The sequence below is a fragment of the Cyclopterus lumpus genome, chromosome 10 (assembly GCF_009769545.1).
Source record: "Cyclopterus lumpus isolate fCycLum1 chromosome 10, fCycLum1.pri, whole genome shotgun sequence".
Taxonomy (NCBI): domain Eukaryota; kingdom Metazoa; phylum Chordata; class Actinopteri; order Perciformes; family Cyclopteridae; genus Cyclopterus; species Cyclopterus lumpus.
Window position 1 is genome coordinate 1021987 of NC_046975.1, and position 144179 is coordinate 1166165.

At 41.6% G+C, this 144179-nt stretch overlaps 1 pseudogene; it reads right to left on the minus strand.

Moving 5' to 3' along the window:
- Positions 1–35146: 35146 nt before the first annotated feature.
- LOC117737897 lies at positions 35147–117276 on the minus strand (annotated as a pseudogene).
- Between the last annotated feature and the right edge of the window lie 26903 nt (positions 117277–144179).

A 144179-nucleotide genomic window follows, 5' to 3' on the forward strand; every position in this document is an offset into this window, starting at 1 on the left:
CACTTTGAAATGGTGAGTGGCAGGGGAGAGATGGTTCACTCCAGAGCTGCTGTGAGCAAGGACCAAGGCTTGGTAGGCTTTGAGGATTGTTGTCTAAACGCTGTTTGTTTTTTGTGAGTTCCACCCACAGACGTGCCTCTCTCCGTGAGCACAGCTGTTTCCTGTCTCCCATAATTATCTCCTGATAAATACTCCAGTCATCCTCACCTCCAGTGTCAGTCCGTCCGTTTGCCAACCTGGTATCTACGTTCGTGAGTAGCCCGTTATTTTCCCGTGAGCTTTCCTGTTGACTACCTGTTCGTTTTTTCCTTTATGCCAGTGTCGAGCCTCTGGTCTCTCCTGCGTGAAGAGGACCTTACGCTCGTTCCACGAAGATGAGCGGTGAGTTGTATGTGCTGTGTTGAGCCTCGGGTATCACACAGTCAATCCTGCCTGCCGTTTAACAGCTACTTTCCGGATCGGAGAGGACTGAGAAAGTCTCTACATCTTCCGCCGGGAATTAAAAACACATTTCCAACTATACCTTAATAACAGCTTTAACATAGCTCATTCACAGCAAAACTATTCTTAGTTTCAGGTGATTATAGACCAATGAAAACATAGTTATGATAATATTCCATTCCTGCTAATAGAATGCTGCACACCTTTTTAAGAGGAGTTTTGCTGCCTGGTGATCCACATAATCACTCTACTTCATGAGATCATATATATGGCATATCACACACAATAAACATAAAATTATATTTCTCGACAACCATTCCAGACAAACGTCCCTGTCTTTACATAGCCCATGAGCTGCATTAGTATGAACCGTGGGTCGGTAAGCAAGAAGAACTTACTTGCAAATGAGATTTGGCTTATTAGTATTGAAATTAATGCAATCAAATCACCTGTTCTGTACGGGGAACCTGAGGTGTAAGAGTGAAGTTAGTGTCATGTATTCTTCTGGAGTCATTGTGTCAACATGAAGGTTTACACACCGACTTTGCTAGTGAGGGAGAGAGACAAAACACTGTCAGATAATTTCCGCTTGTCTAAAAAGCAAATAGTATTAAATAAGCAGCCAGTGTCGACATTTGAACATCTACATCCTCGTGTCATGCTGTTGCTGTCCACGGGGCACTTTGTTATCCACATGCTGGTCATCCACATTGTTCCAGTCATGTCAATCCCTGTCTCCTGTTGAAGACAATATTGGCCCGATACATCAACTCCGAGGGCTTTGGCCATCAGGACGGCTCGCGTGGAGACTGTTGGAGAGCACGTTGGGGATTTATGGAAAAACCTTGAAACGCTGTCAGGTTGATGAGTGAAGCAGCAGCAGCAGCCATCATTAAGCTCAGAGGGCCCTTGACAAAAATTTAGAAGAGAAAAACACACATTGAGGGAGAAGCTATCTATCGTCACCTTTAGGTAGGTGACACTATATAGAGGACATGCCACTATAGAGGACATTCAAAATATGAACATGTAACTTTAGTATTTCATCGAAATTGACATTGAAATACTTTTTAATAACACTAAGCAACACTTTCTGTTCTCCAACACAAAAACAATGCCCAGCCCTCCTCCCTCAAACTATTACACATTTCCAACTCTGGATTCTGTCAAAGTCTGACGAGAACAAGACTTCTCCTTGAGAGAGCGCGGATGAATCGTAGGGTAAAGGAAGTGGGCGTACATCAAAGGTGAGGAGTTGCCCCATTCCAATTACATTACATTGTGTCTAGAGGCTGCGGGTTGCAGCACTCTTACTCTATTTTGGTCCAATTAAAAAAATATTTGTCAGCAGTGGAGAAGTGTGTGGATATGTCCATAGAAAGATGCAGCTGCAGCTCTCTGGGGCCATTTGAGTGGCAAAACTAAAGTTTGGGGATATTTAGCTTTTAGCGGTACCCACAGCCAATCAGTGACTTCTGTGACTTGTTGATGCAACATACAGTATGTTCATACAATGGTTTGTTCGTATGATATCCTGCAAAAAAGTTACTCCTCATTTTTTCATGCATTTTCCTACAAAAGCCAGCAACCTGTGTCAATTTCCACTTGTTACATAAAGTAATTTATGTAGCAACATTTTTTAGGAAAATATCATTGTTTGGGTTATAATAACTACAAAAGTGCCGTTACCAAAGTATGCAAGTTATGAACAAATACATAAATATTGACTTCTTGTTTTACACCCATCCACTACCTGTCGTTTTGTGTGGTCTTTATACTTCCTTGTTCATAATTACTAGGATTACATACAAAATGACTTTTAAGAACAAGCCCCAAGCCATTTTCTAGATTTCTGCTCGAAATATTATACCCAAACTAAAAAGGGTGTAGCTCTGCAACCACAAAGGCTATTTGAATAATGGTGGTGTTATAATAAAGACAACACATGTGGGCTTCTGTTCAGATGTGTACATATTAGTATACATGTTACTGGTTAAGAATAAATAAAGTTTTAATAAAAATGTCCAGGTTCGCCTAGGAAAAAAAAGCACTTTCAGGATGATTATCTCTTTGAAAGATGCACAGAAACAGAAAAGCACATAGCACAATATGTGACCAGTCTCTCTGCAAAGTTTGACTTTGAAAAAGTAAAGCAGAACAAAGTTAGAGAGGTTTTAGTACAGATAAATTAGGCGAAATGGGCATTTGGGCAATTTGAATTTTCTCATGTACCAAACCATATATTTCGATCTTTTATATTACTTATGGTGTTGAATACATCAAAATATAGCAGTCTTGTTGATTAGAAGAAGAAAAATTAATTTTAAAAAATAGCCAAAATAAGCAACATTTGTGACTGTAAGCGCTAAATCGTTTCATGTTGCTGTGTTCTTTGGCTCATATCTCAGAAATGCTTTGGTGCAGAAGGATTTAGAAAAGACATTTAGAATCTGTGTGGAGTCCTCTTGCTTTTTGCTATCTGGCTTTTTCTGCTAGCACCGAGCTACGGGTTGCTAGTTCCGAAAACGTGCTGAGTGGGCTGACTCCTGACAAAATGATGATTATGATATTTTCATAATTCTTTCAGTTGGTGTTTGAGTTGTGTGGAAATGGCTTACTGATTCTTGTAGCCCAAGTTCTCTTGTTTAATTTGATGTATAACATCAATATATTTGCTCATGTTTATTGTAAGATACACAGTCTAACTATGATGTGTAAATAGGCGCCCAATTGGGCGCCATGGGGCTTAAAGGGTTAAAACAGTCAAAAAGCAAGAAATAGAATAAAGGTTGCAGTGCAGTTAATGAAATAAAATGCAGGAGTGAGATGCAGAAATTGATTGATATCCTTGAATCTGGTTGAATTAAAGGAAACAGCAAAAAGAAAAGTCTTCAATCTGGATTTAAAGGTGTTGAGTCTATCAGCAGACCTGCAGTTTCCAGGGACTTTGTTCCAGATATGTGCAGCAGAAAAACTGAATGCTGCTTCTCCATGTTTAGTTCTGACTCTTAGAACAGAAAGTAGACCTGTCCCAGATGACCTGAAGGGTTGGGATGCTCCATAAGGTATAGCAGCAGGTCACAAATGTATTTAGGCCCTAAACCATTCAGTGCTTTATAAACCAGCAGCAGGATTTTAAAAAATCATTTATTTGTTGGACAGGAAGCCAGTGCAAAGACCTTAGAACTGGAGTTATGTGATCCACTTTTCTGGTCTTAGTGAGGACTCGAGCTGCAGCGTTCAGAATCAGCTGCAGCTTTCTGATTGACTTTTTACAGAGACCTGTGAACGCACCGTTATAGTAGTGTACTGAAGATAAATGCATGGACAAGTTTTTCCAAATCCTGTTAAAACATAAATCCTCTAATCCTTGATATATTCTTCAGGTGATAGTAGGCTGATTTTGTAGTTGTCTTGATATGCCTATTCAGGTTGAGGTCCGAATCCATAACTACACCTAGATTTCTGGCTTTGTTTGTGGTTTTTAACATCAGCGATTGAAGCTGAGCTCTGACTTTCAATCGTTCGTCCTTGGGACCAAAAACATTTACTTCTGTTTTATCTTTATTTAATTGGAGAACATTCTGGCTCATCCAGTTGTTGATTTCTTCAATGCATTTAATTAAATTCAATTCAGTTTATTTTGTATAGCCCAATATTACAAATTTGCCTCAGAGGGCTTTACAATCTGTACACCTACGACATCCCTGTCCCAGGACCTCACATCGGATCAGGAAAAACTCCCCAAAGATAACATTTCACAGGGAAAAAAGGGAAGAAACCTTCAGGAGAGCAACAGAGGAGGATCCCTCTCCCCGGATGGACAGATTCAATAGATGTCATGTGTACAGAATGAACAGCATTACAAAGTTACATAAACACATTACATGAATATGACAATGTATAGACAGAAGGAGGTAGAGAGGACGGGGGGCGGGGCGATCAGCAGGGCCAACGCGGGAGGCCGCCAGGCATCAGACACCTCCAGGTCCAATGGACCCTATGAGACGTGAAGTCACAAAGACTCCGGGGAGGAAGCAGAGTTAATACGGGGCAATGGAGAGATGTAAATTCATCCATAAGGAGAGAGAGAAGAGGAGATAAGTGCATCCTAAAACATCCCCCAGCAGCCTATAAGCCTATAGCAGCATATCAAGGGGCTGGACCAGGGCAAACCTGATTCAGCCCTAACTATAAGCACTATTAAAGAGGAAAGTCTTAAGTCTATTCTTAAATGAGGTGACTGTGTCTGCCTCCCGGACTGAAAGTGGAAGCTGGTTCCATAAGAGGAGCTTGATAACTAAAGGCTCTTGCTCCATTTAGCCAGCCCTTCTATGGGATTATATTCCCCTGGTGATATAGTTATGTAGATTGGTGTGTCATCTCCACACTTTGTTGTTTTTCATAATCTGAGCCTGTGGGAGCATGACAATATAGAACAGAAGAGGCCCCAGTATTGAACCTTGGGGAACACCACATGTCATCTTATTCAGCTCTGTGTAATTAGCTAAAGACACAAAGTATTGTCAGTCCTTGTCATGATCGACCGTGTCGAATGCAACACTGAGATCCAGTAATAATAAGACTGAAGTTCTGCCACTGTCTGTGTTTCAGTGGATGTCATTGAAAACCTTAACAAGAGCAGTTACAGTACTGTGGTGCTGATGAAAGACGGACTGGAAGACATCAAAACAGTTATTTTCAGCCACGAAGTTGTTCAACTGTTGAAAAAACACTTTTCCCATTAATTTACTTTAAAATGGGAGGTTTGATATTGGCCAATCATTTTTCATTATTTCGGGGTCTAAACTAGCCTTTTTTAAGAGTGGTTTAATAAATGCAGTTTTTAGGGCTTATGGGACCTGAGAGTAGGGATGTGTTTACAATTTGTAAAAGATCAGTGGTCGTGCAGTGGGAAATAATTTTGTGCAAACTGCTGCACAACAATATACCTCAGGATAACTAAAGTTCTCTTATCTTATATGAAAAGAAGAAGTAGGAAGCACTCTATACAAGACAAATCCTCACCGCAGCAGTAAAGTACAGCAACTGTAACTTTATCACACAGAAGCCCGACTGGAGAACTCCGGTTCAGCAGGAACTGGACCTTTAACTAATAAAGTACAGTTTACTAACTTTAGTCACAGTGGTGGATTTAAACACAACTAAGCTTAGCAGCGTGGAACAACACTATCACAACAGTTACACACAACACTGAACGATACACACTAACATGGTAAAGAGTAGAGTTACATTTAAACAAACAATGTTACAAACAGATCGCTTACTTGAGGGTACACAAAAGTGTATTGGTAGAATATCCAAGCAGCAGGAGGATGTTGTCAGATGTTGTATAATGTCTTCTAGGCTTCTTTGGTTGATTGAATAAAATTGTGTCATATTTGAATGGATGTTACAAATTTCTTCCCATCTTAAACACATGAACAAGCCCCCAAGCCACAGAAAAACTGAACTAATACAGCAAGGCGCACTTCACTGCTGCCTGGTATATTTTCTGTGTTGGACATAAAAACATGGGTAAAAAGTGAATAGAGTCCAAACTTTTTTACAGCAGACATTTTGGCTTTGTATAGCGGGAAAAGCTCTGTCTGCGGTAAAAGGGTTCTATTTATTTCTAGTTTTTGAATTTGGTCAGATTTGTACTAAGACTACTACTCTCTGGAAACGTAAATCAGAATTGCAGGTTTAAGCCTCTATTTCAGTTGTAATCTCTTTGACAAAAGTATCTTTTAACCCATACGGACAAGCTTTTTTTACCAGACACAGAATATCCAGACTGCAATGTAAACAGTTAGTATAAGGACTATTTCTTTGGTAAAAATTTGTTCCATTGTTCCATTGGATTGTGGATGCCGACATCTTACAACCTTATTTTTGTGTGTTTACTTTGGGTGGTGATGAGTGTTGCATCGTTCTCCACTGTCCGTCAAAAAAGGGTGTCAAAAGTCAAAGGTGTCATTCTGCTCATTATTGTGTGTATGATGGTGAATTGATTCATGCTACTTCAACTCTTTTTAATTCAACATCTGTTTTTCAAACCAAGACCACATGATGTTTCTTCATCATGACTGTGTCCTTTTGTATTTTGGTACACTGTATGTATTCACCTCCATTTTATGAGAGCATTATTCCAAGTATCAAATGTAGTAAGGGCCCTCAAACAGGCAATAATGTTCATGGAAAACAATGGATACATTGTTTGGGCCTAGTTTACGACAGCTCTTACTGTGGGATGTTTCACTGCATCTAATGTCATTGTAAACTGGATTCTTATTAGCTGCTGGATGACTGTTTTCCATCCAACAACTTCATGAAGACACATCTAGATGTCAAGTTCTAAAAATCAAACATGTCTGATACTGTCAGGGTAGCTTGGATTAGTCCATTTAGAGTGGCACTCCACAACAACAGATGCTCTTTGTCAACCAACACTTCATCCCCATCGGCTGAGAATATGTAACTCATCACAGTCAACTTTGCTGTGTTGACAAGTTAGGTCCACTTTAAACTCTCTTTTTGTAGTTTGGATCAAATCAAAAGAGGCCATGGGTCATGATGAAGTCAGAGTAAAAGATGGGCTGATTATGTCTCCAAGAAAAGACAGCGTTCTGCTAGTTAGACACGCACATCCCAAACCCAGGCCGGGTGACTCCACACACACTGCACTGAATGTTTTGGCTCTGGGCGTCCTGCTGCCACCATTTTCTTCTGTGCTGCACCAGGGCAAGGAAACAAAGAGAAACATGAATACACTGAAGTGACAATCTCGTACAGAATTCACACATTCACAGCTTATGAAGCTTCTGAAGTTGGTTCTAAATTGTTTAAAGCAATGTTCTGAGGTTGGGATGGTCAGGGTCAACCTTTATTTTATTAATATATGTGTGCTGTGATTGTTAGTCAAAACGCCATGGATTAAACATTTCTGTTCAAAATCTTATCTACCATATTCACATATTTTGTCTGTGGACTAAAAAGTCCATCAAAATAAATTATAACTCTCTTCTGAAACAATCCCTTGAAATAAGTGAAGCTATAGCTGGAGGTTCCTGAACGCATCGCTCTCTCTCTTCCGGTAAGCGTATTGCATCACTTTCCGGTTGCCAGCTTAGCAGCTCGCGATGTCTTCCTCTCCCCCTCCCACTCCCTCTTGCTCAGACTGTCTCATGCATAGCTATTCCTCTGCCTCCCTTAATTATAATGGTACATGCAACAAGTGTAGTTCATTTGCTGGTTGGAGGCAGTTCTAAGTGAGTTAGATGCACGGCTCTGCACCATCGAAGCTCAGACAGTTACTCTAGTTAGCTCGCCACCCCCCATAGCCGGTGCGGAGCCGCTAGCGTTAGCCTCTGTTAGCTATCCCTAGCAGCCCCCGCGCAGCCGGATGGCTGGGTATCTGTTCGAAGGGGTAGTAAGTCTAAACAGAAGCCCACTGAGCACCACCAACCTCTTCACGTTTCAAACCAGTTTTCCCCACTCAGCGACGCACCCGCTGAGAAACCCACTCTGGTTATAGGTAGCTCCATAGTCAGAAACGTGAAGATAGCGAAGCCACGGACCAAAGTCATATGCATCCCGGGGGCCAGAGCGGGCAACATTGAATCTTGTTTAAAACTGCTGGCTAAAGATGAGCGTAGTTACAGTAAGATTATAATACACGCCGGCGGTAATGACTCCCAACTGCGGCGGTCGGAGGTCACTAAAATTAATGTGGAATCGGTGTGTACTTATGCCAAGACAATGTCGGACACCGTAGTTTTCTCTGGCCCTCTCCCCAATCTGATCAATGATGACATGTATAGCCGCATGTCGTCATTCAACCGCTGGTTGTCCAGGTGGTGTCCAGCAAACAATGTGGGCTACATAGATAACTGGCAGACTTTCTGGGGAAAGCCTGATCTGATGAGTTGAGACGGCATTCATCAGGTCCATATTCAGAATTTATATCTGAGTTTTTATCAAGTTTAGTCCTTAAAACTGATAAGGTTATTATTATATGAGATTTTAATATTCATGTGGATATTGATAATGATTGCCTTAGTGCTGCATTTATCTCATTGTTGGACTCGATTGGCTTCTGTCAGAGAGTACAGAAACCCACTCACTGCTTTGGCCACACCCTCCACCTTGTTCTTGCATATGGCAGACATTGAGCATTTGGAGGTCTTCCCACAGAACCCTCTTCTGTCAGACCATTACCTCATAACTTTTGAGTTTATACATCCGGAGTATACACCGTTAGTCAAAAGTTTCTACACCAGATGTCTAACTGACAGTGCTGTAGCTAAATTTAAAGAACCGATTCTTCAATTCCATTTGATTCAATACCACGTCTCAATGTGACGGAGGACTCCTGTGCTAACTTTAGTCCGTCCCAGATTGATCATATTGTCGATAGTGCTACAGGCTCACTGAGAATGACACTAGACTCGATAGCCCCACTGAAGAAAAATACAGTGAGGCAAAGGAGGTTTGCTCTCTGGTATAACCCGAACTAAAGCAAACTTCACGAAAGCTCAAAAGTATATGGCGTTCCACCAATCTGGAAGAATCACGCTTAGTTTGGCGAGATAGCCTTAAAACATATAAAAAATAATGCCATAATCCGTAATGCCAGAGCAGCCTATTACTCATCAGTAATAGAGAAAAATAAGAACAACCCCAGGTTTCTCTTTAGCACTGTAGCCAGGCTGACCAATAGACCTCAGTAGTAATGACTTCATGAACTTCTTCAATGAAAAGATTTTAACTATTAGAGGCAAAATTGATGATCTCTTGCCCTCAACTATTGCCGATCTGTCATCAAGAGGAGTGTCCTTGGAAACGGCTGTATGCCCTGGTGTATATTTGGATAGCTTTTCTCCCATTAACCTAGACCAATTGTCCTCAACGGTTTCTAATGCCTGGTGAGCCGGCCTCCCGCGTTGGCCCTGCTGATGCCCCCCCCCCTCTACCTCCTTCTGTTTCATGGATTGGAGTTCCATTCATACATTGTCATATTCATGTAATGTGTTCATGTAACTTTGTAATGCTGTTCATTCTGTACACATGACATCTATTCATCTGTCCATCCGGGGAGAGGGATCCTCCTCTGTTGCTCTCCTGAAGGGTTCTTCCCATTTTTCCCTGTCAAAGGTTATTTTTGGGGAGTTGTTCCTGATCCGATGTGAGGTCCTGGGACAGGGATGTCGTATGTGTACAGATTGTAAAGCCCTCTGAGGCAAATTTGTAATTTGTGATATTGGGCTATACAAAATAAACTGAATTGAATAGCGTAAGTTCAGTCTGAAGACCACACCCCCTCAAGCCCACCATTTATTCCTCATCTGTCTGCCAATCATTTCTCACACATGCTCACTCATTGTTTACTCGCTGTCATCGTTCGGCGCTGTCAATCATGACACCAGCTGTGTAGATCAGCTCGTCCCCTCTATCCAATAAGCACACGGAAACAATGACCTGGTTAGCCAATCATCTCGCTGCTGTCTCATTTAAATATGACTGTCTCTCTACCTTCAGTTCTTTCATGTTGCTGTTACGCACCCCTCCACCTCCGCCCAGTCTCCACGGATCCATCAGCTTCATCAACTCATCATTCCATCAGCTCATCACCACCAGGTCTGGACTCCACGGGGGGATCTATCTCGTTGCTGATCGGGGCGTCGGCCCTCAATTCCAAATCTCCCCGTAGAGTCCAAGCGCTAAAGACTCTGAGACTTAATCACAAATCATCTGTTAATAAATAAACCTTTCTTCATCTGACTGGTCTCTCCTGATTGAAATGAAAGTTGTCTCAAAGTCTGTCTCAGAAGAAGCTATGATAAAGATCCTGTTTTATAATTTAACAACATTTTAAAAGGGTTACTTGTGAAGAGAGAAAAAACTGTGATAATAAATCATAAGTTTTTATAGCGATGTGCTTAAACTTTGTTGTAATTCAGACAGTTATAAACAGTTATAGTTTATCATACTGCATATATTTTATACCAAAGTCACAGAATAGTGATGGTCTACCTGAAGTGTATAGGAAGACGGAGTTGACGAAAGAGTTGATGAAAGAAAAATGAGAAGGAAGAGGACAACACCCTCATTGTCCGAACAAGGCCTGGAGTCTTCGTCCTGGAAGGCTAGTCCGGGAGATGAAAACTGTACTAATTACATTACATTATTACATTATGTAGCCGGGTGGACAAAGTAAGTGATAGGAAAGTAATTACAGGACTTTGTAAATGAGAGAATTTATTCAGGTGGGTCAGTCAATCAGGCCTGGGTAGGCCAGGTGTTATTTGGACAGTGTAAATGGACAGGTGTGAATGACGAGTTGCTGAGCCATTACAGATTGAGGACGCTGCTACAAGATAGAAGGACGTCAGGCAGAGTGATTCGGAGGGCCACACCGGAGGAGCTACTGGAGCTGCAGGCCTGCAACGTGTATGGGAGTGCGTGAGTGTGTGGGCCCAATTAGGATATTTAAAAATAGTGCGTGTGACCGTTAGCGTGATTTTAAGGATTTGATTTTGAGAAGTCTGGTTTCTTAGTTTCTTCGTTTGTTTTGCCTTGGTTGTATAAGTGTTCCCCGAAAGGGTAGATATGATTTAATCAGTAAACCGATTGTTTTTAAGCAAAAGCTGTTGTCTGTGGTCAGTTTTTTTTAACGTCTAATATGGTCAATCATTTAATCACTCAATTATGGTCAATCATTTAATCAATCAATTATTTCACTGACAGGTAAACCTTCGACCACTCCATCATTAGACCTACTAGAGTGTGGTGGGGTGCGACAATGACATGTAATTTAGCTGATGCTTTTATCCAAAGCGACTTACAATAAGTTCAAAATTCAGAACAACAAGAATCAATAAAGCCATACCATAAGAAAGTGCCACTGAAGTGCTTATCTGTTTTTATTCAAGGTATAGAAAAGACGTGCTTTTCGTTTCTAGTGTACGAGAGTTTCTTTTTTCCTGATGTCAGTGGGGAGCTTGGTCCACCACTTAGGAGCCAAGACAGCAAACAGTCTTGAGTTTGTATCCCCTTAAAACTGCACACACGGAAGGAAAAATAAAAGTGTTCTTTCTGACACTAAAGCTGATGTGTGCGTATTTTCACATCACAAAGGCAGCTGAACTGTAAGCTCAGTGCTGCATCAATGAGAAGTGAGAAAATTAATTTCAACAACACATTTTACAGCATGCCACCCATATATACTAAAAGAGTACAGCTATAAAAGGTTATTATAGCTGGTCAGGAGCATGGCTTTGTAGTTACAAATGGATGACTCAAGGTTATCACATTTATTTAGCATGAATGACATTAGTCCCACTGTGGATGTCTGATATTATGCCAAACCGGCATCTTGTCACCCAGCAGTAGATCAAACAGCGTCATTGTCAAAAGCTTAGTACATGTCTTTAAGAAACAGGTGAAAAAAAGGTAGATGGAATGGGGCCAGCGGTCACTACGTGACCTTGTTCTGGTCCAGATCAATAGCTCTGTCATCTGCTCTGTGTGTCTGAAGTGGGTCTTCTATTCCCAGTGTTTTATTCAAAATGTGAAGACTCCAATTTGAAAAGAAATGGTCAAATTGAAAGTCAATACATTTTGCTCAAGTAGATTCAATGCTCATTTGAGGCAGAAGAAGTTAAGGTGGATGGATAATTTGTTATAAATGGCAGTAGAAACGCTTTTGTCGAATACCTAATGACTGCATGTCGCTGCATGTGGCCCGCCAAGAGAAGTTGAAATGTATTTTGAAAATGAGCTGGGAATGTTTCTGCCTTTTTTCTGAAATGTTATTCTATTCACATGGCAACACTTTATTTTATGTTTGCCACTGACTTTCATTTCATATTTGGAACAATATATTTACGTTTCACTGCAATGTAGCAGTTTTATTTTACTGTTCAATCTGTCTTATTCTATTAGTCTTATTTTACTGGTCTACTTGGTTTTGTAACCGTTTGTATATTCGTGCCACACCGCTACAGTCCAGAGGCTATGGTCCGTATCGTGGAACAATTTAGCTACAGAGTGTCCTGACTCATGCTAAGTGATCATAATGTTTCAATGTATTTAACTGACTACACATTCAACAAAATAAAACTAAAAGAGATAAAGACAAAATACTTTTACTGTAGAGTTTGGCACTAACACACAAGGCAATCTGGCATAGGGCAAGTGAGGGGACCTAAGGAGTGAGAGACGAATGAGGAAATGGGCAAGGACCAGATGAAGAGAATGAGGGATGATCAGGTGTAAATGTGGGGCTACTTGTGGTTCCTAGAGTCCTAAAAAGTAGGATGGGAGCCAGAGCCTTCAGTTATCAAGCTCCTCTTTTATGGAACCAGCTTCCACTTTCAGTCCGGGAGGCAGACACAGTCACCTCATTCAAGAATAGACTTAAGACTTTCCTGTTTGATAGTGCTTATAGTTAGGGCTGAATCAGGTTTGTCCTGGTCCAGCCCTTAGATTCAATTCAGTTTATATAGCCATGTGTGTGTGTATATACACACGTACACATGTTGTCATATATATATATGTATATGTGTATGTATATATACATACATATATATATATACATATATATATGTATGTATATATATGTGTGTGTATATATATATGTGTATATATATATGTGTGTATATATATATGTGTATATATATAAATTTGTGATATTGGGCTATACAAAATAAACTGAATATATACACGTGTGTATACACGTGTATATATACATGTGTGTATACATGTGTGTGTGTATACACGTGTGTATATACACGCGTGTGTATATATATACGTGTGTGTATATACACGTGTGTGTGTGTATACACGTGTGTGTGTGTGTGTGTATACACGTGTGTATACATGTGTGTGTGTGTGTATATACACATGTGTATACATGTGTGTGTGTGTGTATATACACGTGTGTATACATGTGTGTATACACGTGTGTGTGTACACATGTATATACACGTGTGTGTGTATATACACGTGTGTATACATGTGTGTGTGTGTATATACACGTCTGTATACATGTGTGTGTATACACGTGTGTGTGTGTATAAACGTGTGTATACACATGTGTATACATGTGTGTGTATACATGTGTGTGTATACACGTGTGTGTGTGTATACACATGTATATACATGTGTGTATACGCGTGTGTGTATATACGTGTGTATACGCGTGTATATACACGTGTGTGTGTATATACATGTGTGTATACACGTGTGTGTATATATACGTGTGTATACATGCGTGTGTATACACGTTTGTGTGTGTATATACACGTGTGTATACATATGTGTATACATGTGTGTGTATACACGTGTATATACATGTGTGTGTGTGTATACATGTGTGTATACACGTGTATATACACGTGTGTGTGTGTGTATACATGTGTGTATACATGTGTGTATACACGTGTGTGTGTGTATACATGTGTATATACATGTGTGTGTATATACACATGTGTGTATTTACACGTGTGTGTGTATATACACGTGTGTTTATGCGTTTGTACATACATGTGTGTATACGTGTGTATATACATGTGTGTATACACGTGTGTATATACACGTGTGTGTATATATGTGTATAAACGTGTGTATATACATGTGTGTACACACGTGTGTATATACACGTGTGTAAACGTGTGTGTATATATGTGTATAAACGTGTGTATATACGTGTATATACATGTGTGTGTATACGTGTGTATATACATGTGTGTGTGTATACATGTGTGTGTATACATGTGTATATACGTGTGTATATACATGTGTGTATACACGTGTATATATATATATATACGTGTGTATATACATGTGTGTGTATACGTGTGTGTATACATGTGTGTATACATGTGTATATACATGTGTATATACATGTATTTATGTATATATGTGTATATACATGTATGTATGTATACATGTGTTTGTGTACATGTGTATGTACATTTACAAGTGTATGTATGTATACATGTGTATGTATACATGTATGTATACATGTGTATGTATACATGCGTATATACATTTGTGTATACATGTATGTATACATGTATATATATACATGTACATATACATTTATATATATATATGTGTATGTACATACATATATATATATGTATGTACACATACATGTATATATATGTGTATGTACATATACATGTATATATATATATGTGTATGTACATACACATGTATATATGTATATATACATATGTGTTTATATACGTGTATATATATATGTATTTGTATATATACATGTGTATATATGTATGTATATATACGTATATATACATGTATATGTATTTATATATACATACATATATATATATACATATGTATATATACATGTATGTATATATGTATGTATATACATACATGTATGCATACGTATACATGTATGTATGTATACATACGTGCATATATGTATACGTGTATTCATATATATATATGTGTATTCATATATGTATACGTGTATTCATATATGTTTACGTGTATTCATATATGTATACGTGTATGCATATATGTATACGTGTATGTATATATATGTATGTATATATGTATGTATATATATGTATGTATATATATATATATATGTGTGTATTTATGTTTTCAATTCCTCATGCGTGTTCAGCTTTCCCTCCTGGTAACGTATTCAAACCTCTACTGTTGTGTTTATGCAGCTTCTGTATTCAGTGATTTCATATTGCTAATCTCTGGATGTCTATCAAAGTTGACAAAGCACAAATAAACCGGATTGTTACACTCTGCATCAGTTTCCCCTTGACGTTATCATCCCAGCACTCCACCACTGCTCTAGTCTCATTCATATCCCTGTCCTCTTTCCCCCTCTCCCTTGGTTTCATTTCCTCTCCTCGCTGCCTCATCCTTTTGACATTTCTCTTTTCTTTGCGTTTTTCCTGTCCTGACCTCTCAAAATTCCCCTGCATGCCTGGGATTTGAAGGGATGATCAAGTCAAGATGATGTGCTTTGCAGCTTCCTCTTTTTTTTCTTTTTCTCACCCGTTGCAGCGCTATAATACTTTATCCTCAACAGTTTAGACGACGCGCTGATGCTCATTGGCTCCAGCTCCTCTCCATACAGGGCTTGTTACGCTGTCGACTAAGCATTAAAAAGAGGCACTAACACAGTGCTGGCACACTTAAGAGTCAAAGAAGAAAGACTTGTGTTGCTGTTGAAAGGGATGTCAATGGAGGAAATAGAAGTGTGGGCGGGAGAGAAGGGGGAAGAGGCCCCTGAGGTAAAAAGATCTGATTGAAGGTGAGTTTTGAAATACGTGATTTGTGGTGGAAAAAGACAAAGCAATGCATAGAAAACGCAGAACAAGGAGATGGCTTTTCTGGGTGAAGTGTAGACTGGAGGGAAATGCTGTGAATCCTCTCTCTCCCTCTATAACACACTTCATGAGTTGCCAAATTAAACGTGGAACTTATGAAAAAGCACTTGAACATGCAATTCTTTTCCCCCTCATGAAAATCCCTGCTTTAGTGTCGGCTTATTAGAAGATGACTGTTTCTGGCATTTAGCTTGTTGTTTGTTGCACACATGAAGAGAGAGAAAGCAAAGTGTCAGAGGAGACATTATTAGTTTCCTCTGACACATACACACACACACTGCTGCAGAGATTAACGGCTGTAAGAATACTCTAAGTTTACCTGACCGTGTGCATTTGGAGGGAAATATAATTGCTGCCTGGATTAGTTTGAGATACTGCAGTCCATTGACTCATATCCTGCTTCCTATGTAAGGTTTGCCTTCGTATGCATCAGTTTTGGCAGCTAGAAATACGATTTCCAATATGGTTCTTGAAGGAAGATCTTTTTAGTTCTGAAGAACCCTTTTTGGAAGAAAGTGTTCATCATGGATCGATGAGAGCATATGGCACTTCCATCGTTATTTCAACCCAAACAACAAGCGGAAATTGACACGTGTTGTAGGAATACGCACAAACCTTTTTTGAGCAATCGTATGTATATCTATATCATTATTCTTAATATTTGTCATCGGTGCCACCCGGTTGGATTTCGCTCAAAATCAGATGAAACCATACATGTTCAGCAAAAGAATCCTCCAGTTCAGACTTCAGCTGGGTCTCTTGGCAACGACCAGCCTGCTGCCTTGAGACCCAGAGATCTGGCTTTGCTGCCACCTGCTGTGGCACACTCAAGAGCAGCAGAGCTCATAGCCCAGCAGCAGCATCTCTAGAATCTAGAATCTAGCTATAGACTCAGGCTGTACTGCTGCACGACAGAACCAGAACTGTGTAGGGCAGACTGTCAGATCTGCTGCAGTAAAACAACAGGCTTTCCAAAGCGACTCTGGTACTTCGGAAAACAACCATTTTCGTCCACAAGGACCGCCAAAATTAATAACAATAGTAACAATTCCCAATTCTCTAAGGCTTCCTATTTTTATAATCCTACCTGTATCCTTGGTCGCTATTCCCCTAGTTCACAGTGTTACCCTTAGCAGGATTGTAAACAGCATATTCACATCAAAAGTGTCATGAAATGCATCAGCGATTGACGGTTTAATGTCAACAATGTAACATAATAATAACAAAAAGAAAAACAGCCACAAAAATCAGCACTAAAGTTTGAAGGATAATGGTGAAATCCGTGAAATAAACAAAGTGGACCAGGGAGTTAGCCGGGCTTTTCTCTCCCCGATCTAGCAGGCCCATGCTAGTGCGGCTAGCCTGAATAAACAATGCCCTGTCCGGTCCAAAACAACTACGTAAGACAAGCGAGTCATTGGTAATGAAACCTGATCATACATAAACACTGTCTGAGTTATTACCCCTGAAAACTGAACACGTTGATAATAACAATCATAGACGGGCCTGATTTAAGTGTAGCAATGTAACTTTAACCGGCTAACTAGCTGCTCTGGCTAGCCGAGGTCTGTGCTTCGCTTTGGTGGGTTTTTCATTATGGGTCCCGTTGTGCTCTAGCAAAGGTGAGGGCTTCTTCGGCTGATGAGAAACGTCTCTTATTACATTACATTTCATTTAGCTGACGCTTTTATCCAAAGCGACTTACAATCATGTTATATGCATACACTGTAGACACAGCTACAGGAAAAAAATTAGGGTTAAGTGTCTTGCTCAAGGACACATCGACTAGGGCCAAGCCCCTGATTGAAAGTCGGACCTGCTAACCACTGACCCACAGTCTTATTATCCTCTTTGTCCGTGATTGAAAGTTTTGCCAGGTACAGTCGCGCTGGTTGCAGGCCCAAGTGTTACAGTTCAGCCATGAAGTTGCTGTAGGTTGCACTCTGTTCAGGGCAGTAGTCCTAAGGGCAGTACTCCTCATAGATGAGTAACGGGGTGTCGTATTTGAGGTCAATCCTACATTTTCGTCGGGATTCTCGGATCACCAGCTCCTTGGTTTGATGTTGATGAAAGCACACAATCACCGGTCTGGGTCTGTCTCCTTGCCGTGGTTTAGCTGCAAATGTACAGTGCAGTTTAAGGACAGTACATGCCTTTGTACAAGCTGTTAACTAAAGTTTTGGGTAAAACAAAGTTGTGGGAGAGTGCGATGCGTGCAACTACTCCACTCTTCACAGGAAGTCGAGCAGCTGGTCTTCGACTGTTTGTTTGCAACACGACGAGAGCAGTGAGAGTAAACCAGAAGAGTAAAGGCCAGACAAACAATGGGCTGAAACTCAATCCAAAGTTCTGTAAGTGCAGATTCTGGTGATTGTTCCCTGGAAGTTTATTAATTCAATTCAGTTTATTTTGTATAGTCCAATATCACAAATTACAAATTTGCCTCAGAGGGCTTTACAATCTGTACACATACGACATCCCTGACCTTTGACCTCACATCGGATCAGGAAAAACACCCAAAAATAACCTTTGACAGGGAAAAAAGTGAAGAAACCTTCAGGAGAGCAACAGAGGAGGATCCCTCTCCCCGGATGGACAGATGCAATATATGTCATGTGTACAGAATGAACAGCATTACAGAGTTACATAAACACATTCAAATGAATATGAGAATGTATAAATGGAACTCCAATCCATGAAACAGAAGGAGGTAGGGGGGGTGGGGGAGGGGCAATGCCGCATCAGCCGGGCTGATTACTACTCACTGTCTGCTAAATCCTCATCTTTTTTTGAATTGACTAGAGTGTTTGTATGAAACATGCTCTTTTATCAAAGAACATTTAGGAAACCTTTTTAGATGAATCCTTTATCTTCTGAATAAAAAGTATCTATTAGAATACACTTATGAAAGCAGAATTATTATAAAGTTCTCTGTTGGATCTCTGCCTGAAAAAATAAAGCAGCTGTGTACCCCATTTGCAGTGAGTCCCATTTCTAATCATTTTGTTCAGGAGAGCTTTATCCGATTAATTTAATACAATGCAAACTGAGTATGAACCCGAGAACCAAATTAAGAAACCAACAGGGGTGTAAAAACAGTCAACACAGGAAATGTCATGCTATAATAGTATTAAAAGAATAAATGGGAATTGCATAATCATAAAATGCAAGACAACATAAACTACTGTTCTGTTTTATTTGTGTGTGTGTGTGTGTGTGTGTGAGAGTGTGTGATATGTACAGAAATCTCATCTGGGACACTGTCTTGAAGACATATTAAGTTGTTTTCAGCATTAAACAGGGTTACAAAGTTTACTACCCAAATGTAAATTGTTACAAAATTCATAAATATTGCCTGGAAAATTGTAGTGTTGCAGTGTATTAATTGTATTTTCTTTTATAATATGGACAATAGCTGCCTTTAATTCTGCTGGTTTTATATTTTGAGAATACACATCATTGCTACTCAGTATGCCGACACTGAGTGCTTATTTCAAATGGATACTCACAATATTGTCATTATCTTGATACCAAGGAACAGAACGGTATTTCTGTTGACTCATTCATTGTGTGAGAATATACACTAACAAAATGTACAAAAAGTGAAAACAGGTTGCAAAGATCACAGGAAACTTAGCTGGGATGTCTGGGCGTGTGAATGAATCGCATGTAAAATATTTAGTTGACTATCTTCATCTTCGGCATCACCACTGCGTTCTTCAGAAGAGTCCAAGCTAGCCACATTATGCTGCATTCACACCAGTAGATCCCATGCAAAGTCAATGCACAAAAATCGCCCGACGCTGGGCCTGGCTTCGGCTACTCTAGTAGCCGTGAAAGTCACCGAGTTGTGTGATGATGTTAATGTTATGAACCCAAACACGAGGGGAATAGATGTTCCGACGTTTGTGGGATGTCCACAACAAGTATAAAGCAGAACTAGTGGTTATTTCTTCCATGGTGGATGGTGGAAATGATAACTGTTTCCACAGAGTTAAGCCACGCCCCCTCTAAGGCGTGAATGCAGCAAATGTCTCGAGTAAACCACAACTTGTCGGGCGAGTAAACTCACGCGAGTAAAGCTTTGTGAATATTTGCAACGCTTTTGGTGTAAGCCCTGCAACAAGCTAACCTGCCAAACCAATGGTAAAACAAGCGTTGACAGTTTGAAGCTGGGTAACAGTCGATACGGATCCCCCCGGAGCCTCAGCTTGGAAGTCAATGCTGCTGTGGAGTGAGAAATAGGTGTCCACCCTATGTTTGACATTTCAGTCAAACAAAGGGAACTCACTAAGTTTTCCCTTCCTCAGATAAAGGAAGGAAAGAACAACGTTTCTATTCGTCCTTGCAGCCAACAAGACATGGGGCTCTTTTCACACTGGGGACACATGTTTATGTTGCAAAGCCATAACTTTAAACTGTCTTGTCCCAAACCCCTGGTTACTGCAGTCATTTACCGCCCCCCAAAACCTAACCCTGCTTTCCCCTCTGATCTGTCTGAATTTCTCACACAACTCTGCGCCATCTCTCCATCCATTCTGCTACTCAGTGACTTCAACATACACGTCGACTCATCTGACTCCACATCCTCTACAGAACTCCTGGACATCAACATGTCGACTTTCCCACCCATAAAAAAGGACACACACTTGACCTGGTCTGCACCTCTGGCGTTACCATCAGTAAGTGAAAGGTTATTTTTGGGGAGTTTTTCCTTATCCGATGTGAGGTCCTGGGACAGGGATGTCGTATGTGTACAGATTGTAAAGCCCTCTGAGGCACATTTGTAATTTGTGATATTGGGCTATACAAAATAAACTGAATTTAATTGAATAATCTAATCAGCATTGACCTCACCATCTCTGACCACCTGGCTATCACCTTGGACATAGACATCCCCACTCCCCATGTAAAGCAGAGTCGCACCATAACATTCCGGAACATCAAGTCCATCAACCTCCCCTCGCTCTCCTCCATCTTGGCTGCCACAGTCTCTGGCTCTGCTACTATTTCGACCTCGGTATCATCCTCGACACCACCCTCTCTTTCCTACCCCACGCCAACCACATCATCAAAATTGCCTTCTTTCATCTCAGGAACATTGCATGCCTCCGGCCCTCCCTGACCTCTGCCACCACTGAAATTCTTATCCATGCCCTCATAACCTCCAGACTTGACTACTGCTACAGCATCCTCTTCGGCTCTCGGCTCTCCCAACAAAATTCTTGACAACCTTAAGTATGTTCATAACTCTGCTGCTCGACTACTCACCTCCACCAGTCGCTATGACCACATCACCCCGGTCCTACGCAACCTTTGCTGGCTCCCGGTCAAATTCAGGATAGACTTTAAAATACTACTCACTATCTACAAAGTCCTAAACAACATGGCCCCTCCCTACCTTTCAGACCTCCTCCCTCTCCAAGCCCCAACCCTGTTGCCTCAGGTCCGCTGGTTCAAACACTCTGAAGACCATCAGAACCAAGCGCCTTCTCAGCTGCTGTCCCCCCCTCTGGAACGCCCTCCCAATTCACATCCGTCATAATACCACCCTTTCATCAGTCAAACAAGCCCTCAAAACCCACCTCTTCAAACTCGCCTTCACCTGCTAACCCCTGCACTCTACCCTCCACTATATGACTCATTCCTCAAGTTTTCTTTCTTTTTTTTTTTTACCTGAAATGTTCTGTTTGTTTGTTTGCTCTTTGTCTTTCTATTTTGTTTTGTTTTGTATGTCTATGCCTTATGTAAAGCGTCTTTGTGTGTTTTGAAAAGCGCAATATAAATTAGATGTATTATTATTATTAAATCTTATACGAAGTACATTTGATTTTTTCAGTACACATTCAGATGAAAACTCCTTTGCTATGAGCTGTTCTCAACCCTGCAGTAAGAGGCATTACTTAGCTTCAAGTGGGGCTTTTTGTTTCAGAGATGCACTGACACACACACACACACATAAACACACTCCACCCATCCACAAACACTGCATATTAGAGTAGTTGTCTTATATGTCCTTAGTGAAAAGGCTGCTGCACTAGAGAGCTAAGATGCTGAATAATATGTCACACCGTGTTTTTAACACACACACACACACACACACACACACAAGCACGGGCTGCATCTTTCCTAGCCCCATATGTCCTTGGTGAACAGGCCCAGTTGTCAGAATGAGATCACAGAGCTGGAGGATAACATGACACACAAAGCCTTTAAGCCCATTTATGTGCATAGGGTGTCTGGCAGAGGAGAGCTGATGAGTGTCTGTGTGGAAAGTATGTGTATTTACTGTACATGCATGTGTGAATGACAGCACATGCTGAGTCTGTGTGTGTGTATGTGTGTGTGTGTGCGTACGTGTGTGCTGGGTCTGACTTCGACTGAGAAAGAGAGAATATGTTAATGTGCATGTTGGTCTTCCCCTGCTTACAGGGAGCAGCAGCACTTACTCAGTCAGCCTGATAAAGAGAGCATTATGGAAGCAATCCATTTGCCTGAAGAAGGCTTGCAGATGAAATAAAATAGTCAGGCTGTTGGGGAAAAGAGAATACAATTTGATGCATTACTCAACATGTCAAAAAGTATTTTTTCCAATTTATTCTGCGTAACTTTGGGAGAGTTAGAGGGGCATTTGTTTTGAAAACAGCCAGCGGAAGCCAGTTGTGCTAAGAGGGATGGATGGAAGAGGAGAAAGAAGGGAGAGGAGGGTGAGAAAAATGATGCTTTAAAAGTTGTCAAGGTTTTTATGTAAAGAAATCACAAACTAGGCCGTAAAGAAAAGAGCTTCTCTCCTTTCACAATTTACCCAAATTAGAGAACTACATATATACCCATTATACATTATCTCTGTGTATTTGTATGCGCATGCGTCATTTCTACTGCTTTTATAATGAGTGCATTATTGTATGTATAAGGAGGCTGGTAAACATAAGCAAAGAGCTCAAGGTCAGTTGTACAGAAGAGGGGGACGAACTCACATCGTTCTGATGAAACGGGATGACCCGTTCTAACCCCTGAGCCACAGTTGCCACATCATCATCCAGATGGGTATGGATTCTCCACGCGGAATCTACAATGAATCAAAAGTGGAGTGAAATATAAAATGCTCTTGTGCTGCAGTAAGTAAGCAGTTTTGCTATCAGTCTGTGGGAACTGCGATAATCTGTTATGCTGTGTTCACACCAAAAGAGTTACAAATTATTCGCACGAGTAGATCCCATGCAAAGTCAATGCACAAACGCAAATGGTTGGGAATAACACACATTTTCGGTGGGTGGCGCAAATGACGGCAATAGCACGAAGAGAAAAATTCGCCCGACGCTGCCGTCTAACTGTCAGCTGCTACTCTCGTAGCGCTGGAAATAGAAGGAGCAGTCATTCAGACGGAGTCGATGAAATTCCCCGAGTTGTGTGAGCCTACGGGTGATGTTATGAACCCAAACACTAGGGCGTTAGATGTCCTGACGTTTGTGGGATGTCCACAACAAGTATAAAGCAGAACTAGTGGTTATTTCTTCCATGGTGGATGGCGGAAATAATAACCGTTTACATGGAGACAAGCTTCATTGAGGCTTCTGCTCCTGGGACAAAGCGGTTCATTTTCGTGAAATATTCATTACAATTATGGATCACAAATATTGATGTTTTGGTTCAATTGCATCACTCCTTATCAGCATCCTGAAGCCAGAACTGTACTTTCCACACCCGCAAGGGTCCACTGGGGTCCCTGTGACATACATGTTGTCATTGTTGAAGGTTTCTTCCCTTTTGCAGGTTTCTTCCCTTTTATCCTGATCCGATGTGAGGTCCTGGGACAGGGATGTCGTATGTGTACAGATTGTAAAGCCCTCTGAGGCAAATTTGTAATTTGTGATATTGGGCTATACAAAATAAACTGAATTGAAAATTGAATTGATTTGAATCTGATTGCACAAGTAGGTTTTGTGGGGACGTCCGCGTACCGCTAATTTGTTGAGACTGCACAGAAACAATGCTAAAAGTGGTATTCTAGCAATCTGCTGCACATGTATGCACAGCTGTCCAAGTACACACCCATTAAGTAGTAGACCTGAAGACGCTAGGACACAGGTGTCAAACACAAGGCCCATTTGGTCTGGCCCGCGGCGGCTTGAAAGACATGTAATAAAAAAATCCTGTGCTTTTATTTTGAAGGTCATTTTTTTCTGCAGCAGAGTGCTGTCTGTTCACTTTCCTTCATGCTGCATTCAAACCAACAGAGAAGCGAACTCTCGCGATGCTTTACTCACGTGAGTTTACTCGCCTGACTATTTGAGATCATTCGCTTCATTCGCACTAGAAGCACCGGAGAAGAGGCGTGGCTTATCGCCATGGAACCAGTTCATTACCGCCGTCCACCATGGAAGAAATAACCACTTTCTGCTTTGTACATGTTGAGGAAGTCCCACAAACGTCGGACCGTCAAGCCCGTGTCTATGTTCATACTATTAATATTATATATAATATTATCCGTAGCAGCACACAGATTCTCCAGGAACTGCGTCTGGATGACGGCAGCTTCCAGACCATCAATTTATCCTCCATAGTTTCTGATTCAATGGCATGATGTCAGTGATGTCAGGTCGGAGGAGCATCTCAATGCCGATTGGCTGTAACGACACAGCCTCACACACTTGTTAAAAAATTCAGCTTACGTGAATGAATATCATGTTTTATACTTGAATCTTTTTTAATTGCATTAATTTAGAGTTTGTGGATAAAAGCTGCTCCTCAAACAGAATTGTGTGCATGAAAGCACTGTTGAGTATTTTTTTAAAGTCTGAACTTACTGAATTGTTATGTTTTATTACATTGTGTCCTTAAGATTAACTTTTAGGCTTATAATTGACTGTAAAAGGGAATATTCCTAACTAGTTGTTGTGTGCATACTGTGATTTTCTTTACTATCTCAGGGTCAAACAGCAACAACTTTTCATGAAATCAATTTGAGAAGTTGAACATTTTCCTTGGTTTGGGTCTCGGCTTGTCATTCAGGGGTGATGGTGGGTCCTAGCCAGACCAGTTGAGAACCGCTGCCCCAGACCAGTTGAACCACTGCCCCAGAGGACATATGTCACACATGTTCTTAGCAGCTCACAATTTGTTGGACCAGAGTTATGTCGTATGTGTACAGATTGTAAAGCCCTCTGAGGCAAATTTGTAATTTGTGATATTGGGCTATACAAAATAAACTGAATACTGGACAACTTTATTCAGAAATAAATAGAATATTTTGTGTTTACACTATGTTCTACTCGAACCATATGGCCCAAATAGTCCTAAATCATTGAATACAGTACAGGAAGCTCTTTTAGGTTGATGTCCCAACTTAATAATAATAATAATTCATGAATTATCACACAAGCACTCAACGTCTAGCAGAACCACTGTTTCCCAGTCCAGTTAGGATCATTGTTGTCCACTAAGCTTTCTTTGAACAATTCTCTGGAACACATGACCCTTGTAAATTTGTGCTTGTAACTAGAACAGTAAATTAGACTATTGTATGAAGCAGCACATTTGTTTACAGGTAATATCTTTTTTTTTTTTTAATCATGGACAGTATGTTTTGGGTTCAGCTGTGATCTAAAAGGAAAGAGGGAGAAGAGAAGGCTGCAAACTCAAAAGTGGATCTGAAAAGAAACTGCAATGCAACTTCACTTGTTCCTCATTTCATTTTGGTGACTCCCAGCAGGCTCAGAGCTGATGCATCCCAAATATCAAACACATTTGATGAGGACACAGCTGCTGCAATCTGGAACAGCGGGGTGCTGACCTTCTCCCAGCAGGGTGTCAAAGAGGCACTGCCAACATGTGTAGTCTGACTATGACAACGACAGTGTTTTAAAGACCTGCAGCAATGGATTATCTCCTGGTTTCTGTTGCACACATGTAAGCTCTCACATGTCACGTTTGTTGCACTAAGAGTAAATCCTACACCACCATAAAACTTAAAGATCTGTTTTGCTTGTTAGTCGTGGTTTATCTTTGAGACTCTGAAGAATAGCTGCCTGAATGTTTATGATAGCAGTTCATCAGGACTTTGGAGCAGGGGGTTCCTTTAAATAACATTGTCCGTTAGTTTTCAATAAATCTCTGATATGAATGTGAATTAGTGTTTCTCAAACTACCTTTCTGCAAAGGTAATAAACAAGGATAATAATACTCCAGTAACTCTGGTGGTATTTGTGTTCTAATGAATAAATTTGTCTTGTGTACCCTGTTTAGTTTAATAAATCACCTCTCGCCGGATCCTCCTCAAATGAACATGAATAAACCTTGCACTGCTTTCACTTTATACTTTAGATACACTGTATACACTTTAATTTTTACATTTTCATTTCCTTTTTTATTTAAATTCTTAAATGTAATATGTCCTGCCCTGCTATTTAATTTTTTTGTATTGTATATATGTAAACATGTTTGCTGCTGCTTCACGAAATTTCCCCTTGGTGATGAATAAAGTAATATCTTATCTTAGTTTTCATGAGCTGCGATGGAAATAGAGAGGGGGGCAATAGATTCAAACTGCATCAAAACGTTGTGTTCATTAGTTTTATTCTTTATTCTTTGGGCTGGCAGGTGGAATGGTAATCAGGAGATTAATGAGAAATCCACAGCGGGCCGGTGCAGTTCTGGGCTACCTCCATAGTTGACTGCTGAGCTTACAGAGCTGAGTGTTTATCAGAATCAAAAGTGTTTATTGAGCGGCCCTACCCGGACTCTTTCTGCTCCCCACACAGGATCTGGTGCCTCCTGCACGTTGGCCTGAAATAAAATGAATAAATCCAATCAATGTGTATCCATGATCTTGTAGATAATATGATCTGGTTAATTAATTCCGTACCAGTTGATACAGCCTACTTTCCAAACAGCTGCATTATAATTGCCAGATCTCACTATGCACCGTGAAGCTGGAACAGAAGCACACGCTACACAGATGGAATCTGTGAACCCTGCTCCTGCTTCTGTATTCCTGCAGTTGGGCAGTAGTAACGGAACATGAATGGGGGTTTTAAAAGATATCAAAATAATAGTAATAATAAGATCTTAGGTAATGGTTGTTTAACTATCACAGTGAATTAAATAACAGAACAGCATTACAGGAATCCTAAAGTGCCACAGTGAAAAGTACTATTGCATAGGCCATTTGCCTTTCTGCAACAGCTGTCTTAAATCACCCCAAACCCAAAAAACTAAACTGATTTCCCTGTGTATAATAGTAGTTATTTCTTAAGGTTAAGCCTTGCCTTGGAGTGGTTGGGGTCATTACCATTTCTCAGGGCATAGGGCCTGCACACGTCGTGTCACCGGTACCTCAACAAGCATGGACGCCTGGCCAGTCCTCGTGCTTGAATGCTACGCTCTCGTACCTTGATATAGTGGTGTGCCGCTCTAGAGTCATTTGTGAAAATTCCCTTGGCCAGTTTACTGACATAAAGTATATAATTTCTGGGTAAGTAAGTCATTTAATCCAATCAAGATCAGTAATTTATTTTTGACATATAGCATTTTAAACAAGGCTGCTCTCTCACTTTCTCTGTAAGAACTTTGGCTTTTGCTCTAAATATTGCCACTTAATATATTGGCTTTTAAGATGCCTCTCACCAGCCGAAAGGCATTCTGGGAAACTTTTCTAATCACAGACTGAGCAGGTAGGTAGTTTACAAAATGATGGCGATGTAGTGTATGACAAAGTAAGAATATGAATGGTATTTCCTTCAAATCCCAATCCACTGTCTCCCTCCCACTTTCTCTTTTTCACACTCGTTCACATACAGTACACTCAATTACGCAGCACTTGATCATCAGGGCTTTGCATATAACATCCTCTAATCGCCTTGACGCTCATTCTCTATCACACGTACACCCTGCCACTACTTAATCATCACGTACCACACACACACACATACACAAACACAAATATCGGCCTCTTATCATTTAAAGTTGAAGTTGTGATATTAGTCTCATTAAAGCAGCCAATAATTACTGAGGCCTGAGAGACAACAGAGGAAACAATAATAAGAGGAAGTCTGGATGTGAACCCCAGTGAGACTCTGCTGCTGCTTTCTGCACTAGAGTGGCAGCTGGTGAAGAGAATCTCATTACACACACATGCACAAAGATATGAGCGCTTACACATATTCATGCACACAACCTGCACAGACACATGCATGCATACACACATATCTGTGCACAAAGCGGAAGCACGATAACACACACACACAGACGTATGGTGGCTTACATACATACTTACATACATACATTCATGTGCGAACAATGAGCACATGAAATCATCTAATAATGAAACACCTACATACGCTCGCACACAATGGTGCACCCATATGCCCTAACACACACAAACACACAGTCTAATAACAGACAAATACATACACCCACACCTCATTTGCATGCACAGATATGCATATACATTGTTCTGCTGTATTAGTTTGTATACATAGTAGTGGCATATTATTGAGAAAGCTTTGACACGCACACACACACACACACAGTACAGCACAGCGTCTGCTAATTATGAATAATAAAGCAGAGGTTTAAATAATTGCGATGGTGGTCCTTTGGTGCCTCTCCAGCAGCTAAGTGGGTCACACTTGATGGAGCGTTTCCTTCCGATCCGTCCAGCATTCAAAACCCCATAATAGCGAGGTGTGGGAATTCAGTGGCATGACATCCTGCTGAAATTATCCAATATAGGCAGGGAGTATTTTTGGCATGAAGCAAAAGGTCTTGGAGTTTGGGAATTCTCTGCATGACATTTCTTATTGTGTGGGGGAAATAAATCAGATTCCAGTCCATTAGAGGGCACACATCATTTTGGCAAGACGGCCGCTCCAATGTTATTTGGGGAATCAGTGGAATTTGAAAGTGTTCTAACTATGAATGGCCAATTTAAGCCAAAATAATAGAACTGGGAATGCTGGGAGCACCAATAATTCCTGTATTATATTATCCCCTGTATGCTACTGACTCCATAATATTCATGAACATACAGGGTATTTAAACCCTGTGCTAAAATCCTCAATTAGATCATGAGAGCCTGGAAATTCTACAGTGAAATGTCTAGTTACAGATTGCTATGTTCTAATTGTGTAATTATTTCAGTAAAAACCCACCATACATGTTCATAAAATGTACACTGGAATCATCTATCTTCCTGTTTTTCAAGTCAGTGACACTGGCATAAATTCACATGTCTCCATTGTGTATTTCAACTTCCAAGACATCCATATGTATCAAATTCATTTGGAGTTAAACTGCTCATAGTAAATGTCCTTCATCATATTCCCTATGCTAGAGGTGGAAATTATTTGTGGAAATTATTTATAGAGTTATGTGTAAGCCTTCCGTTCTTGGCAGCTGAATACCAGATCCCCTGTTGTCACAGAGACATACTGTAATATTCTACATATAGCCAGCTCTCTGAATGCTGCCACTGCAATTTATGCATAATTGTCAGAGACTAATTATTTTTTTAAGTTCTCCGTGTTCTAATTTTAAGTAGATGCTGTTTCTCCAGTCATAATCTTAAAAACAAATGATTTCATGTTATTGAAGGCACAAATTAATGTAAAAAAAAGATAAAGGTTTGTATACATTCTAATAGGGTTAGTAATTAAATACATTATTATTATTTTTTTCATACTTGGCAAATGTGAGAAGACACTCAAACGTTGGCGTTGTTAAAGGGACACTCCACAGATTTTACACATGCATGAGTATGAGTCAGTTTATGTGTCACGAGGAGCACAACTCAAACAGTTGTATAATGTCATCCGTGGCCCTAGAGGGAGCTTTCTAAAGTCTGAAAACATTAAGGGAGTTATCTCACAAGACAACATTTTTTTAACAGGAGGCCTGTGTCACAATCTGTGCAATTGAATTGTGAACAATGTGGGCATTTGCCAGGAAAGACCGATCATCTTCAGTAATGGCACTTCTGTAGTTATTATTTAAACCAAAACAACCATCTTTTCCTAAACCTAATTAAGTAGTTTTGTTGCCTAGACCTAACTAAGTATTTCATCCTCTTTTATTAAACAGAACTAAGTATTTCACAATCCTTTCCGAAACCTAAGTAGTTGTGTTGTCTAAACCTAATTGAGTTGTTTCCTATGAAGACAGAAATTTAGAAAAGACTAATGCATGTAATCAGCTGATATGGACACGTATTGCTGACTTTCTTAGAACACACCAAAAACAAGGTTATCTTTGGGGAGTTGTTCCTGATCCGATGTGAGGTCAAAGGTCAGGGATGTCATATGTGTACAGATTGTAAAGCCCTCTGAGGATAATTTGTAATTTGTGATATTGGGCTATACAAAATAAACTGAATTGAATTGAATTGAAATTGAATTGAAAAACAATTCAGTATGAAACTTGGTTGCTACCCTTCTGTGTTGCCGACTGTGGGTCAGTGGTTAGTAGCTCCGTCTTTCAATCAGGGGGTTGGTGGTTCAATCCCCGCCCTAGTCGACAGACACCTAACCCTGAATTGTTCCCTGTAGCTGTTCTACGGTGTATTAATGTAACATGATTGTAAGTCGCTTTGGATAACAGCGTCAGCTAAATGACATGACCTGACATGTAATGTAATGTGTATCATTATTTGTTCATCAAAAGTTAGTTTATCTCATTATGTTTAGAAGATATGGATCAATGAATTTCTTAGGGGTTTGGCTTCATCAATACACATAACTTTAAGACCATTTTGCCTATTATCACCAAATGTGCAGCATATGTCCACATGGCATATCTTCTACCTTCAATTTTTTCATTCCAATCAACAACTAGGGGGCGATACAGCCCATTTTCTGCATTTCTCATTGTTTTCAGGTGTTCTACTGTTCTACCCAGTAAGTGCTGATCAGGTCTGTACTGACCTGATCTACCTCAAATTTAGTAAAGAAAGCCTTGAGACATTGATGATGCGTCATCCTGAATATTGTGTTTCAGTAGATGGGCTGTTGCCGTGGCAAGACATTGTTCACCATGAAAAAAATAGCAGATCTTTCTGTGTCTTAGGATGCTCAAAAAAACATAGAACTTTGTGTATATGTTTAAGGTGATAAAAATAAATATTTGATATGGGTTTTGTCTTTTGCCATAAAAAATGGACTCAACAGCGCCCCACTACAAATTATACAAGAGCAGCCCCAGCACTACGTTGCACCTACATGTATGAAATGTGGTAGGCACATGTATCCTCGGGAGACTTAAAAAAGGTATCTTGGGGCTATGCTCTAAAACCAACAAGATGTCGGCCATTTTTTATTTTGTGTGAATTTTACCTTCAATTTAAGGCAGAAATATTCTTTTGAAATATATTAAATTCAATTAAAAATAAACCAGCTGAAATGACTCAGTGTATGAATGTATTATATGAATGGTTGTATTGCAATGTTTTATTTGAAATAATCAGTAATCTATGTACTTTGTAGGCAGCATTAGTACATATCATATTTTTGTCAAGAAGAATTCCTGTTCCCCTGCTGTCTCACTTCTAAATGTCAGTTGTTTGCTTGAATGGCAGCAGAAAATTATGTTATTTCAAAGTGCTTATTTGTATGTGTGGCTATATGAACAAAACACAGAAAACACAATGCAATGGAAAATGTTGGCATTTCAGTCATGTCACGATCCAAAGACCTTTGTGATTTAAAAGTTATCAAAAGCTTTATGTCTGATGTAATGGCGCAGTAGTGGAGTGGAGGCCATTTTACATGAATCTCATAAAACAACGTTTTTACGCTTTATATTTGAACAGACTGCATGCTTTTAACATCACATTTTGTCAGGATGATCTAACAAGCTTCATGATTAAAAGTTCTTAAAATGGTGAGTTGTCATTGAACGGCCTTGACGTGGCTTGGCGCTGTGCTGGAATTATTTGTAACTTCTATTCACAAGCCTCGGATGGGATGATTAAAATAATGAGATCCAACAAATAACCTTTAAGCTTCTGGGTAGTTATTCCTGCGCAGGAAGGAACAAGTCTGCAGGATGATGACCGTTCAGCAGAGGAGCACAGCTATATAGTTATATACTCTTCCTTCCGAGGGGTCGAGTAACACACGAACATGCACAGAGTACTGTAGAATCTTACTGTTTCTTTTTCTTACTGTTTAAACCACTTTTTACTATGTTTCTTGTGTGCACTTTATCCCTTTGCTGCTGTAATCCTGTAAATTTCCCCACTGCGGGACTACTAAAGTATTATTTTATCGTATCTTATGAAAGGGAGGGGAGAAAGGTGCATCAGAGGTTATATGGTTGACTTCATTGTATTATGGCAATTGTGGAGAGAATGCTGTCTTATCAATAGGGAGGTTACAAGTTCTGGGTCTCAAGGGAAGATTCAAAAGGTGAAGGTTACAGGAGACAGGTAAGAAAGCACGCTTGTTAAAAAACATAGCAGAATGAGGAGGTATCATTTTAAAGTTGGGAACAAGAACCAGATAGGTGGGTAAGAAAATAATGTGTTCTTCCAGTAAGAAGGGAGTGCCGATAAATCATGTGATTACTTGGAAAGTCTAACGCTAATGAGTATAACGAGATGATATGATATTCAAACCTGCAACAATAATGTGCAGTATTTTTCCATTACAGCGCCCATTTTGTGCCAATCACTATGAAAGAGGAAGTTGATGTAACTCCAAGTTACATTATCCAATCGGCCCCAAATTTATCATGCATGATAATAGTTCAGGACTGAGCACATTCCCATGCCAATTTTTTTAACAAATGTATAGCGTCATCTAAAGGCAAAAGCAAAACTTTTTTTTTTACTTTGATGTCCTCCTTCTAGCCAGTTGATCTGATCAGCCTCAAATTGAGTTTACATTAATGATACTTCACCATGAATATTTATATATATATTTATAATATTAATAGTTTTTGTTGAACGCTGCTGAACACATCATTTGCCATGAAAATTAAGCAGATTGTTCTGTTGTTTAGAAATCAGCATTATTTATTGTATTTTTATTTTATTTGTTTATTTTTGCAGGGACAATGCACAATAATCAACATTAAAATTATGTGAGTCAGAGAGAATCATTTTCATCTGCTGTCCCTGGCCAGATTTTTTTAAGGCAGCCTGAAATAAAAAAAATTCCAATTTGACAAACGGTATCCCATTTACATGACATTTACATTATATGATGTCTCCAGTTAATATAGAGCAACATAATGCAAGTTGTCCCTAGCAACAAACAGTGGATACTGGAAGTGATGGACTGTTAAAGCTTTTCCTGCGTCACTCCATGCGGAAACAAATGTCTAACTCGTGGGTGTGTTGTCTGACGGTCGCAGACATTCTCGGCCATGTAAGCCGGCATCCAGCCATCACCCCCAATGTGTGCAAAGGTGCGATGGCCCTTACAGATCAGCTTTAATATTCTATTTTGGATTTGACTATTTATTTGCAAGACTTAACAGCAGCTACATTGATTCCTCTATGTTATCTCTAGTCTATCTATCATTCAGGATGGACAGATAAAGGAGGCATACAGAAGACATAAAGCTATGAATATATAGGTTGAATCATGAAAGAGCTCAGTGATTGAAGGACAAGAAGGATATGATTCTGTCTTGATTAGAGCTGTGGTCTCTGCTTCTGGCAGCTATTAAAGGGCAGGGAGCCACGGGGAGGCCTAGCCGTTAATATCAGCCTTTCACCTGGGAGTGTGTGCAGAATATATGTCTTCACATATACATTGATGTGTGTGTGTGTGTGTGTGTGCCTGTGTGTGCAATGGTATGAATATATGGGTGGTCGTTTGCACTGTCGCCGCTCTTCCTGAAGAACTGCGAGCCATAATAGGCATGAAGATAATAATACGCGAACAGAGTTGAAAAGGGTTCACATTCATGTGTTCTGAGGGCTGTCAAAAGTGTCATTGGGCGTACTTGTGTGTGACAGAGCGCAGAAAAAAGGTCCATGTCTTTGCTCTCTGTAGATTATGACAATAGGTCAGTATTTAGGTGCCATGGCCGTGGTTATCAATGGTGTCATTGTCTCTATAAATGTCCCAAGTGTCCATGTTCATGAGTGAAAAGCCCATATTCACTCTCTTCAAAAGGTTGTCATATGATTTCAATGGTGCACTTGGCAAGTCGGAGCATAATGTCAGATGCGGTGCTGTTATTTTCAAAAACCTTTGGGTGGACCCGAAGAAATGTCCGGAGATGAAAAGTTATAATAAAAAGTGCTGTAATGTATATAACACAGTAATATAAGAAATTAATAAACAATGTTGGTAATCAGATAAATCAGAAAAAGCAGACTTTCAGCGTAACGGATCATACACTTCACCAATGACGACGCCTTTCTAAAACCTATTGGCTCAAAGTGCTGTCAATCTTCTTTTGCATTTTACAGCTCGATTCTATTGGCTCGAACGATTAATAGGATAGTTCATTTTCAGAATTCGACCAACGCATTTCTGAGTTAACTCCATGCCTAATCTTAAATTGTCATGGAGGAGAAAATCTTCATGACGCAGGACGCACAACAGCTGTTGCTTTAGCTCATGTTGCACCCTGCCTTTTTCGACCTTTTGTAGAACTTTTAGTTGAACACCAATAGTAATATAGTGAAATATATAGTTTGCTACATGAGAACATTCAAATGGCACACATTGTGGCCAAATGCCCATTTAGACTAAAACAAAAATGTTGGCCTAAACTTTCATTACTAAAAACTCTCTAATTTTGTTCTGCTTCACTTTTTCAAAGTAAAACTTTCCAGAGGGACTGTTCACATATTGTGCTATCACTGGAAGAGGCATAGGCAGGCCTCTGCATCATTCCAATTAGATGATCATCCTGAAAGGGCCATCTTTTTTAGGCGAACCTGAAGCCTTTAATTTGTGGTGCGTGCCATGTTCATTTACTCTTAACCAGTAAGATATATAGTGGTATTAACACATCTGAACAATATTTCACAAGTGTTACTGTTTATTTTAACACCAACATTATTTGAATAGACCTTGTGGTTGCAGAGATACACCCTTTTTAGTTTGGGTATGCTAATAAGTTAAGTTTATTAAATAATGACTTCATTTTTAAAGGGTTTTTATTAAATAATATGACCAATAATTTAAACATTACATTATATGTCATTTAGCTGACGCTTTTATCCAAAGCGACTTACAATAAGTGCATTAAACCATGAGTCCAACAACAAGAATCAAGAAAGTAAAATTTCTTCAAGAGAGCCCAAACTACAAAAATACCATAAGTAAATGTCATTCAAGTGCCACTGAAGTGCTAATCTGTTTTTATTCAAGGTATAGTCGGAAAAGATGTGTTTTTAGTTTCCGGCGGAAGATGTAGAGACTTTCTGCTGTCCTGATGTCAATGGGGAGCTCGTTCCACCAATGAGGAGCCAGGACAGCAAACAGTCTTGATTTTGTTGAGTATTTAGCTCGCAGTGACAGAGTCACAAGTCAATTGGTAGATTCCGAGTAAAGTGAACAGGCTGGGGTGTAAGGTTAGACCATATCCTGGGTGTAAGGTTAGACCATGTCCTGGATGTAGACTGGACCGGATCTGTTCATAGCACAGTACGCAAGAACCAATGTTTTGAAGCGGATGCGGGCAGCTACTGGTAACCAGTGAAGGGATCGGAGGAGCGGAGTAGTGTGGGTGAATTTAGGGAGGGAGCTACCGTAGTCTAGGCGTGAAATGACCAGAGCCTGGACCAGAGCCTGGACCAGAACCTGTGCCGCCTTCTGAGTAAGAAGAGGACGTATTCTCCTGATGTTGTACAGCATGTACCTACAAGAACGTGTTGTCGCAGTAATGTTGGCAGTGTTGACTGTCGAGAGTTGAATGTCGAGTGTCACACCGAGGCTCCAGGCAGTCGGCCTTGGGGTCTAACACAGAGTTGTTGAACGTGGTAGTCAGGTCGTGGGTGGGAGAGCCTTTCCCTGGAAGGAAAAGTAGTTCAGTTTTGTCAGGATTGATTTTCAGGTGGTGTGCAGACATCCACTGAGAGATGTCAGTCAGACAGGCAGAGATTCGTGCTGCTACCTGTGTATACGATTGGGGAAACGAGAGGATCAGTTGGGTGTCATCAGCATAGCTACGGTAGGAAAAGCCATGCGAGCGAATGACAGAGCCGAGAGACTTAGTGTACAGAGAGAAGAGGAGGGGACCCAGGACGGAGCCTTGAGGGACCCCAGTAGTGAGAAGGCAAATGTCAGACACAGATCCTCTCCAAATTACCCAGTAAGTGCGGCCGTTGAGGTAGGATGAGAAAAGGGAGAGAGCAGAGCCTGAGATACCCAGATCCTGGAGGGAGGAAATAAGGATCTGGTGGTTCACTGTGTCAAGTGCAGCAGAAAGATCTCTAGAAGGATAAGGTCAGATGAGAGAGAGGGTGCTTTAGCAGTGTGAAGATGCTCAGACACAGCAAGGAGGGCAGTCTCTGTTGAGTGGACGGCCTTGAATCCAGACTGTTGAGGGTCAAGAAGGTTGTTACTGTGCAGATAGGAGGAGACTTGGTTAAAGATAGATCACTCAAGAGTTTTGGAAAGAAAAGGAAGAAGAGAGACAGGTCTGTAGTTGTTGACTTCAGACGAGTTGAGGGTGGGTTTCTTCAGGAGATGGTTAACTCTCGCCTCCTTCAGAGAGTTAGGGAAACAGCCAGTTGAGAGGGAGCTGTTAATAAGATTGGTGAGAAAGGGTAGAAGGTCCGGAGCAATGGACTGGAGAATGTGAGATGGGATGGGGTCAAGGGGGCAGGTGGTTGGGCGGTCAGAGGTCACCAAGGTAACAACTTGATTAGGAGACAGGGGGGTGAAAGAGGAAAGCGAAGGGGATGAAGAAGAAGTTGATGGAAGTGTAGTGATAGAAGATGGATTAGTAAAGGAGGAGCGTATGTCATCTATCTTGTTTGTAAAGTAGTCGACGAAGTGGCTTGAAAGAAGGGTGGAAGGAGGAGGGGGACAAGGGGGGTCAGTTGTGGTAACAACTAATAACGGTTCTGATACAGTATAGTTCGTGGCTGAGGTCTTCTAGGTTTCGCAATCCACAGCCCACTTACAGCTACCCTGTTTGTAGTTCTGTCTCTTACATTCCCCCAGAAGCCTCAAGCCTCAACCCAACATCCCTGAGCCCTTCTGAGCTGCCTCTCCGTCTGCCCCCTCCTCCTTCTCACCAGGGTGTGACATTCCAGAGGTGCACAACCATCTGCCTGTTGGTTCCGAATACACATCCACAAAGCTCACCACTCCTATCGTTCATTCTTTAATAATACAGTAAATCATCATTAATGATTAATTAATTTAATCTACACAGAGATATTCTTCAATAATATAGTGAATCATTAAACAATAATCTACACATATTCTTTAAGTTATAGCAAATTATTAAATCCCAATTAACACATAGCTATAGTAATTTATCCTATTCTACAGTGCCTTTATTCATTCTCACTGGCATTTAGAAGTGCCATCATTGGCTTCAAACAGGTGGTGGAGAGGAGACACTGAAGAAATTATTGTCCATATTGGATAACGTGGACCACCCTCTCTACCATCTACTGCAGGGACAGCGGAGCACGTCCTCCAACAGACTGCTTCAGCTCCGCTTCACAGGGACAGATACAGGAGAACATTCCAGATACAGGAGATCATTTCTTATACAGGAGATCATTCCTTATACAGGAGAACATTCCTTATACAGGAGAAAATTCCTAATACAAAAGAACATTCCTGATACGGGAGAACATTCCTGCCAAGTGCTATAAGACTGTATAATAAATCACCTCTGACCAGATCCTCCTCAAATTGAATCAACATCAATAACCCTTGCACCGCTTCACTTCATATACTTTATACTCACTTATATACACTGTATATACTTTTTTCATTTTCTTTATTATTTAATTATTTAATTTTCTTAAATGTAAAATGTCCTGTTCTGCTATTTTATTTTAGTGTATTCTACATATTGTAACCTTGTTTGCTGCTGCAAATAAAGTTCCCCCTGGGGATGAATAAAGTATCTATCTATCTAGAACTTTGAACTAATTATTCAGAAGAATGTGTATTCACAATATGAATGTATTATATGAATGGTTGTATTGCAATGTTTTATTTGAAATAATCAGTAATCTACGTATTTTGTCGGCAGCATTAGTACATATCATGTTTGTCAAGAAGAATTCCTGTTCCCCTGCTGTCTCACTTCTAAATTACTCAGTTATTTGCTTGAATGGCAGCAGAAAATGATGGTATTTCAAAGAAAGTGCTTATTTGAATGTTTGGCTATCTGAACAAAACACAATGCAAATGACATTATGGCATTTCAGTCATGTTAGGAAAGTGTGACTATTATATTTACACAGGTGTTAATTTCAGTGGAGCCCATTCTGTTACAGTTTTACAGTTTTAGTTAAATGTACATGTTAAAATCCAAACAGTGTCCTCCTATTAAAAAGATGTCAAAACCCAGATGAGATAAGAGTGTGCCCTTGTGTATATATATTGTGATTGTTTTAACATTATTTCCAAAACAGGATACTATGTGGTATATCATGCAGTCTAGCTTGATTCAATGTAATGAGATGCCAACTAATATATATATATAACTAGCAGCTGCCACTATGTGCACACACTCAGTGTGTGTCCGAGGAGTTGCACAGTGTAAATGTTCTTACCAAGAGAGCATGTTGCTGAGCCAGCTTTACCTGGATAAATAAACTAGAGTGGACATTGTTATTATTAAGTTGGTCATTACAGTGGGCTGCAAGGATGCATAGTGGAGCCTACAGCATGGATGTCAGCAGTATCAACACATTTAGTTATTAAGCAGCTTGTCTCTAGACATTGTTTTGCACAATACTAAGTAATTAAAATGCATAACAACACAATTAGAAATCCTTTAAAAGAGCAGTGCTATCTTGGGAGTGTTCATGATAACCGAGTCAATGTTTTTCGGAGATTTTCTGGGTAGGACCCATTGGTGCCCCATTGCCAGGAGTGTTGACAGTCCTGGCAATGATGGGGTTGTATAATCCTACCAGCATGCTGGACTATACATGACCAGTGAGCAGAAAACAAGGCTGTGATTACCTCAAAGACCCCTTAAAGGTGTCTGTCTGTCGGTCTTGGTGCTGTGCACAAATCTATGCAGGCAGCATACTCTTCTTCCCAGCTCCAAGATCTGGCTGAGATCCGAATAAGAAGTAGTTTGACTGAGGGGTTGCTGCTCTATCCTGAAAAAGGGCACACAACTACAGCTACGATAAAAAGGTGTTCTCGTCATTATTTGAAATATTACATCAAAAGAAGGTGTACAAAAATAATTTCATGAAGAAGACATATATATATATATATACATATATATATATATATATATATATATATATATATATATATACATACATACATACATATACATATATATATATATATATGTGTGTGTATATATATATATATATATATATGTATATATATGTGTATATATATGTATATATATATATATGTATATATATGTGTATATATATATATATATATATATATATATATATATATATATATATATATACACACACACATATATCCACAACTTTTGCTCATGGAAAACCAGACAACAGGGAGTTGAGTTGTGCCATGCAGTTGAAACGAGGTATAGTACCATTGGCATTACAAATTGAACCCTTTGTGTTTAAAAAATATATATGCTGTAGCCATGATCTTTTAGACACAAATCACATTTCTTTGGATTTCTCATTTTTGCTCTGTTATATTTTCGAATGAAAATCATTTCGCATTGCTGCTCCCAAATAAAATGAAGGCAGCATTTAGACACACACTTCTACGAAGCTCCGCAGTAAATGCTGCCGCCACACCTCCCTGCATCTCCACCTAACCACCACATATACACACCAGTCAAACTTACACACAATGTCACTGCATCAAGAGCGCCAAATGTGCAAGCTAATCCATGAGCTTCTGTATTAGCTCCTACACTGAGCACCTTGTTTGTCATTAAGTTGTGATCATCAAAAAGCATTTTCCCTTTCTACGCTCTGGCAACGGCAATGAGAGCAGCAAGGCCGCTGCCAGAAAACTAGGTCAGTGGCTTCTCGTGTGTTATGAGTTCGACCGTCTCTTCATTAAGGAGACAAATACATAAAAAATCCGTAAGACAACAATAACAAGTGGCCCATTTCCACAGTAATTGCAGGTGTGTGTGAGCATAAGTAGGAGTGAGAGCGAGACTGAGGGAAGGAGAGCTAGAGAGACACTGTGCATTGGTGTGTGTGCCATGAAAAAGCAGAGTAAGGAGCAGAGACGTTTGTGTTCGGCTGTGCAGCCTTGTATGCAGAGAGGTGGACGGAGGGAAAAGAGTGTGTGTGTGTGTGTGTGCACATTGCACCCCTCCCTCTTGCGCTGTATGAGTAGTCAGTCAGGTATTGTTGTAATTATTTCTGCATCATTCCTCCCTCTGGCCATGGCTTCATTCCCACTCAACCTGCTCTAATCAAAGACGCACAATTAATGTAACCTTTTTGAACAGCAGATCACACCTCCAAAACTGAAGCAAAGACTGGAGGGCTACAAGACTTTATTTCTCTTTTTATATCATTTCTTTGTGTCAGTAACCTCTGGCGAAGTAAAGATGAACGTATTAAAAATATGCCTAAAGCGATACACAAGCAATGTCAAAACCTTTTTCTTTCTGTGTTTCTCTGTCTTTAATGCTACATGTGTGCCACTCTCTTCCTATTTAGCTACATTTTCTCTCACATACTCTTAGCCATTCACTTCCCGAAAATGGCTTCACTGAAGGAAAATGTGACACACCAGGGCTATTCAATTAGAAATTCAAAGAAATTCAAATTCTTACCAACAAAGGTCCAATCTGGTTGGATTAATATTAGAGTTAGATTTAGATGGCTGCGTTTAGCCACCCACGATCCCTGTTCTATCCAGTTCCATCATCAGACAACTCCGAAGTTGTCGGCCTCGCCTTCCAACTGCACAGGGGGGAGATCCCGAACTCTGCGTCCCCTACACCACCCAGCCATTCGTAGTCCTTCCAGAGGACTGCCTCTTTACCAGAGACATCTCATCTTGCTATTTATTTTCCAGGACTTCATTACCAACCCATTCACATTCATCGCTCATCCCAGCATCCTTTTCCACTCTCTTGATCCTGCCCCTCATGTCTCACCAACCTCGGCCAACTCCTCCCACCTTGATGGTAAATGGCGCAGCTACAGGAGCAGCTCGGGGTCAGGCTTCTTGCCCAATTATCAAGGTGGACTGAGGAACAAGGGGAGGATGACCCGCTCCTCACCGAGCCTCAGTAGCCAATGGAATCATTGGCCAGAATTATCCGTAAGATCCCAAGTAATATCGTTGGGTCTACTCATCTCTTCATGCCTCAACCCCTTTCTGCTTTCTTAATACAACTGTCTCGTTCCATGTCGTAATAAACCATCTGTAAAATCACATTTAAAATTCTTCTCCTCACCTACAAAGCCTTGATTGGTGATGCACCATCATATCTTAAGGAGCTTGTAGTACCATATTGCCCCACTAGAGAGCTGCGCTCACTAAATGCGGGGCTACTTGTGGTTCCTAGAGTCCTAAAAAGTAGGATGGGAGCAAGAGCCTTCAGTTATCAAGCTCCTCTTTTATGGAACCAGCTTCCACTTTCAGTCAGTGAGGCAGACACAGTCACCTCATTTAAGAATAGACTTTCCTGTTTGATAGTGCTTATAGTTAGGGTTGAATCAGGTTTGCCCTGGTTGAGCCCCTAGATATGTTGCTATAGGCTTATAGGCTGCTGGGGGATGTTTTAGGATACACTGAGCACCTATCTCCTCTTCTCTCTCTCCTTATGGATGAATTTACATCTCTCCATTGCACCTTATTAACTCTGCTTCCTTTGAGTCTTTGTGACTTCACGTCTCATAGGGTCCATTGGACCTGGCGGTGTCTCGTGCCTCCTGCCTGGTGAGCCGACCTCCTGCCTTGGCCCCGCCTGATGCACAAAGTTACTGTGGCATCTTCTACTCCTCTGTGTGGCCTGTAAGCCAACTGCATGGGATCAAGTGATTGCACAGTTTTCTTTGAAATTTCTGACCTTACCAATTTTTCCAAAATGTTCATTAAAATTGATGTGAGAGCGACCGGTCTAAAATCATTTAGACTTTTGGGGCAACTGGATTTGGGAACAGGGACCACCACAGTATCCTTCCAGACCTGAGGTACATGCTGTGCCTGTAAGGACTTATTAAAAATGTTGTGGAATACAGGACTCAGTTCTTTTGCACAAGTTTTAAGTAAACGACCACAGATGTTGTCAGGTCCATGACTCTCATGTAAGGATGGCCTTTTCCACATCCTTTTAGTCTATATCAAAGTGTTGATTGTCTTCCAGTTTGTAATTCAGTTCTTGAGTTTCATTAGTAATTAGGTATCAAAACAAATATAAAAACGATAGAGGGCAAACTCAGTATCTGAATTGAAGCCATCCAGAGTGACAAGATAGTTCTTTGGATTCCCAAGGCCTGCTATAGTTTTCATGCTGGACCAGGCTGAACCAAGGTTATTTGCAGCCATCTTCTTCTATTTTCAGCAGCTCTTTGGTCGCTACATGCAGATCAGAGGCTACTCCCTGTTTAAAAGCATGTTTTTTTTTCTGTATGCTGTATTTAACAGATTTGGTCACCCATAGTTTGTTATTAGGGTAGATTTGAACTCGCTTACAAGGGATGATCATGTCCCTGCAAAAGGTAACATATGAGCATGTTACATCAGCAAGTTCATCCAAATCATCACCACAAGACTAGTTAAACATGTCCCAGTCAGTGCTGTCATAATATTCCTGCAGGCAGAGCACAGATTCTTCTGTCCAGTCTTTTATGTCCCTTGTCTGTGCTTTCTCTCTCTTTAACACCGTTTCATATGTGGGCAGTAGATGTACGCAGTTATGATCCGCAGAGCCCAGTGGGGGTAGTGGGAGTGATTTATAGGCATTCTTTACTGATCCATAACAAAGGTCTAATGTCTTATCCCGCCTGGTTGGACAGGAGACATATTGATCAAAGTTTCTAAGTGTCTTTTTGAGACAATTTTGCACGACATCAAAGATAGTGCTGGAGGCAGAGGGTGGATGTACACTGCGGGGCAGAAGGGGCGCAACGATACTGATAAAAGTTCTGGCGTACAGATGCGTTCCCTGACAGTCACAGAGCTGCAGTATTGTTTGTTAACATATAAATATACCCCACCACCTACAGTTTTCCTTGTCACACAGCCTTACGGTCCAAACGAAGTGGAGCTCCAACATGTCTCAGTGAAGGCCATGACACAGCAGTCTCATAAGAATCTCTGTCACACGGGCTGAACTCACAAATTTCAGTTGCAGCAGCATAGTTGTGTTGGACACGCCTCACTGAAGACGATCAATCTTTGAATTCAGTAACACAATCTAGTTATCTTTTTTTACTTATTATGGTTTAATATTAAATTAATGTATTAATTAATATGTTTAAACTAGCAAGCTATTTCCAAGCAAATTACCGGTGAGGCTATGTTGTGTGAAGTTAGTAAAAATGATTGTATAGTGGGAGCGCCGCCACTACCAGACGCCATTGTTTGCTGACTTTTGACCTGTCACCTCCGCAAATTGCGTAACTGTAACGCTGGCAGCCTCGTGGGGAGGTGGGAGCTGCGCTCATGTGATTGGTTGAAAATGAGGGTGACATCTGATTGGTTACAGATAGGTCCATGTTGAAAAAAAAACGCATTTGCAAATCCCAGCCACGTCAGGGGAGTCTCAAAAAACCCACACACAAATGCAGTACAATCCACACACAAATACATACAAATGCAGAAATATATTTGTGATTTTGTTTTATTTAAATCGTAATTTATTCATGTGTGCATTGGAAAGTATTTGTGAATCGTTCTCCCTGAAAAAAAAAACTATGGGCTTTCTGCTAGAATTTAATTTATTTTGTCAAAATGACTCACCTCCACACCTACTGGTCTGATTCTCTGGTCTTTTAGTACCACTTCTGACATGTTAGATGTGATATATTTTCATTTGCTGATTTCTTACAGCAGGACTCCATGATGTGAAAGTCTTCGTTTTACTTATATTTTTGTGGAAGTAACACTAACAAATGAGGACGAACAGGTCACTTTATATGCAAATGTTATTGATGTTTCAAACTTCCATTCTAGTGGATTATTATGCAACAATTATATACCAATTCTTCATCAATTTATGGAAAGAAAAACACTAAATCCAGGCACCAGGTGACAATTCAAAATATAATGCAATATAGTGCAATAAGGCTCTCAGACATTCTGTTTTGCTATCTGCATTTCTGGGTTCTGTGAGATTTCAATTTATAAAAGAATCTAACTTTATACGTACAGGTACATATGGGATATTTGAGCTCTGCATTTAACTCATCCTAAGCATTTAGGCACAGTGGGCTGTTGTAAAGCCCACAGGGAGAAACATGGGGTTCAGTGTCTCGCTCTAGGACACTTTGACATGTGTACAGGAAAAGCCAACCAACTGTGTGATTGGCCACTGAGCCACACCCACTCAAAAATAAATTGTTAGTCTTGTTGACTTAATAAACTATATCTGACTATTTATTGGTAAAACAATTTTGCCAATGACATACATCTCTGTGCAATAGTTATTATATTCCACCTTGTAACAAGATAAACTATAGGTCTTGTCTGTGTGTGTCGTGATTGTTCATTTTCCCTCAGGCTGGTTCATTTATTTGGCAGTATGATATGGTGTTTCCTCTGCCTGCAACAGAGTTTTAATAAGAGTCAGCCTCCCATCCTCATCTTCTTCTTCTGTTCCTACTCCTTAGCAGGCTGCAGTGTTCGGCAACCTTTTTTTAGAATCAGCACTAGGATTTGCTATGGTTACCATGGCCACCAGTAGAATCCAGGAGGAAGAGCTTTGCTGGTGTGTTCTGCTCACCTATAAACACTCACCTCGACATCGCACTACCTCCATTGTTAACCAGCAGGTCACAGAATGAACTCACACTTTAAACATTGGCATGGAGAAAGGGTGGATTCAAAATGTTCTTTAAATAAGAATTTTCATCGGACATAGAGCTTTTAAAGTGTGTACGTTAGATATAATGTACACGTAATACATACTGTGTAGTGACCCCGTAAGTCCACTATAGTTGCTTCCAGGTAAGTTTGACACGTGTAATAACTAGATGCAATGTCCAGGGTTTGAATTCGAAAGGTTATTTATTTACACTATTGTACAACTTTTACACTTGAACCAAAAAATGAAAGTAATCAGACCATTCCTATGCCGGACACTGTTTAGCCTCATACGGTCAAAAACGGTGTGCTCCTGCCAGTCAAGCAACACCTGGCCTTAGTGTTCCTCCTGATTAATATTTCGGGCTGTCTTAATTGACAGTATACATACAGACAGTGGGAGGTCCAACAAAACACAAACAAACAAAATGGCTCTTACACACCGGCCCCTAATTGTGATGGACAGTAGACAAAACAATTATATACCATTTTTACATAAGGAGCCATTACACTAGAAACAAAAAAGTATCGTATGAAAAGGTCGAACTTATAAAAATACCTTGAAACCCATATCCTTTTTATCTCAGAACCTTGTCTGTGGGTTCGTTGTGACCACTTTCCTCCTTCAGACGTCTTCTTTTTAGCGAACTGACATGCTGTTTAATCACTGGTTCTTCCACCTTGTCAACAACAATCTGATTAACAGTAGCAGCAGGGCAGCCAGTCTGACCCTGCATTACACCGTTTCCATGAAGTGGTCCCGTTGTACCCCTGACATTGACAGGTAACATTGAAAGGATGCCGTTACTGTCCCCGGCCCCTGTATGCCCACAAGTAGAGACAGTCGTGCCACGGACGGTTCCTTTGACTTGTCTTTGCCTCTTTCCTGACTTCCAATGTGAAGATTTTGGTTGCAGACATCACAAAAGTTGATTGCAACTCATGCTCATGTGTCCAATACGCAGGCAACCAAAGCAAACTCATTTTCCTTTTAGGAAATCCAATTTCTCCCACTGTGTTCTTTTCCTTAATTGTGGACAGTGCTGCAATGCATGTCCATGCATGCAATACAAACAGGAAACATTTACAATTGTATGTGACGTACTTCCTGTTTGAGTTTGAACGCTTCTCCTTCTTTCACTCACAGCTGGTTCAGCACCAAAAGACAGCAGTTGCAAAGCAACTTTTGAACTGTGACTTTACCTTGATGTCTTGTTTATTTACACCTAGAGTGTCCTGGATGTCACCAAAAATAGGATCAGAAACTACTTTGACCTGGTACTCAATAAATTTGACTGTCTCTAATACCAGGTCTGCGACCATGGGTTCCAGAGATGTCACATGCAGTTGTTCTCCATTTCTCCCTGAGCTTGTACGGAAGTTTCTGTGTTATTGTTTTCATGTTTGCTGGCATGTTGAGTTCATCTAAGTACTGCAGGTCTTCCATAGCATTGCAACACTCTCGTAAACACAATGCATATGCTTGTATTCCTTTAGCATCTTCTGCCTTAACAGCAGGCCATCCAATGATCTTGTCCACATAAGCAGCTGCGACCTTTAATTCATTGCCAAAGTGTGTCCTAAGAAGGTCTTTGGCCTCAGAATGCCCTCTCTCTGGAGCCATATGCTACGCACCAGTTCTCGAGGCTGCCCCATAGTGAATTGTTCCAAGTAATATAAACTTCAATTCAATTCAATTCCAATTCAATTTTCAATTCAATTCAGTTTATTTTGTATAGCCCAATATCACAAATTACAAATTTGCCTCAGAGGGCTTTACAATCTGTACACATTGACATCCCTGTCCCAGGACCTCACATCGGATCAGGAAAAACTCCCCAAAAATAACCACAGTCTCCTCTGTTAGTTTTAGCTTCCACACAATGCTCGAAAGTTCTGATGAATGGTCTAAATTTAAGAGGCTCTCCATCAAAAGTAGGTATTACTCTGTGTGGAAGAGAATGAGAGTTCTGTGTCTGGACGAGGAGGGCCATTAATTCATTGTGTCTTTGCAACAGACTGTAAAGCTCTCCAGGTATTTGAACATTGCCTTGAGATGATATTGTTTGCTGACCACCAGGATTTACATCTGGTTGATGTGATTCTATTTGGTCAGATGTTTGCCACTTGTAGCTCGTCGGAATAACTGCTTTTTTATGTTCATGTTTGTTTACTTCCATTGATGCTGCCAATGTTAATGGAGCCAGTGAATATTTCTGCTGAGATGATTCCTGTTGTGGTTTGTATTGTTTAGCAAGAGGGTTGAGTGCTGTTCCTTTTTTGAAATAAGAGTCCATTCCATCCAAGTGTGCATTTGAAACATTGTCTTGATTCAACACTGCTAATTTAGCTGTAGATGCTGCTATTTCAGTGTCAACTTCCAGTTGCTCCCTTTCCCTCCTTAGCTGCTCCCTCAGTTGCTCCCTGAGTTGCTCCTCTTGCGCCTCCAAAGCATGTTTCCTCTGTAGCGCTGCAGCACGTGTCATGAGTGCAGCCCTTTCTGCCTCTGCTTGAAGCCTTGTGGACGATGTCGTGGACCTGCTGCCTGTTGAGGCTTTACTTGAGCGACCTGAGCGGTCGCTGGAAGCAGTGGATTCAACGTTTGAAACACTGTCCTGAGGCTCCACATTAACCTCATCATTATGGACGTCACTACTTTCAGTATTGGGGTGACTTTTTTACTGTAAACTAACCAATTATTTACATCCGTACTGAAGACCTTGACATTGAGCATTTTTAAGTTGTACCACACTTCCTGCCTTCCCACCTCCTCTTTAGGTAACAACATCATCAACATTTCATGTTTGACTCTTTCTTCATTACAGAGAACGTTAAACTTCTCAAATGTACCTTTTACCTCTTTGTCGTAACTTTTATCACCAATCAAACCCAAAATTACCTTTTTGAGGTTGTGTGCTCTTTACAGCTTTGTCTTTCTTTCTTGTTGCAGACTTATATTTTGTCCATGAGTGCCTTTTCTGTTAATCTAACAGTCCGCTTTTTGACGGAGTAATCCTTCAGAAACCTGAGGCTGTCTCAAGTAGTTCTGAATCGACAGCGTGTTCTTCCATTGTTTATGATGCAGATTCAACTCTGAATGTTCACTTAGTTCTTAGTCACCACCAAGGTGTATAGTCATGTGCGCACGTAATCACAACAATGTCCTTCTTTGTTGGAGATAGCGCTTACACATACCTTTGGCTGGCATACAGGTGTCGTGACACTCTCTTTCCTACGTGAGTGAACAGCCGCACCTCTGCCGCTCCAACCTCATTGTCGGCGCTGCTCCACGTAGCTCCGCTCCACTGTCATGTTTTGCTTGTTCATACACATTTAAATTATTATGGGGAGAAAGAGGGCTGGAGGGAACTTGTCGTGGCAGATTTTTCTTCTGGATCGATGATTAATCTTTCTAAAACCTGATGCTGTATCAACTGATATCTTTCTCCTATCTGACTGGTCGGTGAGACGCCACAGGAACCCACAACACATGAGAGAGATTGGATTGAAGTTCAATTCACGTAGATTTATTTGTAACCCAAAAAAAAGGAAAAGATATTAAACACAGTACTTATAACATAACTTTGTTGTATCTTTCAAGCGGCAGTGATGTTGAAGAATGAGGATGAAGGAACCTCCGCGGACACTGTTCTTTCTGGTATAATAGAGTTTACTACAGACAGGAATCACAGGTCAGGACGAGCGTCAGGATCGATTGGAGAAACTTCTGAGCCAATATGAAGTTCTGCTGGACACTCCAAAGCCGACCAGTTATATAGAGAAGATATTGTGAGCAAAACTGGGGATAACGTAACGTCACACAGGGGCCTCTAATCTAAACACATATTTTCCAGACACAAGAATGAGTACCATATAGCAAGACTGGAGATAACATAACGTCACACAGGGGCCTCTAACCTAAACACATATGTTTAAGACACAAGACGAGTACCATGTATGGACCGATAGTTTGGATCTGAGCCTCTAAGCAGGCGCAGAATACATAACATATTCCCCCCTTCGAGACTAAACAAAGTCTCGACAAAAAAACAAAGAAGAAAATATACTGGTGTATAATCATGACAAAAATAGCAACCCGTCCTACAGCATAATTTTAACAATAAAGCAATTGTATGGAGTATAAAAGTGAAAGTGAAAAATATGTTAGGCAGCTATCTTTCTTGAAATATCCATTAAACAATGGAGACAGGAAAATTCTCTCATGGCTCCTCTGCCAAGGCAACCTTGCATAGTACTCCATACCACTGAAATGTGGAATTTTAGCAAATTGTGTAAGGAAATGACTTAAGCAAATACATATGGACCTCTCAGCAAATCAAAACAAATATACATATATACATACATATATATATATATACATATATATGTAAATACATATACATATATATATATATATATATACATATATACATATATATATGTATGTATATATGTATATGCATATATGTATATATATATATATATATATATATATATATGTATATGCATATATATATATATATATATGTGTATATATATATATATATATATATATATATATATATATATATATATATACATACTGTATATATAGGGCGCTTGTGGCTCAGTGGTGAGCAGGGTCCTTCAATCAGAGGATCGGTGGTTTGATCCCCGGCTCCACTAGCCCACGTCGATGTGTCCTTGGGCAAGACATTTAACCCAGGTACAGATTTTCCTCAGGAATATACCCATTAGATATGGGTATGGAACTGAACAAATATAATGCCTTTACTATGATATAACCATTTGATACATAGCATACGCTTCATTGTTAGTCATAAAGAGATGGATGGACACCCAAAGAAGAGATACATAGTTTTAAATATTCCCTTTAATAACCAGAAGATGAGTTGGGATGAGAAAGGAAGTGCCCTATCAGCAGTTACTAGAGTTTTCACTCGGAAACACTGTTGATGAAAGTTGTCAAACTGTTGGAAGTATTTGAAGGGTGTGCGTGATGGAGATGAGGAGAGCAGATGTAAGCATTCATCAATCATGTGAAGAGGGCATGTGTTATTTCTTTATTCAAGTTGGGGATTTTTTGAGGTTTTTGATAATATACCATATTCAAAGGAGACCATAGTCCTTAAAACTGTGCTGCTGGCTGGCACACACTGGTCCTCATTCTTCTCTCTGATGAGTCATTAATAATAATAATAATAATAATACATTTAGGTTAGGTTAGAATACTTTATTTGTACCAGTAGGTAGACTTGGTTTCCAATGGATCATGAGGCATTCATCTCGACACACATTACAATCAACACAGACAACAAGACAGACATGATGATAAGAGTACACAAAGCCAAAAACCAGTGCACTGTTATAATTATAATGTGTTTTTATAGCGCTTTGTTCTACACCGTGGTACCAAATACCTCCGTCTAGAAGGGAGAAGCTGAAACTCCCTGTGAAAAGGGTGGAGTCGTCCTTTAAGATGGAGCCGGTTATCCGTTGTAACTGTCTGGTGTACAGGGACTCTGGGCTCAGCTGTGACTCCAATCAGCCTGCTAGACCATTTCACGATCTGACTTTCTGTTCTTTAAAGACAGGCCTCCAGACCATGACACCAAAGAGAAAGATCAAATTGATTCAATAAAAGCACGATAAAGTAAGGTCATTGTGGTTTTGTCAATGTGGAAATATGAAATGGAACAGTTTCTCAAACAAAACAAACGCCGGTGCCCCTTTTTGCACACAGCTTCACAGTTTGCTTAAAAATTCAGTTTTGGGTCAATAATTGTCCCAAGATATTTGTAGGATTGCACACATTCCACTGTCTGACCCTGAATGGATATGACTTCATGCATGCCACAACCATTTGCATCCCCGGCCTGTGGATAACCTTGAAATTAAAAGGCTGTAAAGCCAAATACCACCGAGTGATCCGGGACTTGCTATCTTTCATGCGATTGAGCCACTAGAGCGGGGTGTGGTCCAAACAGAGGGTGAATGAGCGTCCCAGGAGGTAGTAACGCAGGGAGTCAACCAGCCACCGGATGGCCAGGCACTCCTTCTCCACCATGCTGTACCTGGCCTCCCTCTCTGAAAGCTTCCGGCTGATGCATCCATCTGCAGAGTAAATGGGAGAGAGAAGTTAGATGTATGACGGAGTGGTTCCCCACAGAGAGCTTGTTTTACCCTCTCAAACACCAACTGGCACTCCTCCGGCCACTGGCCCGTCACTGTCCTGCCGTTGTTGAATCAGAAAAAAATGGAGGACATTGTAGCGGTTTGAGAACACCCCGAGCTCTTTAATACAACTACAGGTTAGCCTGAAGTAGCGCTGGAAGCCAGTCATCCAGACGCAGTTCCTGGAGAAGACGGTGAAATTCACCGAGCTGTGTGCGGCGACGGGTGATGTTATGAACCCAAATACGAGGGCGTCTGATGTTCCGACATTTGTGGTATTTCCACAACAAGTATAGAGTAGAAATAGTGGTTATTTATTTCATGGCGGACGGCGGAGGTTATAAGCCACGGAGATAAGCCACGGAGATAAGCCAAGGAGATAAGCCACGGAGATAAGCCACGCACCCTTTTTGCGTCTAAACGCGTCTGTGCATTGACTTTGCATGGGATCTGGTGGCGCCTTTGGTGTGAACACAGCACAACTTGTCGGGCGTCGAAACTCACGCGAGTAAAGCGAATATTCGCAGCGCGTTTGGTGTGGACGCAGCATAAGGCTGGACCCGGAGAAGCAGGGCAGTTGGATGGTGGAGGAAGCTGGGAGTCCCTAGCCAGGGGAGGAAAGTCCTGGAGGGCAAGGATTTTGTATTTATTCTCCAGTGGGACTTTGAAGTGTTGAGTTGCAGTAGAGGGATGCCTGCCCCCGAGCTGCTGTGAGCACGGACCAAGGACCAATGCTCGTGGTGGGAAGGAGTGGAGCTGACCAGGGCTCTAGGTTTAGCTCCGAGTCGGAGCCAGGACTCAGGGACTGGGAACGGAGGAGGGGATAGTTTCAGGTGCTCGCATTGGAAGAGAGAAAACAAAAATACAATGCAATAGGACACATGCAGGGGCCAACACCATTTTATTTAAAGTAATACAAACACCAAATTACTACTCAAGATATGTTAGTTTGTTTAATTATATATGATACATCAGGGAGTTCCAGGGTATTTGAACACATGTTTATGCATGTGTTCGCTCTTGCATAATGTGTGTGTATTTAACTCTGAATGGGTGCGTGTGTGTGTGTGTGTCACAGCGCCCTGATTTTGCAGCGTCATCACTGCAGCCCTCCCTGCACAGCAGAGCTTGTTTATAAAAGAACCAACCAGCCCAGATAAACCACCTCTATGCGTGTGTGGGTGGAGAGAGAGTATGTGTTGTCAGAGAGTGTGTCTAACCAGCCCAGATTGTTATAGCAGATACCCTCATGAGAGACAGAGGGAAATCAGTAGAGGAAGAGAGAGAGAGAGACCTGGGTACTCTCCCTGGTCTGAACTGGCAGAACGTGCATTAGATTAACTGTGCTACTAATTTCGTCATCTTGAGTGTTGGTGGAAGCTGACATGTTTCCTCTGCACTTGTTGTGTAACAGTGGAGGCTGGGAAGATTTTTAGTGCAGAAAATCAACAAGGAGACACAGAGTGACACGATCCCACAGTCACCTCATTCAAGAATAGACTTAAGACTTTCCTGTTTGATAGTGCTTATAGTTAGGGCTGAATCAGGTTTGCCCTGGTCCAGCCCCTTGATATGCTGCTATAGGCTTATAGGCTGCTGGGGGATGTTTTAGGATACACTGAGCACCTATCTCCTCTTCTCTCTCTCCTTATGGATGAATTTACATCTCTCCATTGCACCTTATTAACTCTGCTTCCTCCCCGGAGTCTTTGTGAGTTCACATCTCATAGGGTCCATTGTACCTGGAGGTGAGCCGGCCTCCCGCGTTGGCCCTGTTGATGCCCCCCCTCCTCTCTACCTCCTTCTGTTTCATGGATTGGAGTTCCATTCATACATTGTCATATTCATGTAATGTGTTTATGTAACTTTGTAAATACTGTTCATTCTGTACACATGACATCTATTGCATCTGTCCATCCGGGGAGAGGGATCCTCCTCTGTTGCTCTCCTGAAGGTTTCTTCCCTTTTTTCCCTGTGAACACTTATTTTTGGGGAGTTTTTCCTGATCCGATGTGAGGTCCTGGGACAGGGATGTCGTATGTGTACAGATTGTAAAGCCCTCTGAGGCAAATTTGTAATTTGTGATATTGGGCTATACAAAATAAACTGAATTGAATTGAATTTAATTGAATCCCGGCACTGAAAAAGAACATTCTCCTTTCTGACAAAAATAGCAATGGAAGCCCATTTCCGGTAGTAATAGAAAAATAAAATGAAAATTTAGCTGTGAAAAAAAGAAATTATGAGATAATAATGAGATAGTAATTGTGCATGCGCTTCAGTGACACTAGCTTTTTTCACAGGTCTTTTCATCCCCTTGCTGGTCTAACCATGCAAACGACATGCAAATGGTAACTATAACTGTTGACTTTTGTAAATGTTAGATGTTAGATATCATTATACAGTCTATTAATCAGTCCAACTATTTAGCTAAACAAATAATAACATAGCTGTTGCATGTGTTGCAGGTGCCTGGATATCATTGTTTTAGGCGGGATAGAACCGAAGGGAGAGGAGGAGGGGTGCTTTTCTATGTGAGAGATGACATATAATGACTTTCAGGCGGATAAGAGATAGAGTATTGGATAAGAATAATCTTGTCCCAACAAATATCATTTGACATTCTAGGTGTTTCTAGGCCCCCTGCTGCAGATGACACTTTCTATGATCAACTCACAGAAATCTTGAAGAGTGCAATCTGAAGAAAGAATTCATTCTTATGGGCGATTTAAATGTGAACTGGGAAGATAAACCAAAGAGGAAAAAACTTTAAATGATCACTGACAGATTTCACCTAGAACAATTAGTAAAAGGCCCAACAAGGATTGCCAAACGATCCAGTACACAAATTGATTTGATATTTACCAACAAACCAGAAAGAACAACTGTGGTGCCTGGGGCGTGGTTAGGCTCAGCTGCAGAGGGGTGTGGGGGAGTGGTTCAGGGAACAGGTGCCGGGATAGGCCTAATTGGCCTCAGCTGCAGGGAATCAAGGCCTGAGTGGCTCTGCCCTATATATGGGGCATACAGGTGGAGGCACGAGAGAGGGGAGCAGAGGCACAGTCTTGAGACAATAAAGCATATTACCAAATATACCCTTGAGTTTGCTCATCCTTTGGTGCTGGGGGGGGAGGAACCAGCATGTGACAGCCAGGAACGTGTCACAACAACCAAAAGTTATAATTTAATCACTGGTTTATCAGATCACAACCTAACCCTATTTGCCAGAAAACTCACAATAAATAGGTTTAGGAATAGGGCAAGTAAGACAAAGATCCTTCAGTGCATACCTAAAGCTAAGCAAGAAGAATTTGTCAGTGAAATTAACAGCTTGTGCTGGGACAATGTACTGTCCTCTGACGATTTAAGCTATGGCTGTAATAACTTTACACATAGAATCAACTCTGTAAGGGAACGTTTTAATGTGAGGGTTCAGATAAAATGTTAAACTTAAAGTACATTAATGATTATCTTGCTGTTGCTTTTGTTTTTAATAATTATTTTCTGGAGTCTGTATATGAGCTAGAAAAATCTTTTACAAAAGGGAAGTTGGAAATTGTTCCAACAGATGCTACAGGTCAGATTTTGCTGGCACAGATTAACGAGGCACAAATTCCATAAGATTAATAAGCTAATTGGTGAGAATCTGCAGCATCAGTTATGAGGTTGTGTGCGATAAAGTCTCACAAAGCCATATGGATTTACATTCACAATATCAACAACACCTGCAGGAAGCTCTAAGCTCCTAGCAGCTAAGTGTGTGTGTGTATGTGTGTGCTTATACACTTTTGCACACACATACACACACACCCTTTTCTTTCTTTCTTTCCTTCTTTCTGTTAAATGCAAGGGCACAAACGCATTCTAATAGCCTACTTTAGGGCCGCGTGTGAGACAGAGTGTATATATTGCAGTTTGCTGAATTATTGATTAGTTGATTCCCCAAGGCATTTGATACAGACCGGCCATGTGGATTGACCACACACACAGAAAGGACACTTTTGCCTTTGGTGTTATTGAACTCTTTAACTGACTGCAGTCCTGTGGGTCCATGTGGACTCTGGATGGGGTGTCCAACATGCGTATCAAGTCGTCTCCGCCCAGCTTCAGGTCACTGAGATAAAGTTATCGAGTTGCTGTTGGTTTCATGTGGAGCTCATCCAGATCCCTTCTATAATTAATTTTGCTCACATCGAGCACTTCAGTGGGACATAAAACTCATTATCATGTTTGAATCATACAAAATTAAGTGGAACTATATTGGGTTGTATTGATTTTGATCGTATATTTTGATATATCAGGGTATCTATGAAACTAGGACTGCTTTCAGAGGGATATATTATGGTCATTTCACATTGATTTGCAGTTTATTTGTCTGCCAAAGGTGAGACCGACTGCCAACATACCTGACAATGGATGAAGCACTGAACTATAAACCAGAGGACCCTGTTCGGGCTCCAACTCATACCCAAACTAAAAAGGGTGCATCTCTGCAACCACAAGGTCTGTTCAAATAAGTTGTGAGATATTGTTCAGATGTTTTACCACTACCACAATACCGCTATATATGTTACTGGTTAAGAGTTAATGAAAATGGCACACACCACAAATTAAAGGTTTCAGGTTTGCCTTATTTAGTCATAAACCTTCGCTGGTCCCAGCCCGTTCCCCCTCCCTCTACCACCACCGGTCCTAGCCCGTTCCCCATCCCTCTACCACCACCGGTCCTAACCCGTTCCCCCTCCCTCTACCACCGCCGGTCCAAGCCAGTTCCCCATCCCTCTACCACCACCGGTCCTAGCCCGTTCCCCCTCCCTCTACCACCGCCGGTCCAAGCCCGTTCCCCATCCATCTACCACCACCGGTCCTAGCCCGTTCCCCCTCCCTCTACCACCGCCGGTCCTAGCCCGTTCCCCCTCCCTCTACCACCGCTGGTCCCAGACCAAGTCCCGTCACGCTAGCAGAGAAGGCAACACAGGAGAGGGTGAACAAGTGTCAGAGGACTGTTCCCCAGTTTATTGTCAACGGTCTGCACCCGTTCTCAACAGTGGTGTCAAAGGGATTTAGGTAAGTATTACATCTGTCAGTGAATATTGAGTTGTTTCATACATAGTTATTAATAAGGGGAGCAGCTGTGTTGTTATAAGTTACTGATATAAGTTTGCAGCTGCTCGTCCCACTACCATTCCAGCCAACACACCTTAACAATAATAGTTTCTTTACTGTAGAGAAGACCAAGGCTCTCAACTCCAAATATATATACTCCTCCCTGTAAGAATGTTCTCAAAGTTACATTTGTTGTAGGCATTGAAATAGTAACGTCAGTGAGTTATTTAAACATTTCTGCAGTTCATGAAAGACTATGTGTTAACGATACCATCCCTAATTATAACTCTTGATTTCATGAGTATAGGCCATTCGTCCATTTTCATCCACTTACACAGGGTTGGGTCGCAGTGGCTGCAGACCCAGCAGGCTGACCCAGGCTTCCCTCTCACCCACAACATTCGCCAGCTCACTCTGGGGGATCCCGAGGCATTCCCAGGCCAGCTGGGAGATATAATCCATCCAGCATGTTCTGGGTCTTCACCGGGGTCTCCTACCATTTGGGCCCAGGAGGCATCCTGATTAGATGCCCGAACCACCTCAGCTGACTCTTTTTGACAAGGAGTAGCACCTCACCAAGTTCCCTCTCGATGTCCGAGCTCCTTACCCTATCTCTAAGGCTGAGCCCGGAGGAAACTCGGCCGCTTGTATCCGTGACCTTGTTCTTTCGGTCACGACCCAGAGTTTTTGACCACAGGTGAGAGTAGGAATTGAGCCTAGAAATCCTGTCCATGAAAGTCATGTGTAGGACCTGTGATAAAAGGCAGTCCTGGTGGAGGCCTCAAAACGGTGGGCCCCTCCGTTTCCACCTATGCCTCTTTCTTTCACTCAAAAAAGAGATGAATATTACAGTATTTCCGGGCAAATAAAGATCAGCTTACCCTGTTTAAACTTCCCTTGAGATGCTATAACTTAGTCTAGGTTATCAATGTTTCTTTATTTATATTTGAATAGCACAAACCTCACATATGATTTGGTCAAAGGGTTGATACAACACTGTGTAGCTAATTGCAGTATATACTTCCCAAAGAAGGAATAATGCTGTGGGTTTTAAAATGTCAGTGTAGAAGCAGCATAAGTTAAGTGAAGAGACATTGCTTTATCCAGCTTCATTAATTAGTACACATTAAGGTCCCAAGTGATACAAACTGCAGAAGGGTTGTTCGGAGTGCAGTCGCACACTGGAATAAATTATGTTTCCCAAAAATAATATTTGTACATTCTGGAGATTTCTGCTTTATTAGCTTATAGTGAGGACATTAGAAGACAAAGATGCATTTTCTATTACTGTAGATGTTTGTGGTGCACTTTGTGGTTGACCTGCAGCCAAATAAATTATGCATGCTAATGTTTAATGATGAGTGCAGTAGCTGCTTTCTCCTTAAATCTGATACAAACAATTTATCTTAATAGGTGAAAGCATAATGTTGTACAGTGCACCATAACTTTAGTTTACCTGGATACATTCATTAACAAAAAGCATCAGCTCCTCAGCAATGTGCGCTGACGCAGGGTTTATTACTGCAGCACCACTGTAGGAAATAACAGAGGCACAACTTACAATCACTCCAACAGTTTGTGTCCAGGGTGAGAGCGGTCGGCTACAATCTTCTTTGTCCTCTTCAGGGTTCTGGAGTAAAGGAAGATTGCAGCCAATCACCCTCAGCAGAGCCAATGATGCGCAAACTAGATGGTGATGGAGGAGCAGAGGATGGATATTATCTTGTATGCAATATTATTGTGGAGTACCAGTCCACTTCGAGCACTGCACTGTAAAATGTAATAAGTTGACTTTACTTGAAAAAAGTCAGGAAACCGATTGCCTCAACATTTCTAAGTAAAGTAGCTCAATCATTTTAAGTTCTTAAAGCTGAAAAAAACTGAGTTTAGGCAACTCATGTAAATGCAGTAAACATTAGTATAGTTAACTAAAAATTATTAATTAGGTTAACTATAAAATATAAATTCAGACAACTTAAGGATCTGACTGAAGTTAACTTAAAATCTTTAATTATGTTGACAATAAAGTCAATTCCGACAACTTAAAGATCCAAGTTATATTAAGTAAGCAGTACTAATGAGAGAGTTATCTTCCAAGCATTCACATTACTTGGAAATAATCAGGAAACCGATTGCAAACAAATATCTCAAACAGTTAAAGGACAATCAATTGAAAGCTCTGCATGCAATTACACTACTTTAGTAACCACATAAAGAACAATTACTTTGCTTGAGAAACTTACCCCTGGTGTGACTTGTTGCAGATATTCATTAAGTTTCTGGCTGACACTTCCCTCCTTGGACTTGGACATCTCCAGGAAGAGAGGAGGAGTGCATTTGTCGAGTTCTTTGAAGAACTCTGCTTGCAGATTTTTGCTTGATAAGTGATAGAACTCAGCCAGAATCTTAGGTTATATCTGATATCTGATCACCTCCAAAGGCAAGGAGATCTGATCATATCCATTAGCACCGCATGCTACCTGCATTAACACTTTGAATTAAAAAAATGTCTTATTCCGAAGAGATATCCAGAGAAACGCTTTACTACTACTTAATACTAAGTAAACATAGGTTTGACATTGCCATTATGTTGCCTTATCAATTGTATTACATTAGGTTAACTCAAGTGTATAAAACCCCAAGGTAAAATGGTAATGCAGTTCAGGTTGGCATTTAGAAAAAATTATATACCTTTTAAAATCCAGCCAAAACTCAAAAATGATAATCGTCACTTTCGACAGTGCAGTAGCTATGCTTGAGCTCCTCTTCCACTGAGAGGTGGGGAAAAGTAAAGTGGATGTCACAACTCATGAATCAGGCAGTCAAACTGTGTCTTCCCATCTGGAACCACAAATCCTGTATTAGCTGTTTAACACACACCCATCAAGAAATGCACATGCATGCTGGCTCACACAATCTCACATGCACAGGAACCCAGGTTCACATGCCACACAGGAACATGAGAGGGCAGAGGCTCTCACACGCACACACACACACACACATGCTAAATTATACTCAGCACATTCTGCTGTAATGGAACAAGATGGAGAACTAACAGTTCTTCCTCTCAACTCACTGAATTATAAATGACAGTGTTGAACACTGTATAATGAGAGAAAAAAGCTGGTGAGGAGTTGTTACAGAATATAAAGGATGTGTATTTAAGCTATTGGCTCAACTATCAACAATGTTGATAACTCTACTAAACAGAAAATGATCTGTTGCATAATTGTGATTATTTCAATCTTGCAAGACAACTGTATACGTTGGTAGAAGGTTTTCACTAGTTTGAATTCAAACTGGTCACACCTACAATAATGACGAAATAATGTGTTTCTATAATGCAATTCACAAGCAGAGGCAAGATTGTGAATTTTGGCACATGAATTCGCGCCGTCAACTAACTGCAACCAAATGCTTCATCAGAACTGACTTACGGGAATTAAGTCCCAGAAAGGCCAAAATGAGTAGGCTATGATACTATCATCCAGTATTATAGAACCCTGCTCTGCCAGTGTATGCACTGATTCACAAAATATATTTAACACTTTGTCAAATGTGAGGGAGTACACGTTTTGAGTAACCACCACAGCACAGTTTAAGGATATGCAGCATGCCGGTCTGGTGGATCCAAGACTCATCAAGCTGTGTGCAAATGCAGATGCAAGCCTGCCCCACATCTAGGTGTGGGTGTGGCAGGAGACAAATTCTCACACTGTATTGCAATCTGGATAAGAGGGTGGAACAAGATTAATATGTTAGAAGAAGGGATAAATCATCAGCAGGTGGACTTGGGGCAGGCTTGAGAAATGGATGGAAATCTGTTCCTTTCAACTTGCAGGAGGCAGCTTCTTAATAAGCAGGAAGAGTCCAGGTTGGCTTCTTCTCACAGAAAACTAGGGTGATCGAAAAGTAAAACAATTAAGAATTCAGGAGTTAGGAAAATACAACCGCAGCGTTTAGAGAATCCAACTCCACTTTCACTAAGCTACGTAGTTATGACGGACATAAAATGCGGCACTAAAATGCGGCAGCCGCATGTTAGTGAAACTAGGGCGACAGTGGCTAGCAGGACCGTCCTTCAATCAGAGGATCGGAAGTGCGATCCCCGGCTCTGCTAGCCCATGCCGATGTGTCCTTGAGCAAGACACGATGTGTCCTTGAGCAAGCACAGCTCCAACCCCTGATCCTGATGCCTCAGGATCAGGGGTTGGAGCTGTGCTGTCCCAGGTCAGGGGAGGGGAGGAACACCCAGTGACTTACATTAGTCGTAAGTTGTTAGTAAAAGAGCTATTTCTCAACTGCTGCAGCAAACTGAGCAAAGTAAATCTACTTTCATGAAATGGATCAAGTCTCCAAACTCAACTACTGCTGCTAATTCTGTAGCAGCTCGTGGGATAGTGAGGCGTCCGTTAGTAAAAACGTATCCTTCCTCGGGAGCGTTTCCAAACTCCTGCGTTCCTGTGTTTTCAGTGATCAAGTCTAAAACTCCATGTAGTGTGGACGCTAAGTGTAAACATAGCAGAAGATATGTTTTAAAATGGAAACGTAGTAGTGTGGACATGGGTTATATATTTTTTATATTATGTTTGTCATTTTACATGATATGTAGCCTCAGCATTTAACTGTGAAGCGCCCGGGGAGCAACTAGGGGTTCAGTGTCACGCTAAAGGACACTCCGACATGCGAACTGGAGGACAGGTGTCAAACCTGCTACCTTATGGTGATGGGACGACCACTCTTCACTTTTTTTCCCTGTGAAAGGGTTTTTTCTATTTTTTGGGGAGTTTTTCCTGAACAGGGATGTTGTATGTGTACAGATCCTAAAGCCCTCAGAGACACATTTGTAATTTGTGGTATTTGGCTATACAAAATAAACTGAATTGACCCATCAGCCAGAAATATAGGGAGGGCTCAAGACCTTCATAGTTGTGTGTTAATTGACCTCATTGTTGTCACATGCAAGTCTCTATAACACCACCGTAAATTACTAGCTATTTAAGATTTACCAAGCAGGGTCTAACAATAACGTCCTTTTTTATTTGCCACGGTATACATGACTAGAATAAATCACTTAGCTTGACAAAACCAGAACAATAGTGTAGCCTAGTCTTTATCTGCAACTGTGCAGAAAACAGGGGCACAGTATTCCACTAAACTAGCTTGTTTGACTACGAAAAAGTGGCTAATGTTAGCTAACAGGCCAACTGGCTGATGTAACGTCATTTAACTTCACTGGCCCGTTGTACCTTTTTCAATGTTGGTCCCTGCAATGGCGTTGTATATTGTAGATTACATATATAAACTTATATATCACTAATATATAAACACTTGTGATTTCACTCACCTTGCAAACAGTCTGACTACGCCCAAGTCTGGTCCGAAAGGACGAGAGGAAAGTCAACGTCCACCGCCAATTCTCCATAATGTACTTTGAACAGTTGCAAAAATGTGATGACTACCTCCTTAATCAAGTTGATTTACACTACTAATTGTAAATCAACTGCATTTTCAGGTTAACATTTGATTTGTCATTGAGATGTTGCTAACTCGTAATTGTGTGTCATTACGACTGTCTCGTTCGCTTAATAATGCGCGTGAGACAGACTGTGTACTAAAGCTAACATGTTTATTCCCCAACTCACTCCGTATCAACCCTCACGCCCCACACGTTCACTCCCTCATCTTATTGGTTAAACATACGTCAATCAACTGTTATGCATAACATTGAACAGTACCACATCTTCCCTTTTAAGATAACAAAGAATAAACTGTTGTTTCCATCAGACCATTCGAACCCTGTAAAGAGAACAATATTAGGCACTTTGGTGAGCATTGGAACTTGTATGAAACAAGTGCATTAATTAAACAACTGCAGTTCCCTGAATTCTCACATTGTAACAGTGTTTTAACTAACCTTATTAGCTTTAACTAAACTTTCACATAACCATGACACCGTAACACAACAATAACTCAACATATATTTCAGAGATTTCTTTTATTTCATTTCAGTTCACAAGTTAAGCCTAGCGGGCTGAATGATGGCTCTCCCAGACCTAGTTCTGAGATTGGGAGACTCTGCAGGTAACCTCTGAAATGTGCTGCTGTGGTGATATCCTCTCTTGTGTATGCTCCTGTAGAGGTATCAGATGCAGGCGGTTGCGTCTCACCACCCCCTGAGGTAAATCCACCAAATACGATCTTGGAGTAGAGTGGTTCTGGATCACAGTTCCAGACATCTTAGCGTTGGTGACCCATACATGATCTCCTGGTGACAAAACGCTGTGTATTTTTGCACGGTGACGCCTGTTGTAGTGTGCAGCATCTGTCATCCTCTTCTCCTTTACCTTCCGAGCCAGAGCGCAGCTGTCGCGCAGTGCAGGGTCCAGATGAGAGGGAACAGTTGGCACCGTGGTGCGTAAACGTCGGCCCATGAGAAGCTGAGCAGGGCTGTATCCATTCTGAAGAGTGGCTCTATAAGCGAGTAGAGCCAGGTAGGGGTCCTCTGCCTTCTTTAGAAGGTTTTTCACCGTCTGGACCGCCCGTTCTGCTTCGCCGTTACTTTGCGGGAACCTCGGGCTGCTGGTGACATGTCTGAATCCGTATGCAGCTGCAAACAAGGCGAAGGCCTGTCCAGAAAACTGAGGTCCATTATCTGACGTCATTACCTCCGGGATGCCACGGCGAGCGAAGATTGACTTTAGATGAGTGACGATGTCGGTGGACCTGACGTGAGATAAGAGTGCAATCTCAATATATCTCGAGAAGTAGTCGACGACGAGTAAGTACGTCTTACCAAACAGTTCAAAGAGGTCCGCCCCCAACCTCTGCCATGGTCGGTCAGGGTGCTCTGAGGGCATGAGCGGCTCATTGTGATTGTGTCTCTCTTGTTTGCATGTTCTGCATTTGAGTACCATGTTGTTTATCTGCTGACCAAGTCCCGGCCACCATACAGACTGGCGTGCCCACGCTTTACATTTCACGACACCTGGTGTCCTTCATGCAGCTTGGCTAGCACATCGTTCCGCAGTGTTGCAGGTATTACCAGCCGTGAGTCTTTTAGGAGCAAACCGTCTTCCACTGTGAGTGTGGCTCGCTCTAGCCAGTAGTTTTTCAGCACTGATTCCTGTTTGACATGCGCTGGCCATCCTTCTCTGCACAGCATCATGACCTGTGAGCAGACACTGTCAGCTTTGAGCTGCTCTTTCAGATTTTCTATGTATGAGGGGCTGGCAGGCAGATTTTCAATGATACACTCCACATATATGTTTGTGCTCTCCATCAGTTTGTTTTAATCTGGGGACATGCTCGCTTTCACAGGCGAGCGTGACAGTGTGTCTGCTGTCCAGAGTGACTTCCCTGGCACATGTATGATCATATACGAGTAGCGCATGAGCCTCATTCTGAAGCGCTGGATCCTTGGCGGCAGAAGATCGAGTGCTTGGGCTCCAAGTAGACTGAGAAGAGGCTTATGGTCGGTCTCCAGGATGAAATGCTTTCCCAGGAGGAAATCCTGGAACCGTTCACAGGCCCATGTGAGGCCCAGAGCCTCCTTTTCAACTTGTGCATAGCGTTGTTCAGTTGGAGAGAGTGACCGCGATGCATAAGCCACAGGACACCATTCACCGTTCACCTTCTGGAGAATAACGCCTCCCAAGCCATACGAAGATGCATCGGCTGATACTTTAGTGTCCCTGTTTGGGTCATATATGGCCAGCACTGGAGGAGAAGCAAGTGCCTCCTTCAGCTCCTTAAACGCCATTACCTGGTCTGTGTCCCACACCTAGCAGTTCTTTTTCGAGAGGAGGTCACGGAGTGCTTTGTCTTTTTCAGCCAGCTGAGGAATGAATTTTCCCAGCTGGTTGACCATGCCGAGAAAACTCCTCATCTCACTCACATTTGTGGTTTCTTTCATCTCCGTGATAGCCTCCGTCTTCTTCGAAACGGGCCGGATGCCCGTGACTGAGATGATGTGGCCCAAAAAGGCCATCTCACTCTTGGAGAGGTCACACTTTTCCACATTCAGGGTGATGCCTGCTTTCTCCACTCTTTGTAGCACAGCATGGAGTCGAGTGTCATGCTCGTCTTTGTCCCGCCCCCACACTAGTAAGTCATCGATGTGGCAGACCACACCCTCCAACCCCTCTATGACTTCCGCCATCATGCACTGAAAGTGTTCGGGTGCTGAGTTGATGCCGAAGGGAAGGCGGTTAAAGTGGAACCACCCGAAGGGTGTTATGAATGTGGTGTACATACATGGCTGACTCTTCAGCTAAGGGGATCTGCCAGAACCCCATGTTAGCATCCAATTTACTGTCTCTCTGCTTTCTGGAGAACAGGCTGCTGCATACCGGAAAATATGCGGTTCATATCAGTCTGTGACACAGCAGTGACATCCGCTCCGGTGTCGAGTTTGAACCTGATTGTGGTGTTCATTATTCCTATGTTAGCGGTCCATGCAGCTTTGTCGGATGTCACAGAACCCAGGAAGAAACTTTCATCCTCCTCCTCCGTTTCAATACTGTCCACATTTTCGCCTGCACGACAGACACGCTGAAAGTGACCTTTTTTTCCACATGAATGACACTTTGCATCGTTGGCAGGGCACTCATGTCTAGGGTGAGGTGAGCCACCACATTTGTAGCACTGGGAACTATGTGGATGTTTACTCTGGCTGTCGAAGTGTGGCTTTGCTCCATCACTTTTGTATTTATTAAACTTGGGCTTCTCTTTTTGCTTCCTGCCTTCGGACAATCTGTCCACAGTGGCTGCATCCATCTGCACTACACTACTGGCATCACTCCTCAGTGTGTTTTGTTGCTTTTTTATCTCCTCTGATTGTCTTGCCATGTTAATGGCTTTTCCAGGTTTAAATCCTTCTCCATCTGCATGCGTTCGGAGAGCATTGCATCAGCCAGTCCCACTACAATCCTATCTCTGATTAGCTCGTCATGCAATGTCCCATAATTGCAGTGCTCTGCTAATGCATGTAAGGCAGTTACAAAAACGTCAACTGTTTCATTTGCCTCCTGTTTGCGCATGTTAAACGCGCGCGCTCATATACAATGTTCTTTCTAACAATGAAGAAAGACTCCAATCCGTCTCACTTTTGTGTATACATGCTGGTCTGTAGCGCTTAGTTTTAAGCCTCTCAAGACGTCATCTGCGTCGTCTCCCATGCAGTATATCAAGGTATTCACCTGGTTGACTTCGGAGCTTGCAGACAGGTTGTTTGCCTGACGGAATCTCTCAAATCTCCGAATCCATTTTGTCCAGTTGTTCGGCTTGGAAAAATCAAAGGGCTCCGGCGACTGGGAGTGTTAACCGCCATGCTAACGTTAGCTGCTTCCCCGTCCTGCTCGTTATCACTCATCTAACTTCACCGAACACTTCTTCTGAACTTTTACCTACGTCCCTACAGTAGTACAACTTTTACATATCCTGCTTTAGCTACACAGCACTTCTGACACCATGTCGCGTTCACTTAATAATGCGCGTGAGACAGACTGTGTACTAAAGCTAACATGTTTATTCCCCAACTCACTCCGTATCAGCCCTCACGCCCCACACGTTCACGCCCTCATCTTATTGGTTAAACATACGTCAATCAACTGTTATGCGTAACATTGAACAGTACCACAACGACAACTTCAATAATCGTGTCATACTGAATCATATTCTAAAATAACAAACAAGTAAAATCACATTTTACAGTGTAGCTGTAGTCAAAATAAACAATAACATTTACGGTATGTTTTAGGTGAATGAAAGCGTTCTGCTATTCATTTCCATTGCATTTCAGACGTTGTATGTCAGCAGCATATGTGACGCACACAAAATGTATAGTCACATTGTTGTTTATTTATTGAAGATTTGAATGAACACATTTCTGTGCCCAGTAGGTGACAGTGCAGTGCTGTGGTTTCGACATGTATGTGTGCGAGCAGCGCAGTCTCATAACTTGAAGACGCTGAATGGAGAAGACGAACAGTTGCCCGTCTCATTTATTCCTTTTTTCTCAGGCACAAGTCTGTCATCAGGCTCTGTCAATCTGATACCTGTAACACATACACAACAGCAGCACAGGGAAAATCAAGTGAAGGTTTTCTGAAAATTATAAAAAGCATTTTAGGTTGCTTTTTTTTTGCTGAAGTAACTAACTACTTATTTCCATTCTTGAGGTGTACCTCATCTCTTTCTACCTTAGAAGCTGTGGTCTTCATGAAGTCAGGACCTGATGATTTGAATTGATTAACTGTGACACTTTTGACATTTCCAGGCTACTGTTCCCCTCTGAGATATACTGATCTGTTGTCAGACAGGTGGCAGACAGGAGAGCTGTGAATCTGATACCCTTTTGGCCAGAAAATACCAACCGGTCTCTGAAGCCAGACCTTGGCACCATCAATCTGTTTCTCGTCATGGCACTTAAGCAGTGTGTTCCCTAATCTCTAATCTTTTTTTTAATTCTTTTTTTTATAAAGAGATACCGTGACGCTTTGATTTGTTGTTGGTTATTTTCCAGCTTTCCAGTCTCTGGTAGAAACGGCAAGTTATTAATTCATTTGGAAAAATAATTCCTTACTAAACTGACAAATATGGTAACATAACATAATACCATATTTAATAGATTAAATACATAAACAACATATAACATATTGTGAAAACTTAAGTGTTGTGCCACTGACTGACCAGGGAGGAAATAATGTATGACATTACAGGTTGTACTGGAGGTTATAATTTATGGGATGATATATTTTATAATTGCCCTCTAGATTTGAAGATTGTAGACTAATTTCCTGCCACTACTGCCTAATCACATTATATAATTATAGCCTACTTTTTTATATCCATCGTGGGAAATAAAGCAGTTATGTACATCAAGTTGCTCTTGTCCATCCAAACTCTAATTAGCTACTGCTAAGTTAAACTTTACTCCAAGTATTGGAAAATGCATGTAATCATTTCACCACATGTGGGGCTGTAGCAGAGGGTAAACACATATCTCAAATCCTAAAATAGCACCCTGGGTGATACTTTAGATCAATTAGGTCTCTCACTTTTATTGGGAGCATCGTATCCTACGAAATGGCCATCAAACCACTATCAACTTTTGCATTATGGGAGCTACAACCAAAACACCTCAATTGTTGCATGTCACATGTATACCGTCTTTTTTTTAATAGACTTCCGCAACCACAGGAAAATACCCAGTTTGGTTCATGATACGAAACAACTTACTTAGGTTTAGGAAAAGATCCTTGTTTGGTTTCAAATATCCACTGCAAGGCAGTAACTGACATAATGCAAGTTATTTAGATTAGAGGCCCCTGGAGGACGGTGTGTTACCCAGTTTTTGTCACAATATCGCCTCTATAAAACTAGCTGCCTCGCACTGGACTATTTGGCTCAGAAGTTTCTCCAATCGATCCTGACACTCGTCCTGACCTGTGATTCCTGTCTGTAGTAAACTCTATTATAACAGAAAGAACAGTGTCCGCGGAGGTTCCTTCATCCTCATTCTTCAACATCACTGCCGCTTGAAAGATATGACATGTGCTTTTGAGGTCTTTATAGTTCCTTGTTCATGATTACGTGGATAACACACCATATCATAAATATCTACTATTTAGTAACGAAGGCTGGCTGAGACTGGCCTATGCATAAACAATGGCCGAGGCCAATCAGTTTAGTCATTCTGTTGTATTCCAAACATGTATTTGTAATGAAGACCAAAGGAATTGTGTTAAAGTTAGATACATGGGGTTGGCTATAGCTCTCCCCATAGTTCATGTTGAAGTGTCCTTGAGCAAGACACTGCACCCCAAGATGCTCCGGGCACTTTACTGCAGCCCCCTGCTCCTTAATAAGTAAGGATGGGTCAAATGCAGAGAAGAATTTCCCCACTGTGGGATCAATGAAATGTACATTATTATTATTATTTTTATGTAATGATCCATAATTGCTCTCAAAGGCCTGCAGTAGAGTAGTATGTATTGTTTACCATCATACCCTATGTGATTGTATGTAACCAAAAGTGGCAACCTGTAAAGTTACACTATCAAGCTGCTACAAAGTAGTCTAAGATTATTAGCTGACGCTTTAATCCAAAGCGATTTACAATCATGTTACATTCATACACTGTAGACAGCTACAGTGAGCAATTCAGGGTTAATTGTCTTGCACAAGGACAGATTGACTAGGGCGGGGATTGAACCACCAACCCCCTGATTGAAAGACGGACCTGCTAACCACTGACCCACAGTCGGCCCGATTCATCTGGTGTGCCTCCTTAAATGGGTCACAATACACAACACCTTGTTTCTAAGTGAATGTACAACCTGTGTACCTTCACAGACACTTTGGTGTTTCACCATTGCTGACCAAATGTACATGCCTGGTGTCACTGCCTCCATGAAGAGGCAGGTGAAAGATCAGCCCCAGTCCAGTTGGGTACAAATAAGAGCACCCAGAGAACTTGAGTGATGCTCTCTCTCTCCCTCCCTCCTCAACAGTCACAGCGAAAGGGTCCTTGATCAGAGCACTCCTGTAAAACAGCTGATTGGCCAGCTGGGCAGATCCCAGCTGCAACTGAGCTGCTGCAACTGTATGAATGTCAAACACAGATTGACATGGCTTGGTTTTAAGCTGAAAAGCTAGAATGTTATCCAAACACCAGAATCACCCAGGATATGTCTGCTGTACATCTTCTGAGACACAGATCTAAACATGCATTGCTTTTTGTTGACTCAAATCAGTCAGTCATTAAATTCATTCAAAGTAAAACAATCATCTGCTAAATTACTTTCTAATGGCGGGCAGGACATTTTGTGTGTATTCTGTGGAGATTCCACACCACCTGGTGGATGAGGATGTTATTAAAGGCACACTTTCACAAAGCACCAGCCTTCCTGCCACCTGCCTGCCCAGGCCTGTATTCATGGCCATCTACAATCCTGACCAGAGAAGAGATGTTCTGGACATGTTTCAGGAGCAACCAAGTTGTCAACAGTGAACACTATTAACTGAAAGTTGTCACCATATAAATGGGTCATTGCGTTCTCTCTCAAATTATTTTTCTCTGAATCATCTCTTTGCATTGTGCTGGAATGAATAATTTCAATGAAATAAAAAATGTTTTGACAGTGCTGGTTTTATGGAGCATTCTGTTTTGTATGCATTACATTTAACAGTTCTATAATAGATGCAGGCAGATGCTACTGTAATATAAAGGAGCATTTGGGCTTTCAGGCTTCCGTCTTGGGCTTTTTCAAAAATAACAGGGCAATGTGATGGCATACCTAACCCTACAGCATTATAGATGAGACAGGAGTTACTCAGCATTCAAATATCTAGTTCATATTCTCCATGGCTGCCCTTTCCCCAATAATTAACCATAGTTTTGTTCCAGATTCTGTCACTCTAACCCAAACCCACCTGCCCTGCAGCCTTCTCAATCAGCTGATCTCCATAACCACCTGCTTCCACCTGTTCCTCATTCCCTGTTTCATTCCCGGCCAGATTGTCTATTGTGCCATTGCTTCCGGAGTGTTCCAGCCTTTTTTCTGTAATGTGTCTGTTTTGAGCCAAAGCCTGTTTTGCGATTTTGGAACTGTTTGCCTGTCTCTTTATTGTTGCCAACCCCAGGTCCCCATGGACCTTGCCCCCTTGCCTTATCCCCTAAGGTCCTAAGAAGCTTGTTCCTGCCAGACTGTTTTAAGCATGTGTGAACTTTTCTACCTGACAACAATTGCCCTTGAGAAAAACCAAAACCAGCAATGTGTTAGTTGAATCTGTAAATACACAATACTGTATATATAACTTGATTTGTTAAATCTCTGTAGTCGTTAGCCAACGTTATTCAAACAAGAGGATATAGTGCATTTGTTGGGGACAATTTTCAGCAGCAGATTAATCCACATTAACACTGCAGCAGTGTGTGTGTGTTCATGGTTCTATAGGAGCATATCAACAAATGAAACAGTGTGGCTCCTTGATGTGTTATCCTATGACTTTCTCCTCTTCGCATGAGACCAGAATTTTAATTTCTCCAATACTCAGGACAAAATGCCTGCGAAACTAATGGTTTACCCATCAGCCTCAGCTGTACTTTGTGTGAAGTGGTAATCAGTACATTCAATTCAATTCAATTCAGTTTATTTTGTATAGCCCAATATCACAAATCACAAATTATCCTCAGAGGGCTTTACAATTTGTACACATACGACATCCCTGACCTTTGACCTCACATCGGATCAGGAACAACTCCCCAAAAATAACCTTTGACAGGGAAAAAAGGGAAGAACCCTTCAGGAGAGCAACAGAGGAGGATCCCTCTCCCCGGATGGACAGAAGCAATAGATGTCATGTGTACAGAATGAACAGCATTACAAAGTTACATAAACACATTACATGAATATGACAATGTATGAATGGAACTCCAATCCATGAAACAGAAGGAGGTAGAGAGGAGGGGGGGCGGGGCATCAGCAGGGCCAATGGGAGGCCGGTTCACCAGGCATCAGACACCTCCAGGTCCAATGGACCCTATGAGACGTGTTGCCAGGTCCGCGGTTTTCCCGCAGAATTGGGCTACAGAAGTGTTGCCACGGGTTGAATTTTTTGTCCTCTGGTTCGGGTAGACCTATTTTGCATGCAAATTACATGATTATCTTTAAATCAAAATCCATATTTTAAAGGAAATAATTTATTTATACCCAAATCCTACCAAACTGACTCCAGATCAGGACGTACACACATGGACATGGGACACGCCCACATCTAACGCTCTCAGTCTCTCTAGTTTGTCCGTCAGTGAATTGGTCTACACGTTCACAGAGCTATATTTTATTTATGATAATATACTGTATCTAATTACACAAGGCCATTTTAGGACCTAGGTGAAATAACTGTTTAGGGAAAACTGCTTTTAATGCTGGCATACTAAACATTTGGTGTTACTTTGTAGATATTACAATACATTTGGCAATGATAGCAATGCTGTTGGACTTTAAAAGCAGTGTATATGGTTTGGCACGGGCATATTTTGAGTTCTGATATTGGGCTGGTTTTATTGGCCATTGGGCTGGTTTTGATTGGCCATTAGGCTGGTTTTGTCACACAGACCTGGCAACCCTGCTTATGAGACGTGAAGTCACAAAGACTCCGGGGAGGAAGCAGAGTTACATGTTGTCATGCCAACAATGCTGTAGAGCCATGCTCCGTAGCACAGATGAATACTATATATACACACACACACAAAATACTTGTTAGTAGGATCAAATTAATTTTGCTTATGGTCTTTTCAAAAAAACAAAAACAAACAAACATGATTTTGATCATTTAAATTAAGAAATTGATAAGCTGTGCAAAATTATATTATCACCCGAAAAAAAGTATTGTGAAGATGCCATCTTAATCTTTTTGTAAGGGAAACAACTGTCTGACCAAACCAACAATTAATCTATCAATCAAAAAAACTGCAGATTAATCAATAATTAAACTTGAATTGTTAGCATCCCTAACATGAAGCTTTTTCTGGGTAAGTGTAATTGTCAGTGTAACGCCCAGGGCCCTATTTCTCGTACCTGGCTAACATAGTTAGCGGGATAATTTTCCGGATGAGTTTGGCAAAATTACTATAGCAACGCATGCACAATTTTAACCTGCTCCAGCGCAGGCTCATTCAGTCTAGCTGGATAAACTGGCCACTCCCTCTGAAGAAAATGGCAGCTCCCTTCCTCAGAGATCCCATTGATGAAGGAGCGATATTAATTAGATTAGCGTTTTATAGGGAGAGTTCTTATGACGTGATAATGACTTCCTATACGAACGCTTTGATTCTGTCCATAAGGGATTATTTAATTACAGACCTTCTCGAGCCATACATTGAACACCACACGCCGCATTGACGTCTCACAGACTGTATGCAGAGCCTTGTGGTACATTGTTGTACAGTGTGATACAGTGTTGTACAGTGTCGGCGATGCAGAACATCGGGAAAGCCGCTGTATGCCGTGCTGCTCGGATGTGTTCATTACGTTCCCTCGCCATGTCCGAGTAAATGCAATAAAAGTTCTATATGGTCATCTCCACATACATGTAGAGTATATACACATATACAGTATATTATCTACTTGTTCTGAAAGAGTTGAGATAGTTATTTTAGATCTCATTGGATGATGCATGCCATTAAGTCGACTGCCAGCAGGCACATTTAAAGAAATAATAATAATTTATAATAATAATAAATAATCAGATTGATTGGGGTGATGAGAACGCTTATGCGTTCACACCAAAAGCGTTGCGAGTAGATGAAAGTCAATGCACAGACGAATGGATGCGAATAAAGCGGATTTTCATCCATTTATCCAGACGTAGTCAGTGAAAGTTATCGAGCTGTGTGAGCCTACGGGTGATGTTATGTATAAATATATATATGATATTAATGTTATGAACCCAAATACGAGGGCATTAGATGTTCTGACGTTTGAGGGATTTCCACAACAAGTATAAAGCAGAAATAGTGGTTATTATTATTATTATTATGGTGGATGGCGGAAGTTATAACGGTTTCCATGGAGATAAGCCACGCCCCCTCTCCAGCGCGAGTGAAGTGAATATCTTGATTAGATTTTGCCATGATTATGGTCTGAATTCCTCAAATACGTTCATAATCATCTCCTGCTCGTCAGCGTAGAAAAAAGAGGCTCTTCCTTTGAGTTTATTTGCCATTGTGCAACATTAGTAAATCATGGTTTCTGTGATCGACGCTTCCCCCTTTTGAAGTAGGACGGGCACGCGCAACTATCCTGAGTGCTGAAGTCTGGTTCAACTATCCTGATTACTGAAGTCTGGTTCAACTATCCTGAGTACTGAAGTCTGGTTCAACTATCCTGAGTACTGAAGTCTGGTTCAACTATCCTGAGTACTGAAGTCTGGTTCAACTATCCTGAGTACTGAAGTCTGGTTCAACTATCCTGAGTACTGAAGTCTGGTTCAACTATCCTGAGTACTGAAGTCTGGTTCAACTATCCTGAGTACTGAAGTCTGGTTCAACTATCCTGATTACTGAAGTCTGGTTCAACTATCCTGATTACTGAAGTCTGGTTCAACTATCCTGAGTACTGAAGTCTGGTTCAACTATCCTGAGTACTGAAGTCTGGTTCAACTATCCTGAGTACTGAAGTATGGTTCAACTATCCTGAGTACTGACGTCTGGTTCAACTATCCTGATGACTGAAGTCTGGTTCAACTATCCTGATTACTGAAGTCTGGTTCAACTATCCTGAGTACTGAAGTCTGGTTCAACTATCCTGTGAACTGACGTCTGGTTCAAATTAACGAAATGGTTTGAGTGCGGATCAGCCTTTGAGAAACCGGGATAGCCTGCTTTCAATCATCGTGTTCATTTAAGCTGGCTAATAGGACATTTGATCGACTTACTTGAGCCACGTATGAGATATAGGGCCCAGATCATCTGGGTAGTTTTTGTTGTCACTGTCTGTTTCTGTTGTGATTTCTGTCACTCACCTTGTCTCTCATTTCAGACTTCTCCCTTCCTGTGTGTTGCTGTCCTGGGTGATTGCAAGCCCCGCCCTCATTGTGTCCATCTGTGTCTCGTTCCCCTATGTATTTAGCCTCGAGTCTGCCTTTGAGTCCTGCCCCTGTGGCTCCTAGCCTTCCTAAAAGTCAGTTTAGTTATGTCCCACTTTGACATCAATTGGCATAGAGTCCATTATCATTCCCTGTTATGTTTTACAAATGTTCATGTACTGAACTATATTGTATTAATATAAAAAACATGGCAAATATTGTTATATTCTTCTCCCCTTCCTCTGTCATATTATAGTCAAATGAAATGTAAAAGAGTGTGTGTTGTGTTTGTGTATTCAGTACCTCCATTTTATGTGGCACATGAAGAGGGAGAACCTACCCGTGCTTTGAAGGAGGGAATCCTGTGACATGATAACACTAACTATGTTCAGACACACACATAATAATCAAACAAAAATATTGCATAGGTTGTCTGTGCAATAACCTTATTACGACCCATATTTCTGCTTGTTGTTAGACATCTAGTGACCTTAGCGATTACGAGGGGAGACGAGTAGGTCAGGTGACGTAAAAAGTGGCAACATCTGCGTAGGGAGGTCGATGGAGATCAAACATTCACCCAGGACACTGCTGTCTGCCCTGTTTGAAATCAAAAGTGAACACGTTGTTTAAGTTATGTACATAACCCCATCACATACTACAACTTACTTATTTTAACCTAAAGCATAATTTGTTGCCTAAACTTTACTTAGTTCTGTTTTACAACACTAACCGCATTCTATCGATAGGCATGAGGTTGTATTACAATAACGCAGACACACACGTAGGTCTGTGTCGATTTTCCAACACGATGGAGACCTCGTCATCAAAACACCCTACTGGACATATCCGCATACGCACAAATTCAAATACTAATTCATACTGAGACTCAAGACACACTTTCAGCTACAAGACATTATAGTTACCCATATATTCCTTGTTAAAATTCAAATGTACAAAACCATGCAAACATTTGAGCTTGGGCAACCGTGGTTAAGCTGTAGGACGGGTCATCCTTCGATCAGCGTATAAGCGGTTGAATTCAGTTTATTTTGTATAGCCCAATATTACAAATTTGTCTCAGAGGGCTTTACAATCTGTACACATACATGTGCCAGGACCTCACATTGTATCAGGAAAAACTCCCAAATTAAAAAATCTTTTCACACTCCCCAACGAGGGCATTGGGAACAGGTGTGGGAAGTGACACACCTGGAGCTGATCTCCTAAACAGGGGGGAATGAAGGACAATCCGGGAAGTGTATCTGGTGCCACGTGCTGAGAGAAGAGCTCTCAATCGCTTCCCTCCAGGATCTCCAGGTTGAGTCTGGATTACAGTTGAAACCGTTAAATCGGATAGCGGCCCGGCTGCGGTAGTTTAGATTTTCTAATAGGGCTCCAAGACATTTAAGACTACACGTTTTCTTAAAATGTACATACGTGTTTTTCAAATTTTCAAATCGCAAATCAAAACCCACCTATTCAGAACTGCTTTTAATGTGTGATTGTTTGTTTTTGTTTTTGTTTTCTTATCAGGGTCCGAGCGACTCAGAAAGTCCCTATTTATTTGTTTTTATTTGTTTTACCTGTATTTTAGCTATTCTTATTTATTTATTTTTAGCTTTTAGGATGTTTTAATTATGTGAAGTGTCTTTGAGTATTATAAAAAAAGCGCTATATAAATTAAATGCATTATTATTATTATTATAGGCAATATAGTATTGCCTAATGAGTATTTTATCATTTCCCTATTAGAGATGAATAGCAATCACTCAGCTAATTAATTATCATAACAAACAGGAACAGCATGATATTGAAAAATGGGAAAGTGATTGCAGGCAATTAATTAAAGTCATTTAAAGTTTGAAACTCAACCTCTTTCTGCTGCTCGATATATGGATGCCTCTGTACTTTATTAATGGAGGGTGGCTGTACACTCTATTTGATCGTTAATTATAATAAGAAACAGCCCTTCTCAAAGTCACCAATGACCTCCTCCTCTCCTCAGACTCCGGTCACCTCAACATTCTCACTCTGCTCAATCTCACTGCAGCCTTCGACACCATTAACCACTACATCCTTCTCTCCCGCCTCGAATCGTCCCTCAACATCGCCAGAACTGCTCTTTCATGGCTTAAATCATATCTTACAGACAGACAACAGTTCATCAGTATCAACAACTGCACCTCCTCTACCTCAAGGTATCCCCCAGGGTTCGGTGCTTGGTCCTCTTCTGTTCATTCTCTACCTGCTCCCTCTAGGTAATTTCATATGTCATTATGGTCTCCTCTTCCACTGCTACGCGGATGATGGCCAGCTCTACATCTTCATAAAGTCCATTTCCACTGCTCCTCACTCCACTCTGACCCTAACCCCTAACCCTCTACATCTCCACCAATACCACACTCCATCAGGCCCCCTCCTACCTCACCGACCTGCTCCACCACCACCACACCCCATCAGGCCCCCTCCTACCTCACCGACCTGCTCCACCAACCATACTCATCCCGTAGGCTCCGCTCCTGATGCCAGCCTTTTCCACATGGGACCAAGCACCGGACATGGGGTGACGGAGCCTTCTCTATAGCTGCCTCCTCCCTCTTGAACTCTCTACCCAAACTCCTCTGAGACTGCACTGACCTTTTTTTTAAATTCAAATCCCAAATCAAAACGCACCTCTTCAGAACTGCTTTTAATGTGTGATTGTGTGCTCTATGTTATTGTTTTTATTTTTATTTATTTGTTTTTATTTATTGCTTTTAGGATGAATTTAAAAATGGTTTGTAAGCTGTCTTTGAGTACTACGAAAAGTGCTATATAAATTAAATGCATTATTATTATTAAAAAGTTACCCACTTCTTATTACTGTTATTATTATCATACCATTTCACTGTATCTCCCGATATGTTTCTATATTCTGAGAATAAAGGACATGTTTGAGTGAAAAATGTCAGCAGCTGGAAACAGTAGACCTTTTCTGTTTGATGGATGTGATGGATGTTTGATCATCTACAAGGCAGTGTATGAATGTGTGCATCACTCAGTAATCATGCCATATGCTGACTCTTTAAATGCTTTCACAATGCAACAATATGTAAACCCTGTGAGCTACAAGATTTCCATACAGCATGATCCATGTGAACAAATGCTGTCCTCCTTAAAACACATCAGAGTGCTGTGCCACGCACACACAGCAGGTTTTAATGCATGCAAAGTTATGGACAATGGACCATGACTGGCCTTGACAGTTATGATTAATGCAATTATTAAAGCTGACAATAAATATGTTTAGGTTAAGCTTTGATGAGGTTGGAGCAATGTTCATCCTAGTCATGCCCAGTATGAATCGGCAAGGCAAATGTCATGACAATATGCTCATTAAATATTTAATGATTATGTTTGTGAAATTTACATATTGACCTGATTGCCATAATGATTGTTAGGAGTATGGATTTCACCCTGACCAACAATGACTGACTGTAATGACATTTTCAGTTGACATTGAGGCTGCAGCCAGTGCTGTTGAGCAACTTTACGAGGAAGCGTAAACAACAAACAGATAATAATACTAAAAGTCAAAGATTTCATCATGACAAAGACACTCATTCCCGATAAACAATGGAGGGGGTTGTGTTATTAACTTAAAGACAAGTGATTAAGGCATTAAAACACCGTGCCTTTTCCACCTAGCTAGTGTGCCTCAGAAGGCAGACATTAAGACAATTACACAATTAGCCTACTATCACTTGAAGAATATATCAAGGATTAGAGCACTTATGTCTCAACAGGATTTGGAGATTCAAAGATATCAATCAATTTCTGCATCTCACTACTGCATTTTATTTCTTGAACTGCAACCTTTATTCTATTTTTTGCTTTTTAATGTTTTACTGACCGTTTTTAATGTTTAAATTAATGTTCTTGTTTTTTAATCTTGTTTTCTTTTGCATTATGTTTTGATGCTTTTAATGGTGTGAAGCACTTTGAATTGCTGTGTTGAAATGTGCTATACAAGTAAAGTTCCTACAGACAGTTTTCATGCGAGGCTTCAACTGAGTTCTAGATCCATTGTTACGGTCTACAAGACTTTTGGTAAGCTGATTTAACTGCTCTTGCCGATTCCTCAGAATGTCCTTGAGTTCACCTAGCTCAGAGCTAACAGAGGAGTTACCTGCCTTGCCATAACCGGGATGACCTCCCTGAACAGAGTTCTTAAAACCAAATGCTGCAGGGACAGAGATGCTTCTACTTCTCCCACCCCCTAGCATCCCTCCTTATTCCCACCTAATGGCCTCACCCCCGACATCTATCAAGGTAGCAGTCGGTAGGTAACACATGTTCAACAAACTGATCTCTGAGTAACACATCCTTGTTCAGTAACCCATGTGGGGTCCTTTTGACAACGTTATCCATTAGACACATGGTAACCAGTGAAGGCCGCGGAGTAGTGTGGGTAAATTTCGGGAGGTTAAAGACTAATCGAGCAGCTGCATTCTGGATGAGCTGTAGCGGTCGAATGGCATTAGCAGGTAGACCTGTCACGAGGGAGCTACAGTAGTCTAGATGTGAGATGATCAGAGCCTGGACCAGAACCTGTGCCGCCTTCTGAGTGAGAAGGGGTCGTATTCTCCTGATGTTGTACAGCATGTACCTACAGGTACCTATGTGTTATTGCGGTAATGTTGGCAGTCAGGGAGAGTTGACTGTCGAGTGTCACACCGAGGTTCCTCGCAGCCGGAGTCGGGGCCAACACTGAGTTGTTGAAGGTAAGTCAGGTCGTGGGTGGGAGAGCCTTTTCCTGGAAGAAAAAGAAGTTCAGTCTTGTTCGGGTTAATTTACAGGTGGTGTGCGGACATCCACTGCCGAGATTCGTGCTGCTACCTGTGTTTCAGATTGGGGAAACGAGAGGATCAATTGGGTGTCATCGGCGTAGCTATGGTAGGAGAAGCCATGCGAACGAATGACAGAGCCGAGAGAGTTGATGTAAAGAGAGAAGAGAAGAGGACCAAGGACTGAGCCCTGAGGGACCCCAGTAGTCAGAGGACAAGGCTCAGTCACAGATCCTCTCCAGGTTACCTGGTAAGTGTGGTCGGTGAGGTAGGATTTCAATTCAGTTTATTTTATACAGCCCAATATCACAAATTACAAATCTGCCTCAGAGGGCTTTACAATCTGTACACATATGACATCCCTGTCCCAGGACCTCACATCGGATCAGGAAAAACTCCCCAAAAATAACCTTTCACAGGGAAAAAAGGGAAGAAACCTTCAGGAGAGCAACAGAGGAGAATCCCTCTCCCCGGATGGACAGAAGCAATAGATGTCATGTGTACAGAATGAACAGCATTTACAAAGTTACATAAACACATTACAGGATTTTTCGACTATACCTTGAATAGGGAAGGTAGAGCCGTAGTAGCACTCTAGTAGCACTTAAATGTCCCTTACCGATAGCACTTTGTTGTTTAGCACTTTAGTAGCACTTAAATGGCACTTACGGATAGTACTTTGTAGTTTAACGTTATTGAAGAAATTGTACTTGCTTGATTCTTGTTGTTCTGAGTTTGGACTCATGGTTTAATGCACTTATTGTAAGTCACTTTGGATAAAAGCGTCAGCTAAATGACATGTAATGTAATGTAATGTAACATGAATAGTACAATGTATGAATGGAACTCCAATCCATGAAACAGAAGGAGGTAGAGAGGAGGAGGGGCGGGGCGCATCAGCAGGGCCAACGCGGGAGGGCGGCTCACCAGCATCAGACACCTCCAGGTCCAATGGATCCTATGAGATATAAGCCTATAGCATCTAGGGGCTCGACCAGGGCAAACCTGATTCAGCCCTAACTATAAGCACTATTAAAGAGGAAAGTCTTAAGTCTATTCTTAAATGAGGTGACTGTGTCTGTCTCCCGGACTGAAAGTGGAAGCTGGTTCCATAAAAGAGGAGCTTGATAACTGAAGGCTCTGGCTCCCATCCTACTTTTTAGGACTCTAGGAACCACAAGTATGATGAGAAGAGGGAGAGCGCAGTGCCTGAGATACCCAGATCCTGGAGGAAGGAAATTAAGGTTATGGTGGTTCCTCAGATCCTTAGCGGAAAGGTCTAGAAGGATAAGGACAGAGGAGAGAGAGGCTGCTCTAGCAGTGTGAAGCTGCTCAGAGACAGCAAGTAGGGCAGTCTCTGTTGAGTGGCCGGCCTTGAATCCAAATTGGTGAGGGTCAAGAAGGTTGTTACTGTGGAGATAGGAGGAGACTTGGTTAGAAATAGCTCGCTCTAGAGTTTTGGAAAGGAAGGGGAGGAGAGAGACAGGTCTGTAGTTATTGACTTCAGATGGGTTGAGGGTGGGTTTCTTCTTGGGTGTTAATAAGATGGGTGAGAAAGGGAAGAAGGTCCGGAGCAATGGACTGGAGAATGTGAGACGGGATGGGGTCAAGGGGGCAGGTGGTTGGGGGGGCAGAGGTTACCAAGGTAAGAACTTGATTAGGAGACAGGGGGGTGAAAGCGAAGGGGAAGTAGATGAAGTTAATGGAGGTGTAGTTATGGAAGATGGATTAGTAAATGAGGAGCGTATGTCATCTATCGTTTTTGTAAAGTAGTCAACAAAGTGGCTTGGTAGAAGGGTGGAGGGAGGGGGAGGACCAGGGGGGGTCAAGGAGGTTGGAGTAGTTTTTTAGGGTTAGAAAAAGAGGATTCGATTCTGGATTGGTAGAACAAGCTTTTGGCTGCAGAGATAGAGGCAGAGAGGGAGGAAAGAAGAGGTTTATAGGCGAGCAGGTCGTCAGCGTGTTTGGATTTTCGCCATTTCCTTTCCGATGCTCGCATAGTGGCTCTCTTAGCGCGCACCGAGTCGGACAACCACGGAGCCGGAGAGGACTTGCAGACCTTTTGAGTCAGAGGGAACTATTTGTGTCTAACTTTTTGTATTGCCTCCGCTTTGCATCGGGCTGAACAATGCCTTTTCACTTGGATATAATCACAACATACCTCAACCTCTCGGGAGCTAGTGCTGAAATGAAATGTTCCTGTCAATGAAGACCTGTCTGCTTTTGTAAATAAATGCTGTTGTTGTAGAATTTAAAAAAGGTAACTTCCGGTTTCATAGTTTGACTGGGAAACACTTCTTGTAACAAAGTTGGTAGAAGAAAGTACATAATTTGACATATGACTCATAGGTAATACACATTGAGTACATTTTATATTTATTTTCATTTTCAAGTGAGACAGCAATGGTTTTGCAGAGCTGACCCGGTGGAAATACAAATGGGCGAGCGTGCAACATGGTCAGCTTTTGTTGAGAGGGTCAACATTGTCTGCTATCCATGTTTGTCTCATATTTCAGCTTTCTGTAGGTTTGTAGTTGTTGCACATCTGCCATAAACAGTGATGTTTGTGCAGCTCTTCTTTGTGCAAGGAAAGATGTTTATTAGACTTTCCTTGCCTTCTCTTGTGTGATGATTGAGTATGATAATGTGTTAAATATCGAGGCCTTGTATTTGATCACTCTTTTCATTTCTTAACTTTATCCTGCCATGTCTTCTTCATAGCTGGCTCAAGTGGGCATCAGTCATGAACCCAGTTTCTATCACGACCATTTTATAAAACACCCACTGACAGCTGCAGCCAGGAGGCATTTTAATTATCTTGGCTTCCTCTCTTTCCTGCCGGAGAGCTTTAGCTATTGTCAAAACATCTCATTTCACTAATAAACCGGTTTTTCACACATATAGATGTTTTTCTTGGTCTTGTTTATGATCAAAGGTTGCACTGAACACCTTGAAATCATTATTATGCTTCTGGGAATCTGATATACATATCGGTTGTCAAAAACAGTTTATTGTTCTCCTGCTGTTGCTGTCTCTTTTCCGTCAGCCTAAAATACCTCTTTCTGAATCCATCCTCCCTCCAGTATCTAATTAGAGCTCACAACCACCTCATTTAAGCTCAGCAAGCACACACACACCCACACACGCTGAGCAGTAGTCATTTTTTTCCATCTCTCATTTTCTGCAATTTAACGTTCAATAAGCAAACCCTATTAGAACACAAGTCGAAGAAGATATGAAATCAAACGCATTAATAATGAAATACAATACACGTTGAAAACATGTTTAATGACAATTAGTTTGCCTTTTGTTGATATGTTTTATTGTGACATGACTTTCCCATGCCACAGTAAATGCATACATAAAAAGCAAATACAAATAATGTGTATTTTAGTTTGATTTATTTTATATAAAGATTTAAAATCTTCCATACTCAAATGTACGTAAAAAAGAAAAGAAAAGGTAAATGGAAACATGTACCCGACTTAAAGAAGCACACATACACCTTGCACTTCATTACTCACACTCATTCTGTCTGCTGTCCCCATGTTTCACTTTGTAAATTGTTTTTGAAAGAAATGTATCTTTAATTGCTCTAGCAACGTCTTTGGAACAGCAGTACTTAAGAAAGAATGTCAAAAGAAAAATATCAAGATCTCTCCTGTCGTCTGTTTTGGAGAGTGAATGAAAATGTGCATGTTTTTTACTGCTCTCTAGCAACACAAACTGTAACTGTGGCTCCCTTCAAACATGTTCTAATAAAGGTTCTCTTAGATGGAGCAGCAGCTGACTGGATGAGCAGTCACAGACTCTGTGTTATGGTTGTGTGGTGTGGAGGACCCAAACGCACGCAGCAGCCTTTAAGATTCAAAGTGAGGATCTTTATTTCCCTAACGGATCGGGAAGGAAAAAACAGAAAAGAATAAAACAAACAAAACAATGATCAGAATAGTCCAGCTGATCAGAAGCGAGTGTTCCCTCGCTGGAGCCGGGAGGGCAACTCAACCGAACTCTAGTCCTTGATACCAACGGGATCGGTAGAGACCTGGTGTTCCCAACACGCAGTAAGGAACCAGACTGGTGACCGGAATGATCTGACAACCCGCCAGGGAATGCCATGGTCCTTAAAACAGCTGGCAGCACTTAGGGCAACGAGCCCCAGCTGAGCCAAAGGAGAGGGGCGTGGTAGTGGACGGAAACCGGAGGTGGAGACTGTAGACTGACAAAAGCAAAACATTAAGCACATAACAACAAACCAGACAGGAGGGGAACAAAGAGGGGAGCCAACACTAACATCAGACAGGGATCCTAACACTCTGAGTCTATGAATATGCGTTGTTGTTGGAATGCTATTGTTCTTCAAATCTTAATCCAATTTCTATATATATTTCTTCCATACGTTTTTTGAACTTCTTCTCTGCCGTCGTACATATTTGTCGATGGAATCCACCGACTTACACAAGAACTCCAACCATTTTGCTCCATTGGACTCCATGTTAAATCTGACCCCAATTGTCTCACAGGAAGCAGACGATACCGCTTTTCTGCTCACATTTCTAAACCCCACAAACATATAACGTACATCTCCGCATTCACAAGAGTCTTATCTCTCTGACGATACACATATTTTGGCGTTCGGAGTCAGGGTTTTCTAATAAAATGCAGGAGTTTCACAGGTTTTCTTTGTTGAAAATCACAGTGTCTACCGTCCTTTAATCAGTCTTCCTCTCCCCAAGGTGCTTGACAATTAGTGGCACAATTCAGTTTATTTTGTATAGTCCAGAATCACAAATTACCCTCAGAGGGCTTTACAATCTGTACACATACGACATCCCTGACCTTTGACCTCACATCGGATCAGGAAAAAATAGAAAATAACCTTTCACAGGTAAAAAAGGGAAGAAACCTTCAGGAGAGCAACAAAGGAGGATCCCTCTCCCCGGATGGACAGAAGCAATAGATGTCATGTGTACAGAATGTATTGCTTACATCATAAAGTATATACATAAACATAGTAATATGTTACCATACACTAATTTAAAATGACAATACAATAACAAATCGCTGACATTAAAACCAAGAGTTGCGTTTAGCGTTTCCCTGCATGCAGGTACTGCCGGTAAAGAGAGGAGGGGCTGCTGTCTCCGCCAGTAGCTGAGTTCACAAGAGTCTGCCCTGTTTTAAGATATGTTACAAACTCTAAGCTGAACAGGTTGGTAGAATGAACAGCGTTACAGTTACAACACATTCATGTCAAGGGCCGGCCTCCTGCCTCCTGCCACGGCCCTGCTGATGCCCCTCCTCTCCACCTCCTTCTGTTTACATGGATTGTTATCTGCATCGTGGTCCACGCCTACTACTCATTATTCATAAATTATGGGTTAGGATTCTGCCATTATAGCCACGAAGTTCACATTTACGTTCATTAGTTGCAAATGTGTGTATGTATGTGTATATATATATATATATATACATTTACCAAAAACAAGAGCATGTTCAACACTCTATTAGCACAATCATGCACAGTATATCCAGTATATGGTAGTTCTCATTGGAAGTTGTATTGTGTCCCCATTCTCTGGATGGACTACTAAATGAACCAAGTGAGAAAAGGTCACATACTCAAGGAGTCTAATGCTGGATGTGAGCAACCGGCATTCACCCTAAACTAGAACCTCTGAGTAATGTGAATACTAGCACGTTCTCTTAGAGAGTGAACTGGTTTAGAAAACATCTTCACACTTCTAAGATGTCACAGTACAGAAGCAATGATGACACTGCCATGAGAAATGTGATGGCATCGAGCATCTAATCCCGGGGGCCCATCAATTTATAATCCATGCATGTATTATGAATTGATAGCAGCCTCCCTGTTTACTGTTACCCTGCTGGTTCATGCCTGGTGAAACCAGTGGGGGCTCTTAATGTGAAGCAGTCAGAGGAAATGCAATACATTGTTCTCCGACGTTAGCGCTCATCATAAATGTTTCTACAGAATAAGACGGCTGTCATTTTCAACATTTTGAAACATTTCAGGGAGCAATGTAACAGCAAGCAGCAGCCACAGAGCTGTTAGATGAAGAGCTGCAGGCGACAGGCTGCACAGCTCCAACGCCTCAGCTTTAATGGGTGCCATGTGCAGCATGAAATCACCTCGTGGCAAGAGGAGGAAAGGCCAATTATAAACCGACTTCTTTATTTATAAAATAGTTTGTTTGGCTGCATTACAAACACATGCACCGGTTGCTCTCCTGTTGTATCTCAGACCAAACAGCTGCTCAAAGAGCATGTTCTGCCCCCACCATTCTGACTGTACTTGCTTACACCAGCTGTAACCGTGGATGTCACCAGATCAACCAGAAGTGAACTCTTAAGGATTCTAGCTTAATGTCATACTGAATTTACTGTAGATTAGAATAATGTGATGGCTAATAGTGTATATGTTACCGTGATGGAACCAGACTCATCCCCGTTTAGAAAGCAGCATCAAATCATACATCACACAATCCAAGCCACAGGTTATTACTGCACATCAAATGCCTGAACGCATCAAAGACGGTTTATGACGCCACATTTTCTTCCGTGTGTATTTAAAGATATGAACGCTGCAGACGGCAGTGTTTCCTTAAAGATAACAACGTACAAATGGAAACTTTTTTTGTCTTGACACAGATAGAAAATCCAACAAGAAGTGGAACTCGTCTGCTGTGCACATTGTAACACATGATGAGTCAGGGAACTGCAGAAGAACAAGTTGAATCAAGCTCGGCGCCAACCAAGCAATTTGTCACGGATGACTGAGTAGATGGGTTAAACTTAATTAACATTTGAATTTGAGATTTACCTTTTGTATGCTTGACTTTCAAGATGGATGAGTTGTGTAACTTCACAGTGCAGCTGAGGTGGAAGTCTGAAGTGGGAAAGCACTGAGATTGAGCTTTTAGCCAGTGATGATATCATCTGTGCTGATCCTCGTAGCATTGTTCATGATGCTTTAACTGGAAGCCTGTCAACTGGGCTGTATACTTTGTCATATTTCACAGGTGCATTATTATATAATTCCAATCTTTCATGACTTTGTCAATCATGTTGTTCCTAATGACTAATATATGTTTCCTTATTCGTCTCAATTGGTGCTTTTTAATTATGCAAATGTGTTGTGTCAAAACCACCAAATTCTGCCTGTGCACTTCCAATAGCTGGAACTATTGATCAAGCTTGTTTACCATGGGTCCAACACATTATTAGGATGGTAAAGACATCAGTCATTCTGATCCAGACAGATGCAGCAGGCTCATTAGTTACATTACACATAATGTTTTGAGGAGAAATATGATGGCAAAATATATATATCTTATTGGAAAATGTCTGGCTGCTTTCAAAAAATCTGGCCTGTGAGCAGAAAATTAGCCCTGGCTCACTTACATTTTTACTGTTGATTGGTGTGCATTGTCCCTGTACAATAAACAATGACATACAATATAATACAATTCAATGCCATTCAGTTTATTTTGTATAGCCCAATATCACAAATTACAAATTATCCTCAGAGGGCTTTAAAATCTGTACACATACGACATCCCTGACCTTTGACCTCACATCGGATCAGGAAAAACTAGAAAATAGTTGACAGGGAAAAAAGTGAAGAACCCTTCAGGAGAGCAACAGAGGAGGATCCCTCTCCCCGGATGGACAGATGCAATAGATGTCATGTGTACAGAATGAACAGAGATACAAATTTACATAAACACATTACATGAATATGACAATGTATGAATGGACCTCCAATCCATGAAACAGAAGGAGGTAGAGAGGAGGGGGGGCGGGGCATCAGCAGGGCCAACGCGGGAGGCCGGTTCACCAGCATCAGACACCTCCAGGTCCAATGGACCCTATGAGACGTGAAGTCACAACGACTCCGGGGAGGAAGCAGAGTTAATAAGGTGCAATGGAGAGATGTAAATTCATCCATAAGGAGAGAGAGAAGAGGAGATAGGTGCTCAGTGTATCATAAAACATCCCCTGTTTGTCTGTTTGTGTAATAATTATTACAATCTGATTCAACCTGATTCAGCCCTAACTATAAGCACTATTAAAGAGGAAAGTCTTAAGTCTACTCTTAAATGTGGCGACTGTGTCTGCCTCCCGGACTGAAAGTAGAAGCTGGTTCCATAAAAGAGGAGCTTGATAACTGAAGGCTCTGGCTCCCATCCTACTTTTTAGGACTCTAGGAACCACAAGTAGCCCCGCATTTAGTGAGCGCAGCTCTCTAGTGGGGCAATATGGTACTACAAGCTCCTTAAGATATGATGGTGCATCACCAATCAAGGCTTTGTAGGTGAGGAGAAGAATTTTAAATGTGATTCTTGATTTTACAGGGAGCCAGTGCAGCGCAGCTAATACAGGAGTCATGTGAGTACAATATATATTAACTGAGTAATAATAGATTGTATTCAGTCGGTAGTGCTGTATGTTAAATATCTCACTAGTGATATTCTAATTTATTAAATACGTATTTATTCTGTCTATTTTGAGCAGCAAGGATACTGAAAAACAAATATTACATTACATTTAGCTGACGCTTTTATCCAAAGCGACTTACAATCATACACCGCAGACACAACCGCAATTTGGGGTGAAGTTTTTCTTACTCAAGGACACATACTAGGGCGAGCGGGGATCAAGCCGCCGATCCTCTGAATGAAAGACAGACCTGCTAACCACTGACCCACCTAATTGTGGTGCATTGTTTGTTTACACTGAATATATCCCAATATATGTTGATAATAATGTTTAAAAGTAGGTGTATGTTTCTTCTTCTGACCAGGAATGTGAGCTTCTCATGCATCTCTGCAATTAAGATGATCAGTTGAAACACAAGTCTACATATTTTTGGCCGTATATTGTTGTTCAAATAATAGAGAGCATTTCCCATTTGCTTCTTACTATACCATATTTATTTTTATAGTTTTTTTATTATTTATATTTTTATTATTTCTTTATTCTCTGTCTGTTTATTGTTATGCACCTTTCACCGAGTCAAATTCCTTGTATATGCAACGTAGTTGGCCAATAAATGATTGTGTAATATATTAATATAATATTGTATCTCACGTGGTAAGTTCAGAGGTTCCCAAACTTTTCCAGGCTTCAAACCCCCCTTTGATGATATAGGAACATTCCTATTCTGACGTATTCATTTGTAAAAATAATTAACTTAAGCAACATATATTTTTTCACATTTAACAGCAGGTTTTCTCAAACAAGAAAATAACATTCAGCAATGATTGATGTGAATTTATTTTGTTCTGATTGATTTCAATAAAAGCTTTTTGTGACATGAAAGAGTGTCACAATATATATTACCCAACCCTTAGGTTCTTTAAAACTGAATTATAAACAAGATGTGCAAGCTGCATAAGCTTTTTCTGCATGGATCATATTCTTACGTTGCGCTTGATTTATTTTTATTTCTTAGGTGCAACCATATGATATAGTGCCCTATCTTTACAACTTGTTTTCAAGTGTATTTGTTATAATTATATTGTACTAGTTTGGGAACCAGCAATAACTTATCAGCCACAGTCACTGCTTCGAGTTTAACAGAAATACTGCTTTTATTTCTTCTCCAAAGTGTAGACAAATGTTTCAAATTAAAATCCTAGGCAAGAGAAGAGCCACTGAAGGGCTTGTAATGTGAAATACTGGTGCAGGATAGGAAGTACCTCAATGTATTGTCATACCACGGTTTACATGATATCTTACGAAGTTACTTCTGTTTTTTGAGTGTCACTTGTTGCTGTTTCTTCACATTGAAAGCTTTATATTGCCAAACCACAAGGAGTCTTTCATGATGACGCAGCTGAAGGTCCTAGTATTTGCTGCAGAGGTGAATGCAGACTGATGTTGCTAGAGACAAATTGGTTTACACAAAGATACAGGCAAGAGTGTTTGACAGCAGAGGAAGTCTAAAGGGAAACAAGCCATGGTGAGCTGGTGCTCCACCCTCTGAGGCACATTTGTGATTTTGGGCTATACAAAATAAATGTTATAAATAAAACGTTGTATAGCCCATAACACCTTTCATGCCATTCTGCTGTGTGTACAGCATATTGTATGCTCCCATTGTGGTTGCCTGTGGCAGGCCTACAGCTCAGCATGGGGATCCCAACTGTATAGAAAGGAAGTGTTCAGTGTGTGGTGACAGATAATAATAATTATTACACAAACAGACAAGCAGTCACAGAATTATATTTGTTGAAATATATATGTGGCCTTTTCACAAATACTCTCCACATACACTAACACACGGAGCATCTGTGCAAGTCTCCAGGGTGGAGGCATTGAAAGGCTGGTAGACGAGGGACACTGAAGGGCAGTGCGACTCAGAAGGAACAGATACCATCTCCTCTCCTGGGAACCCTCCTTCCTTCCTTTCTTCCTTCCTTTGTTTCCAGTTCAAGATTCTTGTGATGACGTTTAGAGCATGGTCATGCTCTTATTTACACAATGGAGTTACTGCAGCCCTTCAGCAGCAGGTCTCTGAGGTCCTGGACTGTGCTTTTAGATAGATATATTAGATAGATAGGAAATTTGTTACAATTTTGTTTTGATGTTGACGCTCCTACACTTTGGAACTCTCTCCCTTTGGACTTAAGAGCTATGGAAATCTTTGAAAAGCAGATGAAGACCATCCGTTTAGACTTTTTTGTTAAGAATATTTTATGTTTTTATATTGATGTCTGCATGTCATGTCTGTTGCTCGGTCTTTTACTTGCTATTTTGTCTTTTATTGAGCAGCACTTTGTCTTCTGAAAGGTGCTGTGTACTTACTCAAAAGGCCCAAATATCATGCCTAGTACAGGTGTCAGGTTACAATTTACACGTGCTTCTTTTCAAATAATATTGAGCAAAAATGTTCGTTTAATGAATACTGATTTTGAATCACAGATGCAAATGTTAAATAAGCATCTTCTGTGCAGCTGAGTAATGCACAGGTTGGATCAATGAATGCATAATTACCGTTGAAAATGTTACTTTCAAGTTCACTTAAAAAACATTAGCGTTCAGTTGATTCTGAACTGGGAAGGAGAACATGAATCACAATGAGCCAAACAATCTGCTTTATTAAACTAAATGGAAATGACGTTCAGTTACGTTATAGTCCAATTACCCATGGAGCTATCTCTCCTTCCTGCTGCGCCCTCCACAGACTTATTTCTCTCCTGTGATGCATAAACAACGAGTCTTAGAGCCTGTCATACAGTTGCCTTTGGTGGGGAAATCATCTGATTGCATATATTTCCTTCTTCTTCTGTCCTTAATTGGATTGCTTCCTCTCTTTTTAGATTGCCATGTGTTTGATCTCCTCCTCCTCCTCCTCAATGTTTCCATCCGTCTGTGGATCAGAGGAGCAGAGGAGGGAGGGAAGGAGAAAGAGAATAGAGTTCAGGCTAGTGGCTGGGCTATCAAAGACGGTCTACGGGGTGCATCAAATTCGTAGGTGGATGCATGCACTCACATGAACCAGCTAATTGACTTACCACTGCATAAAACTAAAATAGCAGACCTCCCAGGGTATTTACAGCATATCAAAATGCTATGGCATGAGATGCAATCAGCTGTATGTGGTACTCATAAATAATGATCTCAATAACATACTACCTTGCCTTTGAGTTTCTTCTGAGTAACACATTTAGTTAAATATATAAAAATGACCTACCGTAAATAAATATTCTAATTTCCCTACAGGATCCAGTTTATTAAAGGAGACTGAGATGAAGGCATCAGAGCCGTCGGTCAGGAGTAATGGCAGGCAGGGATTTGCCTGCTTCTCAGCAGGGCATGTATGGATGATTGATATGACAAGTGTAACTAACAGTGCCCTGCAAAGATGTGCTTTGCAAGTTGAATTATAATTGGAAAGAGGCTGAGATGAAAGTCAAACCAGCAACTCAAATTTCATATTTCTATTGTCAAAGGGGAACTGACAAACAAACGATGCTACACTGATGAGGAAGCGAAGACAAATGTTGCAACATGTACACACAAAGACCACATTTTGGGGTTAATACGGAGATTTAGAGTCAGACGTGATTCGTATCACGCGGACTGACACTTGAAGTTCATTTCAATGTCTCGATGTATCATTGCTGTTTATTGCCTCATGATGATTGACAGTCTGACTGGCCCTGTGATTGGTTGAATGACTAGTCTGCTGTGAAGAAGTGCAACAGTTGCTAACTGTATGAATTCATTCATTAGCACTATACAAGCAGAAATGGAATAAAATATGATGAAGTATATATTTTATTTATAAACACTGTGTAATCGCCTGAAAATATAGAATCTTTGAGTTTTTGTTTATCTTCATACAAAGCAGTGCCTCTCCACATGTTTCTAGTGTAATCTAGAAATACAAAACAGACACTGGCTCTAGTCTTGGTGGATTGCTAGTGTGGATCCTACACACTAGACCTTTGAAATAAATGACTTTGAGACTAACACCAGCTTTATATTGTCCATTCAATACATAAAGGTTCAAAGATCACATAGCCAATAATACCCCCTTTTTCCTAATTTGGAATGATTCATACTATTTCAGTCGTTTAATCAGAGCTTTGAAGGCGGGATTATGTATGTGAACATCATATCTTTACACAGCTTGATAGCTTCCCAGCTACATCCATACAAATTAGTGACATAAAAATGGCCTCAGTTATAGATGAGATAGACAAAGTTAGGTTGATTTGCAGAAAAGGAAAATTCCTTCATCATGAAAAATTATGAACGAAGGTTAACTTGTATTATATTTGTTATATGATTTATAGTTGTACTATCATTATAAACCGATCGATGTATGCAATAAAGCAACTTAACTTTCTTTAGAACACATTTTTATATCACAGCATATGAAGGCATCAAGCGATCTTGTTGTGTGGAACGAACATATTCAAAATGTACACTATAATGTAACCGATGGCTGGTCCAAATATAGTAAACTTTACTCCTTTCAATATTGCAGCACACACCAGATCCACTCCTTCCATTCTTACCTCTCACAATAAAAGCCCTAGACATACAGTCTGTGTAACTGTTTATCAGAGATGACTCAAATGTAATAAAATGTCAGACAGTAGCTTAGGCTGTACAACAATTGACCTCAGCCAGACTAACGGACTGCTCCGGTTTATTAGGATCCTGATAGTTGTTCAAATGTGGCTTTGAAATATTCACAGCCAAAGTCTTTTGCATATTTGTGTTGTTTATTCATCACACCCTGGTGTGTAAATGTCTTTATGCTATAATTGTTTCAATTCAGTTGATTGAGTGTCTTTCCAAATCATGTTTGAAAGTTTGTAATACTATTGAAAACCAAGCAAGGAGGTGGAAGACACTACCTGCAGAGCGATGAGACAGGACTGCCGATTTAAGATTTAATCTTCATCAGATTTAAGGGAACTTTAATTGGGGCTGATGATGTCTGCCTCTTATCTACACCGCAGTTAAGTGGTACTTGAGATGGGGGGGTTAAATTATAAGAGACATGTTTGAAAAAAAAAGGTGAGTGACTGCTGCACAAGACATCAGATAGAGATTGGTTCAAGAAAATCTTAAAGGGTCGAGATTTCAAGTTCTGTTGACTAAATACTTACAGAATGTTGATCAACATTGTTTTGCCATATCTGCACCAATCCACATACAATTAAACAATTACATTACATTTAGGGACGAATGAGGTAATTCAAGTAATTGGGACACTTCAGCCATCTTTAATTTTTCTCAGAGGCGATTGTTAACCGTTTCAAGGTCCCCCATCATTTATCATAGTGCACGTGTGAAGCATAATTTAACAAAAAGGGTGCTGCTTTGAGAACAATTTGAGGAAATTCACTTAAAATTGATGAATGTCAAATTATGATTGATTGACTAACCCCAGCATCATGAGCGCCTATTGCAATATGTTACTGCTCTAGGCTACTAAAAAAGGAAAATAAGATGGAAAATAAAATGCATGAAATAAGAAAAAGTGAAATAGAATACACAGCCGCATCAACAGGTCTCAAATGTCTTTGACTGTTATTTTCCTTTCTACATCAGTGTGGAGATCTGCATTTTTAATTCTAAATAAACACAACAGAACCTACTTTCCCTGACATACAGTCTCACTCCCGGTATTGATTACAAACAAAATAAGCATTTTTGAGCTAGCTCAGAAGGTCTCCCCTGGGGTATAACCTCACTTTGGGTCTTATCTGTGTTGGGCACCTGAAGTGCTTATGAGCAAGTTCAATTCAATTCAATTCAGTTTATTTTGTATAGCCCAATATCACAAATTACAAATTTGCCTCAGAGGGGCTTTACAATCTGTACACATACGACATCCCTGACCTTTGACCTCACATCGAATCAGGAAAAACTCCCCAAAAATAACCTTTGACAGGGAAAAAAGGGAAGAAACCTTCAGGAGAGCAACAGAGGAGGATCCCTCTCCCCGGATGGACAGATGCAATAGATGTCATGTGTACAGAATGAACAGAGTTACAGAGTTAAATAAACACATTACATGAATATGACAATGTATGAATGGAACTCCAATCCATGAAACAGAAGGAGGTAGAGAGGAGGGGGCGGGGCATCAGCAGGGCCAACGCGGGAGGCCGGCTCACCAGGCATCAGACACCTCTAGGTCCAATGGACCCAATGAGACGTGAAGTCACAACGACTCCGGGGAGGAAGCAGAGTTAATAAGGTGCAATGGAGAGATGTAAATGTATCCATAAGGAGAGAGAGAAGAGGAGAGAGGTGCTCAGTGTATCCTAAAACATCCCCCAGCAGCCTATAAGCCTATAGCAGCATATCAAGGGGCTGGACCAGGGCAAACCTGATTCAGCCCTAACTATAAGCACTATCAAACAGGAAAGTCTTAAGTCTATTCTTGAATGAGGTGACTGTGTCTGCCTCCCGGACTGAAAGTGGAAGCTGGTTCCATAAAAGAGGAGCTTGATAACTGAAGGCTCTGGCTCCCATCCTACTTTTTAGGACTCTAGGAACCACAAGTAGCCCCGCATTTAGTGAGCAGCTCTCTAGTGGGGCAATATGGTACTACAAGCTCCTTAAGATATGATGGTACATCACCAATCAAGGTTTTGTAGGTGAGGAGAAGAATTTTAAATGTGATTCTTGATTTTACAGGGAGCCAGTGCAGAGCAGCTAATACAGGAGTCATGTGATCTCTTTTCTTAGTTTTTGTAAGTACACGAGCTGCAGCATTCTGGATCAACTGGAGGGATTTAAGAGACTTATTAGAGCAGCCTGATAATAAGGAGTTGCAGTAATTTAGTCTGGAAGTAACAAACACGTGAACCAGCTTTTCTGCATCTTTTTGAGACAAGATGTGCCTGATTTTTGAAATGTTACGTAGATGAAAAAAATGCAATCCTTTAGATTTGCTTAACGTGGGAGTTTAAGGACAAGTCGCAGTCAAAGATAACGCCTAGATTCTTTACAGTGGTGTTGGATGCCAGGGAAATGCCATCTACAGAAACCACATCACCAGATAATTGATCTCTGAGGTGTTCAGGGCCCAGTAAAATAACTTCAGTTTTGTCTGAGTTTAACGTCAGGAAGTTGCAGGTCATCCATGTTTTTATGTCTTTAAGACATTCTTGAATTTTAGCGAGCTGGTTGGTCTCCTCTGGTTTGATCGATAGATATAATTGAGTATCGTCTGCATAGCAATGAAAGTTTATGCAGTGTTTCCTGATAATGTTGCCCAAAGGAAGCATATATAAGGTAAATAAAATTGGTCCAAGCACAGAACCTTGTGGAACTCTGTGATTAACGTTGGTGGTCATTGAGGCTTCATCGTTTAAAAAATACAAATTGAGATCAATCTGATTAATAGGATTTAAACCAACTTAGTGCGGTACCTGAAATGCCAATCGACTGATCCAGTCTCTGTAATAGGATGTCATGATCAATGGTGTTGAACGCAGCACTAAGGTCTAATAATACCAGTACGGAGATGAGTCCTTTATCTGATGCAATTAAGAGGTCATTTGTAATTGTCACTAGTGCTGTCTTTGTGCTGTGGTGTTTTCTAAATCCTGACTGAAACTCCTCAAATAAACTATTCTGATGTAGGAAGTCGCACAATTGATTTGCGACTACTTTCTCAAGGATCTTAGAGAGGAAGGAAAGGTTAGAGATCGGTCTGTAGTTAGCCAACACCTCTGGATTAAGAGTGGGCTTTTTCAGGAGAGGTTTAATTACAGCTACTTTGAAGGAATGTAGTACATGGCCTGTTAGCAAAGACACATTAACAATATCCAGCAGAGAGGTGCCAATTAAAGGCAACACGTCTTTAAGCAGCCTCGTTGGGATGGGGTCTAAGAGACAGGTAGACGGTTTAGAAGTAGAAACCATTGAGGACAATTGGTCTAGGTTAATGGGAGAAAAGCTATCCAAATATACACCAGGGCCGTTTCCAAGGCCACTCCTCTTGATGACAGATCGGCAGTAGTTGAGGGCAAGAGATCATCAATCTTGCCTCTAAGAGTTAAAATCTTTTCATTGAAGAAGTTCATGAAGTCATTACTACTGAGGTCTATAGGAATACACGGCTCCACAGAGCTGTGACTCTCTGTCAGCCTGGCAACAGTGCTAAAGAGAACCCTGGGGTTGTTCTTATTTTTCTCTATTACTGATGAGTAATAGGCTGCTCTGGCATTACGGAAAGCCTTTTTATATGTTTTAAGACTATCTCGCCAAACTAAGCGTGATTCTTCCAGATTGGTGGAACGCCATATGCTTTCGAGCTTTCGTGAAGTTTGCTTTAGGTCGCGGGTCTGAGGGTTATACCAGGGAGCAAACCTCCTTTGCCTCACTGTCTTTTTCTTCAGTGGGGCTATCGAGTCTAGTGTCATTCTCAGTGAGCCTGTAGCACTATCGACAATATGATCAATCTGGGACGGACTAAAGTTAGCACAGGAGTCCTCCGTCACATTGAGACGTGGTATTGAATCAAATGACATTATGTGTCATCATAACTATAGAAATATCTTCCCTGGTAAACTTCAATAACCCCAGTGGTTACTAGCCAAACTGTAAGAAGGGAGTCAGGTACTCTGATGCTGCGTTCACACCAACTTTACTCGCGTGAGTTTACTCGCCCAACTATTTGTGGTTTATTCGTGTCATTCGTGCCTTAGAGGGGGTGTGGCTTATCTCCGTGGAAACAGTTAGCATTTCCGCCATCCACCATGGAAGAAATAACCACTAGTTCTGCTTTATACTTGTTGTGTACATCCCACAAATGTTGGAATATCTAGCACTCTGGTGTCTGGGTTCATAACATCACCCGTAGGCTCACACAGCTCGGTGTTTTTCACAACTACGCCTGGATAACTTCCGCTTCCAGCGCTACGAGAGCAGCAGCAGCCAGTTAGATTCACCAACGGCACGACGTCAGTGATGACGGGCAGAGCGTCTCAACGCCGATTGGCTTTCGCAACTCAGAGTCGGGTGAATTTTTCGCTTTGTGCTATTCGCTGTCATATTTTTGTTAAATCCTTTGAATTAAAGCTGAAAGTCTACACTTCAACCACATTGACTGCTTTATATAAAATCCATTGCAGTCATGTAAAGAGGAAACATTGCGTCAATCCAAATACTTATGGACCTGACAGTATATATAGAGTACTTGCTCAGAAGGTAAATCCGTCCCCTTTGTATAACAAGTGGCATGATGAACTACATTCCAATCCATGAACCAAAATAATAACAGTGTTACTTTCAACTATAAATCACAGTTGGGACCTTGAGGCACTTTCCAGTGGCCAGTCTTGGCCCAACAACACATTAAGATACTCCACGAAGGATGCTTTCATTTTCCTGTTAATAAGTAGTATAATCAATCATGTCAATTTCAAAACACCTAGTCTGTTGATCGAGGGTCTCCGTTATTTGTGTTGATTGGCTGGACGTGTGATTAATGTAATGCGATTTTCAGAATGAGAGACAAATTACTTTCGATCAGTGCTGTAAGTGCTGTCAGGGTTAGTATCATCAGGGCTGTTTAGTTTATGAGATAAGTTCAAGACAATCTCCCTCCATCCTTGCTTCTTCTCTCCGTTCTTTCCTTGGATGTTCTTATTTATTACCCCAGCAATCACACATAAAATAAATACAAAATAATGTAATAGTTCCGAGGGAAATTCACCATTTGAATGATCTAAGCCTGCTACTCATTTACCCATCTCATCTTGTTTTCCTCACACACTGCAGACAGACATATGTTCACATTTACCACTACTAGTGCAACGAGTTGAAAGGACACAGTAAGATGTGAGCACTTGTGGAATCATATAAACTTTAGAAAACTAAAACTCACTTGTTTTAAACTGAAACCTAACATGTAACTTCATTAAAGCTGCACTAATCAATATTGTCATATTAACAATAGATCAAACAAATAATAGTGAAAGGGGTTGCTCTTGGTATTTAGGCCTGCTTTGTTAACACATTCTCAATAAAAACGTATGGTTTATTGTCATCAACCATATTGATGACAATCTTGGAACCCATCAGCTATTGGTCTGACGACATAAGGTTCTTCCTTTTCTTAAAGCGTATTGTTTACAGTCCAATTAGCAACAGCTAATTTGCTCCTCGGTGAGTTTCGGCATGATGGTGCATGATGGTCCCTTCCATCAGTGTATGACTGAGGGAATGGGTGAATGATGACATGTTAAAGCGAGTGTAGACGTGAAAGGTCTTTGAATGCAGAATCACTTTATAGAGATTACATGGAAGATGAAGAAATATTTCAACATGCATAAACATGCTGTGATATATATGCAGTGCCACACACAAATCCGACATGTGCACAAAAGGGAATATATTTCCTGCAGCTTTTTTTCACGCTGTGACTCACACTACTTGTAGATGTCATGTTGGATTTACCAGTAGCACTCAGTCAAACTGTTCTAAGAATACGTGCTAGGAATCATTTCTGACCTGCCGGACCAAACTGCTCCAGTAAGGAGAACCGAGATGGAAGCTAAGCTAACCCAGCTAGAACCTAAGGCCACTCCACTACCCAGCATGCTTCTGGCTGTCTGATGTCCAGTCACAGAAAAATAAGGTGGATGAAAGCAGCGGGAAGTCTGTGACTGTTGAGCCCACATCTTCACAGAGACCTGGCTCCATCATGGTCCAGGATCAAGCTGCACTTGACGGGTGGACAATAGGACCGAGAGCTGGACTCCAGGGGACAAGAGGAGATGGACTGTGAGTATGATGTTTGGTGCTCAAATAGTCAAACAAAGTTTCCTAATGTGGAGATGTTGGTCATATTATCTGCCCAGAGAATTGTTGTTTGATGCACATTTAATAAATGCACTACAGGAATGTACTACTGTTTTGATTTGTTGGTCATGTAACAAATGGGCTACAACATAGCTCTAGAAAAGAATGAATAAAAAATAGGATGACAAATATAATAAATAACATTGAACTACAACAAGGTAAAATTATTGGCTGATTAATTAAATTAGTTGATATACGTTTTATATTTTTGATTTACATCACTAGGTGTCACTCGGAAAGATGTATTTCTATCTAAAATTATTTTATAATGTGACATCAAACTCATTTACATCTGGAAATTGTATTGTTTCACCTGACAGGTAGGTTAAGCTGCATGCAGAGGTGGCTGTTCTTCTGTGGGACCAGCATTGGCTGCAGCACAGGGGTGGCAGCGGGAACCGGCGTTGGCTGCAGCACGGGGGGCAGCAGCGGGGGGCAGCAGCAGGAACCGGCATTGGCTGCAGCCGGGAGCTGGGTAGGCTGCAGCACGCAGGCGGTAGCCGAAACCGGGGTCGGCTGCGACACGGAAGCGGCACGCCGGCAGCAGCTAGAACTGGGGTTTGCTGCAGCACGGAGGCGGCAGCCGGGACCGGGGTCGGCTGTGGCACAGCGGCGGCAACCGTAAAATGGGTCCAGTTCTGGGTCCATATTGTGTTCGTAGAGTCCCTTCTTGAAGCTACGGGGCCCACTAAAAGCCAGGCGGGCTCCACAAAATAGCCCGAAGGCTGGGTCCATCCTGTGTTTGTAGAATCCCTTTCTACGCCTACGAGGCCCACCAAAAAACACTGTCATGGCCAGATTGTACTGCCACGACCGGGTGTGGGAGGGCTAAAACGCAGGAGCAGAGGAACAGACAGGAGTTAAAAGTAACAAAACACTAAGGAACACCGATACAAAACACTACTGTTGCAGGCAATCGCATCAGACTTGCCTAGGTGCCCAACTTACCCTACCTTGCCAACTTTCCCTACCAAACTACATTCTACGTCCTAGTCTGGTTTCCTTGATGAAACGCAACAGAGTCCTGTAGCAGTCACGCCCATCCTGGTCCGCTACCAGAACTCCCTCCAAACTCCACCTCCATGCCATCTGACAAACTTTATACTTCAATCCGTTTCTTTCTTCATTGAACCTTCGGCACTTCATAATTACATGCTCTACATCTTCCGTCTCGCCACAAACACTGCACCTATCTGTTCCAACCTTTGCCAATGAAAACCGCGTTGAGTACAGACCTGTGTGACCGAATCTTAAATCGTGAAATGATTACTTCTTCTTTTCAACGCTTCCCTTTGAATGATTTTACATTTATGGTTTTTTGAAGGTTACGATAGTGTCTTCCTTTTGCAGTTGTTGTCCCAATTCCTCTGCCATACCTCCCTCACTGCCTCTTATGATCGCTTTCGTTTCCCCTTTGCCAAAAGGAATATTCCATATTTCCTCTTTTAGTTTTAAGGCTTTCTTAGCGATCCCATCTGCTCTTTTGTTTCCCTCCACACCTGAGTGAGCAAGAACCCAGCAAAATTCTACACTAATGCCCAGGCTTTGGAGTCTCAACATTAGCATAGATATTTCTAGCACTAAATCCTTTCGTTCTGATTTCTTCGATTTAATGCTGTTGCAGAGTCTGAGCAGATGACCACTCTCTCGGGCCTGACCTCTACCGCCCATTACAGCCCCAAAATTATTGCAGTGAAGACAGATAGTCTGTCATTAATTCTTTTGCCTATATATCAACTAAATTATGTTATGTATACCCCTGATCCCACGTGTCTATTCCCGTTGTCTTTTGATCCATCAGTATATATTTGAAGATAGTTATAATAATTATTGTTAATGTATTCTTGCGTCAGACGTCCCATGTCAGTTTTTTTCCCACTGTTACAGCCTCTAGGGGAGGCGGGGAGCAACAATGAGTGTAGCGTTACCCTAGGGATAGTAACCCACAGGCAACAAATGGATAAACAAAAAAAGGTGGTTTATTAATCAAAAGGAAAAAAAAGAACTACTTCCTCAAAGTGAGGAAGCGACGATACTCAGTATCAATGGATATATCCATTGCACCTTATTAACTCTGCTTCCTCCCCGGAGTCGTTGTGACTTCACGTCTCATAGGGTCCATTGGACCTGGAGGTGTCTGATGCCTGGTGAGCCGGCCTCCCGCGTTGGCCCTGCTGATGCCCCCCCCCCCCCCCCCCCCCCTCCTCTCTACCTCCTTCTGTTTCATGGATTGGAGTTCCATTGATACATTGTCATATTCATGTAATGTGTTTATGTAACTTTGTAAATGCTGTTCATTCTGTACACATGACATCTATTCTTCTCTCCATCTGGGGAGAGGGATCCTCCTCTGTTGCTCTCCTGAAGGTTTCTTCACTTTTTTCCCTGTCAAAGGTTATTTTTGGGGAGTTTTTCCTGATCCGATGTGAGGTCAAAGGTCAGGGATGTCGTATGTGTACAGATTGTAAAGCCCTCTGAGGCAAATTTGTAATTTGTGATATTGGGCTATACAAAATAAACTGAATTGAATTGAATTGAAAAATATGGCATTAGCAATATCTACAGTAATATGAACGGTTCAACAGCTGCACCCTGCCGACAACACGCAACAGCACCAACACACAGGTTGTAGTCGTCTCTGGGGTCCACTGGGCTATCTGGATGGCTTCCCCAACCTCTTATCCACCTGAGGCTCCAATCAGCCAATTGCCCTCAGCTGTAGGCTCATCTGCAGGCCGGGTTACAGGCGTCAGCTGCATGGATCCTGGGGGGGAGCCGGAGAGAGAGAGAGAGAGAGAGACCACGACGACCACACGTTGTAACGCCCATATTTTCCTCTGTTCTATAAGTGTTACATCCGCATTGTGAGCAGGTAGGATCCATGGGGGAACATTTCCCCATGTTACATTGGGACCATACTCAAATCCATTTACTGCGAACTCTTTTACTATTGAACTGATACTCCACCCAAACCCTTTCCCTTTATTTTGGGTATATTCCCAACAGTCATGCAGCACATTAGTTGCAGGAAGTTCCTCTCCATATCTTTTTAGCTTAACCCAATATTATAGTTTTGAACATCTTAAGCTTAATGGCAGTTTATCAGCTTCCACCAGAAGGGCGTTGCTTGGGACAGATTTAATTGCACCCATGCTCAGTCTTATCTAATATTTCCAATGTACTCTTAGCAGCTTCTACATACACATACATCCATAATCTATACATGATTGTATATAGATATCCAGTAATGACCGTTTATCTGCACCCAATTCATTTCCAGAAACTATTTAACATCTCCATATCATTTAAGACACATTGTTTATCTTTCTCTTTCTGGTAAATAGCATGTAGCTAGACTTAGCAACTGACATCTTAAACCCTCAGTCATTACCACTTTTTAACATTAACTATAGCCTTTTGGATGCTACATGTCCAGTATTCTTTCCCATATCGCTCCATCCAGCCAATGTCTCTGCCAACTTTCATAAAGATGTCATTAAATCATAATATTAAATAGTATAGGGCTAATAACACTACCTTGCGGAATTCCATTTACAATATTAAATTTATCTGACACAGCATCTCCAACTTTTACCTTGAATGCCCTCTCCACATGGAGTCATATGCTTTCTCTATAGCAAAGTAAACTATAACCATAATCTCCTTCATACATATTGCTTTCTCTGCCTCATTGCTAACTTTTATTAAAGCATCAATTGTTGATCTACCTTTGTGAAACCCATTCTGAGATTTATTAAGCAAGCCTTTGCTCTAAAAAATAAGTTAATCTGCGGGTGATTATCTTTTCCATCCACTTGCACAAGTGAGATGTCAGCGCTATTGGTCTGTAATTGTCTGCATTAGCTGGGTCTTTACCAGGTTTACCAAAAGGTAGAATCAAAGCAAAGAGGTGTAACTTGATTGACCTTTTTCTTTTTAACTTCTGAATGTATTAGAGATGGGCAAACGATACCAGAGCTCCGAAGCTTGAGTTAGTCTACTGAACTGTGTGTTGACTCCAAATGTCAGAGCTTGTATCAAATGACAATGGTCACGTGACTGATGTTGTCCGAAGCTTCGAACGTCACTGGTGCTTCACGAAGCGTTTCATTGGTTTTGGTGCCTAATGCTACGTTCACACCAAAAGCATTGCGAATATAACTCTTCTCCATACTGAGTGTCAATCAACAATGTGGGGTTTGAGAGAGGAGATCAATAGAGAGAATATTAGAGACCTTTAAGGCCTTAATAATATACTAAAAATGTTGATATTGCAAGTGTTCCTCTATAGTCTAGTGGGTAACACATACGCATGTTCAACTTTTACGTTCTGAGAGGGGGGGGGGGGGAATCGAATCCCATCACTAACACGTTGTTTCATATGATTGACCGGCATTTAGTTTTATTGTAATGTAAACAACAACATCGATAACGGTTATATATAACATCAAATCTGTGAATGAACACGCAGCTTTAATTGTACCTTTTCGGTACAAGAACGCCTCAATGCTTTACAAGGCGTCATCCGCCCATCCGTAGAATGTACTGCTAAAAGTCCATCTTTTCTCTGTCTTCAATTTATCAAAGTATTGTATGACTCCAGTGGATTGGAATTTCTCAGGACGTAGCCACAGCGAGAACTTTATTTTCTCCAATTTTAAAAAGAACACCAGATCCCTGAACCACATAGAGGAATTACTGTAAGAGGATGAGGTGACTTCCAATCCATTAAGATTCTCCTTTGTGCTAAGAGGGTTGAGAAAGCAATTATGTTTTTGTGTTTACTTATTAAAGTTTGATTTGCGTTACCCTAAACACCAAAGATGCACATCCAGGCGTTGGGTAGAAGCAACGCAGTGATGACAGTGATTGAATCACCAGTTAGTGTGAGCCTTTGAAGTTCTAGTAATGGCCGTTCTCAGGGAGGTTCAGGTTAACCCAAACGAGAGGTCGTTCACTGTTACCACATCTTTACAGAGACCTGGTTCCATTATGGGACCCTGGATCAGCTACACTGGATGACGGACCATAGGACAGAGCGGAGGACTCTGATGGGACAAGATGAGAAGGACCTTGTGTTTTTTTGTACTACCAGTACCCACGTGTACACACAATGTTTCCCTCCTGATTCAATTTAAAAAAACGTCTCTATTCAATTCAATGCAATTTATTTTATATAGCCCAACATTATAAATTTACTTCAGAGGGATTTACAATCTGTACATATATGACATCCTTTGTCCCGGGACCTCACATCGGTTCAGGAAGTGGAAGAAAAAGGCAGCATATCTAGTGGCTGGACCAGGGCAAGCCTGAGCCACTACCGGAATGCACAAATGCTTTGTGTTGTCGGGTATGTCTTTTGCTGCATCTATGGACTAGGCACCACCTCCATTTCTGTGTTACAGAATGACAATAACTAATCCTTGAACCTTGATATGGGATGCTGACACTCTCAGTGCTATGCTGAGCTGCTGATAACTAGCAGTGAACAATGTCTCTGGCATCTTTGTGACTACTCAGTGAAGCTCATTTGCCAGGAACCAACTGATTTAGTTGTAAAGGCTCATTAAATGGTAAATAGTCTGTACTTGTATAGACCTTTTCTAGTCTTCCGACCACTCAAAGCTCTTTCACAGGACATCATCATTCACCATTCACACCCATGCATACACTGATGGGAGGAGCTACCATGCATGGCACTGCTTAATAAGACTCTAACTAACATTAATACCCAATCATACACCGCAGGAGCAGCCTGCAGAGGAAAATCTGGGTTAAGTGTCTTGCCCAAGGACACATCGACATGGACTAGTTGAGCCGGGGATCAAACCGCTGATCCTTTGATTGAAGGACGACCGTGCTCACCACTGAGCCACAGTAAGAAATCATTTAGCACACAATGCATCCCACGGTCCCAATTATCTTTCTCATATTACAGTGCTTTGAGTGCCTCACCATAATTATAATAAAAACAATTGGCAAAACACGTTTCATCTGTTTCCATGTTTAAAATTATAAACATATTTATAATACGTTGGAATCTGCGTATAGCCCTCAGAAATATTCATAATACTTTAGAACAATAATCATAACACAGTATAAAGCATTTTGTTATTTTTTCCCTGAGCCCAAAATATTGCAATGTGGCAAAAGAAAAGTGCAGGTGTTTCTTTGTGCAACAACTGAATAGATGCATTATGTGCTGTAGGTAGGATGTACTCGAGCACACAAATGGGGACAATGTGATGACCAACATTGTGTGAACTTCAATGCTTTATGTTTGACTTCATGGAGCATTCTGCAACGAAAGCCTTGTTGCACTGCAAGTTCTTTCAGTGGATGAACTTGTGTATAAACCATGGAGGCTCCTGTTCCAGATGACCTTGTTAACCCTTAGGAAATTAAAATTAATATGTTGCTCGTTCGACCTGAAAACTTCAACTTGGTATTTTGCACATGTCAGTGAATACATTTCATTGCAGCATACACAACTCTTTAAAACCCTGTTGTGTTCTGAACCAGGCTGCTTTTGGTTGTTTTGAGCTCTCAGAGTCTCATGTTTTTCATTAGAACACTGCCAGACATCCAGCACGCAAAGTTGCAAAGCTCAGATCTGAATCGTAGCAGGGGGTGAGCTGAATCTCCACAAGGGGACTGCCACATCTGTTCAGGGGAAAGTTATGTGCCATTAAAAACAATGCTCTACAAATATTTAAGCAAACAGCCATTAGTAGCAACACACAGAGTTTCAACCCTTAGTTTTACCTCACCCTTTTTCAAAAGCAGACATTTTGTCAGAGCACAATTGTAACTAATTGTCATGAACGTCTATGGCTGCATTCCATTTATGTCTTCCAGTTTCAGTGCCCTGTATTTGTACACTGGTTCATTGTCAGGGAAGTTATTAATATATTTGGCTCCACCTGTCTACTCTGATCAAAAGTCAAAATGCCTGCTGTAATAATGTAATTTCATTCATGGCAATCAAAACTGAGATACTGAGTGCTGAAGGAACTAAGCTGTAGCCGTATGAGTACCTCTCCAGAAATATAACTTGTGGGTTTTTTACCATAAAGATAAAGCCCCGTTAGTTAAATTATCAGACCCACACTCCAATGACCAGAGATGACAGACTCGAGCTCTTGGTTTTACTTGCTGCAAGGAGAATGTTGAGATGTGCCTCTGCACGTCTCCAAAACACTCTGGCTCGCCATTCTCCAGACAGTCCTTTTTATTGAAGCAAGTGGTTATCCCACACAGAATGAGGAAACAGTTTGTCTAGTCCCTTATCAGTCTGAGATGACCCTGAGCCATGTGTGGTGCGCGGATGTGTGAGGTATGTGGGGAGACACGAAACAAACCTAGTTGTGTGCCTGCACATTAACCCTGTTGACCTCTTGTCCTCAGGGTGAACGGTATAGAATAAGTAAAACAACAACGTATTACTCTTCTTCTGTTAGCTACAGTAATTACATTCATAGGGCGTACATTCTTTAATGCAAATTGAAAACACATGCTCTAAACTCTAACATTCCCTCCTGTTTTTCATTTTTTAGCTTTGTACTGTGTTTTTCTCATATTCAGATCTGGTTAACTTGTTATACACACTTTCTAACCAGCCGTCATTATAAACCTTAGTACTGTACTCTTTGCTGGACGCGTTCAACACTAGAGTATACATCATGGGGGGCTTTGTTCAGAGCCATATGATCTTCTTCGCTCTTGGGTTCATCCTGCTGCAACATGATGTATTGTACAAAGGTATTACCCACCATCCTGCCAATCATTGCTTTTATGAAAGGGATTATACAAGCCATAAGACAACACATCAGAACGAAAATACATGTCATCAGTACTTCAGCTTTTATGACAAGTTTCATCCAGCTTCCAGCCAGCCGAACCAGTTGTATTGTAAAACGTCAACATGGTCGGCGGCCATGGCCTTCTGGAGGGCCCGCAGGCGGTCCATTGCAAAGGTCATGTTGTCAGAATGTACGTCATCTCTAATGAATGTACAACATCTTGTGTTCAGTCAGCCAACTTATGCATATATGAAAACCATTTATTCTTCAGCCGTGGTTGTTTCTCTTCTCCGCTGTCCTGACCCCAGGGGTCGTCTTTCAGATGTGTCCATCTTTTCTGCCTCGACTGCAGAGCGTCATAGTTCAGCAGTCCTACGACCACTAGGGTCGCAGCAACTGCGGCCACCGCAAGTAACACCTTACCAAGCATTTTCTAAATGGATTGTGGCTCAGTTGATTTCTTCACCGGGTTGAGACTAGTGGCCACTAAAAGAACCACCACCCTGTGTAACCGGACTTCACACCACTATCCGTCGTCTGCCTGGAGAGGTATTACCTTTTTGCAGTGGCTTTGATGTATCCAGGTGTTTTAACGACGTTGGAGTAGTCAGCAAGACGGTGAATGGACCTTCCCAGCGTGGATGGTGCCAATGTTTTCTTTTCACCACCTTGATGAGGACCTGGTCGCCTGGCTCCACACAGGTGTTCTGGAGGGGAACAGAGATGTCTGGCAGGTTATTTGTTCGAGCGATCTTGTTGCTTTTAAAAAGACGGCTCATCCAGTCAGCTAGTGTGTGCTCCGCCCCCGCCTCATCTACCTCTCTTATAGTGTCTATAATTGGTAGTCTAAACTGCCTCCCTGTCACTATTTAAAAAGGTGACAGCCCCTGTGGAGTGGGCGTAATTCTCATGTATGTTTCAACCAGAGACACACATTCCTCCCATGTCCTCCCAGTCTCTTCCATTGTTTTTCTAAGTCTCAGTTTTACTGTGCCGTTTGTCCTCTCGACTAACCCTGCACTCTAGGGGTGATATGCGCAGTGGTTTTTTAACTGAATGTTTAAATGTTCGGACATCAAGGAGATGACCCAATTTACAAAATGAGAGCCGTTGTCACTGTACAGTCTCTCTGGAATCCCTTTGTTTGGTATGATACTCTTGCAAATGGCTTTTGCTACAGTTATGGCATCTGCATGTTTACCTGGGATTATGTCCACCCATTTAGAGAACGGACATATTAACACTAAGCAATACTTGTAGCCTTTGCATGGTGTTAGTTCAATAAAGTCCATGTTCAAATATTGGAATGGGTATGAGGGGGAAGGAAATTTCCCTCTCATTGGTCTTTCATTTCCTTGTGCATTATGTCTGCAACATACCATACATGCTCTACAAAAGTTTTTGGAAAATTGAGTGTAATTGTATGTATGGAAGTGCATGTTTATCATCCGTACCATCCCTCCTGTTGAGACATGGCATGGCCCATGACTCAAATGGGCAGCTGTGTTGTACAAGCTTGCTGGGAGCACGAGTTTGCTTTGTATTTTAAACAAGCCGTCTTTGTCTGTTTCTGCTCCGTCAGTTAACCACTTTCTTTTTTCGTTCTCAGGTGCACTGTTCTGCATGTCTCGTAATACATCCAGTGGTATTGGCTGTGGAACACTTTTTCTACTGTGTAGGAAGATATGTAAACCATATTTCCCTACAGCTGCTTCCTTTGCTTTGATGTCTGCGTGCACATTACCTTGTGCCACTGTGTCCTTTCTACTGGTATGTGCTGCACACTTACATATTGCGACCGTACGTGGTAACAATACTGCTTTTAAAAGGTTAGTCAGTAGGTGTGCATGGGTGACAGGTTTTCCTGTTGATGTCTTCATTCCTCTGCGAGCCCATTGGGCTCCGAACACATGTAGAGTTGAGTACGCGTATTGGCTGTCTGTGTACACTGTTATGTCTTTCCCTTCCGCTGCTTTGCATGCTTCAGTTAATGCCACCAATTCTGCTGCTTGTGCTGAATACGTGTGTGGGAGTTTTCAGCCTTAACTACCTCTTTTTCTGTCACAACAGAAAACCCTGTCAGGTTCTGTCCAGTTATCGATTTTGAACATGAACCGTCTACAAACCATGTCTCGCCAAAGCCTAATGGTATATCTTTCAGATCAAGACGTGGTTTGCATGTTTTCTCGGTTTCCTCTTGACAGTTGTGAGGTTCACCGTCTTCAGGTGTAGGTAGTAATGTAGCTGGGTTCAAAGTGGTGCATCTCTTAATGGTGATATGTGCTTGTGACATAAGTGTAGCTGTTAATGCCAAATAACGTGCTGGGGATAAGAAAGCCATCTTTGTCTCACTCAATAACATGGTGTGGTACCATCAGTATAAGCGGATGGAACAGTATAATTTCAGCGGTGCAGTGCACAGCCATAGCGGCTGCACATACTGCTTGTACACATACAGGGAGGGCCTGGGACACAGGGTCCAATTTCTTTGAATAGAATCCTATTGGTCGTGATTTGGTCCCGTGTTTCTGTGTTAACACTGATGTCATGAAAGCCTCCCTTGCAGTCAACAGTCTGTTCAAATGGTTTGTCATAATCGGGTAATGCCAGGACAGATTAGCCACGAGGCAACATTTAGTAGCCTTCAAAGCGTTATCTGCAGCTGGTGTCCATTGTATCTTTCCTGTCAAGGTCATGTCGTCCGTGTAGATTGTGTCCAACAATGGTTGTGTTAAGCACAGGAATTGACCATGCTCATTTCTTCCTCCATTGCGTCTTCTGTTACCGCCTCTACCTCGGCCTCCTCTATAACCTCCTTGTCCTCTTGCTCCCCCCCCCCCTACAAAAAAAAACTTCCTGCTCATTCCCTCTCTGCTGATACTACAAATGCTGCTGTCAACTTCTTCTTCTTCTTCTCTTTGATCACGCTGGCTGCATTTTCCGCATAGTTTAAGCACTCTTGCACTGAACCTGTTCTGTGGTTGACGTTGAACTTTCGGATATATTCAGCTATTCCTGGGCCGAAACCATTCATTAAGGCCTGTTTTAACTGTTTGTTGGTAGGGGGGTGGCGTCTCCAACATCATATGGGACGCCGCTGTTTGTTCTAAAGCACTCCTCTAATCTCATCCTGTAATTTTGTAGAGTCTCCTTCTCGTCCTGTCTACATGTCGCTATTTTAGTATAATCTGGTGCTACAGTGAACACCCTTCGTACATCTTCATATACTGCGTCGGTCTGAGCGCGCAGATTTGCATGTCCTACAACTAGGAAATTTGCATTGACGCCTGCTCCTGCTCCTGTAAACACTCCCTTTACTCTTCCCCACTCGTGCCCAAATATTCCCCAAAACGTCCTAAGGACTTCACCTCCGTTCAATTGGAATGCATCCACCAATGCGCGATGCTCCCTGCAGAACGTTTCTGCATCTCGTTTGTACGGAGTCAGTCCTTCACATGCTTTTCTACATTGTTCTTCTGTCCATGGACGGAAAACATTTACCCTTACTTCCTGATCTAGGGTGCCGTCTGCTTGCCCTGGCATTTGTAAACCGTACAACACAGAGGCCTGTGCATGCATGTCATCTTTCAGTTGTTCTAAGTCGGGGTATAAAGGGGGAGTGAGAGACGGGTTCCTCCCTGCTGCAACCGAACGTGTTTCAACAGGACTACGCATACCTTGTATTATATTTTAGTTTGTCTGTTCTGCTTTATTTTGTATTTGTGATTTTCTATTCCTCTATTGTGTTCATTGCCTCATGTAACATCTGAAATGTTTACTTGTATTGATGTTATGTTTTACCTTGCTTATATGTAGAGCACTTTGTAAACTCTGTTTTTAAAGGTGCTATATAAATAAATGTATTATTATTATTATTGTTATTATTATTATACCGCTCTCTCCCTTTTGAAATAAATGTATTATTATTATTATTGTTATTATTATTATACCGCTCTCTCCCTTTTGTGCCATCCTCTCTACGTGTTTATCTATTGCTGCCTCACCTCTCTTTTTCCTCTCTACTCTGGCTTTCTCCTCTTCTCTTGCGATCTCTCTCTCTTTTCTATCTAGTTCTTTTCTCATTTCTCTCTCTCTGTCCCTCCTTGCTCTCCTTGCTGCTGCACTACCTGATGTTGACGCTCCTGTTTCATCGTCAGAATCTACTGAAACTGCTGCTACCATTGTACTTTGCTTGTCCCTCTCTTGGCTTTCTGCTCTTTTCTTTGTCTGCTCACTCCATATTTTTGCCGTTCTCATCTGTTTGTCCAACCCTGTCTTTCCTGCCGCTGTAGCCCTACGTTTTTCCAATAACTCAATACAGCTTGCTTTTTCTAACCTTCCTGTGAAACCATGTTTCTTATGCCAGGTTTTACAATGGATCGTACTACCAGGACAATAATGCTCCATGTACTTCATGTCCCCCGTAGGGACCGGTTTGCTATCCCCATTCCCCATTATTCTTTACACTATGTGTTCTTACTTGACAACGTGTCTTTCGGAACCTAAATCCTCATTCATCACTTGTGTACTTCAACAGACCACAGAGTTTGTGTTATCACCGTTAGGTTTCCACTCTGCGCGCTGATTCCACTGATGACAGTTATTCAACCACTTGCATTCGACATTCATTCACAATTGTATGACCTCCTCAGGTGGAGTAACCGTTCTCAAACCTCCTTTCGGTGGAGTAACCGTAAACCTCCTTTCGGTGGAGTAACCGCAACCTCCTTTCGGTGGAGTAACCGTAAACCTCCTTTCGGTGGAGTAACCGTTCCTTACCTGTTATCTGAGGTCACTGGTTGGGTCTGAATCCTGTCAATCGTCTCAGGGAAGAAGGAGGTTGGACATTTAAGGCACCGGCCTGGCCACGAATTCACGTCCCGGGACTTTGACAGGATCGGCTGATGACCCTGGCTGTCGACAGACTTCGGCGTGTCTTCCCCTTCCTCTTTTCCGTTGACGATGTCTTGGGATCCGGCTCGAAGGACCAATTAATGTGGGTTTTTTACCATAAAGATAAAGCCCCGCTAGTTAAATTATCAGACCCACACTCCAATGACCAGAGATGACAGACTCGAGCTCTTGGTTTTACTTGCTGCAAGGAGAATGTTGAGATGTGCCTCTGCACGTCTCCAAAACACTCTGGCTCGCCATTCTCCAGACAGTCCTTTTTATTGAAGCAAGTGGTTATCCCACACAGAATGAGGAAACAGTTTGTCTAGTCCCTTATCAGTCTGAGATGACCCTGAGCCATGTGTGGTGCGCGGATGTGTGAGGTATGTGGGGAGACACGAAACAAACCTAGTTGTGTGCCTGCACATTAACCCTGTTGACCTCTTGTCCTCAGGGTGAACGGTATAGAATAAGTAAAACAACAACGTATTACTCTTCTTCTGTTAGCTACAGTAATTACATTCATAGGGCGTACATTCTTTAATGCAAATTGAAAACACATGCTCTAAACTCTAACAAACTACACTTCAACAACTGTGATTGGTCTGCTTGGTGGCATCACATTTCTAGCTGCTCTTTCTTTTTCCTGCTTCGGTAAAAATAACGGTCAACATCTATTAGCTCCAATTTCAACATGAGCCAGTCAGTGTCAGTGGCCATTGTTTGAAGAACACAAAGAACTCAACACATTGGATTAGAAACCCCACCGCCAACCTTTTGTAGAGGCGACTGTGGGTCAGTGGTTAGCAGGGCCGTCTTTCAATAAGGGGATTCGTGGTTCCATCCTGGTTGATGTGTCCTTGAGCAAGACACTTAACCCTGAATTGCTCCCTGGAGCTGTGTCTATGGTGTATGAATGTAACATGATTGTAAGTCGCTTTGGATATCAGTGTCAGCTAAATTAAATGTAATGAGAAATGTAATGTAGAGCCTTTCATAAATCAGCCTTTATACATCCATCAATATGAAATACCAACAGGAAAGACAACTGAAGTTATTTTACTGGGCCCTGAACACCTCAGAGATCAATTATCTGGTGATGTGGGTTTCTGTAGATGACATTGCCCTGGCATCACATCCTGCTTTGGGATTTGTCGTTGCAATGGATAGCATGGTTCAGTCCGGGAGTTGTGCATGTTTTCATCCAAGAACTGTGTTTTTAGTTCAAGAAAGTTAATTCAAAGCTTTTTGGTCACTTCTTATATAGTCTATAGTGATGATTGGTATATATTCTCATTTATCATAGACCGTGTAAGGGTCAGAGAAGAGCTTCAAATGTTTGTTGAATTGATAAAGATTCTACGAACAATCGCATGCCAACATGTTAAAGGACTTGCAAGATCTCAAAACGAGCATTCAATACACCCTGAAGGAAATGCAATGACCTAAAATCAGCCAACAAGAATCAGTTGGCCGTGTGCGATAGTAAACAACAGGATACGACGAGGGAAAACATCCAGGCCGGTCAACAAGAAAATTGACGATTTAGAGGGCCATTCAGGATAAATAACCTGGTTATTGATGGGATGGTAGAAACTGAAAACAAAGGATGGGCTGAGGTGGAGGATAAGGTACGCCGATTACTGTCGGAAAAGCTACAGCTTGGGAGCAACCGTGAGTTGGAGCTGGAGTGCAACATCGGATGCTAGACACCCAAAAGAAATTAACATTTTTGTCAACAAGGACTTTACAGAGGCTGTCCGTCAAAAGAGGAGGGATCTCATGCCAGCCCTGAGGGCAGGCGCGTGAGAGAGTGGACATCTCCGCATGACAGAATGATAACACATCCTCCTACAAAGACAAGGACGCAGTGAGAATACCACCAATCCTGTGAGTGAGTTGGGTCATTAAGCTCTACTCTTGCCATCTAACTTTCTACTGCTTGGTGTAATTTTTACTATGGGCTCAAAACCAAAATATCCCAGGAAAAGCTGGCCTGCTGATTGCTCATGTAAACATTTGTAGCTTAAGAAATAAGATCCATGAATTAAGTTGTATGATGCAACTAAACAACATCCACTTACTTGCAATATCTGAGACACATTTAAATCCCTCATTTGAAAACACAGAACTGGGGGTTGATAGATGCACTCTGTTCAGTAAAGACCGGAACAGATTTGGGGGAGACGTGGCTTTTTATGTCCAGAATAACATTCCAGTAAAAGTACGAGGTGATTTAATGATGTGTGAACATTGAGGCACTGTGGTTACAAGTTCACCTGCCACACACCAAACCCATACTTGTGGGTTGCTGCTAAGTGTCAGTAGCTCTTGGTGTCAGCGATCACAATTTAATAGCACTTAAAGGAAAACTAAAGTCCCGAAAGCAGCCTGTAGGATTACAAACAAAAGGTCATACAAGCACTTCCAAGAAGAATCTTTTATGGAGGATGTAAAGAATGCTAACTGGTCAATAGTGTGTCAAGAGGAGGACACAGATGTGGCACTCTGTATATTCATGAAATTATTTATGGGAATTTCTGATAAACATGCACCATTGACGAAAAACAACTGTAAAGGCAAAAGAGATTTAAAAACACTTATGATGCAACGGAATGAGGGAAAAATAGCTACTGTAACATCTGGCTTACTGTCTGTTAGGAAAACGTACTGTAAATTAAGAAATCACGTAACCAAACTGAACAGAGGGAAAAAGAGAGTGTATTACCAGAGTAAAATATACAACTCAAAGAATGACGGAAAGAAAACTATGGGAAATTATGAATGATATAATGGGGTAGGGTCCTCAAGCAATGCCTAACATAATAAATAATGGTACTTTCCTCACTAAACCAGTAGAGATGGCAAATTACTTTAATAATTACTTCATGAGTAAAGTTGATAATCTCAGAAAGAACTCAATACCAACTAATGGCTCCTCCTCATGCACACTAATTGAGAAATATATGATGAAGGATAAAAACTGCCAATTTGATTTTGTGCAGGTTACTTCCCCTGATATTGAGATAATGTTGTTGTCTCTGCCTACTGATAAACTGGCTGGTATAGACCATCTAGATGGTAAACTGTTTTGCTTCTGATCACGCATCTACTCCAATATGTCACATCTTCAACAAATGCTTAATGTACGGTGTATGCCCAAAGGTCTGGAAAGTGGCAAAGGTGATTCCAATACCAAAGGACAATAATTCAGCCTTCACATGTGCAAATAGCTGTCCAATTAGTATACTGTACTCCACCTCCACGGCCGGTGCCTCGAGGAATGTGAGTATTAATATGACTTGGAGGAGTTGATTAATTTAGGCTGACATATTCTTCATGGCTCAGCCAGGTTTCAGTAAGACACAATAAATCAATGTGATTGTCTGATATTAAATCATTTACTAATACAGCTTTAGATGACAGAGATCTAATATTTAGGACTTCACATTTGATTATCCTATTCTTTTTGCACTGCTGAAATAGTGGTGTTAACCGTTATGAGTTTTTTACTCCTCTCACTTGATGATGCTGGATAGAATATACACGTTAAAAATAATTTGTCTCAAAGCCCCTGTACATTTCATTAAACAAAGCGTGTCCTTCTCTCCTGTCACAGAGGACTACTGAGTGAAAAATGTGTGAAGTTCATCTGGTGAGCAGGAGTAGCTTCATTTCTCCCTTTAGGTTTAAGTTGACGGGGCTTTCAATAGACGACTGGGATTACACAGCCACAGTAGAAGGGGACAGCAGTACTTCAAGTGGAATCAGGGGTTTCCTGTTGTCACTGTCAACTTAGAATCATCTCTGTGTGTTCAGTCTCTCAACTCTGGGCACTTTATGTTGAAATAAGAAACACAGAAATTCAATAATTTACGTCATGTCAATCCCTCCCCCCCTCTCTTCCACACTTCTGTTTACATCTAATTTGCTGGAATATAAACTGCATACAAATATAGCTTCTGACAAAGCATCTGATTTTCTTGTTTCCTCTGTCACTTTCTCTTCTTTTAATCTGTATTGTTGCGGTGATAGCTTGTACCATGTCATATCAATTTCTGCTGTTCTCATTCCCCTCCTTACCCATTCACTTTCTGTCTAGTTCTCAAACAGTTCTCTAATAGTACCACCCAGTGGTGAGGAAGAGAAGGGGTGACACAAAAGGAATCAAACATTTAAATCAAAAGTAATAGGCTTTTATAGGTGTAGCCTTATATTTATTATTATCCAGGAACTCCCTTGATTGTCTAACTTCTCTGTAGTTTTTTTCATGGTAACCGAGACAGGACAGATGTTGTAACTTACTTTTAAAGCAACAAAATAATAAAAGCAAAGCTTGGAGGAAGGTATGGCTTCAGTAAGAAATCTTTTTGATTGTTTTCTTGTATGACAATTATTGGCATTTAGTAATTATAGTTTACACTAAAGCACCCATAACTGCAATAATGTGATTAATTTGCTGTTGTAAATTCAGTAAATTGGTAAAAAAAACACTGACATTTTTGAAAAACGTTCAAGTAAACCGACGTGATATATTTGTCAAATGGCAAATCTAATCCTCAAATTATATTTACAGACTAGCTGATGGAATATAGTGGCGCTTTTAACAGCTAAAGAGCCAGATATTTCCTGCAGTTGGTGGAGACCAAAAACCGAGCTTAAAGCTGAGTAAATTCAATATTTACGTTGCTAATCATTAGGCCTGTGTCTCTCTTCACCAGTTGCCACTTGTGTTTGTCCTCTTGAAAATAAATCAGTAAGCTTGGCAACATTTGGCAGCATCCTCCTCCAATGCCTTTCTTTTTTTCAACCTGGCTTTTTCAGCCACTCCTGCCCTCTTCCTCCCGTCCATCCTCCCTGACGCGTATCGCTGCGGTCGGGCCGGCCCAGCTATCGGTAGCCTATCTGAGAAAACTTTTTGGAAAAGACGGGCTACGGACCGAACCAACTCTATTGGGAGGAGAGAACTTCCTCACATGGTACAACCGGTGTACCATGCGAGGAAGTTCTCCCCTCCCAAATAGAGTTGGTTGGTTCCATTGTGAACTTCCTCGCATGGTACAACCCATGCAGAGGCTGCGGTGTCAGAATGCGGAACGTGTGTAGCCCACTTTAAGAGAAGATGAACTAACCACCTGGCCAGGAGCTGTACCTCTTCCCTATAGCTGTCTCATCGTTGTTGGTGATGAGACTGATCACCGTGCTGTCATCTGCAATTTGATGACGGAGTTGGATCCACACACAGGCATGCAGTCATGGGTGAAGAGGGAGTAGAGGAATGGACTCAGCACACAGCCCTGTGGCACACCGGTGTTGAGTGTAGCAGTGGTGGAGCAGATGTTGCCTAACCTTACATACTGTGGTCTGTCGGTCAGGAAGTCCATAATCCAGTTACAGAGGGAGGTGTTGGTGCCCAGGTCTCCAAGTTTAGTGATTAGCTTGGAGGGGATGACTGTGTTAGATGCAGAGCTGAAGTCCGCAAACAGCAGTCATGGATAACTGTTGTAGTGCTCCAGATGTGTGAGCACAGAGTGCAGTACTGTGGAGACTGCATCGTCTATATTCCTATTACTGCGGCAGGCAAACTGATGTGGGTCCAGTGTGGGTGGGAGGGAAACCTTCATGTGTGCCAGAACCAGCCGCTCAAAGCACTTCATAACGATGGGAGTGAGTGTCACAGGGCGGTAGTCATTGAGGCATGTCGGTTTGGAGTGTTTTGGTACCGGCACGATGGACGTGGTCTTGAAACATGTTGGCACAGATACTTGGGCAAGGGACAGGTTGAAGATGTCAGTAAATGGCCCAGTGAGCTGCTCCACACATGCCCTGAGCACACGTCCGAGAATACCATCAGGACCCGCAGCCTTGCGTGCGTTGATCCTGCTCAGTGCTGTGAAGACCTCAGTGGAGGAGAGTGTGAGAGGCTGATGGTCAGCTGAGAGTGGCATCTTGGTGGCAATGTTCCTATTTTCCCTCTCGAAGCGGGCATGAAAGTCATTCAGCTCGTTCAGGAAGGAGATGTCTGAAGGTGTGGAGTAGGTGTTGATTGGTCTGTAGTTGTGATGGCCTGGATGCCCTGCCACATACGCCTAGGGTCGGTGTTGGAGAAGTGACCCTCTATCTTCAGCTTGTAGCAGTGTTTGGCCCTTTTGATGCCCCTCCTCAGGTTTGCTCTGGATGTGCTGTAGGCCTGTGCATCCCCCGATCTGAAGGCAATGTTACGGGCCTTCAGCAGGAGCCGCACATCCTTGTTGATCCTGGTTGGTGTACGTGGTGATCCGCTCCTCTGTAGTGACGCTATCAATGGTGGTGGTAATGTAATTTAAAACAGAGGAAGCATAGTGGTCAATGTCAATTTGTGAGCCACAGTTGGCCTGAGAGGCAAACGTACACCAGTCCGTGTGTTGGAACTTTTCCTGGAGTGTTGAGTCTGCCCCCGTTGGCCACACCTTGATGGTTCTCACAGCTGGTCTGACCCGGTTGATAAGAGGTAATATTTGGGTTTGAGGAACACAGAAAGATGGTCCGACTGTCCTAGATGGGGGAGGGTGGTCGCTATGTCGGCAGCAGCCATGTTTGTGTAAACCTGATCAAGAGTTTTGTTTCCTCTGGTATGGCTTAAGACATGCTGGTGGAATTTTGGGAGGACTGACTTTAGGTTAGAGTGATTGAAATCATCCGCAACAATAAAAGCAGCCTCTGGATGTTGAGTCTGCTGTTTGCTGATAGCCCCATGAAGTTCGTTCATTGCTATCTTAGCATTTGTGTCCAGTGGAATATCGGCAGCTGTTATGATGGTGGAAGTGAACTCCCGTGGCAGATAGAACGGTCTGCACTTAACCATGATAAACTCTAGGTTAGGTGAGCAATGTCTCCCAAGAGTAACAGAGTCCGTACACCAAGCTTTGTTCACATAGATGCACAATCCTCCGCCTCTGGTCTTCCCGGAGTCATCCGCTGATCTGTCCGCACGATGTGTGTAGCGTCCGGCTAGCTCGATAGCACTATGCGGTACGTCTTTGTGTAGCCATGTTTCGGTGAATATCATGACATTACAGTCCAAAAAAGTCTTACTGTGAGTGAGGCGGAGTCGTATCTCATCGATTTTATTCACCAATGATCGCACGTTAGCAAGGAAAATGCTGGGTATAGACAGCCGATGTGGTGATAGCCTTAGCTTAGCTCTTAGCCCTCCGCGCTTACCCCGTCTTTGTTTGCGATCTCGCCGGCGAGCACTTCCGCCCGGCCGGGTAGAGTCCATAGTCTCCCGGTGTTCTGGAGATCTCAGGGATGAGTGGAATACTGTCGATTAAATTGTTGTGACCCAAGCTAAAGCTTGTGACCCAAGCCGTATCTGAATCATCATGACCAAGTATTAACCCGGTCAGATAACCTCGTCCGACATTGGTCATTGGTGTGAAAGTGGTAAAAAGGTTGCTGCAAATTTGAGAATAAACTTGTGACCTGGACTTTTCACAGACTGACAAATAATGCTGAGAAAAGAAGTGTGTCAAACTTCAGCTAAACAACTGAAATGGGTCATGCAATTGGAGCAATCGATGGATGTCATTCAATAATACAGAGAGAGACCTGCAATCAGAGTACTGGAATTGTAGATGAATAGACAGTTCATTGAAATATGTATTGGTTCTTCCATCAACTTGAGTGACTCAAGGATCTTACGTTCTTCAATTGACTCAATATTTACAGGAAGGGTGTTTCCTTTTAACACCTCGAAAAGATAATTGGATGTTAACTGAGGATGGCTGCATATTCAACACACTGTCTCAGGGTCACAGGGTATTGGCTAATTATCAAATTAGCCAATATCAAATTATCTGGTATTTGCCATGAGTTCTCTGGTATTTTGCTGGCCAATGAAGCTAATTCTGATAGTCTCTCAAACCTTTCTGTTATAGTTCATAGGTTTAGGTTCACTGAGATATTGCGTTACTATAACCAGCTATAACTTACAAAGGTCTTCAATATATAAGTTAATGTGCACTGAACTGTTATAACTGAAATATCAATAGAAAATATGAATGCCTGTACAATACACAACAAAAACAATATTTACCATTTAAAAAAAAGAAGCGTATAAAGTTGTCTATTATAACTGTAACTTACACAGAACTTAAGCAAGCTCATAAACACAGTTAACTATACACAACAATCAGAAAATAGCAGTTCACTTCCTCCATATGTTTAATGCAGGGTAGCAGCTGGTATGAATTATGCCAAAGGTCCTGAAAGCAGCGGTACTAGCTGTCTACTTTACACTTCTTTGCTGTAGCAGCTTTTTGTAAGAACGCATTGGTTGCATCTGTGTTGTTCCTACGTGGTCCATGTCTACAGCACAATGTAAAATTCGAAGTGAACTTGCTTGATTCACCAATATTGTGTGGTGGGCCACAAATAGTATATTTTGAGAAACAAGCTGTATAAATGTGGACATGCCTATATCATTTAGAAGCCATATTCATCCACCTGCACCCTTGCCATCTTATTTCTGGTATTCGTCTCTGCAAGGGATTCAGGCATGTCACCCATTGCTGACTCCAAGTGCTGCCACATTAAAAATCGATTAAGTAAGGAGTCTGGTCCCCTGTGAATAAGACTCATGGCCAACGTCTGATTGACTCAGCTGAAGGATGGCTGGAAATCAGAGGGCTGCTGCTTACTTTCATCTGCTTAACTCTCCATATCACTTGATTGCCCTGAGACCAATAATCAATAATGTTCTCAATTCAAGCACTAAATTAAATGTTAAGGCCCATATGTCATCCAACGCCACATTTGGTTTTTCAGGTACCACATGTTGCATCCCATATTGACATCAGTAAACAACAACAAACTTGAAAAACACATATGTCAGCTATATTTCTTCACAAAACGTCATACTATCCAGCAAGCGGATTGTTAGTAGTAATTACTACTACACTGGAGTGTAATTTAAACAAAGTGAGTAATAATGTTGAGTGACAATCGCACAGGTAAGGGTTATAAACAATTCAATTCAGTTTATTTTGTATAGCCCAATATCACAAATTACAAATTTGCCTCAGAGGGCTTTACAATCTGTACACATACGACATCCCTGTCCCAGGACCTCACATCGGATCAGGAAAAAAAAAAAACAGAGGAGGATCCCTCTCCCTGGATGGACAGAAGCAATAGATGTCATGTGTACAGAATGAACAGCATTTACAAAGTTACATAAACACATTACATGAATATGACAATGTATGAATGGGAACTCCAATCCTGAAAACAGAAGGAGGTAGAGAGGAGGGGGGGGTGGGGCGATCAGCAGGGCCAACACGGGAGGCCGGCTCACCAGCATCAGACACCTCCAGGTCCAATGGACCCTATGAGACGTGAAGTCACAACGACTTCGGGGAGGAAGCAGAGTTAATAAGGTGGAATGGAGAAATGTAAATTCATCCATAAGTAGAGAGAGAAGAGGAGATAGGTGCTCAGTGTATCCTAAAACATCCCCCAGCAGCCTATAAGCCTATAGCAGCATATCAAGGGGCTGGACCAGGGCAAACCTGATTCAGCCCTAACTATAAGCACTATTAAAGAGGAAAGTCTTAAGTCTATTCATAAATGAGGTGACTGTGTCTGCCTCCCAGACTGAAAGTGGAAGCTGGTTCCATAAAAGAGGAGCTTGATAACTGAAGGCTCTGGCTCCCATCCTACTTTTTAGGACTCTAGGAACCACAAGTAGCCCCGCATTTAGTGAGCACAGCTCTCTAGTGGGGCAATATGGTACTACAAGCTCCTTAAGATATGAAGGTGCATCACCAATCAAGGCTTTGTAGGTGAGGAGAAGAATTTTAAATGGTATTCTTGATTTTACAGGGAGCCAGTGCAGAGCAGCTAATACAGGAGTAATGTGATCTTTTTTCTTAGTTTTTGTGAGTACACGAGCTGCAGCATCTGGTGTAGAAACTTTTGACTAACGGTGTGGATGGACGTGAGGCTTTGTTGAAGAGTAGACACAGCAGAGTGGAGTGAAGGACCAGCTGAATATATGATGGTGTCATCAGCATACAGATGAATTCTGGAATTTCCAGCAGCTTTGGCTACATCGTTAATATAAATGGAGAACAAAATAGGGCTTTTACTTCCAAGTATTTTAAACGGGATCGGGAAGAAGCCCGTTTGAAATAGTCAAGAGAGCCTTCTAGAAGCCTGGACGTGTGATTGGTCACACAGGCCGCGTGACCATCAACATGCGCTGTGATTGGTCAATCGGCTACCGTGACTCATTGTCTAACAGGAAACTATAGCACGGTTCATGTTATTGAAACTGTTGTTTCGAGAAGTAATTGAATTTATAGTATTTTAGTTCTTTCATCTATGGCTGAAGGAGGAGTACTAGAACCCGACTTGGTGGCAGATTTACTTCCAAAGCCATTCTCAAGGAGGACGTTTGAGGAAAAGCACAAAGTCGTAACATATGGCCGCCCTACCCCACAGCTAACAGCGTTGACCCAGTAAGGAAAAACATTTATGCGTCACATTCAGTTCGCCAACTACGAACGATATTCCTGGATGACAGCATCGGAGAAGAGTTTCAAACTGTATTGCTGGGAATGCCTTTTATTTGGACTGAGCGTCTGAACTTACTCCAGAAACGTAACTGGGGAGGCTCGGCTGTCCCCTCTGGCGTCCATGGCCATTGAGTGGGACCTGTTGGTGGAGCTGCGGCGCACGGACACACTTTACAACTGCGTCATCGAACTCTTTCTTCGCAAAGAGAGGAGAATGGACTTAGTTTTTAAGTGAGCATCTGGTGAGTTCACTGCTTTTTGTTTTTTACATCTGTAGTAGCGTTAATGTGTCTATGGTGTTGTTTTTATTATATAGTTAATTAATATCGTTACTTCTGATGTTAATAATATTTGAATGCCTCGTTATTTTCAGTGTACAGTGTTTTAGTCCCCCCGTTTTTTTGATTTTTTTCGTCATGTTTTGTTAAAAATAAATGTGACTGGTTCTTTTAAGAATTTGTTCTTGTCCTTGTGTTGATTGCTTGATGTGACTATGCATTGTCCGTTAATGAAGCAGCATACCATCATGCGCGTATTTATGGATCTGCACTCTGCAGTTAGTGTATTTGTAGGTGTTGCGCTTCATGTAACATTTTATTTCACTTGTCAAATATGAAGAGTTTACACAAAACAAATAATAACCTGTAGCTGTGGCATCATAATGCGTGATTATAATAGTGATTAGGGTGTTCAGCTCTAGTCGACACGGCACAGAAGGCCTGGGTCCGAAATGCACGGCCCGCCAGTGGTATATATAGTTTAACGGGAAGGGGAAGGTTTATTGTTCCCTGCCACAGGCAACTCAGGTGATTCATTTAAAACCAAGATAAAAAAGTCCATCATTAAACATAAAGCGTCCCAGAGGAGAAAGCAGTTCCTTAAACAAAAAAACGTACGGGGTCCTACTCTTCATAGTCCTTCATAGATACATTGTCATATTCATGTAATGTGTTTATGTAACTTTGTAATGCTGTTCATTCTGTACACATGACATCTATTGCTTCTGTCCATCCGGGGAGAGGGATCCTCCTCTGTTGCTCTCCTGAAGGTTTCTTCCCTTTTTTCCCTGTGAAAGGTTATTTTTGGGGAGTTTTTCCTGATCCGATGTGAGGTCCTGGGACAGGGATGTCGTATGTGTACAGATTGTAAAGCCCTCTGAGGCAAATTTATGATATTGGGCTATACAAAATAAACTGAATTGAATTGAATAGTCTGTGGTTCTCCTTTCCTCCTCATGGCTGTCCTTTCTCATACTGCTTGTCCAGCTCCTCCTCTCCATGTGTGCTCCCCTCTGCCTTTTATGAGGCTTCCCAGCCCTGGCTCAATTAGGTGCCTTAAGCACCTGCAGCTGGGTGAATGATGAGGCAGTCTGGGAGATGTAGTGTCGGCCATGGCAACCATTTTGTGGGGTGGCCGCCAGGGGCGGAGGCCATCGGGGATACCCGGTAGGCCGACGTAGGTTGGGCCGGCCCTCTGACATCGCCGGCCCGGACTACATTAGATACCTAATACCTAAAGTACAAAATCACTGACTGACATTTATACTACTCCTGGCGACCTGTATTCACACTCACAGTTTGGATGTTGCTTGAAATATTCAGGTTAGCTGGCCAATCACAGGGAAGCAGTGTGCTGGTTGGGAGGGTTGAGCCCTGTGATTGGAGAGTAGCGTGGTAGGCGGGAGGTGTTCCGACGAAGTGACTGTGTTGTGTTGTTGTTATGACGAGTGTGAGCGAAGCAACGTGAGCTAGTTAGCGATTCAGGTTAGCCACTGTTAGCGTACCATCACTACTGTGAGCTCCTGTGAATAAACCGGCAAGCTAAAGAAACCAACGTCTGCGAGTCATTCCTGTGGACGTTAGAGTATCATGTAGCCTCTTGACATGTGTCAAGACTAAGAGGCTAAGACGCACAGGCGGATGTAGCCAGTCATTTTTCAAAATAAAACATGTGTGGGCACATATTTCCTTTTCAAAATAAAACGTCTTAAAATATATCAAGAACAGGCTCAGGAGCTCACTTTCAACAGCACCTGGAGGCTATTATGTTGATGGATACTCAAACAGATGTTTTGCAGATGCTGGACATTGAGAAAATCATAGACGGTGTTGCAGAAAAGAGTGAGCTGCTGCAAAAACTACTCATGGAGTGAAATAATAATAACACATGAGTATACTGATATTGTTTTTTATTACCATGTGACTATAATGCACCTGGGCCGGCAGAGTTAGTTTAGGTTCTGTTTGTTAACTTGTTGTTTTGTTATGCACCTTTAAAACCCATACACACACAATCACACCAAGCACATGACTGATACCACTGATGTTCACACCCCATCGTATGTTCTGTTCTACAATATAGTTAATACTAATTCTACCCTCTGATTCCAGTTTCTTTATTGTGTGGTCTTTCTCTGCTGACATGCATTCCTTAAGGCTCTGTAGTTACAGTATAACCATCTAATACTAGCCCAGAGTTAAGCATATTCATCTAGCAAACTATACCATGGAATGTTACAATAGCCAGTATCATTTTATTCCATTTGTCCATCCAGGCAAATAGGTGGAGCCAAATGTTATAAAAAACAAAACATATATGATTTCTTTGTAATAGTCCAAAATAATGTTAAGCATATTTCCAAGTGGGGCAACGCGTCGTGTATTGAGTAGGCCGGTCTGACAGGAACTCCCGGGCCACTTTTTTCCCCCAGTCCAGTTCGCCCCTGGGTGGCCGCTGAGCATGAGCGAGAATGCCCCTCCACTACCATTTATTTATTTATATATTTATTTATATATATAAGTTTTTATTGTTTATTTATTTTATTGTTCTCCCGAATTTTCCTTTTCCTTAACTCTTAACATTCCGGTGGCCCGTGGACGGGCCCGCCAACTGTCCGCTGGAGATCGTACCATTCATCTATTTATAGTTAGTAAATATGTTTCTGGAAGCCTATGGTTTTTGTGATTCTAACTATCCACTCCATTTCAAGATCGGACCACCACAGCAGCTACAGACAACGTTTTTGTCAGACAACAAACGTTTTTAAAATCAAGCCAACTCACCGATGAAGCTTTGTTTTGAGCCACAGATCATCACATTCCAATAAAAACGGTCTTGTTACGTCGTAAAAAGGTCCATACGATCCAATTCAGTAAAAGATTGTGTTTATGGATGTAACACGTGATTACATCCATAAATATCCACAAACTGGCGTTGCATCATTTCAAATCAGCCGGCAGATATGACAAAATATTTCAGAAAAGTAGTTGTAAAAGCCGTTCTCTGCCGCGCACCTTTACAACCCGGATATCAAACTGTTCGTTGGACTCTAACATTGCGATTAACACCAAATGTAAGCCAATAGGAGCAAGATATCCTCTTCTAAGCCCACATTAGCCAACCAGTCAGCGAAGAAGAAGAGGGCTGACCAAGTTCACGCACACGGAGTCGAATTTGTCAAATGACGCTGGATTCGAACAGCCAATGAAAAGACGAAAACAACGATGTCCCGCCTTAGGGTGCCAGATAAGTGAATAAACCCGCAGTTTCACTGCGTAATGACAACCTGTCGATTTTGGTTCATTTTGCAGGGGTAGGATGTTATCTGGAGACTCTATAAGTTGGAGCTTCAGGGAGCGGAAAGGGAATATGTTGTGTTCTATGTCTTACTTTTTTGTTGTTATCGTTTCAATGTGTTTTTTTTGTGATCATGTCATCATCTTTCCCTTTGGCCTATAACAGTCAGAACCAGGCCTATATGATGGATAATGCCAAGATCCGATGAATTTAAAATCCACAGTTGGAACATCTAAGGTGCCAATAACCCAATTCCACCATCTTATTCCACCAGAAGCAGGAGTTGCAATTATCACAAGGAAACGATTACCCTTTGTCATTGAGACAGTATAGTCAGGTGCTATGTAATGATCCAAGGTCATCTACATGGAGGAGATGTTGTTATTTTGAATGTGTATGCCCCACCAAACTCATACCCTCATTACTTTACCAGGCTTGCTGAATTGACCTATTCTTATACATGTCTAAATATCATTATTGGGGAGATTGGAACTATATCTCGGGAGTCTCGGGATCGCCTCTCTGCTATTTGCGGATGATGTGGTCCTGTTTGCCTCCTCGGACCGTGACCTCCAGCATTCACTGGGGCGTTTTGCAGCCGAGTGCGAAGCGGCAGGGATGAGAGTTAGCACCTCCAAATCTGAGGCCATGGTGCTCTGCCGGAAACCGGCGGAGTGCTCCCTCCAGGTGGGGGCAAACTGCCTACCCCAAGCGAAGGAGTTCAAGTATCTCGGGGTCTTGTTCACGAGTGAGGGTAAGGTGGAGCGGGAGATCGATAGGCGGATCGGTGCGGCTGCAGCAGTAAAACATGCGCTGTACCGGTCCGTCTTGGTGAAGAGGGAGCTGAGCCGGAAGGCAAAGCTCTCCATTTACTGGTCGGTCTACGTTCCAACCCTCACCTATGGTCACGAACTCTGGGTCGTGACCGAAAGAACGAGATCTCGGATACAAGCGGCCGAGATGAGCTTCCTCCGTAGGGTGGCCGGGCTCAGCCTTAGAGATAGGGTAAGGAGCTCGGACATCAGGGGGGAGCTTGGAGTCGAGTCGCTGCTCCTTCATGTCCAAGGGAGTCAGCTGAGGTGGTTCGGGCATCTAGTCAGGATGCCTCCTGGACGCCTCCCATTAGAGGTTTTCTGGGCACGTCCAACTGGTAGGAGGCCCCGGGGAAGACCGAGGACACGCTGGAGGGATTATATCTCCCGGATGGCCTTGGAACGCCTCGGGATCCCCCAGAATGAGCTGGAAAGTGCTGCGGGTGAGAGGGAAGCCTGGGTCGGCCTGCTGAACCTGCTGCCACCGCGACCCAACCCCGGATAAGCGGGTGATAATGGATGGATGGATGGAACTATAGCTTAAATTCAAATCTGGATAGATCTCCCCAGGCTAAACGTCTCAGTCAGAGTTCTAAAACTATTGTCAAAATAATAAATGAACGGGGATGGGTAGATATGGCAATTAAAAAAAACACAATAAAAGACTTTACATTTTACTCAAATCCCCATGGATATTAGCATCCTCTGTTCTAAATTGTAGGATTGGCTCAATTCACATCTAATTTGTAATTTGTGGTATTGGGCTGTATAAAATAAACTAAATTGAATTGAATCCTATTACACAGACTGGATCAGTCGATTGGCATTTCAGGTACCGCACTAAGTTGGTTTAAATCCTATTTATCATATCAATCTCAATCTGTATTTATAAACGATGCAGCCTCGATGACCACCAACCTTAATCACGGAGTTCCACTGTCATCCCCGGGCAGAACACAGGACACAAATGCAGGGTCTTCTAGGTAAAGTTGTCTTTATTAGTAAGACCGACTCTCCGATAAATAAAAAGGAAAAAGCATGGCTATAAAGATTATCAAAAACAAAGATCACTCCACTCTTGGAGGAAAACAAAAACAGTCCTTAAAAACTGGAGGCACTACGAAAGATTATCTAAACAAAAATCACTCCTTACGGAGGAAACAAAAGACTATGAAAACTTTAACAAATAACCTAAATCTAGGACACAAAAAACTTACAAAATCATGCCGACTATAAGTACACATGAGGGAAGTGGAGACAGGTGGACACAATCAGGAATCAGGGAAGACAATCAGACAGGGGACACATGAGGAAGGGCAAGGAACCTGAAACGAGAGAAGAGTTACTACTTCAAAATAAAACAGGAAATGACAAGACAAGAAAACCCAACAAAATAAAACAAACCCAACAACTTCACCGCGGTGCGACTTCACCGCGGTACTTCAAGGACCGACACCTGACGGTCCAGGCAACTCAGGATGGTCTCTATAAAAGTCCTGAATCAATGAAGGGTCATCTATATAGCCCCGTGGGACCCACTGTCTTTCCTCGGGGCCATAACCCTCCCAGTCCACTAGAAACTGTTTGCCCCTGCCTCTGTTGCGTACGGCTAACAGTCTCTTGACTTTGTAGAGTAAGCCCCCATTGGCTGCTTCTAGTGGCGGCGGGGGCTTGGTGAGTGGAACCATGGGGCTTCTTTGGTGGGCTTGACCTGATTGACGTGGAATGTGGGATGAACGCGAAGTGACCTTGGCAGACGGAGACGAACGGCAGCTGGACCGATTATTTGGGAGATGGAAAACGGCCTGACAAACCGCTGTGCCAGCTTCTTGGAGGGAACCTTGGGGTGAAGATTCTTGGCAGATAACCACACTTTTTGTCCAGGTTTATATTCTGGCGCGGGACGGCGTCTTCGGTCAGCTACCCTCTTCACTCTGTCCCCCTGTCTGAGGAGTACTTGACGGGCGGCAGCCCAGATGCGGTGACAACGCCGAACCATGGCAGGGGCGGAGGGAACTGAAACTTCCTGCTCAGAGTCAGAAAAAACAGGAGGCTGGTAACCATAAACACACTTGAAGGGTGAAAGACCTGTGGCAGAGGTGGGCAGTGAGTTGTGGGCATATTCCACCCAGACCAAGTGGGTGCTCCACGATGTTGGGTTCTGTGACACCAGGCATCGGAGACCGGTCTCCAGCTGCTGATTGAGGCGTTCGGTCTGGCCGTTGGCCTCCGGGTGGTAACCTGAGGTCACGCTGGCTGTGGCACCGATGAGCCGACAGAACTCCCTCCAGAACCGGGAGATGAACTGGGGCCCCCGGTCTGACATGATGTCCTTGGGAAATCCATGAATTCTGAAGACATCTTGCATCATGACTTGTGCAGTCTCTTTAGTCGAAGGTAGCTTAGGCAAGGCAATGAAATGTGTCATTTTAGAAAACCGATCCACCACGGTTAAGACCATGGTGTTACCTCTTGAGACCGGAAGCCAGGTGACGAAGTCCATTGAAATGTTCGACCACGGTCTGGAGGGAATAGGTAGAGGTTGCAACAATCCTATGCGTGACCCGGAGGACGTCTTGTTCCGAGCACAGACCGAACATGCCTCGATGTACTCCCGGACCCCCGACTCTATGGACGGCCACCAGAACCGCTGAGAGATGGCAAACATGGTTCTTCGGACTCCCGGATGACAGGTGAGCAGCGAGGTGTGGACCCAATGAATCACCTGTGGGCGCAATTCAACCGGGACAAACAAACAATGCTCTGGACACCCACGAGGTGGAGGTGCCCCATCATTCGCTTGCTTCACCTTTTGTTCTATCTGCCAGGAAACCGCTCCAACCACACAGTTCAGTGGGAGAGTGGGTTCTGGTTCCTTGGCAACAGGCTCGGGGTCGTAGATGCGCGACAAGGCATCTGGCTTGACGTTCCGGGACCCCAGCCTGTAAGACAAAGTGAAGCAGAAACGGTTAAAAAAAACAATGCCCACCTGGCCTGGGGTGAATTTACTTGTTTGATGTACTCAAGGTTCATACAGTCTGTCCACACAATGAACGGATGTTGTGCCCCCTCCAGCCAGTGTCTCCACTCCTCCAAGGCGACTTTGACCACCAGCAACTCCCGGTTGCCAACGTCTTAGTTTCTCTCCGCAGAACTTAGTTGCCGGGACAGGAAGGCACAGGGGTGCATCTTGCCATCCTCCAGACCCTTGACTCCCTGGCCAAACTTAGTCATCTGCTCCTCCTGCAGGGAGAGGCGCTCTTCCTGAGAGACTAGAGCTTTAGCGAGAAACTCTGACCCTGCTGCGTCCATACTGGCCAGTGTGTACTGTCACGCCCGGGCAGAACACAGGACACAAATTGGGCTGTATAAAATAAACTAAATTGAATTGAATCCTATTACACAGACTGGATCAGTCGATTGGCATTTCAGGTACCGCACTAAGTTGGTTTAAATCCTATTTATCATATCAATCTCAATATGTATTTATAAACGATGCAGCCTCGATGACCACCAACGTTAATCACGGAGTTCCACTGTCATCCCCGGGCAGAACACAGGACACAAATGCAGGGTCTTCTAGGTAAAGTTGTCTTTATTAGTAAGACCGACTCTCCGATAAATAAAAAGGAAAAAGCATGGCTATAAAGATTATCAAAAACAAAGATGACTCCACTCTTGGAGGAAAACAAAAACACTCCTTAAAAACTGGAGGCACTATGAAAGATTATCTAAACAAAAATCAAAAGACTATGAAAACTTTAACAAATAACCTAAATCTAGGACACAAAAAACGTACAAAATCAAAATCACTCTCTAGGAGGAATCCAATGAAACGGAACGCGATGGCTTGGTATTCAAGGCTTGGTACTATGGCAGGGCTAGAGGGAACGCACAGACGCAAGGACAGAAACGAACACACTGGCAGAGGGCAAGGGAAGACGCGAAGTCCACATGAGGGAAGTGGAGACAGGTGGACACAATCAGGAATCAGGGAAGACAATCAGACAGGGGACACATGAGGAAGGGCAAGGAACCTGAAACGAGAGAAGAGTTACTACTTCAAAAAAAACAGGAAATGACAAGACAAGAAAACCCAAATAAATAAAACAAACCCAACAACTTCACCGCGGTGTGACATCCACAAGGTTCTGTGCTTGGACCAATTTTATTTACCTTTTATATATGCTTCCTTTGGGCAATATTATCAGGAAACACGCAAGAATCTCAGCGTTATCTTTGACCGAGACTTGTCCTTTAACTCCCACGTTAAGCAAATCTCAAGGATTTAATTTTTTCATCTACGTAACATTTCAAAAATGCTTTGAGACAAGATGTGCCAGCTTCCACTTTTAGTCCGGGGGACAGACACAGTCACCACATTTAAGAATAGACTTAAGACTTTTCTCTTTGATAGTACTGATAGTGCTGCTATAGGCGTATAGGCTGCTGGGGGATGTTTAAGGATACACTGGGGCTTTACAATCTGTACACATACGACATCCCTGTCCCAGGACCTCACATCAGATTAGGAAAAACTCCCCCCAAAAAAAAACGTTCAGGGGGAAAAAGGGAAGAAACCTTCAGGAGAGCAACAGAAGAGGGTCCCTCTCCCTGGATGGATAGAAGCAATAATGTAATGTGTACATAATGAACAGCAATACAGAGTTATTATTAATGAGTAGTAGGCATGCACCACGATCCAGATTTCCACAATCCATGTAAACAGAAGGAGTAGGAGGGGCATCACCAGGGCCAGCAGCGAAAGTCTTAAGTCTATTCTTAAATGAGGTGACTGTCTGCCTCCTGGACTGAAAGTGGAAGCTGGTTCCATAAAAGAGGAGCTTGAGAACTGAAGGCTCTGGCTCCCATCCTGATTCATATTGCGCTTTTCTAGACACTCAAAGACGCTTTACATAAGGCATAGACAAACAGAACAAAACTAAATAGAAAGACACGGAGCAAACAAAACAAACAAACTAAATATTTCGGGTAAAAGGGAAAACAAACTGAGTCATGTGGTGGAGGGTAGGGTCAGGGGGTTAGTAGGTGAAGCGAATTTGAAGAGGTGCTTTTGAGGGCTTGCTTGAATGATGATAGGGTGCAAGGAGCAAAACTATGAAACTGTCTACGCACAGAATAGAAAATGTTTTTTAATAGAGGTATTAAATCATTTTAAAAAGAGAAACAACATTGTTATCACACCTAACACACTTGTAATTGATGTATGTATCTGTGGATGTATTTGTGGATGTATTTTCTTATTGTTCTCTTAAATAAGTGGTCAGGTGTTGTAAATTAGCGTTTCTCTACAAACACTTAACACAGTGCATCTAGTTCTTGTGCGTAAATGTATGTTATTCTAATGCCACTGTGATGTCCATATACAATAAAGTCAACACTGCTAGAAACTATTACGTGTCTTAACAGCTATTACATTACATATTTCAAGTTCTGAAGCAGATATGTACAAACATGTTTTACGTGTGCCCCGGCAAAAGGTCGTTTTAGGCTGAAATGACGAATATCGAAAAAAAACTTATCTTTGTAGTATTTATTCTTGCAATAAGAGGCTCAGTCACAAAGACCCACAACGATTCAGTGGAAGTGAGCGCTGAAGATTTAATATCACACAGTATTTATTGGCGTTGTCACAAGACATATAGATACATTCATGTATCCTGCAAAGAGGGCGTTGTCAGTGTCCATCCAGCCTAACATGTAAGCATCAGCCTGTTATTCATCAACGGAAGACCAGTCTCAAAATGCAGGTCTTGATAGTTTTACTCAAGAACAACCTTCAATTCATCAGTTAACCTATATAAGAATATAAGATACAAATGTAAGATCTGTGTGTTTATCAAGGTTACAGAAGGGTTGCGCAAAGTTTAATAACACAAATAAGGCCATTATTTACACATTATTATACTTGTGTATTTTTCCTCAAGTGTTGATGTATAAAACATATACTGGTAAGCTTTACTGCTTTTTTTTACTGCTTTTTTTAAAAATGTATCATTTGTACTGAATATAAGATTTAAGTAATACTAGAGATTTCCTTTAACAAATTAGTGTTTTAATTAGTTTATTTGGAAGAAAAACTATACTATAACTATTATGTTTTTCCAAATAAATAAATAAAGTTACTAAGGGAAAAATGTTGTGTGGTCTATAAAATAAATTATCTTTTTACTTAGTTTGAATGTAAAGATTTGTCTTTGGCCAAAGCATTACTTTGATTGAAATCAAGTCAACAATGTCGCTTTCAAACAAATTGAAAATATAACTTGGTATGAACAAAAATAATTAGAGTAATTGTTTTAAGTTAGACCAAAGTATAATATTTTTCAATGCACGACAACAGGTGTTTGTGTATGGGCTGAGCCAGGGGTGTGGTGTCTGGCTTTGGGTGGATTTATAATTCCTGGTCTCAGATATATTTGTACATGTTCTTTGATAAGAAAACAATTGTCCTGTTTCTGTAAGGTCCAATTGGCCAAACACAATCATAAACTCTGCTGCACAAAAAATAGCATTGAGCAAAAAGCTACTCTAATCCTGGCATTAGCATACCTTTCATTCAAATGAGTACTACTAATTCACTGTGTAAAGGACTTAAGATAACGCATGTGCCTGTTATTCATATTCTCAGCGTGTACAAGGATTATGAGTCATGCTATCATTTAAAATAGCTGAAGGGGCAAACAGATCTTCACATCACTTGACAGCCTCCACACACACACTCTCACAGAGGACAGATAACATGGTGTATAACAAGTGTAGCAGTGCGAAGCGAGGCGTGCCTTAACTTTCATTATTCTAGGAAAAGGGCTCGTCACATTAAATGACAACATAATGGGGAGAGATGGAAAATGGGGAGTGACAGGAAACAAGATTTGTGGGTGAATTACACTGTGACTAAGAAGGCAGAAGTAGGGTTCATACATAGACAGAGAAATAGGTGGTTTAGGAGTGAGGAAAGGAAGGAAAAGGTTAAATGAGTGATCGGCTTCACTGTTTTACAACAAACCAAACACTGCTGTGACGAACACAAAGGGAAAATTCCAGAACACAATGCAACATTTTGATCATATGACATGAATCGAATTAGCTTGCTTTGAAATCAACATTGGGGGTTATTGTGATTTCTAAGTATTTAATATGTAAAAGCTGAGGAAAACATAATCGTTCTTTGTTCAACAGCCTTCAAACAGTGATCCATCACCCAACCTGAGCACGAGGCGCACACACACACTCACACGCACACACACACACACACACAATATGTCCCTGGTGCTGAATTATTGCTCAGCTCTTTTCACATTTTTCACATTACTTTAACTGCAGTGACCAGCCTTGTAGAAGTGTTTCAAATGATATATCTCATTAAGGCATTATGCTGTACTAAATAAAGTATGTTCCCTTTCACCCCTGTTAGTTGTGTCTTTTTTGAGCCTCTGGATGAAGCCTGGGAGTTGTGTGCAGTATTTGAGCTGTTCATAGAATTGTAGGTGTGCAGAAGGCTTGCAGAGGCTCTGCTGTGACGGCACAGTATGTCCTCTCTCTGCTTCCACCTCAACCTCTTGTCTGTCAAGGTCTTCAGCCACACTGAGTCAAATCGGTAAAGAAAACATGACAAGCGGTGTAGATTACGTCTATTGTTCTATAAGTTATTCCTGACTGAAAGTTGCACTGATCCGTGATGTGTGGTGAAAACGGACCGTGTTGCCACCGTGGGTTCTCAATGCATCGTGTTTCATAGGCCAAGGTAACTTGGCTGCATGTCAGCCATGTCAGCACACTGCATGAAAAGACTGATTAGACAACTGAGTCAATGAGCTCACCTGGCTCTGCTCTCATAAGCATCTCTCCTGCAGCTGCATGCTAACTATGCTCACCGTCAGACTGACCCACACAAGGAGAATCTTCTATTGTCCTCTGCAGCCTCACACCATCTGGAGCCAACCAAGCGGAAATTCTACCCTGACTGAGGAAAGCTCAGCAGAGTTATGTACCAGAATGAAAAAAACCTTCCTGTTTCCTCAATCATACTAATATACAATCTCAGTCATCGTCCTGACCAATATGTAGCTGGACAAGAGCGATGATCCGGCCCCAAAAAACTGCCAGAGCCCGATCTAAAACCTGAAAATTGAATGTAAAAAAAGTAAATAAAAAAATATGAAAATAATATATTGAAATATTTATATGAAGCTGAAATTAACTATAGTCTTTTCAGTGACAGACATTTCTGACACAATCTCCAATACAAGATAAGACTTTGATTATCCCGTGCCTCCCTTTGTGTGTGCCGGGGAAAAGTGGGAGAGCAAACAGTTTTTTGGGCACAGTGAAAAGGTTTTTGAAAGGCTAAACGCCAAAAAATATGGATTGATGCATAATTTTGTGTGATATGGCTTTCACAGTCGCCAGATCTCAAACCACCTATGGGATAATGTAGAGTGAGTGTGAGCCAGTGCTCTCCACTAGCATTATCAAAAGACTAAGCAAATACAGCAAGTAAAGAATTAGCAAAACTATCTATACTAATTCAAGAATGTCTTAAAGACATAAAAATATGGATGACCTCAGACAAAACTGAAGTTATTTTACTGGGCCCTGAACACCTCAGAGATCAATTATCTGGTGATGTGGTTTCTGTAGATGGCATTGCCCTGGCATCCAACACCACTGTAAAGAATCTAGGCGTTATCTTTGACCGAGACTTGTCCTTTAACTCCCACGTTAAGCAAATCTCAAGGACTGCATTTTTTCATCTACGTAACATTTCAAAAATCAGGCACATCTTGTCTCAAAAAGATGCAGAAAAGCTGGTTCACGCGTTTGTTACTTCCAGACTAGATTACTGCAACTCCTTATTATCAGGCTGCTCTAATAAGTCTCTTAAATCCCTCCAGTTGATCCAGAATGCTGCAGCTCGTGTACTCACAAAAACTAAGAAAAGAGATCACATTACTCCTGTATTAGCTGCGCTGCACTGGCTCCCTGTAAAATCAAGAATCACATTTAAAATTCTTCTCCTCACCTACAAAGCCTTGATTGGTGATGCACCATCATATCTTAAGGAGCTTGTAGTACCATATTGCCCCACTAGAGAGCTGCTCACTAAATGCGGCTACTTGTGGTTCCTAGAGTCCTAAAAAGTAGGATGGGAGCAAGAGCCTTCAGTTATCAAGCTCCTCTTTTATGGAACCAGCTTCCACTTTCAGTCCGGGAGGCAGACACAGTCACCTCATTTAAGAATAGACTTAAGACTTTCCTGTTTGATAGTGCTTATAGTTAGGGCTGAATCAGGTTTGCCCTGGTCCAGCCCCTAGATATGCTGCTATAGGCTTATAGGCTGCTGGGGGATGTTTTAGGATACACTGAGCACCTATCTCCTCTTCTCTCTCTCCTTATGGATGAATTTACATCTCTCCATTGCACCTTATTAACTCTGCTTCCTCCCCGGAGTCGTTGTGACTTCACGTCTCATAGGGTCCATTGGACCTGGAGGTGTCTGATGCCTGGTGAGCCGGCCTCCCGCGTTGGCCCTGCTGATGCCCCGCCCCCTCCTCTCTACCTCCTTCTGTTTCATGGATTGGAGTTCCATTCATACATTGTCATATTCATGTAATGTCTTTATGTAACTCTGTACACTGCAGACCTTTCTATAGCTCCACTTCCCTGGGAGTACAGCTCTCCTCCATACACCTAGAGGGTCAACAACATCCACACACACTCACACCCAAAAAGCAATTCAAACGTGTGCTTAATGAGGTCTCTATTAAAAAAACATGAACAACTCTCAACCTATTTCTATATTTCTTATGGGTATAGAGGTAATCCAGACTTTCATTTCAGTAAATCTAGTTCTCTTATCTTTGTTATCTTAATTACAGTAGGTAGTATCTTTGATTGAGGGCAGTTACACATTTGCATTTTGCCAACTGCAGCTATAAAATTAAGGACCTCCAAAAAAGTGTCCTTCAGCGCTGTTGGCAGCTTTCTCGCAGTGCTGTCCAGTCACTGTTGAATTCATACTGGAGAAAGATGACTGTGTGCTTCTCAGTTTGATAAATGCTGCTTCTGACAGTCCATCACTTTAATTGTGTATTTGTTTTACCAAAGGCACTTTCAGAACTTAGACTCCAAACTTCATCACAATAACAATTTGTGTGTGTGTGTGTGTGTGTGTGTGTATCTTGTATGTGTGTGACGTTGCCTGTCTGATTATGTCAAACGTGTTGGTTATGTGTGTGTGTGTGTGATTGAATGACCACTATTGCAAATGGTACGTCTTTGCTGTCCATTGTAAGTGCTCTAGCTAGCAGGCAAGCTACCCAAGAGCTACACTAACAACAAACGGCATTATTTAGCATCTAATCATCAGCGCACACACGTGCACATACATACGCCTGAAGGAAACAGATCTGTTGCACTGTACACACACACATGGGCACACAGCCACACCAATATTGAGTTGAGTGACTGGAGACGCACAACAGACACACACTCAAAACACTGCCTTAAACCATTAGTGCAGACTCCAAAACTGCATGTGTGTTCATCACTGCAGACACACACACAAACGGCAAACCAATCTCCTCTCTTTGATCTTAATGAGAGATGTTCACGTACATGGATTGGGGGTAAAGAACTAGGTTTTAAATATTAAGTGGTTGCTTCGCGTTTAAAGGTGCATTGTGTAAGCTCTTCCCGCATGTTACAAAGAAATAGGAGCTACATTTCACCTCTACTACTGGGTCCATACAGTCTAAATGTATAGTCATCAGTTATTAATCAAGGCAAAAGCCATCTGTGTGTTAAAGATGCTACTAACCAGGATTGTGAAGTCTGTGTACATTTGTATAGTTTGTTTATTGGATTAAATCCAAAGGGGAAGAAACAAGAAAACAACATGTAGTTTTGGTCTATCTCCCCTGTGACCAGGATAGGGTGCAGCAACTACTGAGACACATTCCAATGGTACTCATGGTGTTTTGTTCTGCGTCCGCTTGCTACTTTGTTGAATCCGGAGAGACCAAAGGTAAGAACTATGGCATTCTCTCTGACCTCTATACATGTATAACTGAAGCTCCATTGCACAGTATGAGACGTACAGACTACAATCTAGCATTAAAGATTACAATTAGATGGAAAATTAGGATAGTCTTCAAAACGTGGTGTTTGTTGTCAAAACCTGGAACCAATCGGCTCTTTGATCAGGCGACAGCTATGTGCTTCCGTCTTACAGTTGGTGAAGATCAACTGTGGCTCTTGGTTCTAAAAATGATGGCCTCCTTGATCTAGTGAGGATATTGTTGGTCATGTGTGCATGACGTTGGAGCAAGCTGGGATCAAGGCGCACCGGTATGCATTGTGCAGCAATCACCGGTAATCTATTCTGTGCAGGCCTGGCTCGATCAAGCCTCAAAGCAACAGCAGAGCGACCTTTGATAGATTCACAAGAGGAGGAGTTGAAGAGTGTAAGGATCATCATCAGCTGGATTCTCATATAACTAATTTGATGGACCCAGAAGTCAGCAGGATCTAAATGAATCTGGAGGTTTGGTGGTGGATCAATCTAGGAAGGTAACAGGTTTTTACAACCCTGATCGCAATGCAGCTGAAACCAGCCTTTGTGAATCTTTGAGCTGTCACTTGCTTTGATATGCCATTAAGAAGAGTTGACGCGTATCGGTGCTAAACCCGTTTGTTTTGTTTGCAAAATAGTGTGCTTTGGGTTTTTTCATTATGCTATGACTAATTGTTCACGAAGCTAAGGGTGCATCCCAAGTCTCTTAACTGCATCCCCGTTTCCCTCACTTGCGACTTTTATTTGCGTCTTAGTCCCTGATATTAAATTACACCGAAACCTTACCAATAAGAAGCACCAGGAGTGCTTCAATCACTGATCCTGGTTACAAATTGTTGCTACCTACCTGAAAACCATGTATCTTTACATTTGGTGATTCAACACTTTTTATAAAAATATAAGATGAGTTTTCCTTTAGGAATATAATCATTTTCTCAGCCTATAAACAATTTAAAACCCATTATATGATCTTCAAAATTGCAGTCACAAAACTGGTTGCTATACTCAAGGAATGTTATGGAGATACGTTGTTTTCACAGCAGAGATAAAATATGCTACAGAAAGAAAATATATTCATGGCTAAGACTGTAATGAAGACAAATCAGTGAGTTCCCATTTTAATTATCTTAAGACATGAAGGAAAGCTTGTACTAAAGACAAACACTTTTAATCCATTACAATGTTAGTGAGTGTTGGGCAAATGATTATATTGGAGCATTAGGCAAATGATTTAACAATTTGTAGCTACATGATTAATTACAGGTGAACACAAACTCATCACACAATAAGATGCATCTCTGAGGCTTATGCACACAAAGTCATTATAATGAACGGAGGATGACGTACAGATTGTAAAGTCCTCTGAGGCAAATTTGTGATTTTGGGCTATACAAAATAAACAGAATTGAATTGAATGGAATGGTTACCTATTCCATCTCTCATGCTCACACAAATTAATCATTTTAAAGAGCCTAGATAAGGTATGGCCTGGTTGCTTATGGAACTTTTTCATATTTTTATTCAAGAGTGGTCTTCCAATTTGCGAGCATAGCTTATAGATTTCTCTTCTTCTAATGCTTTCCCTCAAAACCCAGTCCTCACAAGCACTTCTTAGTGCATCCCGTATAGGCGGTTACTCTTTCACTTGGCCCTTCAAACCTTTAGTATGCACTTCTTTTGCTTTCTTTAATAATTGTTGTTCTAAATAACAGTAAAACAGAGCCAATATGCCACATGTTAATATGCCTTATGGTAGTATGCATATTGTTGATTGAGCTATGGTAACAGTGGCGCATGTACATGCTGCCCCCGATAGCTCCAATGAATTTCACTTTTGTGTGTGTTCATCACAAATGGCATATGACAGAATACATTCATCAACATAGTAAAAGGCAGCGTGGGGATTGGATTAGGAGCAGCAGACTTTGAGACGATCGCTGCCCATGGCCAACCACCCAACTGCGGGACCAAACGCCACTAAACTGCCCTCAGGAGGAGAGTCGAAATGGAAGCTAAGCTAACCCGGCTAGAACATCAGGCTACACAATACAATTCAATTCAATTCAATTCAGTTTATTTTGTATAGCCCAATATCACAAATTACAAATTTGCCTCAGAGGGCTTTACAATCTGTACACATACGAAATGCCTGTCCCAGGACCTCACATCGAATCAGGAAAAACTCCCCAAAAATAACCTTTGACAGGGAAAAAAGGGAAGAAACCTTCAGGAGAGCAACAGAGGAGGATCCCTCTCCCCGGATGGACAGAAGCAATAGATGTCATGTGTACAGAATGAACAGCATTTACAAAGTTACATAAACACATTACATGAATATGACAATGTATGAATGGAACTCCAATCCATGAAACAGAAGGAGGTAGAGAGGAGGGGGCGGGGCATCAGCAGGGCCAAGGTGGGAGGCCGGCTCACCAGGCATCAGACACCTCCAGGTCCAATGGACCCTATGAGACGTGAAGTCACAACGACTCCGGGGAGGAAGCAGAGTTAATAAGGTGCAATGGAGAGATGTAAATGTATCCATAAGGAGAGAGAGAAGAGGAGAGAGGTGCTCAGTGTATCCTAAAACATCCCCCAGCAGCCTATAAGCCTATAGCAGCATATCAAGGGGCTCGACCAGGGCAAACCTGATTCAGCCTTAACTATAAGCACTATCAAACAGGAAAGTCTTAAGTCTATTCTTGAATGAGGTGACTGTGTCTGCCTCCCGGACTGAAAGTAGAAGCTGGTTCCATAAAAGAGGAGCTTGATAACTGAAGGCTCTTGCTCCCATCCTACTTTTTAGGACTCTAGGAACCACAAGTAGTACCACATTTAGTGAGCGCAGCTCTCTAGTGGGGCAATATGGTACTACAAGCTCCTTAAGATATGATGGTGCATCACCAATCAAGGCTTTGTAGGTGAGGAGAAGAATTTTAAATGTGATTCTTGATTTTACAGGGAGCCAGTGCAGCGCAGCTAATACAGGAGTAATGTGATCTCTTTTCTTAGTTTTGCAAGTACACGAGCTGCAGCATTCTGGATCAACTGGAGGGAGTTAAGAGACTTATTAGAGCAGCCTGATAATAAGGAGTTGCAGTAATCTAGTCTGGAAGTAACAAACGCGTGAACCAGCTTTTCTGCATCTTTTTGAGACAAGATGTGCCTGATTTTTGAAATGTTACGTAGATGAAAAAATGCAATCCTTGAGATTTGCTTAACGTGGGAGTTAAAGGACAAGTCTCGGTCAAAGATAACGCCTAGATTCTTTACAGTGGTGTTGGATGCGAGGGAAATGCCATCTACAGAAACCACATCACCAGATAATTGATCTCTGAGGTGTTCAGGCCCAGTAAAATAACTTCAGTTTTGTCTGAGTTTAACATCAGGAAGTTGCAGGTCATCCATGTTTTTATGTCTTTAAGACATTCTTGAATTTTAGCGAGCTGGTTGGTCTCCTCTGGTTTGATCGATAGATATAATTGAGTATCGTCTGCATAGCAATGAAAGTTTATGCAGTGTTTCCTGATAATATTGCCCAAAGGAAGCATATATAAGGTAAATAAAATTGGTCCAAGCACAGAACCTTGTGGAACTCCGTGATTAACGTTGGTGGTCATTGAGGCTTCATCGTTTACAAATACAAATTGAGATCGATCTGATAAATAGGATTTAAACCAACTTAGTGCGGTACCTGAAATGCCAATCGACTGATCCAGTCTCTGTAATAGGATGTCATGATCAATGGTGTCGAACGCAGCACTAAGGTCTAATAATACCAGTACGGAGATGAGTCCTTTATCTGATGCAATTAGGAGGTCATTTGTAATTTTCACCAGTGCTGTCTCTGTGCTGTGGTGTTTTCTAAATCCTGACTGAAACTCCTCAAATAAACTATTCTGATGTAGGAAGTCGCACAACTGATTTGCGACTACTTTCTCAAGGATCTTAGAGAGGAAGGGAAGGTTAGATATTGGTCTGTAGTTAGCCAACACCTCTGGATTAAGAGTGGGCTTTTTCAGGAGAGGTTTAATTACAGCTACTTGGGAGGAATGTGGTACATGGCCTGTTAGCAAAGACACATTAACAATATCCAGCAGAGAGGTGCCAATTAAAGGCAACACGTCTTTAAGCAGCCTCGTTGGGATGGGGTCTAAGAGACAGGTAGACGGTTTAGAAGTAGAAACCATTGAGGACAATTGGTCTAGGTTAATGGGAGAAAAGCTATCCAAATATACACCAGGGCCGTTTCCAAGGCCACTCCTCTTGATGACAGATCGGCAGTAGTTGAGGCCAAGAGATCATCAATCTTGCCTCTAATAGTTAAAATCTTTTCATTGAAGAAGTCATTACTACTGAGGTCTATAGACAGGCCCCGCCACATGCGTTGGAGTAGAATCCCTCCAGCTTCAGTCTGTGAACCTATATAGCGGGTTTTTTCTAGTCTTTCGACCACTCAAAGCACTTTAACACAACATCATTCACACCCATTCACACCCTGATGGGAGGGGCTAAGGTTCCACCTGCCCATTAGGACTAACTAACATTCACACGCCGTAGACACAACTACAGGAGCAATTTTGGGTTAAGTGTCTTGCTCAAAGACACATCGACACAAATCGATCCTCTGATTGAAGGACGACCCTGCTCACCACTGAGCCACAGTTGCTCCTCTGATGGATCTGCTCAGGTCGTACCTGGCAGCATGGACCAAACTTCACAGTTGATCCAGGGTAGAGTGGCAGAAGAGGAGGGGCTGAGCCGGTGAGGGGGGAGTTGCTGAGAGGTGCGTTTGATGCAAAGTGGCATGCGAGTATGGAGCACAACATAGCAGACAAAGTATGGAATATCAGATAATTCATAAGGGTCCACGAGCCAATAATTAGGTATTACATTACCATTAGAAGTATTCAGTGCTTCCAATGGCAACAGTTACCTCTAATATTACTGAGTTGCCAATATGAGTTTAATCGAAAGATTGTAGCCAGAAGACAATAATAAGGCAGAACACTGTACCTGTTAATCCAAGTAAATCTTTATTCACGCTTACAATCATTAAAAAGCAAAAGCAGGCTGTATATACATTTATCGCTCGTTAATTATGTGGTCACTTTTCTGCTCATGTTATCTCCAAAGGGTTTTATGTAGAAAGGTAACATTTCAGAAACATAACACCTTCTGAGTAACTAGTATCACTATTACACTTCGTTTAACCATGACCAACGCAAAGATTATGGTATGAAAATCCCAGAGCTGATTCATTCTTATTATCTGTTATGAGGATACCTGGAGGTTATAGTCTCTTGTATTGTGAACAAATAGAGACAACAGCAAACACTCCAAAAGCAATCCTCTCAGTCCATCCGACCAGATGGCATGGGAGTGTGTGTGTGTGTGTGTGTGTGTGTGTGTGTGTGTGTGTAAGTGTGTATGTGTATAGTTTCTAAGAGCAGGCTGTCAGGCTAGGCCAGACCTTAATGCATGGTTTGGTTTGAGTCCAGATGATATAATACTTTATCAGAGAGGACGGACTATAGGGAGCAGAGAGCGTGTATTTGACAATGCATTAGTGCACACACACCACTTTTGATCTGTTCTCTCTCATTGTCTCAATTTCAGAAAAGCCTGCAGGTGTAAATCATTCAGAACCATGGACAGCAACCTGCGCACTCAACACCTGTAGTGCATTTGGAAAATAATTACTGGTCTACTTTGATTTAATTTATTTTGTTTAATTGAACAGCGGCCATAGGCACGTCTAGTCACATTTACAAATTCATTACATTTAGTTAGTAACAAGTTACATCATCCACCATCGCTTACTTTTCCTAAAGGATAATCATTTACATGTTAGCGTTTATTTTTCGTCCTTGTGTGTCCGATTCAGTTTTCCTTCACCACAGCAGCATAGTCTGTTTTACAAAATGGCTTCATCAGAAACATAATAATTAAACCATAACAGTTAAGAGTAATAATAACTAGATTGGCACTCAATTAAATCCAACACTCCAAAATCATAATCTGCTGCAGCTAGTAGGGTGGTGTTCACACACACAGCACTGCTGCTGCTTTCTGTTCTACATATTCTACAGATGGACATTGAAACTGTAGCAAACATTGATATATATATATATATATATATATATATATATATATTGACATCATAGCAGCCTAGCTGACAGTTTCTCATAGCACATATTTATTTAATTCCCCCAGCCCAATCGGTAATCATCAAGTCTTAGATACAAGTTGGTAATTTCATACACATCATCAGACATTGCCAGATTGTGCTCAGCCATAAGTTCCATACATAAGTGAAACACATCCTCATCACAAGGATAGTCTTTAAAACAACAATCCTCTCTGCATATTTCTATTTTCATTTGATCAGTTGGCTGCAAGAAGTTCTGAGCTCCATGAAGTTTGGGACGAGGATTGTTTATTGTTCTTATGCGATGGTCATTTGGTCATTGCAGGCAGTTACAACTTCATCAAGCTCCTCCTATATGGACAGAAAGAGGGAAAATGTTTTTAGAAAATAATTTGTGTTTTATGCCCTTATTTATGGGAGACCAGGGATGGTGGATTCAAAGGGATGCTTTTAACAGCACCGCTTTCACAAAGAATCGATGACCTAAGAGTCATGTGGTCACTTTAATGTTTAACTACTTCTTTCCTGACCTTGCATATGGAATTTCATATCTGTGAGATTTTACAGCCAACACAACTAATTTCTTGAACATGACATGAATCTATATTTTGATTAGTACTAGATACTGTTGAAGTTAAAGATCAGGACTGTCTGTGCTGACGTTGCGAGTTCGTGCCATGATGTCTGTGGACTTTTCTCCCCGTGTCTTCACTGAACTTTCCCTCGTGTCTTTGCTGACTTTTTGTGTGGAGTATTTTCTTGGATTTTTTGATGTAGATTATTTTCTGTTCGACCTTCCAGTGGATTACCTTTTTTTGGTTTTGTTGGGTTTGATGTTCGATCACCCGTGGACTAAGGGGACTCTTTGAGTTTTTTTGTGTTTCTTTTCCCAGCGACTTGTTGTGCTCAATAAACTACGCTGTGTGTTCAGCTAGAACTAAACCTTCCTGTTGTCGTGCGCTTGGGGTCAGAGACAAACCATAACAGTAACTCTTTTAATCTAATTAACCCCGGATTGACACACAGGTATTTTTTGTTCACTACAGCTTATGTTCTCTTCTAAATTTAAAAAAATGAATGCCTCCATAAAAGGAAAATACAACCACAATGACACTGCTTTGTTTAGTGCATGGGTTCTTCAAACGTTCAAAGTATCAATAACAGAGTACTGTCCTTTGATTGACAGTACTTGGACCTCAAGTGACACTCAGTACCATTCTCACCCTCACTGGCGTGCAAACACTTTTGCGTTATTGCAAACTGGGTATTCTCAGTACTGTG